This window comes from Erythrolamprus reginae, chromosome 2 (assembly GCF_031021105.1).
Source record: "Erythrolamprus reginae isolate rEryReg1 chromosome 2, rEryReg1.hap1, whole genome shotgun sequence".
Taxonomy (NCBI): Eukaryota; Metazoa; Chordata; class Lepidosauria; order Squamata; family Dipsadidae; genus Erythrolamprus; species Erythrolamprus reginae.
The window spans coordinates 209,399,714-209,528,715 of record NC_091951.1 but is presented as its reverse complement, the minus strand read 5'-3'; the positions used below and the strand labels follow the sequence as shown (position 1 = coordinate 209,528,715).

Genomic DNA, 129,002 nt, shown 5'->3' with positions numbered 1-129,002 from the left:
GGCTTTCGATACCATCGACCATGGTATCCTTCTGCGTCGGCTGGAGAGGTTGGGAGTGGGAGGCACTGTTCTTCAGTAGTTCTCCTCCTACCTCTCCGTTTGGTCGCAGTCGGTGTTAGTGGGGGGTCAGAGGTTGACCTCAAGGTTACTCCCTTGTAGGGTGCCTCAGGGGTTGGTCCTCTCCCCCCCCGCTATTCAATATCTACATGAAACCGCTGGGTGAGATCATCCAGAGGCATGAGGTGAGGTATCATCAGTATGCAGATGATACCCAGTTGTAGATCTCCACCCCATGTCCAGTCAATGAAGCAGTGGAAGTGATGTGCCGGGGCCTGGAGGCTGTTGGGGTCTGGATGGGTATCAACAGACTCAAACTCAACCCAGATAAGACGGAGTGGCTGTGGGTTCTGCCTCTCAAGGACAATTCCATCTGTCCGTCCATAACCCTGGGGGAGGAATTATTGACCCCCTCAGAGAGGGTGCGCAACTTGGGCGTCCTCCTTGATCCAAAGCTCACATTAGAGAACCATCTTTCAGCTGTGGCAAGGGGGATGTTTGTCCAGGTTCGCCTGGTGCACCAGTTGCAGCCCTATCTGGACCGGGACTCACTGCTCACAGTCACTCATGCCCTTATCACCTCGAGATTCGACTACTGTAATGCTCTCTACATGGGGCTACCTTTGAAAAGTGTTCAGAAACTTCAGGTCGTGCAGAATGCAGCTGCGAGAGCAATCATGGGCTTCCCCAGGTATACCCATGTTACACCAACACTCCGCAGTCTGCATTGGTTGCCGATCAATTTCTGGTCACAATTCAAAGTGTTGGTTATGACCTATAAAGCCCTTCATGGCATCGGACCAGAATATCTCTGGGACCGCCTTCTGCCGCACGAATCCCAGCGACCGATTAGGTCCCACAGAGTTGGCCTTCTCCGGGTCCCGTCAACTAAACAATGTCGTTTGGCGGGTCCCAGGGGAAGAGCCTTCTCTGTGGCGGCCCTGACTCTCTGGAACCAGCTCCCCCCAGATATTAGAACTGCCCCCACCCTCCTTGCCTTTCGTAAACTCCTTAAAACCCACCTTTGCGGCCAGGCATGGGGGAATTGAGATATCTCCCCTGGGCCTATACAATTTATGTATGGTATGTTTGTGTGTATGTCTGCTTAATTACGGGTTTTTAAAAATGTTTTTAAATTATTAGATTTGTTATGAATTGTTTTATTGCTGTTGTGAGCCGCCCCGAGTCTACAGAGAGGGGCAGCGTACAAATCTAATAAATTAATAAATAGATAGATAGATAGATAGATAGATAGATAGATAGATAGATAGATAGATAGATAGATAGATTGATAGATAAATAAATAAATAAATTGCAGAAAAAACTATTTCTGCCAATGTGACTTCCATTGAGGACCTGTATACTGCACTAGTCAAAGAGGGCTGTGAAAATATTTACAGACCCCTCACATCTTGGACACAAACTGTTTCAACTCCTACCCTCAAAATGATGCTATAAATATAAAGCACTGCACATCAGAACAATTAGAGACAAGAACAGTTTTTTCCTGAATGCCATCAGTCTGCTAAACCAATAATTTCTTCAACACTGTCAAACTATTAACTAAGTCTGCATTACTATTAATCTTCTCATTGTTCCCTTCACCCATCTCCTCCCACTAATGACTGTATGACTAACTTTGTTGCTTGTATCCTTACGATTTATATTGACTGGTTCCTAATATGATTGATTGCTTATTTGTACCCAGACTATCATTAAGTGTTGTAACTTATGATTCTTGATGAACATATCTTTTCTTTTATGTAAACTCATAGCGTATGCACTAAGACAAATTCCTTGTGTGTCCAATCACACTTGGCTAATAAGAAAATTATATTCTATTCTGTTTGCACAATGTGTATACCATTCCACTTACAAGCAGTAAAAATATAGTATAGAAAATAAAAAATAGAAAACAATACACCTGTCTATTCAGGCAACAACACACAGTCAAATGAGCTATTTGATGGGCTCCATATTACTCTGGGTTCCCAGGTCTGCTAGAAAAACCAAGTCTTCAGGGCCTTATGAAAGAGTGACAAAATGAGGGGCCAATCCATATTAGTACTACATTTTGAATCTTGAGTGTTCCTTTCTCATTAGAGATAGTGACTACAGAGCTACTTGTTTCCCAGACTTTTGAAGTTCTGCATTATCTATCCTTTTTTTTTTTGATACCCATGTATACTTAGATATAGATTCCTTGATAGATGTGTGTGAAAAGGATGGAACTTGAGATTAACTTATAAATGGAGGGCTTTATATGTGATATGAGTGACTGAGTGTCAAGAGTTGCTCTCAATCAGGATGAGAAGTAGCTGGTAGGTGGAAACAGCCAAAAAGACTTGTCATTTGCATTCATTCATTCGTCCGTTCATCCGTTCGTTCAATCAATTGATCAATTTATATGCCACCCCTCTCCGAGGACTATTATGTGGATGTATAGAAAAAAAGATGGAAGTGTAGTAGAAAAGCATGGAAAAGCTTTTTTTTCATAGAGAAAGAAGACATTTAAAATGTCTGAGCTTTGCCCTGGATTCATGAGAAGTCAATTAAGCTGCACTCCATGGATTTATTTTTATATACTGTATATATATATTTTTCTAAATCCCATGGATTTAGAAACCGTATGATTGTTATGTGAGATGCATGAATTGGAGTGTGGCTTCACAAGATTAGATTACTAATAAATTTCAGAGACTGTAGGAATGCTACTAGTTTGTAAATTTCCCCCCTTCCTTACCAGTTACATCCACACGAGGTCACTCCTCTCTATGAATTGTTAGCTTTCAGAGCTTAAATGATTGCAAATTATGTATTTCAGGGAGAAGTAAATTTTGTTGCAAGACCCAATCACATACAGCCAGTTGTAACTCTCGCAGCTGTTGCATAATTTATCTGTTATAATTCTTTTTGTTTATCACAATTCTCTGTGATTATTTTTGCTTATCTTTGAGTTCCTTTTTCTATCACTTCCTGTGTAAAAGTGCTTCAGATTGGAGAAGGTCTTGTAAATTTGGTTCTTTTAAGTTAATCAATTCAAAAATGTAGCCAGGCAAGTAAAACATATTTGTTTACTTTTAAATAATAAAACTTTTTACATTAATCTGAAATTATCTCCCACACTAACAATATAATGACCTAAAGTGGGTGCATAGATATGTTCCCAGGTTTCAACCGTAAGGTTTCAACTGATGATTGATAACATTATGATTAAAAAAATTATTTACATATAGATTCAAAATGAGCATAGCATGAACATTTACTGCAGGCAACATTTGTTTTTCTGGATTAGAATCCCTAGTTAATGTAAACACATATTTGCTAGGAATTATATTTTCAATAATTGCCTTGGACGGGAAATGAACACTCGGACACCAAGCTGGGTAAAATGGGTCACTTTATTAAATATTAACAGAAAGACCTGCAGCGGTCGCTAAATGGGGCGGAGTTTCCTGAACACAACATACTTGGGCAACTAAAATGGGTGTTACTCCATGCCTGGTCAGGGTGAGGCGTGCCCCGCCTACTCCCGACCCGAAAGCCACGCCCAGCATGTGGGAGGGCTCGCCTTGCATGACCCGGAACCGGAAATGACGTAGGTGAGCCCCAAGGGCACCCCCTTCACACCTCTCTGTCTGTGGAGGAAGCTTGAGTTGTGCAATGGGGGTGCCAATCATCTTACAAAAGATGCCCAAAGGAGAACACACAGTTGCTACTGATACCCTTTCCGCCCCGTTTCTGCCACAGCAGGGGGTCAGATCTCTATCTTGGCCCCCTGCTCCCCACCTAAGCCTGCCCCAGCTCACGCAGGCACCACTGCAGGTCTGTGTAAAATTTGCCACTCCTGACATCTTCCTAAATTGACCCAGTGAAAGCTAGGGGGTGTGTGTTAAAAACACATGCCCGGGTGTCAGATCACTTTGCCTCCCCCTGCCATGTTAACCCATATCCTGGTCCCGTCAACTGCTGTTGGTGTGACGGCGACTCCGCATCCCCTCCATGTGGGGGTATCAAAACCACACACCACGGCCGTAGGCCCCGTACGACCGGTGGTTCACCATGACATGACATCACTGTGCCAAGTCCTCCAACAAATTGTATGTCGAGCCATATGCTCTGCAAGCCCCGGGGGTCTGCCATGACTTGACGCCACTGAGCCAAGTCCTTCACCGACACCAGGTTGTTGCCACCAGTGTGCAACACCAACAATCTGGTCCATATGCTCTGCAAGCCCCGGGGGACTGCCATGACTTGACGCCACTGAGCCAAGTCCTTCACCACCACCAGGTCGTTGCCACCCGTGTGCAACACCAACAATCTGGGTCCGGCCCATCACTGCTCCCGACTTTTCACAACGGAAGAGGCCCGTCTCAAACGAAGACCTCCAAGCTCAAGCCTTTCCGCTGAAGCCCCAGCGACTCAGCAACCTCCACATTCCTGAAGATAATGTTGCAGCTCAATGTTCAGCCACCAAGCCACGCTGTGGCCGCAGTTCACTACTGTGGGCAACGGAAGGGCAGCTCCTTCGCACTTCGCACGTAACAAAGTGGAGCAGGGCCAGGACCTAGAGAAACGATAAGGATACAAAGACAGTGTTAGCCACCCGATCCCAAAAGCGCTTGTACTCAGGTGCTCAGAATCTACTTCATGAAAGCCACTGACTTCCATCTGCCACCGGATTCATTACTTTGCTGAGAACTTGTTGAAACCTGCATTCAGTATTGTTGGGGGAATACCACCCGATATCCTGCCGATCCTCCTGTAACGGCCCCTAACTGTTATTTATACAGTGGAGGCCTGTCTTATGGTAAAAAAGGCACCATTCCCTGGCTTCATTGCTTTACTTGCACTGAGTCCATCATACCCCGGCATATATCCTTGTTTGATATACCCGGCCAGTGATCAATCCACCATCTGCGTTACTGGTCAGCCACCGTGCGTAACCAACGCGGCTGCCGCAGCCCCCATTTAACAACAGTTTGCTGGCCCAGGGAACCTTGCATGATCCACTACTATGCAATCATGACAGCACCTTGCAGACCTACCATGTCCCAAAGGCCATTTTTATGGCTGTCGTGTGAAACAGCCTCGCCTCGTTGGGTGAGGATCTGGGTCTCATCCAATGCCCGCTGCCCCTGAAACTGGGCAATGTATAGCGTCTTACTAATTTCTCCCCAATCTGAGCCCTTTCCTTGGACCATCTCTTGATCATTTCCCCTATCCTCAAATAGTTTGACACCGAGGTCTTTTGTTAGGAGAGCTAAGCCCACCTGTTGCCCCTACATGATGGCATGTAACCATGTGGTCCAACCTGCACTCCTTTGCTTGAGCGATGGCGCCGTCCACCAGTTCTGGGTACCCTGCGCCCCAGCCTATGCCATGTGGCTGCCAACCGCCTGCCCATGCACACATTTATTTATTTATTTATTTATTTTATTATTTATTTATTTATTTATTATTTGGATTTGTATGCCGCCCCTCTCCGAAGACTCGGGGCGGCTCACAACAAGTGAAAAGCAATCCAATACATAATCCAATTAATTAAAATATTGAAAAATTTAAAAAACCCCATATACTAAAATACATACACACAAGCATACCATATATAAATTCAACGTGCCCAGGGGGAGATGTTTAGTTTCCCCATGCCTGACGGCAAAGGTGGGTTTTGAGGAGTTTGCGGAAGGCAGGAAGAGTAGGGGCAGTTCTGATCTCCGGGGGGAGTTGGTTCCAGAGAGTCGGTGCCGCCACAGAGAAGGCTCTCCCCCTGGGGCCCGCCAACCGACATTGTTTAGTTGATGGGACCCGGAGGAGGCCCACTCTGTGGGACCTAATCGGTCGCTGGGATTCGTGCGGCAGAAGGCGGTCTCGGAGATATTCTGGTCCGATGCCATGAAGGGCTTTAAAAGTCATAACCAACACTTTGAATTGTGACCGGAAATTGATCGGCAGCCAATGCAGACTGCGGAGTGATGGTGAAACATGGGCATACCTAGGTAAGCCCATGACTGCTCTCGCAGCTGCATTCTGCACGATCTGAAGTTTCCGAACACTTTTCAAAGGTAGCCCCATGTAGAGAGCATTACAGTAGTCGAACCTCGAGGTGATGAGGGCATGAGTGACTGTGAGCAATGAGTCCCGGTCCAGATAGGGCCGCAACTGGTGCACCAGGCGAACCTGGGCAAACGCCCCCCTCGCCACAGCTGAAAGGTGGTTCTCTAATGTGAGCTGTGGATCGAGGAGGACGCCCAAGTTGCGGACCCTCTCTGAGGGGGTCAATAATTCCCCCCCTAGGGTAATGGACGGACAGATGGGATTGTCCTTGGGAGGCAAAACCCACAGCCACTCCGTCTTATCCGGGTTGAGCTTGAGTCTGTTGACACCCATCCAGGCCCCAACAGCCTCCAGGCACCGGCACATCACTTCTACCGCACATCACTTCTACATACTCCCTGCTAACGGACTGGGCCTCCTGTTGCTGTCTCGCTTCCCTCCACCGATGGGCCAGCTGTACACCATAGTCGCAGACCCATGTTCCTGTATTCCTCTCGGGCAATCATAATACTCTTCCTCCAGCATTAAAATGCCAGGGAGATTAGCCAATATGCTCCGTGACCCTGCCTGCTCACCCAGGGAGTAGGATAATTGCAAGAAATGTATGAAGATAAGCAAAGGCCCATGCCAATGCTTTCTTTACCGTTAGCACATGGATTAGCTTTACCAACAAGACTTAATCAATATCACCATAATATCAATGGTACCATGCTGACACCACGACTTCAATATTGTTTATGATAATAACATTTTCTAAATTATTATTCACTAAAACAATTAATATAATGCTTAATAACTCATATTAAGCCTAAAATCAACTCAAGCGTGAATTTGATTCAGATGACCTCAATGCTTAGCGTTCTTGCAAGCCCCCCATTCCAGTAAGTGACTACACCATTCCTTATGAACAAACTAAAGGGGCTGAGATAAACTGACTAATTTATTTATTTATTTATTCGATTTTTATGCCGCCCTTCTCCTTAGACTCATGGTGGCTCGCAATATGTCAGCAATAGCACTTTTCAAACAGAGCCAGGCTATTGCCCCCACAATCCGGTTCCTCATTGTCTTACTCCTGAGGGGATTAACCAGAAATTAGGAGATTTCCAACTTTCAGCGTGGTAATGACATGGGGATCTGCAGGCTGTAGTTATGATTAATAGTATCTTTCAGTTTCGTTGGTACAGAAAAAGGCCTGCTACCAACTGCATCCGTACTGTTATAGACCTCAGTACAACTTTACATTTGGAAATGTGGCAAAATTCAGAATATTAGTAGCACCATTCATGGAGACATAATGATTTCCATGCGCAACTGCTCCAGGCTCCGGCACATCATGAAAATAATAATAATAATAATAGTAATAGTAATAATAATAATAATAAAATACCCAGGAGCAAGCACATAAAAACCCTGTTACCAAGTAATCCCTTAGTGCAGTACATCACTAGTTAAGTATGGCCATAAAATTAACAAAGATAATTCCTCAGGAAAAAGGGGGGGGGCATATTTGACCAGGAGGATTGCCATTAAGCCAACTTGAAAGTGAAGAGGAAAACATACAAAAGTAAACCTCCGGCCTGATAACATGTATATATTCTCAACAAAAGCTTAATAAGCAAATTTTACTATGTAAGGTGTAGAACATAGCTCACTATGTTCCATCTGCCATAACAGTTTATATTAACACTGTCAACCCTTATTAAAGCGTGAGAGCAATTATTTATGTATTTATTTTAAATTGAGGGTAAGGGAGCAGCATGAGGCTATACTGTATTTACTTACCGCCCAATAACCTAATTGCTATTTTCAATGTGGTAAAGAAACATATGCCAGACCTGTCTGCCAGACAGCTTCTTAGGTCCCTATTCCACAGTGCTTCAAAGAAAGGCCAAGATATATTTCTGCACAGTGCTCTCGGTAGGAGATCCTTACATAGGAAGAAACAAATCCTTTATATTCAGCATCGCTGTTCTAAATGAAGTGCAGAGATTTATAATGTTTGATAAAAGTGTAATAAAGATTAACAGCCTCCCAGGTAGCAGAAAACCCTCATCATTTGTTGTAATGTTTCTTCTAAACCCGCTTATGAGCAGAAGCCAAGGTTTTAACTGCAAAGTTGCTTTCAGAAGCCAGCTAAGTCCCCTGAAGCTATGATGAACAAAAGGGGCAAGGTCTATAGTAATGTTACAGTCTTTTGATCACTACAAGCCATTCTCACTGACAAAGCAGTCTTTCCATAGATCCAGTTGCTCAAACACCACCTAACCTGGTTTCATGGCTACTATCCCTGATTGTTATTGTCCCTCTTGTGAGAAAATGCCATAGGAGGGCGCCATTATCCACTGGGTATGAAAGAACTGTTATCAAATGGTAGTGAGACCGGGCTGCTGAAAAGCATTTCCGAATATGAAATTTTTAACCCCCATACCATTTTTATGTCCACTACATTATGGCTCAATTATATATCTCGTTCTAACCAATGCTCATAACCTAGTGGCTTGTTTGGCCTACCCCAATATTTAACTGGTGTACAGGAGCCTTATTTCTCCAGATTTGTGTACACTAAAAATTGCCTTAAAGGGATGCTCACATTGCCCTGTGGAATTGGTGGGGCAGGCAGAGCGGGGGGAGTTTGCCCCCCCACTGTAATATCACAACCCATGTGTTGTGCCCCCCCAGTAAATCAGTTTAATTTCAAAATTAATTCATTTTAAGCTCACTCAATTCAAATATACTAACTTGATAAATTAAACCATTTTGATAATTCATTAAGCACAATCCATTCCCATATACTGGCTTAATAACCTAAATCATTTTTTTTAAACAAATCACTTTATGTTCAACCAATTCCCATATAATCGTTTCAATAAATTAACTCGTTTTAATTCATTCCTCTTAGGATCAATTCATTCAAGTGTACTATAGCTTAAATTAAATTAGATCATTTTGATTCATTCATTTTAAGTTCAATCAATTCAAGTCTATGCCCTTTCAGATAAATAGATATCCAATCTCTTTTGAAAACATCCATTGGTGTAGCACCTACAGCTTGGAATTTGTGTCACATCCCTGCAGGGAAGGTACTGCATGGGAGCATTGTATATTAAGAACTATGATTCCAGCCCTTTATAAAATCCTCTATCCACATGAAATAAGAGTAGAGCTCTTTATATCCTGCTCAACATGAAGCAAAACTCAAAGATGCCAACATTTAATGATACAAAGTTAAGTGAAGGTAAACATAAGAATGAGGGGAGCCCAATCTGAGGTTGAACACATAACTTCACTGAAAGAACAGTAGATGCCTGGAACCAACATCCCGCAGATGTGGTTGGCAAATCTACAGCAACTGAACTGAGACATGCCTGGGATAAACGTATATCCTTCCCAAGATAAAATGCAGGAAACAGAGCAGGGGTAGGCCAGATGGACCACGAGGTCTACTCTCTGCCATCCATCTTCTATATCTATGCTTCCCTCAGATTGTGATCACCTACACTCAGCTCCACGAAGGGTGTTTTCAGTTTCCATTTAAGTTGGCAAATGCCACACAGTTTCTATACAGACTTCATCCAGTTAGGATAAAATCATAAGTATTGCATTTAAAATCAGGTTTTGAGTGCTGGAGGGCAGAGTTCAACAAAAAATCAAAGAGATGAATTAGATTTTCCTAACCATTTTTCAAATTATACACACACACACACACACACACACACACACACACACACACACACTGTATATATATATATATACTAGTCTGCATATTCTGTATTGCAGTTTTTCTTGTAAAAATAAAAATACAGGTTTTTGTTATACGTTTCACGTGAATGTTTATCAAATACTAGAACTGATTAACATTTAATGGGAACATCTGGACATTTATTGGGTGAGTTCAAAATAGATGGCTTTTAAAATGTCCTTATAAAGTTATCCATCACTGGAGTCTCTGCCCTCTAAATTTTTGGCAAGAATTTCAGCAATGTCCATGATAATCTTTAATAAATGATTTCCCCCCTAAAATATCCAGACTAACATTCTCCAAAACTGAGTCATCATAATCAGTTCTCAGCATAGGGGAGAAGAGCATGAAGAGGAAGCAGAATGAATCAATATTAGAAATTACAGCGAGTCTTGTGAGAATATGTGAGACGACCTGAGCTTAAGGAGTCCGGCTGTTTCATACAGCATTTAATTCTCATCTGGGCCAGGCAGAGGCTTCTGAGAGGTCATAGGCAGGACATCAGCAGAACAGAACATCCTGATCCACCAAATGACATCAGTAGGAACGGCCATGCTGTTTCAAAAGGGGAGGTTATGACAACATGGCTGGCTGATACTCTACTTTGACTGGACCCCTGGGGAACTTTTTTCGCTTTTTTTCTGTGAAGTACGAAGCTGATTCCCATGTCCTCCTCCTTTGCTCTATCCAGTCTTTTGCATTTTCTGTCTCACCAGATATGAGCTGTAGGAAATTTCCTTTTACATTGAGAAGTAAGTCTAAAAGTATACTGTTTTAAAAAATTCTAAGACAATCAATTTAATAATTTGTCATAGTTCTAATCATTTTTGTTCAATAATTCCCTCAACACTGTCAAACTTTTTACTAAGTCTGCACTTTTATTTCTACTAGTTTTTTCTCACCATTCCTATCACCCTTTCCCTCCCACTTAGGACTGTATGGCTTTAACATCGCTTGTATGCTAAGATTCTTATTAATATTGATTGTTCATTTCTTATTTTACCCCTACGACAATCATTAAGTGTTGTACCACATGATTCTTGACAAATCTATACAGTATTTTCTTTTATGTGCACTGAGACAATTCCTTGTGTGTCCAATCACACTTGGCCAATAAAGAATTCTATTCTATTCTATTCTATTCTTTTGTTCAGCTTAGCATTGAATCAAGTGTGTGTGGTTCTTATAGATTTGAAAAATAACTCAGAAATTTCCTTCTGACAAGGATGAACTGGGACAATGAAATGTATGCCTACAATACACCAAAGTCTGATAGCATCTGTTAGCAATGGCTGCAAATAAAACAATTTTTAAAGCTGGAAATAGAACTTCACTCATTATGGCATACCTTGAAAAATCCAGTGTGTGTTACTTTGGAGTAAGCCTCAGTACCTTTCTGTCATCAGAACTATGGAAGAAAGCACCGGCTGGGATGTTGTATAGACTTATATGGAAGCACTGTGATAAAGAAACATACTTGCTTGTCTTCCTTGGAGGACGCTCTCTGTGCTTAAGGCAGCCGAGAATTATGCATATGAGTTCACTTTTCAAAAGTATTCCCATCCATTTCCTCACAATGCAAAGTTGGGCTTGCCTGGAAGGATCTGAAAACAAAAGAGAATCCCTATGAAGTGGGCTGGATTGGAATACAGTATTAATTTACCTTCGCCCCTACTAAATTTGATCTAAACCCATGAGAGTCTTAAGTAGATCCGGCTATATATGGTATGCTTAGGTTTTATTGTTTTATTTTAATTATATTTAAACTGTTTTTATAGGTTTTTAATATTTGTATGTTATTTTTGGTTACAAGACACTCAGAGTCCCTAGGGCAGTGGTGGCAAACCTATGGCACTGGTGCTGCAAGTGACACACGGAGCCACATCTGCTGGCAAGCGAGCCATTGCCCTAGCTCAACTCCAAGGTGAATGTGTGTACCGGCCAGCTGATTTTTGGCTTGCACAGAGGCTCTGGTGTTGTGGTTAGCTCTGGCCCAGCACCTGCCCCAAGGAATGTGCAGGTGGATGTGGGGGACACATCCAAATGCCGCAGGCCTGTTTTGTTCCTGATTGAATCTGCTGATGAAGCCTCCTCTGACCAAGGAAGCATGAGTGACAGGGAAGAGGGGAGTTTGGCAGACAGCCCAGGAGGAGATCTATCATCTGTATCATCCTTGGATTCTGAACAAGAATTAATGACACATCCACGCATGCGTAGTGATGCATAGGAGACAACAACTGAAGGATTATTACAAGAGAAAATGAGGCCACTTGTGGTTGGGTGGGGCTCCAGTAATTAGGGCTGCTGCTATAAATAGCAGCATGTGGGTTTGGCGGTTGTGAAAGAGTATCTGATCGCAGTTCTTCAGGAATCATTTGTTGCTGTTTTCTGGACTTTGTTGATTTTTCACGCCCAAAGCAGAGCAATGTGTGTGTGTGTCTGTCTCACTTCATTGGAAGAAGGGGTGTGAAATTTCTTCACAGCTGCTAGCTAAGTACTTAATGACTGCTTAAGGGAAATTGTACAGACTACCCGGTTGTTTTGAGATGAGTGCTCTTTGCAATACAAAAAGAGTGCTTAGTTTATTTTGACTTTTGTGATAAAGAACATTGTTTTGAATTTTCAAACATGTGTGTGTGTCTGCAATTTGTACCCTTGAATTTTTGGAAGGCTCCTACCAGAGAGCCCGGCAGAACATCTGGGAGGGTCCTTTTGGCTTCCAGAGTCCCCAGGGGGATGGGGGAGGGTGTTTTTTACCGTCCCTTGGCTCCAGGGAAGCCTTTGGAGCCTGGGAAGAGTGAAACATAAGCCTACTGGGCCCACCAGAAGTTGGGAAACAGGCTGGGTTTGGCCTCTAGGGGGGGGCTGCTTTCACCCTCCCCAGGCATTGAATTATGAGTGTGGGCACTTGTGCAGGTACGATAGCATGCAAGCACGCTCTTTCGGCATCTGAGGAAAAAAAAGGTTCGCCATCACTGCCCTAAGGAGTTGGGCGGCATAAAAAATTGAATAAGTAAGTAAGTACTGTACAGTGATCCCCCGAGTTTCGCGATCTCGATCATTGCGAAACGCTATATCGCAATTTTTCCACCCGATGACGTCACTCCCTTCCTTTCTCATCTTTCTTTCTCTCTCTCTTTCTCTATCTTGCTTCTTCCTCTCTCACACTCTCTTCCTCCCTCTCTCATCTCTTTCTTTCCTTCTCTCTCTTTCTCTATCTCTCCCCCTCTTGCTCTCGAGCGGCAAGCGAGCAGCCGGGCGGGCGGGCGAATGGGCAAGCGGCAAGCGAGCAGCCGGGCGGGCGAGCGAACGGGCAAGCGGCAAGCGAGCAGCCGGGCGGGCGGGCGAATGGGCAAGCGGCAAGCAAGCAGCCGGGCAGCCGGGCAAGCGAGCGGCCGGGCGAGCGGGTGACGGGCAAGCGGCAAGCGATCTTGGGGTTTCCCTTTTGCCTGGGCGGCGGGAAGACCCAGGGAAGGTTCCTTCGGCCGCCCAACAGCTGATCTGCTCCGCAGCGCAGCAGCAGCGAGGAGCCTGGGCAACGGGGAAACCCCATCTTCGGCTCCTCGCTGCTGCCGCGCTGCGGAGCAGATCAGCTGTTGGGCGGCCGAAGGGTCTTCCCCGCCGCCCACACGCAAACTCCACCATCTGCGCATGTGCGGCCATGGAAAAAAGGGGCGCGCATGCGCAGATGGTGTTTTTACTTCCGCACCACTACATCCCGAAATATCGATTATCGCGAGGGGTCTTGGAACGGAACCCTCGCGATAATCGGGGGATCACTGTATATGCATACATACATACATGGGTCACACTCAGATTTAAGTTATTTGTCCTGACAGACAAACACACAGGACGGGTCAGACCACACCTCTGTGACAGTAACATAAATTTATAAGCCGCCTCGAGTCTTCAGAGAGGGGCAACATATATATTTAATAAATAATAATAAAAAAATGAATTTAGAAAACACCTTCACAAAGGTGGGCTAGAGCAGAGGTCTCCAACCTTGGCAAGTTTAAGCCTGGAGTACTTCAACTCCTAGAATTAATTCTCAGAATTAATTAACTTTAAGCCTGGAGGAAGAATTAATTGTGGGAGCGGAAGTCCTCTAGGCTTAAAGTTGCCAGTTAAACTTAAAGTAATCCAAGCTTAAAGCTGCCAAGGTTGGAGACCCCTGGGCTAGAGCAACTAGGCCTAGACTGCCCTGAAGAGAGTCACGGCGGCTACTCCTCCTCCCTCGAGGGCTGTACCTTCCCTCTTCCAGGTTTTCTCCACACGAGGCGTGCGCAGCGCCGCCAGAAACTTCAAATCGGCGGGTGAGTGGCAGCAGCCACGCTTGAGGCGGGGTCGGTACAGATAGCCGAGGAATGCGAGAATAAGCGGGGAAGGGCGGGGATCCTGACTGGTGGAGAGCCGCGCGGGAGGAGGGCGGGGGGCGAGGAGGCAGGCAGGTTCCGCCCCAGCTGCGTGGCGGGTCGCCCCTCTAGGTAGCCGCGCGGAGCTCGGTGACCTCTGGCTGCATCTGGGCTTAGTGTGGAGCGGAGGGTCAGGGTTTGCTTTCCCCCCCCCCCGGGGATGAACGGCGGCGTGAGTTCGAAAGACGCGTGGGAGGGCCCTCCAACCTCAGTCCTGCCTCTCCTGGCGGGGCGGGCGGGGTTTTTTTTCCCCTTCGGGCGCACCTTTTCCGCCGCCTTCTCTCGACGGTTGCCTGAATGTCTTCTCTTTCGACATAATTTCCACATTTCCTACCAACTCGGCGGCAAAAGGTACAGTACGTGCCCAGTTGATATTCCTTAGGTGCAAGGAGGTCTTATTCACCTGAAACCTGCGTTTTCGGAATGGTTATCGAGGGTTTAGACTTGAGAAAGGCACGTCTCCTCCCTTGAGTAAGGCAGAGGACTCTCACACCTGCTAGCCCTATTACGGGGCCTTACCTCTGCGCCCCTTCCCCTTTTTTGAAACATTGGCTGCGTTTCTTGGCATTCTGTCGGATGCAGCTGTGTCCTTCCTCTTTCCGCATCTAGGTAGATCGGAGAAGGAGAATTACTGTTTTTTACACGTTCTATTTAAGTGTGCTTTTATTGTTGTAACATGTTAGTAATCCAGAGAGGAATTGTGTACAAGTAAATGAGAAGTAAGCTATTCTTTGTTAGTGAAGCTAGTATGGATGGGTGGAATGTGTAAAATATTCTTAGTCTGAGTGATTATAGTCAGAGAAACTATCAGATCTAAATATGACATAAATCAATCTGGAAAAAGGTTTGTTGAGCAACATTCAATCACAAAATGTAATAAAGACATTTTAGAGCCAGTTTGGGCTGGTGGTTAAGGCACCCGCTAAAAATCAGGCTAGACTGTGAATTCTAGGTTTACCTTATCCATGAAAGCCAGCTGGGTGACCTTAGGCCAACCAATCTTTCACAGCCTAACCCACCTCATAGGGTTATTGGGTGGAAAGTAGAAGGAAGGAGTATTAGCTATGTTCACTGGCTTATTTGTTAATATAATAAAAGTAGGATATGGGAGGTGCATTTTCAGATATTGGAGTGGGGCTTTTTAATCATTATGTTTGTGAGATAATAATAATAATAATAATAATAATAATAATAATAATAATAATAATAATAATAATTTATTAGATTTGTATGCCACACCTCTCCACAGACTGTTCTTTCCCCATCTAGGTTTAACATCAATTTAACATAGTTATTCTGAAGATAAAATGTGGAGATTTGAAAAGAAACAGGGACTTTTTGTATTATAATAAATGAAATTTATACTTATAAATATATTTGAATGTGTAGAAGTCGGTATAAGTTTTGGGATTTGGAAATTGGTGCATACAAAGTTATGCAAAAGAGTTTGAAGGCGCAAGTTGTCCTTCTCCCTTTCTTCATCTTTGGCTGAGCTCTCCTGTCTGTGAGACCATGTTTGATTGAGTTCTTTCATGTATTAACAGTCCATGCCTTCCCCACAATCTCAATAATCTTGGGCATGTATAGCTGAATTTTTGTCTGATCTCAATTGTAACCTCTGGGCAAGTTTTGATTTTACAGTGGCACCTTCTTTCTAGTTTGAATGAATGACGTTGTGGTCTGAATACAGAAGCTAGAAGCAAATTCTGGGAAGGCTACCTCACTAGTCAGTTGGAAGATGATTCAACTTAGTGAAATGACAGAGAGTGTGTGGAAACTTCACCAAATCACGGCAGTGCCTTGATTTAACTCTGGAGGAACTGAGTTCATCACAAAGCTGGGAAGTGTCTTTTCTTATGTTCCCACAGATTAATCAGATGAGAGCAGAGGTGGGTTGCTGCCGGTTTAGACCGGTTTTATAGAACCGGTAATGGGAAATTCCCCCTGCTCACCAAACCGGCAGTGATGGCTGGCTGGACATGCCCCCAAACCGGTCCCCTGGTTTGAAATCTGTCCACTGGATTTTTATATACATAAAAATAACACTCTGCGCATGAAATCTGTCCACGAGCCACATTTACATAAAAATAACACTGCACATGCGCAAAGCCTCCTGTGCATGTGCAGACCAGTTTAACTCAGGAGTGATGGATTAGCATAGTGTGTACACACATACAAAATGTGCACTTCCAGCGCGACCCTGAACCAGAAGAGAAGGTAAGTAGAACCATGCCAAGTTTAGAAAATGCCCTAGTAACCTTTGATGGACCACTAACTATGTACCATATATTATGATCACCATTTTATGAATCACTGTGTGTGGACATTCTGCCCCTTTCTCAAACTGATTAAAATTAGACTAATAACTGATCATGCCAGATAAAAGTTATTGCATGCCTTGACAAAATGACTAAATTAGTGGACCAGTGAAAGGCTGTGAGAGTTTGACTTCAGTAGGACCTTTGATGAAGTACAGGTAATCCTTGAGTTACGGCTACAAGTGAGCCCAAAATTTCTGTTGCTGAGACATTTGTTAAGTGAATTTTGCCCCATTTTTATGACCTGCTTTGCCACTGTTTTTAAGTGAATCATTGTTGTTAGTAATATGGTTAAGTGAATCAGCAGGACAGCTTACCTGCAGAATTTGTGGGTGCTTCATCACTGGATGCTTTCAACAAGAGATTGGAAAGTCATTTGTTGAGAATGTTATAGGAAGTTGTACCTCCAAAGTCCCTTCTACCTCTGTTATTCTATTCTGTAAAATTGGTCTGTAAGAATGAAAGGGGACAGAAATTGCGAAAGACCAAGTAAGAATATACATTACATTCAGCTATGCTCAAACTTAGTTATAAAGTCCCAATTTATTTCTGCATTAGATTTTGATCCTGACTTTTTTTTATAGGAACACAAGGTGACTTCTATGGTGGTCTCCATTTTATCTCTGTCACCAACATATCTCTGAGGGGTAGAATGGGCTGAAAGAGTACAGTGGTCCCAAAGCTATCAAGTGCATTTCTGTGGTTGAGAATGAACTTTAACTTGAGTGTTTTCAGGGGCAAGATGAAAATGTTCATTGAGAAAGGAGTCTGGAAAAAGTAAGGGTGATAGCATCAGTTTGATGTTCTGTGAAGCAGTTCCAAATATTAGGAGCACCAAGAGTGGAAGAGTCAAGTCTTTTATGAGGTGGGTAGAAGTTTGTTGATGGATGTGATTGCAGAGCAAAAAATTCCAAAGTAGACACATAGCTACAATTGACCAATACAGTATATGGATTGTTTTCTTTGCCTTTAGGCAATAAATCTTTTTTGTATCAAACACTTTTGAGAATGAGGGAGTCAAATCCTCAGTTAGACCCAATTTTATTTTAAAAAATCCCTCCTCTCCAGATTGCTGTTTCATGATGGAGAGAAACACACACAAACATCCAGTTGGCCTACTCTTCAAAATTCAACTGAAGGTGCTAGGTTAGAAGAGAAACTCACTGTTTCCAGAGTAAATTGTTCCAGTTATATATTTTAGCAAAATAACTATTTTAAGGATAGGATCTCCTGCTTGGGCTGGGTGTTGGACTAGAAGACCTGCAACGTGTCTTCCGATTCAGTTATTGTGTATTCTGTAAGTTCTTCTCGGGAAAAGATAAATAGGACGTGAAAGTGTGTATGCATTTGTCATCTACCCCTAAATGGTGCTGCTTCTAAGGGTTGAGCTCATTTTAATCCTCTAATATATCTTTTCTACATATTTGTTGATTTTGCTCTTATGTTGAGAAAAATGTTCAAACCTGGGGAAGAGAGGCATATAAAGCATTTCCTCTCTATTGTGTAGCTCATCTGGTTCTCTCTGTTAGTTCCGGCTGGTAGAGCTATTAGAGTAACTATCAAATAGCTTGGGACAAACATAATTAGTTCTGCATTGGTGAGGTAGATCTCTTTGTGTGAGTTTGGAATAATAAAATGGATTTGTTAAAGTTATACCTACTTGTTAGTGATAAATTCCGTGAAATCTCTCTTCTGGATGAGAACAAGTTTTAGGAAGATTGAAAGCATGAATATTGTCTCCTACTTTTAAACTTGTTGAACAAAACAAGTGAATTGGAGAAAACAATCAAGTAATCACAATACAACCCATCCAGCATTTTCTCAGACAAGCTGAATTCAGATTGGTTGGACCACTTTTGCAGAACTGATTAAATGGAAAGACCTAATCCAGAATATTTTTCACGAATTGATATTGCAGCCAAATTATTCCCCTAGATTGTCTCTATTGCAAGCTTTCTGCATTTTTCTTAGTTTTCTTTCTTCCTTTCCAAGTGGATCAAATGGTGTATCTTTAAAGGCATTTTTAAAAAATGCTAAGCTCTTTTGGAGTTTGGATAGTTCAAAAAATCCTGTCTCCCCTACCCCATCACTTATTTGGCAGAAGCACATACTGGATTAGAGGTTGATAGTGTTGGCCCCCAAATGGTAAATGTTTCTGAAATACAATACTAAGGGATATTATTATTGTTGTTGTTGTTGTTGTTGTTGTTGTTATTATTATTATTATTTATTAGATGTGTATGCTGCCCTTCTCCACAGGATAGTTCTGGAGCTGGTTTCCCCCCCCCCTACAAGAATATAAGCATCTGTTTGTTTTATTTTTTAATAGTTTACCCATCCCCTGTAGGAAGTAGCCTTTTTTCTGAATTCAATTTGTGTTCTCTAAGCAAATACTTAAATTTAATTGTTGGATTTCTGTGGACTTTTGAACCTGCTGGGAGAATTATAGAATGTTGTCCTCTGGTGTAAGTTCTTTTTTCCACCTGAACTCAGGAAAAATATATTTCTCTCAACTCAAACAGAAGCTAACTTTGTACCAGGTTGGTTATCCATGAGATAGTAATACAGTGGTACCTCTACCTAAGAACTCCTCTACTTAAGAACTTTTCTAGATAAGAAATGAGTGTTCAAGATTTTTTTGCCTCTTCTTGAAAACCATTTTCTACTTAAGAACCCAAGCCTGGAAAAATTTCCCGGGAAATTTGAGAGCGGCACAAAGGCCCGGACAGTTTCCTGCCATTCCCCCTTTAATCTCGGCCACCTTGGGCTTTTCTGGGCTGCCAGAGAAGCCTTTTGGTGGCGCTTAAGGAGGCTTTGGCAGTCCAGAATGAACAAAGCATTTTGTTTTCTCTGGGCTCTTGGGGAGGGAATAAACCTCTGCCAGCGCCCAGAGAAAAGAAACGCTCCCTTTGCTCTGGGCAGCCCAGAGTGAACGGAGCACTTTCCTTTCTCTGGGTGCTTGGAGAGGGAATAAACCACTTTGCTGTTGTCACTCCCTCGCGCTGCCTCCCATACACCCGGCATGAGGTTGTGAAAGGCAAAAGGGGGCGCTTCGCCCCGGCCAGATCAACTTGACTTCAGCCAAACCGAGGAGTCACCACAGTGAAGGAAAGGCACTGGCTACAAAGCGGGGAACTGGCTACAAAGCAAATAAGCGAGAGGAGAGGGGAGCCCTTCAGCATCGGAAGGAAGAGGAGGCAGGTAGCGGCAGCAGCTGCCGCCTTTCAGTCAAAGGAGCAAGAGGTTCCCCCTTCTCGCCCACCTGGGTTTCTTTCTCTGGTGCAGTGTATGGGAGGCAGCCTCGCGCTGGGTGTATTTTTTAAGTTCTTTTAGTCATATTAATTGGAATTTTGAGATGTATACTGTTATGTACTTTTGATATGTAGTGAGCTGCCCTGAGTCCTCTGAGAGGGGTGGCATACAAATCAAATCAAATCAAATAAAAAAATAAATGGGAGTTGCGTGCTCCTCCTCGCCGCCTCAGAGTCCCTCTTTCTTTTAAGCCTTAAAGTTTTGGAATTTTTTTATTCCCCTCACCTTACCTTCTTCCTTCGGCAGCAACTGTCCTCCTCCTCCTTTTCTTCTCCTCCTCCCACCCAAATTCTGAGTTTTTATTTCTTTCCTAATGGGTTTGCACGCATTATTTGCTTTTACATTGATTCCTATGGAAAAAATTGCTTCTACTTACAAACTTTTCTACTTAATAACCTGGTCACGGAACGAATTAAGTTCTTAAGTAGAGATACTACTCTACCTCTTTCCTTGGAGTAATACTTTTCAGTTTTTTTCATTTGTTATTTTTGAAATGGAGGTTTCGTCTTTGTGTGCAGAAAGCAAATTTAAGAGGAAATCCAATTTATCTTTCGATGTTGCTGAAAATAGCTGTATCAGTAGCTAGCTAGAATGTTCTGGCAACCAGATATGTTTGGAAAACTCTTTTTAAAAATTCCTTTAGATTGCTTTGATGGCTTAGCTTTTGATAGAACTACTTTATTTTTTAGAACAGCACTGAAAAATTATCTCCGAAGACAGGACAGTCAAGACAAAAAATCTTGGCTGGCTTGTTTGGAAAGGAGAATTTGTAGCATATTAGTATTCATGTATGTAAAAATTGCAATTTGGAAACTGAAGTTTTATTTTCCATGTCTTTCCCCCACTGATAGTTAATTTTGTCCTAGGTGACACTATTAACCTTTCATGCAGGGTAAGCTCTGTTGTGGCAATCCAGGAACCCACTTCTATAAACTCCACACAATTGAGCACACAATTTCATGATCCATACTTTCAGAGGTCAATTATTATGAGGTCATATTTGTCCACAATTAGTCATTTTGCATTCTTATTATGTCCTTGAGTGAGTCATGATGAACTTGGGAAGAGCAGAAGCACGTCTTCATATTAAATTGTGCAAATATCTCCCCAATCTTGGTATTTTTCACTGAAAATTCTGGGACTGGTGATCCTGAGGTATCTGCGAGGCACAGATTGGGAAAAGTTGCTCCAGATCCTTTCTGACTTTTTAAAATGGATACTGCCTCTAAAAGTATTTGAAATGCCTTATTTATACTTGCAGCATTTATAGTTTTCTTTGCTGAGGAGAACATTCCTTCTGCTATTTTTTACTTTGATAATAATCCCTTGGAGTTGAACAGGCCATTTAGTGAATTTCATGACTGCGCAGAAATTTAAGCCCCGTTTCTTCAAACCATGTTGGCTTCAACTAAGTCAAACTACATGAGCAGCTGTTTCCAGGGATCAGTCCTGTTTGTGTCATGTGACTGCTTAATCATGCTTTGCCTGTCCAAGGAAAATTGGGATATATAAGAATTCCTTTCTGCCTTTTTTGAGATTGTTGGGAATATAGCCAGTGATGTTTATAAGCTCTCTTGGTTTTTCTAGGAGATTTAATTCTTGAAGAACATGGAATTGGCGAATGAGAGACTAAGAAAGGAGCTGGAGGAGGAGTTGAAGTTTGGTACTGAACAATTGTGCAGCCATGCATGGTACCATGGTTGTCTGCCACGGAAGGTAAGCCAGCAAAAATCTATTACTTGGTTAGCTACCATAGTAGCTTATGCAGTCAGTGAAAAACAGTATACTGTAGTAGCAAAATGTAATTATAGAGGCAAAGGGCAAATTGAGACAAATCAACCTTTTCAAAAGAAGGGGCCAAATTATCAGTTTTGGAGCATGGCAAGAAAAAGGAAATCCAAGGGCTTACATAGAAACATAGAAACATAGAAGTCTGACGGCAGAAAAAGACCTCATGGTCCATCTAGTCTGCCCTTATACTATTTTCTGTATTTTATCTTAGGATGGATATATGTTTATCCCAGGCATGTTTAAATTCAGTTACTGTGGATTTATCTACCACATCTGCTGGAAGTTTGTTCCAAGGATCTACTACTCTTTCAGTAAAATAATATTTTCTCATGTTGCTTTTGATCTTTCCCCCAACTAACTTCAGATTGTGTCCCCTTGTTCTTGTGTTCACTTTCCTATTAAAAACACTTCCCTCCTGGACCTTATTTAACCCTTTAATATATTTAAATGTTTCGATCATGTCCCCCCTTTTCCTTCTGTCCTCCAGACTATACAGATTGAGTTCATGAAGTCTTTCCTGATACGTTTTATGCTTAAGACCTTCCACCATTCTTGTAGCCCGTCTTTGGACCTGTTCAATTTTGTCAATATCTTTTTGTAGGTGAGGTCTCCAGAACTGAACACAGTATTCCAAATGTGGTCTCACCATCATTCTATATAGTGGGATCATAATCTCCCTCTTCCTGCTTGTTATACCTCTAGCTATGCAGCCAAGCATCCTACTTGCTTTCCCTACCGCCTGACTGCACTGTTCACCCATTTTGAGACTGTCAGAAATCACTACCCCTAAATCCTTTTCTTTTGAAGTATTTGCCAACACTGAACTGCCAATACAATACTCAGATTGAGGATTCCTTTTCCCCAAGTGCATTATTTTACATTTGCAAACATTAAACTGCAGTTTCCATTGCTTAGACCATTTATCTAGTAAAGCTAAATCATTTACCATATTACAGACGCCTCCAGGAATATCAACCCTATTGCACACTTTAGAGTCATCGGCAAATAGGCAAACCTTCCCTACCAAACCTTCCCATATGTCACTCACAAATATATTAAAAAGAATAGGACCCAGAACAGATCCTTGTGGCACACCGCTTGTAACCTGACTCTGCTCAGAATACTCGCCATTAACAATAACTCTCTGATGTCTACGCTTCAGCCAGCTGCAAATCCATTGAACTATCCAGGGATTAAGTCCAATCTTCACTAATTTATCTATCAGCTCTTTATGTGGAACCGTATCAAAGGCTTTGCTGAAGTCCAGGTAGGCAATATCCACGGCACCACCTTCATCCAACACCTTTGTGACATAGTCAAAGAAATCAATGAGATTAGTCTGACATGATTTGCCTTCAGTAAAGCCATGCTGATTTGGGTCTAATACGTTATTGTTTTTTAGGTGCTGATTTATCCTCTTTTTGAGTAGAGTCTCCATCATTTTAACTACAACTGATGTCAAGCTAACTGGCCTGTAGTTACCAGCTTCTTCTCTACTGCCCTTCTTGTGAATAGGCACAACACTGGCCATTCTCCAATCCTCAGGAACTTCTCCTGTTAACAAGGATTGGTTAAACAAATCAGTCAGGGGGGTAGCAATGACAGATCTGAGTTCTTTACGAACTCTGGGGTGGATGCCATCTGGACCCATTGCCTTATTTATCTTTAATCGTTCAAGTTCTTCTAAGACATCGGCTTCTAAGATCACTGGAGCTGAATCCGTACAGCTGGAAGCAATATCCCTTTTATATTGTGGCTCCTGGGTGGTGACATTTATTGCATTTGTTTCAATTCTGTTCTTAGAAATATCACCCTTATTCCCAGGGATATCTGCATAAATTATTTTCTGCCTTTTTTTGTCAGTTTAGTCATAAATAATTTCATCACATTTTAGTGTAATTTAACTCTGCTTAAGGCTTCTCGCTTTTTACCCATTTCCAGAACAAATATTTATTTCCAAGATTGCTCTGTATCAAAGTAGTCTTAATGGTTCCTTCTGTTGTTTGACTACTTCTTTTTCTCTTAATTTATGTTATATAATATCTTTTTGTCAACCTTATTTTTTACAACATCCTTTTAGATACTTTTTTCCCCAACCCCTGACTTTTTCACTTGATCATTCTACCAAGCTTCCTTCCTTCCTTCCTTCCTTCCTTCCTTCCTTCCTTCCTTCCTTCCTTCCTTCCTTTGTTCGATTTCTATGCTTCTCTTCTTCTGAGACTTAGGGCATCTTAGTAATATAAACATATAGAAATCAAAAATCCCCAAGCAGATTCATACTTCATACATTCATTCATTGGGTGGGGCAAGATATTAAAATTTCAGTGGCCCCATGCCTGCCGGCAGAGGTGGGTCTTTAAAACTTTATGAAAGTCATGGGAGCAGGGAAGACAAATTTCAGTAATCTGAAATTGATCCATGTAATCTTGTAAATGGCAGAATTCTGCTAGAAGCATCTGATTGAGTGATAATAATGTAAGTACTATCATAGTAATGATAGTACTTGTAGAGACTTTGCCACATAATGAGGAACTGTCTTTAGTAAGATTGACATAACAATCATTTCCCTGTTATCTGACTTTGAGTAAAGGTGTTTTTAGTAGGGAATGGCCAGTAAGAAGTTAACATTCTCGTCCTTCATAGAAAAGGTAGTTTTCAGAATGAAGTATCGAGATAGAATTATTTTAAAGAAGGAATGAAGATTGGGCAGTTATGATAGATATATTTTGTTCTCATGGCTACTAACCAAATAAAAACATTTACTGTAGTTATAGACCAACATTTCCTACCCATGTGACATGAGTTTGTTCTCATAGTTTAGTTTTTTCAGCAGTAATAGTTAATGTTTAACCATAAAGAATTAACATACATCTCTCTCTCTATGGAGGGGAAGAGAAGAAACACTTGAGGGAAAACAGCATTTGGATGGAGGGTGGATGGATAGTGTAAAAGGAAGGACAGGATCAAATTTGATTAGGAGGTTGCTAGTGAAGGGGAAAACAATTGGAGTGGTTGCTTGGAAACAGTGTTTTCGCTAAGGGAAACATTGTTTTTTCCCTTTAAAGTGCATTTAGTTTGTTCTCTCAATCATTAGACACCAAAACTATATTTTCTTGCATATTAACTGTTCATTTGGGACAGATTCCTGTATAACATATAACAGTGGGGTCTCCTTATTCAGAATTTTCTGTCGTAATGCCAAATGAGAAATAATTTCCTGGTTTATCCAGGGACGATAGATGCAATCACGAAAGCAACTGTCAGCTTCTAGCCAGGAAAAGGTTACTCCTGCACCAGGAAGTCAATCTTGCTCGTTTTCCTTAGCATCTAACTCTTAGAAAACAGGGATTAGGAGTGAAATATAGCCAAGGGAAAGGAATGGAGGCATCAGATTGGGATTATAGAGGACACAGAGCTGTAACATCATTAGCAGTATGTATGTATGTATGTATGTATGTATGTATGTATGTATGTATGTATGTATTCCTCAACAGAATATAATACTTCCATATAAAGGCTATCATTGAAGCCTAATTTCTTATGGGCCCCATCACCATTATGCTTAGTTATAAGGTTTTTCTATCATAATATTATAATAACATTTTCCTGAATGAAAATAGGAGGAAACAGGGATTTCCTGGATTTTGGAACCTGAAAAACAATGAGAAGGATCAGTGCCAGACAAAACAAGTGTGAATAATCACTATAATATGAAGAACAGCCCTTAGATTGCTGAACATATCTGGCTTAGAAAAGTTAGGTTTCCCATGAAACCAAGAACAAGAATGAGGTGTTGACTAATATAATTCAGATCTTCCAAATACAGTGGTACCTCTACGTAAGAATGCCTCTACTTAAGAACTTTTCTAGATAAGAACCGGGTATTCAAGATTTTTTTGCCTCTTCTTAAGAACCATTTTCTACTTAAGAACCTGAACCTGAAAAAATTTCCCAGTAAATTTAAAAGCAGCATGAAGGCTTGGCCAGTTTCCTGCCATTCCCCCTTTAATCCTGGCCATCTCGGGCTTTTCTGGGCTGCCAGAGGAGCCTTTCGGTGGTGCTTAAGGAGCCTTTGGCAGTCCAGAGTGAACAAAGCATTTTCCTTTCTCTAGGCACTTGGAGAGGGAATAAACCTCTGCCAGCGCCCAGAGAAAAGAAACACTCCCTTCGCTCTGGGCAGTGACTGTCCTCCTCCTCTTCTTCCTCCTCCTCCTCCCACCCAAATTCTGAACTTTTATTTCTTTCCTAATGGGTTTGCACACATTATTTGCTTTTACATTGATGGCTATGGAAAAAATTGCTTCTACTTACCAACATTTCTACTTAAGAACCTGTTCACAGAACAAATTAAGTTCTTAAGTAGAGGTATCACTGTAGATAGGAGAGAATGTTATTTTTCCAGGCTGGTTTTAAAAAAATTCTTGTAGAAAGCTAGTGTTTTTGGGGTTCATAATAACAACAATAATGAAGAAGCTAAAGCAGACAGGCACCTTCCACATAATACCCCAGATTTAACAATTGTCGATAAGAGAGACAAAAAGCTCTTGCATGGTAGCTATTGCAGTACTTGGAGACTGAAGAACAGAAGAGAAAGAATGGAGAAAACACAACATACAAATACCTGCAACTAGAGGTAGAATGACTGAGACAGAAAAAAACAAAGATGGTACCAATACTTGGGAAGGATTCAGCAGATGGGCAACATGCCAAATCCAGTCTAAACATCTGGCAGGCTGCAAACAACCATAAATAATAGGCAGTAACAGGCACTTTAGATGCAATTCCAAAACTTCTGGAATTACCACTTGAATAGCAATAGCATTGACAAAATCACCATCTGTCAATTGCAAATGGCAACTTTACTTGAGCAGCTTACATTCTGTGATGACACTTTTTAATATTAATAGCAACGTTTGCCTATTCAAGTCCTTGAGAAAAACTCAGTTGGTGGATAAAAATGCCAAAAGCCATCCAAACATTTGGTTGACTATCAGCGACAATAGCACCAAACCTATTTATTTATTTATTTATTTATTATTTATTTATTGGACTTGCATGCCGCCCATCTCTGAGGACTTGGGATGGCTCACAACATATAAAAAAATCCACCAAAAAACAATAAATGAAACATCTGAAATCCAATTAATATAATCTGCTTTATATCTGCTTGACACAACGAGTCTGGGGATTTTCTCAAATTAGGAATAGGACAGAGTTTGTCCCCTTTTACTTATACAGAAGAAAATATCTTCATTAAACCAGTTGTTCCTATCATAGCAACAGAAATTACTCCTGACCCAGAAGGAAGAATAGACTACCTGTCAGACATTCTGTGATGGGTCAGGCCAATGCTCACTGGTGCTCTTCAAATGTCTCCTTGTCTTGTTCATGTATTTTACCATACTGAGATTGTTCTAATACTCTGTTTTGTTGGCTCTCTCCTTAAACCAGTGTTTCTCAATTATTTTATGTTATGCCCCCCCCCCTCCCGGAAGAAGTAAATATTTTGTGCCCCCCCCCAACTCTCCGCTGGGATGATTGTTTGCAATATTCAGCACGTTTTCACTGAAAAAACTCAAGCGGCTTATCAGTGTGATTGGTGTGTAATGTGTTTAAGTGATGCCTTAATTTATTTGACTTCATGCTGTCCTCTGCCAACATTTTTAGACACAGTAAACATAGTGGTCTTTCCTCGTCTCCCACTGTAATCACAGTGAAGCCAAGAGTTACATGCGCTTTGTCATATTTCCTTGTCTTAGCTTTTGGGAGACTTACGTTTGTCTCATTATCTCCATCTTTCTCCTCCTTTCTTTTCATTCCTGTTAAATCTTTTTCCATGTTCTCTCTTAAGGGTTTGTTACATGCACTTCATATCTCCTACTCTGTGCTATGTGCTAGTTTTATGGAGTCTACGGAGAGGGGCGGCATACAAATCCAATAAATTATTATTATTATTATTATTATTATTATTATTATTATTATTATTATTATTATTTGGTGCAAAAAAAACCCTACTCCCAGTGCCAAAAAAAGCACATTCCCTGGGGTCACATGCCCCCTGGCATCACTCCATGCCCCCCCGCCCAGGGGCCCCCACCCCACTATTTGAGAAACACTCTCTTAAACAGAGACCTTCCTCCAATCTCTACCTCTCTTTCTCTCTCTCAGGAGGCAGAATCCATGTTGCAGAATGATGGGGAATTCTTGATCCGCGATTCACGCTCTAGCCTGGGTGATTATGTCTTGTCATGCCACTGGGGAGGACAGGCCCTGCACTTCAAGATAATTCGTGTGGTACTCCGTCCCCGAAAGGGCTATTCTCGCACGCTTTTCCAATTTGAACAGGAACAGTTTGACAATGTACCTGCCCTGGTGTGCTTTTATGTGGGCAACCGGAAGGTCATCTCAGATGTTTCAGGAGCTGTGGTGTCTCAGCCAGTGAACAGGAGTGTACCACTTCGCTATCTGAAGGAGCATTTCAGTAATACTGGCCAGCCTCCTGGCTCATCGAAGGAGGAAGAAGCACCTCTTCGACGGTTCAGCTTCCGTTCTGTTACTGCTGGAGAACAAACACGAGATGGAAACTTGCTCCGGTGGGGAACCTTGTTCCATGGTGAAACTGTTAGACGGGTTGGTGGTGGACCTTGGCAGTGTGGCAGAGAATATGATATGGTACTCCTACATTGTGCTTTTAAATAGATCCACTTAGTAGTTGGTGGGCACACTTGAGGCACTCTTGTAAATATGGCCAATTCTCTGAATCTTGCTCATATTTATAGAGAGGGATCTTTCTCACAGTCTGTGCCTCAAAATGTGGAAAGCCTTACCAGTGAAAGAATGTCTGGTGGTCTTGATTATGGAAGTCCCCAATGTCAATGAGCTTTCCCGGATGTTTTTGGGAAATGGGGTTTGTGGGGAAGAATGGATTATTTAGTTCTGTATCTTGGTTTTTCCCTCTCTCAGAACAAAAGATCGAAGTGGAAGTGACCCCAGTAGCCTAGATCAGCTGGGCCAGAGACCTTCATTGCATGGTGCCCAATCAGACAGCAACCTATTGACTGGTGGGTATATGGAAGACTCCATATGGGCAGGTTGGCAATAAAGCAACTTCAGTCTACAAATAGTGTAAGGAATATGATTCATCTACTGCTTTATCTGCAATGCAATGCAATTTCTCCAAGCCCCCCTAAATGGAAGGAAAAATTCTTCAGCTTTCCAGGATTATCCAACTCATCCTATATTTCCCCCAATATCAGTTTAAGTCGTGCAGGAAAGCAGTGGATTGAGCAATATAGTTGGCTGGGAGTCAAATAAAAGGTACATATGTTGGTACGGTTAAACTTCTGTACGATGTAGAAGGTAAAACATAGAATGTGATTCCTTCTGAAAATATTTAATTGCCATCTAATGAAAAACTTGTTTCTAGTTAAGGACAAAATCTGAAAAACTGAGCAGTTTGACTTAGTGCTTTGTGTAAAAGTGTGAAAAAATAATAAAACATGTTGTGACACATCACAGTGAAACCCTGTTCTTTCATGCATTCTGACATCAGTCACCTTTAAAGTGATGTATATTTTACAAGAAAGCATTTAATGTCTCCTGATGTTTGCAGGTGTTGGCTAGATTGTGATATGCCAAAATGTATCATATTTTCCATCTGAGGCTATACCATGAATTTTGCATTTGTTAACAAACTCGGCATGATACCAGAACTAATAGCTTGATGGTTTATATGACATCAGAGCCCACAGAAGTCTGTCAGGATATAATTAAAGCTATGGCTCTTCCTCAATTTATGCTTGGCCTTGTACACCATGTGTTTTCCTTGGATGACTGCTGGGCCTTAAGGCTCTGCTAGGATCCATGGCCTCTAACACTGGGTAGTTTTGTTTGGTGACATTGAATGGCAGCAACTGCAGGCTATAGTTGCTAGTCAGTTTTGATAATTGCTGCCTGCCTATGTTTCCAGTGGTAAACAGTTCCATTGAACAAATCTTGATGGTGCTGGGACCTACATTGCAGCAACAACATCTTGAATATGTGTCTTTGCTTGATTAGAGAAATTAACTTGAGGTAATCAAATGTTTTACAAGTGTCTTCTTTATTAGTTCACCTACCCTAATCAGTGATCAATGTGGTTAATAAATTTTTAGATGAAAATCTGCACCATCCTCATTTAGTTGATGAGATAGGCTACATATACATTTTAAAGATTAGTCGGTACATCTGAAGTGTCCCATATATGATATCTGGCATCATAACACCATAACATCTTGTTTTTAATTCAGTGATCCCTCGATTTTCGCGATCTCGTTCTTCGCGAAACGCTATATCGTGATTTTTCCCACCCGATGACGTCACTCTCTTCCTTCCTTTCTCATCTTTCTCTCTCTCTCTCTTTCTCTATCTTGCTTCTTCCTCTCTCACACTCTCTTCCTCCCTCTCTCATCTCTTTCTTTCCTTCTCTCTCTTTCTCTATCTCTCCCCCTCTTGCTGGCGGGCGGCGGGCGGATCAGCGAGGAGCCGGGGTTTCCCCTTTGCGTGGGCGGCGGGGAAACCCGGATCTTCGTCTGCTCGCTCCTGCTGCGGCCGCCCAGCAGCTGATCTGCTCGGCGGCAGCAGCGAGGAGCCGAATCGGGCTTTCCCCTTTGCGTGGGTGGCGGGGAAACCCCGATCTTCGTCTGCTCGCTGCTGCTGCAGGCAGGCAGGCGGCGGACAAGCGGCGGGCGGACAAGCGAGGCGGCGGACAAGCGGCGGGCGGACAAGCGGTGGGCGGACAAGCGGTGGGCAGGCAGCGGACAAGCGGCGGGTGGACAAGCGGCGGGCGGGCAGGCAGGCGGCGGACAAGCGGCGGACAAGCGGCGGGCGGACAAGCGGCGGGCGGACAAGCAGCGGGCGGACATGCGGCGGGCGCGGCAGCAGCGAGGAGCCAAAGATCGGGGTTTCCCCTTTGCGTGGGCGGCGGGGAAACCCCGATCTTCGGCTCCTTGCTGTTGCGGCGCTGCCGAGCAGATCAGCTGCTGGGCGGCGGAAGGAACCTTCCCTGGGTCTTCCCAGGTGCGGAAGTAAAAACACCATCTGCGCATGCGCAGCCATGGAAAAAGGGCGCGCATGCGCAGATGGTGTTTTTACTTCCGCACCACTATATTGCGAAAAATCGAGTATCGCGAGGGATCACTGTACTGAAATTCCCAGCATTTGATTTAATAGAGATTCAATATAATAAACGTATTCAGATAGATGTTCACTTTTTGCAGGGAATATTTATATGTTAATCAACCCGTTCCTCCTCCTGCCCACAGGAAGCCCAGAAACATCACCTGGAGACCAGGACCGAACCCAACCCCCTCCTTTGTCCCCTGCCTTCCGCACAGGCAGTGACCCTGTCCTACGGCCAACTCCCGCAGCATCTCACCTGCTGGAAGGTTTGGGGCTGAGTTGTTCAGAAGGGCGGCTTCATTCCAAGGCTCCCCCAAAGCCTCTGAGGGTCCCTTCTATGCTGATGAGTGACTACTGTGAACTGGTTCCTAGGGTTCCTCTGGGGCCCCGAAGCCATGTGGAGCGCCTGCAGACTGAAGAGAGGTGGCGTGGCCGGGCTCACATGACAGAGACTGCTTTTGGGTTCCTGGACTCTGTTGAAGCTCCTTTTCCTTCTCCCCAGTCAGAGGAGATGGAAGTGGAACCAGGGTTTGAGCGTCCACTGCTAGAGGCCACTTCCTCCTTCCAGCTTCAGTACTTTAACTCGTTGCTTTTGACCCCTAACAACAAACCCCTGGACCCCGGCACACTCAAACATCTCAAGGACATTTTTGCTGCTCATGATTGCCACACAACAGCCCTTCATATTTTAAAAATGGATTGCCAGGTGAGGGCCACAGAAGGCAATTATTTATATAATATTTTGGTGACTTTGAGTTGTCTCCTTTACCATGGACATTAATTCATATTTAACAAGATGGTTGGTTTTGTATTTTGACCTGAGCTAGGACTTGAACTCTGGTCTCGGCTATATGACCTGCTTGACTATTATAGGAAAGTTTCCCTTTCTCATGTTAGAGAGCTAATTCTTAGGCATTTGGTGCAGGAGTTCTGAGTCTAATGCAACCTGAGCTTCTTGCTAAGTGAATTTGGACTACTGCCACCTCCTAGTTTTATGGATGCTCATGGGCTGATGTGGAAGAGTCATGGGCCTCCTTGTCCAGGAGAAAATGCTCACTCTGGGCCACAGAGGACTTGCTTAGATTCTGACAGGCTACGTGGGCCTTTTGCAAGGGAGCTTAAAGAGTTGTTTTATGGTTCGTGTAAGCCAAGATTTAAACTCTGCTTTGCTAAGAAACACTAGATTTGCTAAGAAACACTCCAGAACTCACATATTGCCCACATTGAAGGGTTTTCTAAAAGCATGTTTGTGCTTTCCTCATCCTAATTAGCAAAACCATAATAAATGAAAGAGGTGGTAATTTACAGGCTGGAATACAGCAGCCTGAATAACAGAAGTGGAAGGCTTTTAGTCCAACCCCAACACTAAATAATAATGATATTGATACAAGCAATCTTTAGAGCTAAGATGAGATTTACCTTTTCAAAAAATATTAATTGGCTCAGCAGAAAGTTTTTAATCCATAGTTTCACTCTAGCTTCTTCAGCACCCTTATTTATTTGTAATTTGTGTTTAGTTCTTCCAGATTTAGTTTACAAAAGTGAATCTAATCTAAAACGGGGAACCTCTCAGGAAAGGATTTGAAAAGAAGTCATCTGAGTACATTTAATTGAAATTTTAATGGGGATAATGATGTAAGCAGTATTGTGTAGGAGCAGAGTAGCAAGGAAAACAAATTCCTTTTTTGTTTTTTTAAAAAGTGGCTTTTATTGTGTAGCCTTGTTCCTTTTTTTTGAGCATTGAAATAAGAATTGGGTTACAGATCTTTCCAGCTTGGAATAGTTAAAAGTAATTTCCTCAAATGTTTCCTCCTCTCCCCCCTGCCCTTGCCTGCTGCCTGGTTCTGACATGTTGAAAAGAATATGATGGGAATTTGGGGCTTTCTACGTCAGCCGAATCTCGGAGCCCTTTGGCTCTCCAGCTAAAATGACCTGCTGTTGTAGAAAGTATAATTGATTTAGCTCACAAGAAAAATTCCCCTCAAGGATGAAATGGAGATGATATAAGAAGCAACTGTTGGCTTGAACGCAAACTTCTTGTGAAATACACTGTATCTCTCCTACAGGCATTGAGGATCATTGGAGTATCAAAAGAGCAGCAACGGGCCATGGGGGTGAGCTCGGGTCTGGAGCTTATAACTCTGCCTCAAGGGCATCAGTTTCGGAAGGACTTGCTGGAAAGGTACTGACTAAAATTCTGTGGGGCTGGCAGGCATCGGAGAAGAAGTTATGAAATGGTGCTGTGTATATATCTGTGTGTGTTCTCCAGAATGTGCGTGCTTGTCTCTTGAGGATGTATAGTAGGTGCCAATTCACTAAGGATGAATGCGTAATTACAGGTAGTCCTCAATTCATGGAGAGGTACAGTGTCTCCGTGGCTTAAAAGATACTGGAGAAGGTTTGTGGCTCTGGCAGTTTAAGTCCTACCACCACATGATGGAATGAGATCCTGTCACTTTCCTCAGCTCTTGCCAATCTACTGTTTGAAAATGTAGACGCAACTAGATAAATAGGTATCACTTTGGTGGGGAGGGAACAGCACCCCATGTTTCACTGCACTTTCTGCACTATGATGTGATGTCATGCTGGCCACATATCTGTGGAAACGTCTTCAGACAGCGCTGGCCTAAACTGGATTTCTTCAAGGGTCGGATCAGCATTGTAGTCGTCTGGGCTGGAAGGGGGAGATGGGACAGGTGCCTTCTGCAGTACCTTGCTGGCCAAATGGAGTGTGCCCCCCCCGTATCTCATTTTGGCTGGCAGAGTGTTACAGGAGGCCCCCTAGGCTGAAAATAGGGTGTGGAGGAGGCTGCATGCAGCCCCCTGCACCATTTTGGCTGCAAGTAAGCACTTGCTGTAATTTAATTATGGCTTACTGTAATTGCTTTGGTTTTATTTTAATTTACTTAGTCACTGTTTTTAAATTTTGTATTACAAATGTTTAGAACCTTGTTGCAAAAACACATGGTGGTTCTTCTGAAGATTTATTTTTTCTGGGAGAGCAGGGAATGCCCTGAAGACAAAGAAAGGTTCGGTCATTCTCAAGAGGCCGCTTCATACTTGACTGCTGACTGTGCTTCGGTGGCCCTTCTCCCCCAATGGCCACATTCCCTGCATAGTATCTAGACCAGCCTGGAGCTGGCAAATACAAACCCTTTAGACATAAGCAAAATGAGGGAGATGCAAGTGGCTCTGCCTATTTATTATTTATTTATTTATTTTATTTTTATTTATTTTGCCAAGTACGAATTGGTAGTATATACCAATTTATATACCTGATACTAAGTAACAGAGAAACATTAGGACGGGACAGAAGGCACGCCGGTGCACTTATTCTCTTCAGCCACTCCCTAGCCTGCAAGTGTTCAGTACTGGATCGTTCTCATGGCGAAAGCTAGCTAGTCCTTCCAAGGCCCAATTTGAGAACATATTTGCTGGAATTATGAGTGTTTGATAAACAGGTTTTTCCAATCAAATCTATTTAACACTGTGTACAAAGAAAGGCCCAAGTAGTGCATTATTCTTCATTTTATTTATTCAATCAAATTTATAGCCCGCCCTTCTCCAAGTGGACTCAGGGCAGTGTACAACAATAAAAAAATATAATAAAAATATGATTTTAAAACCCAAGTATTAACCATTCATACACCATTCATTCAGTGCCACTGGCCAGAGCAGAGTTATTTTGCAGCAAAGCATCTCAGGATCCTGCATTGTGGATTGAGAAGAGAGAAAATCTCCAGTTCAGATCTTGTATGTTGGCTTGACATGGAAATGTTGGTCTGGGCCGCCACCTGGATTCTGGTCTTGTCAATAAAGCAGAAAGTCGGAATCCTGTTATCGCTTTTGAGTGAGACTCTTCCCAGATGGAAGTGACAAAATATGCTAGAATATATTTGAGAGATGCAGCAGCACAGCCATTTCTTGTGCTTTCTTTTTCCATCCTCAGGCACCATCTTATAGCCCTGGGCATTGCTGTGGACATCCTGGGCTGTACAGGGTCAGTGGCTGAACGGGGCGCCACCCTCCACAAGATCATCCAGCTAGCCGTGGAGCTGTGGAGGCCAGTTGGGGACCTCTTTGGCCTCTCTGCTGTGATGAAAGCTCTTCAGCTGCCACAGGTGAGGGGGTGGCTGGCCTTAAGGTCCTAAGATGTACCACGCATATATGGAAAAGTAAAGCTTGAATTCAGATGCTTGATTAGAAACAGCTCACCTAACAAAGCTAGCTCTGGTTTCAGCCACATGTTGCTATTAGAAGGAAGGGTGGAATGCATTTAATCTATTGAAATGTAAACATTTATGTCCCTTTCTTTATTAAAGTAGAGCTTAAATACTTGGCCAAGCCAGTCATTCCACCCTAAATCCCAAAGGCTGGGCAAGCAGCTATATTTATACTTCTCTCTTGTTTTTGAATCTGCAGATCACCCGGCTGGAGCAAACATGGAGGCATCTGCGCCAGAGCCACACCGCAAGCGCCATCGTCTATGAGAAGGAGCTCAAGCCTCTCTTGGGGAATCTGAACAGGGCTGAAGGTAGGGCCTTGCAATCATTCCGGCCAACTCCAATCATTACAACTGTGTAGAGCTTCTGGTGCATTGCTCTGTTTTCATGTGCAGCTCAGGAATCAGCAACCTTTTGAAGCACCATCCTGTGCACCATGGACATAATTTTATTTAGGGCTGAGATATAGGAACTGTTGGGAAGTTAGTTTAGATTTCTACTGCTCTGTGATATATCACCATATAGAAACCCTCCCTTAGACTGTAAATATTTTTATGAGCTAAATATATTAAATATTTATTGAACCACTTTTAAAATAGTTGTATCCTTATTTGCATTCATTTGAAATTATATGCATGCATCCGTTCCCATTCCAGAAAATTTAAAACAAAAAAATATTAGCAGAGTTGTAGTTAGTGTTTTTTCTTCCTGAACTCTGGGTCCTGCTTTGCGAGTTTCTGTTTAAATTTAAAGAAGATATTTATTACAACACTCAAAGTTTGGTCTTTTTTTATGTTGTGATCTTGCAGTCACTGCTAAGAATGCCTTGAATAGAAATGTAAGTTTATTGCGCCAGGGATAGCCCTAAAATGCAATTTAAGTAGGCTTTTTAATTATTTTATTTTATTAATCTATGTGTTGCCTACTTTATTTAGTGGCGACTCTGAGTGGTTTGAGTTTTTGTTGAGTTTTCTTTGGAATATTTTAATTGCCACAAAAGTGGGAAGTCAGAATAGCTCTAGTGTATCTGAACAATCATATACATTTGTTCCAGAGTGGGCAGATTTTTAGGTAAATTATAGTGCCACTGTTTATATATTCCTATTAATTGAAATTCCTTCCTACCGGGGTGCCAAGTTTGATATTTTTCATAGACTCAAAGATTTGGAAGAAACTGTAGAGCCCAAGCAATCCTCAGATTAGAATTTACTAGATATCTCTCATATAGATAATTATCTAGGCTCCATTTGAAGACCTCTGGAGCAAAGGAGAACTTACCACTTCACATGAGAGCTTGTTCTTCTGGCTGACAGCTTTCACAGAGTCAGGATGTTCCTCCTGATGTTTGCCCAGAATTTCCTTCCTTTCTGTTTAAATCTAATTGCCGTTTGTTTAGGGTGCATTCATGTAATGGACCAGCATTTGAAAGGCTGCCCATCATGAGCTGACAGTACATGAATGCACTCCTCTGAGCCGGATTGTTTTCCAAACTCTCTGACTCCCAATCTAGTAAGCAGCCAAAGGTTGGTGAGATCTGCATCAGTCAGACTTCTCTATAGGGATTAGCATCTAAACAAATACAAGGACATCCTTTGGGAAATATCCAGGCCACCCAGGGTTTCCTTAGGTGATAGGTGGCTATGTAAAATTTGATTATTATTATTAATAATAAAATATGCTTTAAACTGAATTAAAATCACACTTTCTCAGCTTATAGACTTTCCCCTAAAATGTTTACAGATAGTTTTCATTTAGTGACCACAATTGAGGCTGATAACTCAGTTGTTAAAACCAAAGTGGCTGCTAAGTGAAACAAAAACTATATTTGATTTTATTTCACTCTTTATTTATTTATTTGTTTGTTTGTTTGTTTGTTTATTTGATTTCTATGCCACCCTTCTCGAAGTGACTGCGAGGGTCATAAATGTGAGGAGTACTTGTAAAGCCAGTTTGGTTTAGTGGTCAAGGCAGCAGGCTAGAAAGAGGAAGTTCAAGTCCTGCCCCAGCCCTGAAAGCCAGTTGGGTGACTAGGCCAGTTACTTTCTCTCAGCCCAACCCACCTCACAGGGTTGTTATTGTGGGGAAAATAGGAGGAGGAAGGTGTGTTGGATACATTCGTTGCCTGGAGTTATTTGTAAAAATAATAAATGCGGGATACATTACTGCTGTAATTGTGAAGTGTGGTTAAATAAGGACTACCTGTAATTCCGTCTGTGATCTAAAAGGCTCTTGTCTGCGGCCTACAGGGAATTCTGTCTTCTCCCCCAAGGAGGTAGCGGTTCCTCATATCCTGCCTCTTCTCAGTCTCATGGAAGGAGAGCAACTGTGGGACGACAGTGAGGAGACGTGTGATGTCCTCCTGCGGATGCTCGAAGCAGCTCGCTTTGTTGCCACCAACACTGATGCTTATCACATCAGGGCCGAGGCCACACTTCAAGGTACGGCTGCTCTTGGCTGTGATAGCTGGGCTTTCTCTGTGTACCTTGGTGGTTCAGATTGTTCGGTTCAGATTGGATAGTGAGCATCCATTCCCTTTCCCAGGCGCCCTCTTACATGGAATACATGTGCATGAATAGCAGCCCAGAAGAAAGCTGTGAGGGCACCGTTGTGGTGGACTGCACTGGAATAGGCAGGCTCTCAGCTGCAGCAGCTGACTGAGAGAGTTTGGGCTAGCCTCTCAGTCCAGTCTATCTTGCAAGGTTGTTGTGGGGAGAAAATGAATGTCAGAGTGCCAGTGATGGCGAACCTTTTTCCCCTCAGGTGCAAAAGAGCATGCATGCGTGCTATTGTGTGTGAGTGCCCACGCCCATAATCCAATGCCTAGGGAGGGCGAAAACAGCTTCTTCAGCCCCCCGGAGGCCCTCTGGAGGATGGAAACAGCTTGTTTCCCAAATTCTGGTAGGTTCAGGTTTTGCCTTCCCCAGGCTCCAAAGGCTTCCCTGGAGCTGGGGGAGGGTAAAATGCCCCCCATCCCCTGGAGGGTCTCTGGAAGCCAAAATCGCCCTCCCAGAGCCTCTGCATGAGCCAAAAATCAGCTGGCTGGCACACACATGCTGAACTAGGGACAAAGCTTGCATGCCAGCAGATATGGCTTCAGGTGCCACCAGTGGCAACCGTGCCATAGGTTCGCCATCACTGTCCTATGCATTCTGACTTGAGCTGCTAAATAAAAGTTGGGATGAGTTCTAACCAGGGAAAAGTCCACCCTTTATAAGCTATTTTGGTGATGGAAATATGATCCAGCAATGGTTTACTAACAGCTAGTCTTGGCTAGCCTGTGTTGCACACCAGCTCTAAAAGCAGCAAGGCAAGCACGACTTGTACCAGCTGAACCTCTGCACAAGTGGCTCAAAATGTCTGCTTTAATTCTATCCTGCTCCTACCACACTGGGTAGGTTGGTTAATCGGTTGCGGATGGATGCCTCAAAGGACGTTTTGCCCCTTAAGCATTGCAAAGAACTTTAGCTGAGAACTTCATGGATGATATCCAGTGGCTTACATACGCTTTTATTTTCCCAACTCTGTTGCCAAAGTTGCAAATTCCACTGTAGTTTTAAGAACATAAAATGCTTGGCATGCTGTATGTGTTAATGATTTATTAGAAGTGTGCAGCAGTCAGATCCCAGAGTGGGCATTCTTGCTGTACCGGTTGGCTGCTCCATAAAAGACACAAGCTTTTTCCTGGGTTTGTAGCAGGCGTGGGTTCTAACTTACCTCGCTGTCAGTTTGCTTCCTCCCACGCTGCATGGGTGTGCCTTGTGGGTGCATGTATGCAGTGCCAAAACAAATCAATAAATATTTTTTTAAAAGATGAAAAAAAGATGGCGACCGCATGCATAGTGCCGGAAACCCGGCTTCTGTACATGCTCAGGAAAAAAAATTCAAAAAAAGATGGTGCACGCCCACAGACCAGCACTAATCAAACCAGTTCCATGACATCATTGTGACGTCACCAGCAGGTTGCTACCGGTTTGGGTGAACCAGTCAGAAACGGGTGGAACCGACCTCTGGTTTGCAGGATAGTGCCGTGGCTTAGGAAAATGCCTCATTGGGTTCAGGTGGTGGCACAGTCACATCCTGTCACACCTCCTTAATTGGACATGTTTACTTGAGCCGGAACAGCTGCAGTACAAATACCAAGAAAGGTGTGATCTTCTAAAGCTACTGACAGGTGCGGCAACTGTGGTCATTCCAGAAAGGAAGCACTTTTGCTTAGTTCATATCAGAATACTCCACACCTTTCTGAGTCACTTTTCAATCTTTGCTAAGCAAAACTAGTGGTTCAAGTAAAGGCTTTCTAAGAGTTTCCACCTTAAAACAGTGCATCCTTATGGCAGTCCCACGACATAGCAAGCCATAAATTAGGTTGTATGGCTGGCCAGATGTAAACTTTAAAAAAACCCAAATCTCAAATAAGAACATACACCCTCCAACTCTTGATTAGAATCTCATGAGATGGTTGATTTTAACTTTGCAGTTGCTTTATTATTAAAAATGGGGCATCTAGTGCAGTGGAGGGATTCAAACTTTTTTTACAACCAGTTCCCTGGGCATGGCTTGGTGGGTGTGGCAGGGAAAGATATTGTAAAATCTCCATTCCCACCCTACTCCAGAGGAAGGTTACTGCAAAATCCCCATTTCCTCCTGATCAGCTGGGACACGGGAGGCAGACAATAGATGGGGGTGGGCCAGTCAGAGGTGGTATTTACCGGTTCTCTGAACTGCTCAAAATTTCTACCGGTTCTCCAGAACTGGTCAGCACCTGCGTAATCCCACCTCTGGAGTGTCATGATATCTGTGGGTACCACATTCCTAATTTCTTAAATTAAGTCAAGTCATTTTATAGTTCATCTTGGTGTTTAAACCCAGGCTTTGTGTGATGGTCATTATATTATTTTGGAGTAAAGAATTATGTTACACAGATAGTTCTCAAATTACAATTGGTCACTTAATAACCAAAGTTAAAAAGGGCCTGAAAAGTTAATTTATAATCTGTTCTCAAAGTTACAACTTCCCCACCACCTCCAAAGTTATGTGATCACATTTCAGGTACTTGGCAACTGCTTGGCTTAGTGGATGTATTGGATTTGGACTTACAATCCCTGATTCGCTTTACAACTATTCTGACCTATTTAATGACTGTCATAAAATTGAGTCCGGTCATGTGGTGACTAGACTTATAACCACCGCAACCCAAGACCAAAATTCTGGGCTCAGTTGTTACAAAACAAGGACTGCCTGTACCCTGGTTATATCCTTTTTGTTCTGACCTTCTCTTATGGGAGGTTCAGTCTTATGCCGAATCTAGTACGTGTGGCTTAGCAGGTCTTCCCATTTCCCAGTGATAGATGACACCTCATAAGACAGTTAGCTAATAATAGGATGGGCACTCTGCGTAGTACTGAGTGATGTTTCTGAATTCAGCTCACGTTTCCTTTTTATCTCCTTTTTCTCCACTCAGGATTCCAGAGCACTCCAGAACTCCTGGAAGTATTTCAGACAGAGTTCTCCCTTCGGCTATTCTGGGGCAGCAAAGGAGCGCAGGTGGAACGGGGTGAACGATACAAGAAATTTGAGCGGATCTTGACTGTGCTCTCTCAGAAACTAGAGTGAACTCATGGGAGAAGTATTCCCCCCCCCCCCCCACTCTACCAGGCCAGCTGGAATGCAAGGCAAGGGTGGCAAAGATGATTAGTGAGCAGTGAAGAGGAGGGTCACCCAGTGTCAGGCTAAGAGGTTGACTGGGCTGAAATTTGAAGGCCTTCCAAGGAATGAATGAGCAGGAGGAATTCCTCTGTGGTGGACATTCCTTCTAGATCAACAGGACTGGGGCTATAGAAAGAAGCAATCTGGAAACATTTTTAACCTAGGCAAAGGAGCCAGCCTACAATAAAGAAAGTAGTGGATGGTTTTTAATTGGTATGTGCTATGAAAATGACTTTGTTCTCTGCCTATTCTTGCCCGATTTAGAAATTTCACAGCATTGGTTTACAAACCCCCAAGACCAGAAAAAAACAGCTTCCAGGATTGTTATTTGCATCCAAAAGTTTAAATGCACTCATATCCAAGTTAGAGCAGTCCAAGAATCTACCCTGAATAGAAAAGCAGCCTTCCTCAGTTGGAATACTTTTCATGTTTTTGTAGTTATGATTCTATTATGCAGAATTGAATTCTGCAGTTTGTATTTTTTCCTTTTTAAAGTGTGATTCATGTATTACATGGAAAGGAACTTGCATCAGTCTTTCCTTAATTTTTCTTCAACTTGAATGGTACTTGTGAAAAATACTTTTATTGATAGAGATTGCCTTAAGAAGGGTTTTCTCCCTTACCTATACAAGACCTTGACGGCAGCTGAAGGAGGGAGAAAGCTTATATGTATCCCTTTTAACATAATACCAGTGGAGGTTCATAAAAGCTTTCTCCCAGAACCTAAAGTCATTCACTGAAGAATTAGCCATGACAGAGGAAAAACTTCAAACAGGGTTCAGTGGAATCCTGATTTCTCCCATGATCCAGACGGCCACCAACTTGGATAACTTTAATGAAGAATCATGAGGTTACCCCTGGCTAAGCACATCATTTTTTTGTTTTTGCTGCAGAACATAACAGAAAAATATTGGTAGAGTTGTGGATCATTCTACTTGGCTATAATGGGAAGAGAATACAATGTTAGATGAGTCTTTGCTCTGATACAGTGCAGTTCTTCGGTTTTTATTTGTCCAGCACATGCTAGCAGCTACTTCCATAGTAAGGCATTCCCGTCCTTCCCCCCCCCCCCCCAATCCAAATGGATAGTACTCATCCCCCTCTTCAGATCCACGAACAACTTTTGCACAGAAGCACTGCCTGGTTAAGCACAAGTGGAGGTGAGGGCAATATTCCCCAAACTGATCTACCAATAGTGCCGGTCCAGTGTCAGACAACAAACCTGTTTTCTCCTTCCCCTCCCGCTCTCCACCACCACTTTGTGCTGTTCTATGGATAGGCAACAGCGAGCAGGAACTGTTGGCTGCCTTGGCTTCCTTGGCATTTGCCTCCTGGTTTTCCCCCCAACTCTCACTTTCCATATGGTGAACTTTGTACAACTGGAAAGGTAGAGGATCATCTTTTAACTCCCAAACAGCGATGTTTAATGCTGCAGATGTTAAAAGTCCACGCTTAGAGGCCAGAGGGACAAAAAGGCAACTGCACAGGCATCCACAAATTAATTTTTCCCTATTATTTACATAAAGTGTAAAAGGCACCCAGAAATACATTCTGCATCTCGAGAGAAGAGAAGGGCAAGTTTTGTCCCCTTCCTTCCAAAGGCTGGAGGGATAAGAGCTGAGGCTAAGTTACAGATTATGTGAACATGTCAAACTGAATGGTAAAATAAATTGGTCACTGTATAAAACAACTAAGAATACATTAGTGTTTTCTTTAAAACAAACATACAGGAGAGGAAGGGGCCAGAGCCGCCTCCTTTTGCTTCCCAAGGGGGAAACAAACCTGAAGACTCTGGCACAGGCACTTCTGAATGGCTGAAGGAGCCAGGCTAATCAAATCCAAGAAAACTATAAAGTGCATTTCAAGGAAAGAACACAAGAGATGTTGGTCTGGTGCCGGTGTGGCCTTTGGCCTGCCCTCAGAGAAGGTGGCTATGGGCTGGGAGTGACTGGTGTACCCAGCAACTATCCTCCTTCCTCTCTGCTTCTAGTCAAACAACAGGCATAGCAGCAATCTTATGGATACACATTCCAGGCTTCTAATCTCCTTGAATACGAACACCCACCCCAAGCACCCATAATCCCCTTGAGGTTGGGACACAGTCTACTGAATGCAGCATAAAAGCAGAAGCTTTTCTCTGGAGAGAGCCACTCTTTGCGCTGATCAACCTGGCAAAGACAGAAGGGACAGGCAGCTCCGCATTTGGAATAGGAACTACAATCCTTTCTGCTACTGCAGCCATATTTCATATGATGGGGCAACTACCACAGTCCACAGCCATGAACTCAGTAATCTTCCTTTATGCAAAATTGCATGTTTTTATCTACTTTGGCTGAAGGGTATTTCCTATGGAATATTCTGTAACTCTTGCCATGAAGATAATGGAGGCGAGGAGGAGCAATTACTAGCTGGAAGTCAACCCCCTCTTGTACTCCCATCCGATGCCTTGCTTTCAGCTGGCTACAGCCATCGTTTTATTATTCTGCTAGTCAGTTCTTGTCTTGCAGTAGTGATCTGGTGCAAATTCCTTTTACCGTCTCACCCAGAGCAAACATCATGGAGCAATTTCCAGGCAACTGAAACTCCACCCCTCTTCCATTCAGACACAGATGTTGGTGCATCTCTTGGAACGTGGCTGTCAGTCCTCTACTCAGTTCACATTCAGTCTCAAATAGGAGGTAGGGACGTAACCCTCGCCCCCTTTACTACGCCTTTGCACACGTGTCCACCCATCCCCTTTGTCTTCCTCCATCAAGTTGAGCTCTTCACCTTCCTGCATGGAGATGGTGCCCTCACTGGAACCTTTGGGAAGCAAACAAACAAGCAAGGGCATTGATCAGACAAGAATATCTGGGAGGCAAAGCTGTTCAAACCATCAGAGTATGCAGCAGCTGCTAAGGCAGAACTGGAGGGGTGGTGGTGATGGGTGAATGACGTGCCAAGGCTTTAAAGCAGGATGTGGACCAGACTAAGGAGTTACATAGCCCTTCATAGAGTAAGCAGTGCTTTTTGCCTAATTCAAAATTTCAGGCCTTGATAATTTTTTCACTCAAAATCGTTCCCCTGCAACTGGCAGTTTGCTGAGTTGTTTATTTTAATGGACAGTAAAAATTACATTCACAGAAGATGCACGGGGGAAATCAAATGAATACTGTGCCATTAATTATTATTATTATTATTATTATTATTGTTATTATTGTTATTATTGTTATTATTATTTCTTAACACCTGCCTTTGTGGCCTTACTGCTATTACCATTATAGCTGCAAGCATGGAAAAAAAAGACACACAGTGGCTGCTCCCTCCACAGCACTGTTCTTAAGACTAGGAGAATGCAATTAATACAAGGAGAAAGCAATTGCTCTTTGGGGAAAAAAGGACATGCTGAAGGTACCCCATGCTGCAAATAGCACACAAATACCCCCCCCCCCCGCCCCCCACATATAATTGTGCCTTCTGAGATAAAAGCTTCCATTATTAGGTATTTTGAAAAGCAGGTTCCCAATCCTCTGTGGTAAAAACAGTGCAATTAAAAATAGTCTGGGCAAGACTAGTGAATAGCTTTGGGCTATTTCATGCTGAAGCTTGGACAGCTCAGTTGTGATTGCTCTTCTGAACAGAAGCCTACTTGATATTAAACTCCCATAAAAGTGAGATAAGTATATGGTTAAGAATGTCAGCCAGAATGGTTACCTCACATCTCAAGTGAAAGTTTGGGATTTAAAAACCCAAATATCTTTTCTTTTTAAAAAGCATTTTTGTTCAGAGTCAGTTGGACTCAGGCAGTGTCTAGATCTAATCTAATCAATGCCAAATTATTTCATATAGGTAATTGGAACTGCAGATTTTTGATCAATTTTTGGTACAGAACCAATCAACTCATGGGGGGGATGGGGAAGAGGATTAGGAAATAATGCCAGGAGAGGCAGAAAGAGTAAAAGCCTAAAAGTGACTCCTTCCCCAAGGCAAGCACGAAGAACAAGGCATCCCATTTTGTTGGGTGTATTTCACACGGCAGTCCTCTAAGGTAGCCAAATAGAAAAGGCACAGAGTTTGCCTCTGGTCTCAGCCATTCCACACAAACACAACAACTGGAGAAGCTTGTCAAGATGCTACCTTCAAATTGATACATGGCCACGCAGGTTCCAATGGGTGATGCCAATTCCTCTTCAAAGTCCTCATCGAACTCTGTGTAAATGGGTTGGTTAAGCGTGTCCTGGGTCTCGTTAGAATGAGTAGTAGTGTCAGGGCTAAAATGAGAAAAGCAAATATTGGGTATTTATGTTGCATTACAAGTTGGGGTGGGGGGGTGAGATGTAGGGAAAAGCTAATCTGATGCCGCCATAATTAAGATAAAATATTACTTCTTGTAAGAAAGTTTTAACTGGCCTTCCTGATGGGATTATCAATCGCTTTTTTTTTCTTAATACCACTAGTGAACAGACACACTCTAGGGCAGAGGTAGGCAAAGTTGTCTCTTCTATGACATATGGACTTCAAGTCCCAGAATTCCTGAGCTAGCAGGATTGGCTCAGGAATTCTGGGAGGTGAAGTCCACAAGTCATAGAAGAGACAACTTTGCCTATCCCAGCTCTAGGGAATATTAAAAGGACAAGCCAACTTGGGTTCAGAACAGGAGGCAATATTTTATGCTGTCTCCTGGTAATGGATATACTAGGGGTTGTTTTATGTGCAGACTCATCAGAGACATTTTACACAATAGGTAGTTCTTGTTTAGCAACTGTCTTGTGTTTGCTCTTGCAATGTTCATGCCCATATTTATAAACTCTGCAGTGTCTTTCTCCCAGTCAGGTGTCTGCCATTACACTATTAACACTGGTCCTGTACCTGACCATTTTCCCTTCCTCATCGCAGAGCGGAAAGATTGTTTAAACAAGCAATCTTTTCCTGAGGTATCTTTCTCTCTGACACAATGCATCTCTAAAAGTTTACATGAGCTCCCTTGACTTAATTATTGTGGGTGGGGGAACGAGTGGATTAGAATCCAAGATAGCTGCCTGAAACTGACAGGATCCTAAGCAGTTTTACACTAGAGGCTTTTATTTGCCTCTTATATCGTGTGTGCGTGTCCTAAGCAAGTAGCCACAAAACACACTCATTTGCATGTGTGTTCCCCACTTTGTATCTGCTTACTTTCTTGTAAACCCTTCTTCTCCAATGAACATAAATGCAAATAATCAATTCTTCTCTACCTAATTTTTTGAGGGTGTATCTTTCTGGTTGCGTAAAGCATAGGAAACAAAGTAAAAGCATACAGTCGTGGTCATATGATTCTCACTTTGTTGACTACTTCTGCATGACAGCGAAGTTGCTGTTCCCAACTGTGGTTGCTAAATAAGGACTATCTGCTTTCATAGATAAAAGATTTTTCGAGGGAAATAAATCTGTCTGCGGCTTCTCGTGGAAGGAAAAAAAGTACAGTGGTACCTTGGTTTTCGAACGCTTCTCAGTTCGAACAAATCGGTATTCGACCAGGAAATTCAAGAAACTTTTGCCCTGAAATCCGAACAAATATTTGGAACTCGAACACTCGAGAGCGCTGAAGACAGAAGCCGGCAAGCTACACAGAGAGAGAGAGAGCCAGGGATAGTAGCGGGCGAGCGAGAGAGCTGAAGATAGAAGCCGGCAAGCTACAGAGAGAGAGAGAGAGAGAGAGAGAGAGAGAGAGAGAGAGAGAGAGAGACAGGGACGAGCAAGAGAACTGAAGACAGAAGCCGGCAAGCTACACACAGAGAGAGGAAGACACACACACCCGGGGACAGAGGCAGGCAAGCCAGAGGGAGAGACAATTGAGGAGGGGAATTTATTTTAAATTGTTTCGGTTCTCAACCAAATCGGTTCTCAACCACACTTCCAGAACGAATTGTGGTTGAGAACCGAGGTACCACTGTATCCTCAAACCTGGACAGAATGTGGCTTTTCCCTGCTATTTCAGTTTAACTTCATTGAAAACCCAGGATTGCTGGAGAAGGAGCAATTGACCGGATCCTGAGGAAAGACTAGGAATCCTGCAGATCAGGACCACACTTTCCGGGATTACTCCTGAGGAATCACAGCAGCTGGAATTGCAGTGCAAGTGTCTCGGCCCCACCTGGTTGTTCCTCTTTAACTGCTTGCTCTCACCTCTCTTTTTCATGTGAGCAGTTGTTGTTGTTCAGGGCACTGGCAGGATCCACGTGGCGGTTATAGCGGGTGACCGTGTCGGGGCGGTTGCTCAGCATTCTGCTCTCAGCATCTGCCAGCCAAGCCTATAGAGAGGTCAAAAAGTGGGCATGGATTATGGCTCCCCTGCAGAGGATTCATCTGTGCTCTCTGCCAGCAACGTGAACATGGCTCTGCTAACGCCAACTCCAAAAGGCGGAACATTGGCTAATGGATTGCCAAGCTGTGATGCCCTAAAGCAAGGGTCTCCAACCATGGCAACTTTAAGACTCGTGGGCTTCAACTCCCAGAGTTCCTCAGCCAGCAAAGCTGGTCCACAAGTCTCCCCAGGTTTATACCATCCTTATTCTCAGTAGGTTTTGACAAGCACCATCCAGGGCAACATGGACTTATGAAGAACACTTGGGGGAGAAAATGAAGGAGATTACATAGCTCCTGGTGGTCATTGCCAAACACAACCAATGGAAAGTTCCCTTGTGCAAATCTCCTTGGCATGTGTGCTTTATTTACTGCTCTGAGAAGGTACACAAAACCACTGTGAGCTAAGAAGCCTAGAGCTAAAATCCAACAATAACTGGCATACCCCAAGCAAGCAGAGAAATCATTCTCCTTGACTAACTGAGAGATCCCTCTGACCCAGGGGTAGGCAAAGTTGGCTCTTCTATTACATGTGAACTTCAACTCCCAGAATTCCTGACTTAGCATGATTGGCTCAAGAATTCTGGGAGTTGAAGTCCACAAGTCACAGAAGAGCCAATTTTTTGCCTATCCCCTGCTCTGACTATGCAGAATGACCAAAGAGCCACCATAGAAACTCTATGACCCCACTTGATCCCACTCTCCCTCTGGAACAAGCCCAATTCAAAATCTCCTATGAACTATGATTCAGCAGACCAAACTTGAGCCACCCTTTGCTCAATCCATGATTCAATCTTAAGTGCTACCCTATTCAACAAGGTTACTTGTAATGCAGCAGCAATTTCAGGAACACATGCTACTTTCCAAAATCTTGGGAATGCTCTCAGAAATTCCCTTAAAAGTTGCCCTTGGGTGGTATTTTCAAAAGTTAGTGATATGAAAAATCATTCTGAATGTGATCAAAGGCATGGCCTCCCTCTTCTAAGTTCTTACTTCACATTTCTGAATCTCTAGACGCAACCTTTCAATATTGCCCAGTGTCTCTGAGATCTTTGGCTCCAAGCTATTGGGGTCTCCCATCTGTGGTGTCTTTTGGTAAACATCCTTCATCTTATTTAAGGCATCCCTGAAACAAGGAAGAGAGCAAAAATTATTATTGAGAGAAGTTAGTGCAAGGTAGATGACAAAAGGAAGGGCAATCAAAACTCAAAATATTTGGAACAAAGCAAGCCTTCGTTAATATAATTAATATCCACAAACAGTTAATAAAATATTGCAGTTTACCTGGTTAGCTTGATTTGCCCAACCTCCTCCCACCCATAGGCATCTCTCTCTCTCTCTCTCTCTCTCTCTCTCTCTCTCTGTCCCCTCTCTGAGGATGCTTTGGAAAATGGAATCTTCTAAGGCAGAATTCAAGCTCCATGACAACAATAGGTTGATTTATTATCTTAAGTAGTTATTATTTATTGGGTTTGTTAATGTTAAGATTTTCAGCAGCTTATATATTTTGTGAAATAAACTACAGACAATAAAAACTGATGTTGTTTGTAATAGGCAATAACATGTTAACACAGTGTACAAATGGTAAAAAAAACACCATGGCACAATTAGGCATCTATTTATGACACAGGGGCAGGGGCCTTTTGCACCTCTGGAAACTCTGGAACCATCGCACACTGCCCTAGATGAACAGTGCAGATGGATTTCTGAAAAATACATATTAAGCTCCTACTCTGCTCCTTCTCTCTTTCCCCTGTAAAATGGGCAACCAGTGGGACGTGTGTGTGGTGTAAAGAATGGAATGTATGGCCTCCCACTGCTGACTTTGTTAGTAAAATGCTCTTCCCGCTCCTACGTAATGTGGGAAGAAGGGGTTCTATCTGGCCATGATGGCCTAGCTGCATACTGACTCTATATCATCCAACTGGGTGAGACATAGGGCCAGGACAGCCAATTAAAACCTACAAGGAAGTAATCTTAAAAAAGGGGAACACCATCAAAATGAAAACGTACTTTAGCTCAAAGTACAGTGGCACCTCTACTTAAGAACTTAATTCGTTCCGTGACCAGGTTCTTAAGTACTGATAATATTGCTGACATTTCACCAAGACGGAAGGAGCTAAACTATATATTGACAATTGTACCAGGTATAACCTGAAGCAGTAAATGTAACTGTATTTAAACATTGTCAACCCCAAGGGGAGAGATTGTTAGTACATGGTACTCACCAGTATTTGGGGTTGCCATGTACATAAACTACCAGTTGTAGTTTGTATCTTTATAGATGCAATATACCTTTAAGGACTTTGGCTGGTTCGCCATAAGAGGGCGCCAGCACTCTCTCCCAATTATGATGCTGGATAGCTCATTCATTCTTTGCCTTTACCTTGTGGGGGAGTATATTCTGCTTTGTGCTGCTATGTGCGGTTTGTTGTTTATTTCTGCTTTGTACTTGTAAATATATATATATATATATATATATATATATATATATATATATATGTAAATAATACTTGTTTAGCACCCTAAGTCTGTCATTACTGGCTATATCACACATCCACACTCTTACCTTAAACTCTGCTCTGCGTATGTCGAAGGTCTCGCAGCCTAGTTGCACCAAGACATACTAACAGAAACGTTCTTAAGTAGAAGCAATTTTTCCCATAGGAATCAATGTAAAAGCAAATAATGCATGCAAAACCATTAGGAAAGAAATAAAACTTGGAATTTGGGTGGGAGGAGGAGGAGGAAGAAGAAGAGGAGGAGAGTCGCTGCTGAAGGAAGATGAGGTGAGGGGAATCAAAAAAATCCAAAACTTTAGGGCTTAAAAAAAAAAAAGAGGGACTCTGAGGCGGCGAGGAGGAGCAGCACACAACTCCAATACACCTGGCGTGAAGCTGCCTCCCATACACTGGCTGCTGCTACCTGCTGTCTCTCTTCCTTCCCATGCTGAAGTTGTCCCCTCTCCTCTCCCTTGCTTTGTAGCCGACATCTTTCCTTTGCTGTGGTGACTCCTCGGCTGTCCTGAGCGAAGGGAGCGTTTCTTTTCTCTGGGCGCTGGCAGAGGTTTATTCCCTGTCAAAGCGCCTAGAGAAAGGAAAATGCTTCGTTTGCTCTGGACTGCCAAAGGCTCCTTAAGCGCCACCAAAAGGCTCCTCTGGCAGCCCAGATGGCCGGGATTAAAGGGGAATGGAAGGAAACTGGCTGGGTCTTCGTGCCGCTCTCAAATTTCCTGGGAAATTCTTCCGGCCTTGGGTTCTTAAGTAGAAAATGGTTCTTAAGTAGAGGCAAAAAAATCTTGAACACTCTATTCTTATCTAGAAAAGTTCTTAAGCAGAGGTACCATTGTACATTGAATTTTAAGGGTGAAACTAGTTATACACTGCCTCCTTGTGGTCACATCATGTAAGGAATAATATATGATAAGTATTCAACCTGACCCAATCTACACCGTAACACTTAACATACTAACTAGAATACTTGTATTTTTTCTTGGCATTGACTAGTTGTCCTTTCTGTTGCCCTGCAAAATTTTGAAGCGTGACTTTTCCTTTGTGGCTAAAGTCTACATCACAGCGATTCAGAGTGCAGAACTTAAATGAAGGTAGTGCTTTCTAGCCTTGTCTCTCTTTTTTGCCCAATGAAATCTATTGTTGGAGAAGTTGACCAAGTGGCCATTTGCATCACATATTACCTGTGGGATTCTGGGCCAAATGCTGTATTTCCCCCTCCCATGACATTTACTTTTAAGGAAGTAGCATACTTTTCTCTGACATGCACAACTTTATTTCTTGGTTCTGCCCCTACCCTGGACATTCATACTTTTCTCTCGGACATGTACATCCTTATTGCACTAGTTCCTGCCCACCTCCATCACCTGGAGCCTATCACATGGGCTATTTTTCTTTTTACGAGGGCCTCGTAGCAAAATCTCAGACAAGTTATAGATCTCTTCGTTGGATTGGACCACAGATCTTGGCCTAGTCTTGAAATCTCTTACAAAGTTAAGTCCAACGTAACCTACAAAGACCCTGGGAAAGGAGATGTTCCCAGTCCTGGGTTCCAGAGACCATGACCAAGGAGGTAGGCAGAAGGAGAGTGCACATCCTGTACATCCCAGAGTGAGGATCAGCTCTCAGAGCCGAGTGATTCCCCCCCACCCACCTTCAGATGCTGCAGCAGCCACTGTCCTTGTCACTCAGCTGTCCTCATCTCCTCTTCCACTGCCTGCTTGATCTCATGGAACATTTGCTGTTGCCAGCTCAGCCATAAATGGAGCAGATGTAGTCTAGGAGGCTACAAGAGTTCTAGCAGGCAGGAGAACTTTGGATGGTGGGCAGGAGGCAGGACCAGGAAGGGAGATATGTGGCAAGAGTAGGGGAGGCTTTGCTGGGGCTCAAAATATATTAAAAAAACAAAATAATAACACAAAGGTATGCACATCACTTATTCTTGCTTTATATTAGGTGAGACTAATAGATAAAAAGATACCTATTGTTAAGCAAGCTGCAAAATCTTCAAATAGGAAAGGACCAGAGAGATACTTCTTTCCCCTTGAATAAAAGCATGATTGTCAGGGGTATTCAAAATATTAATCATGGAGCTTAAAAGAGCCAATTTTCTGAAATCTCAGAACTTTTTTACTTGGAAAAACCCTTCTTCTCTTTCTGGACTGCCTAGAGTAGACCACAGGAAGGACAATTAATAGAAGGCTCTGACTCTGACCTTTGATCCAACTCTTTCTGCAACTCCCGGCTTCTTTCTTCAATCTTCTGTTGTAATTTTTTTCTCCTCTGCTCTGGAGGCAAATGGCTAAAATCTTCTGTGATCACAGTCTGGCAGTAGGAAAAAACACATATCATTTCCCCCCCAGACGCTTCTCCTCTGTCCACAAAACCAACTTTCCCCCCACTTAGATTGTATCTAAGTGTGCCACTTGAGAAACATCATCTTCCATTGTGCAGAGTCAAGACAGACAACTAACAGGCTGTAGGCAACGATTCCCTATAGCCCCAGAATCCCGTTGCGCCACAGGGTAGATAAGGTACCTACTTAGTTCTGATTATAGAGCTGGGAACAATTTGGGGTTTCAATATTCAATATTCTGGATTGAAATTCAATCCACAATTTCAAAGGCAAGGGATTCTGGGAGTTGAAATGCTGATACAACAGTTGCAGAAGGTTAATACAAAGCTATTTGTGGCTTTATTTCAGTGATATATATATATTAGATATGTATGAATGTATGTATGTATGTATGTATGTATGTATGTATGTATGTATGTATGTACTTATACTTATGTAAATAAACTCATTGAATGCAAAATAGACAGGTGATCGATCCATCCACAAAACAATTAAGACCTCAGTGAGTGAGTTCACACATCACAATACATCAAAACTAAACAACCTACATTGTGGCTTATTACAGTGAAGGAATCCAGTCTCATGTGGTATGTGAACCAAGAGTGATGTCAGAATAGCAATAGCAATAGCATTTAGACTTATATACCACTTCATAGTGCTTTTACAGCCCACTCTAAGTGGTTTACAGACTCAGCCTCTTTCCCCCCAAAAGCTGGGTCCTCATTTGACCCACCTCGGAAGGATGGATGGTTGAGTCAACCTGGAGCTGATGGGGAGATATGAATTGCTGAACTACAGCTAGCAGTTCGCTGAAGGAGCCTGCAGGGCTGCACTCTAACAACTGCACCACCCTGGCTCTTACATTGTGACTTATTCCTTTCATTCTCGATTACTGATATTTAATTATTTATAACTACTGACTATCAAGGATTTTTTTTATAGTAACAAGTTAAGCCCCAAAACATTGAAAGTGAATTAAACAATTAAAAACCTGATGAAAATCTGCAATTTTAAACTATAAAGTCATCAAATATTTAGGGCAGTGATGGCAAACCTATGGCATGATTGCCACAGGTGGCACGCAGAGCCATATCTGCTGGCACATGAGCTGTTGTCCTAGCTCAACTCCAATGTGTATGTGTGTGATTTTTGGCTCACACAGATGCTCTGGGAGGGTGCTTTTGGCTTACAGAGAGCCTGGGGGGGGGTGTTAACCCTCCCCCGACTCCAGGGAAACCTTTGGAGCCTGGGAAGGGAGAAACACGAGCCTACTGGGCCCACCAGAAGTTGGGAAACAGGCCATTTCTGGCCACCAGAGGGCTGGGGAATCTGTTTTTGCCCTCCCCAGGCATTAAATTATGGGTGTGGGCACTCACGCATGCACGATAGTGTGTGCCCATGCTCTTTCGGCACCAGAGGGAAAAAAGGTTTGCCATCACTTATTTAGGGTCTTCAGTTCAGGAGGACACATTTTCAAGAAACCTGGAGCATCTAGCTTGGGACAAGGAAAAGTCCCATAGAGAAAATGTCATTTCAGGTAACCTAGAACAATGGCATACAGGACTCTAAATTGAAAACCAGTGTGTGTAGTCTTAGCCAGTAATTGCTTATGAGTAGACAATGATTCTTAGCTGGATGTGCTGCAACCATTCAACATTGGAAATGTAGCCATCTCCTCTGAACCATATTTGCCATGAAAATGTGAATGGTGCAACCAGTACACAACAAAATGGTGAGATTTTGTTGTGTACTGAGCCTGACTAGATTCAAGTCTTTTGGTATTTTTCAATAACATGTTCCTTATGACTTCCTTAAGGAATTACTATATTGATAACTTGATTGATCATAATGGTTACTGTTAAAGAATAATTTACTTCAAGTTAATTTGACAATATAAGGGCAGAGGATTTTTGCTTTCTTCATGTGGAGAATATGACTTTGTCCAGTTGCATAAATCTTCCCAAATACCTCACTCCAATTCTTCTGCTTTTATGACATGCATGTCTGTCTTGGGACAGAGGTTCAGACAGGTTGTATTCCCATCAGGACAAAATGTGTGAATCAGATGACAAATAAAACTGAAAATGAAGCCATAGATCCCTGAGAATTGGAGCAACTAAGCATTATCTTCTTGTACTGGTTTGGACATGGACTGTGTAGTAGCATTAATATTTCTAAGCATGTGTACAAAATTGTAGGAATGCAGTCAATTAATGCCCCATCTGCTAAGATAGATCTTTTACACATTTTAAATTTTATGTTCTTGTACTTATATCTACAAATAAAAATTTAATAACGATGCTTCTGACACAAATAAATTTATCTACATAAGTTACAGAAAGAAAATGAAAAATAAAATACAGCAGTAATATCAATATACAGTAATTAAAATCAAAATCGGCAGAAGTCTTGCTTACTATGAAGTAGGGACTATTGCTAAAAGGAAGGAAACCAGAGCAGAATCCAATTCTCAGGCAGGGACTTTCTTAAGGGGTCATTTGACCCTCCTTTTTACTCAATGGACATTCCACATTCTCCCACCACGACCACTCTATGGCATTCATGGGCAGGTGAAGAGAAGGAGGAGCAGGACCTAAGTAAGGTTCAGGAAACCAGGTGCAAGAAGTGCAATCAAAGTGACAGCTATTATATCTGGGCTTTTAAAGACTGGGATGGGGAAGTGGCAATGTCATAGAGATATAGAAACATGCATGGTGTGGAAAACTGAGATAGTCATTTTCTGCTTTGATTCCTATAAAGTTGGATCGGGAAGTCATCCGCTAAAACAAACTTTTGGGAGACTCACAGGTAATCAAAGGCAGGCCTTTTCTTTTTCTTTTTTAACATAACACAATTAAAATGAGGAATTTGTTGCCATCAAACATGACTATGGCCACTAATGCATCATTTAAAAAAATGAGACTAGAAAAATTTATCTGTGAATGCCAGACTATCAAATGACCTTGGGGCTGCTTGTTCCCTCCAGAATCCCATGCCTTGACTATTAGGTGTTGGGGAACGATGGTAGTGAAGAGCTTTCCTTTCCGTAGTTGCAATGCTATGGAGCAATAATGTTGGATGTCCTGATCCAGCAGAGCTCTTAGGTACTCTGCCTCTTGCTTTCTCTTTTGCTTTCTCATCCTTTAAACATTTCTAAAGACAATTGGTCAAAGCCTTGGTTTAGTTCTGCCTTACCAATGTAAAACTTACCAACAAGGAAATCGAATGGATTTTCCCGCTAGAAATGTCTTTTTTCCATATTCATTGAACTGTGTAATTGCTGCTTCAAAGGAAACAGCAGAGTGGGTATGGATTTTTGTCTTATCAGAACATAAACCAGAACTGATTTTCTACCTGGCAGGAGCCTTTTAGTGGTGGTGGCTGTGGGGGCAGCAGCAGCGGCAGCAGCAGACATATGACAGTGATTTAAGCAAACAAAGGTATCCACTTACCCCCCGTTTGAGGCTGCGGAAGGACGTGATGCGGGGTTTGACTGTCTTATTGATCTCGTTCAAACAGTAAGACAGAGGGTCACGAGTGAATTTGGGGGATGGAGGTCCATTGATGGCAGAGGAGGATGGGGAAGATGAAGAGGAAGGGCAATTTATAGGGGAGAGGGGAGGGGTCGGGAGCTAGCGACAGATAAGGGCCACGAACAAGAAATAAAGGGGAAAAAACACACAAAAGGGTGGGAAAAATATGTTGTAAGAAAATAAAAAGACACACATACAAAAAAATCCCGCCACCAGAAAAACTACAGTACATTCCATCTATATTGCATATATACTCCTAATGGAAAGGACTACATTGGCCAATAGTTGAGAGGGGTTGCTAGTAGCCATTTGCCTTCAGTAGAAACAGCAGGTTACATTGGCTACCACATTCACCAGACAAGGCAATAACTATAAATCCGCGAGATCCAATATAACAGGAATGTACTGTAACAAAACCCAGGAATACATGGGGAAGAGAAAACAGCACACAGGGCACAGAAACACCTGGCCACCGGGGATCAAATGAAAAAAGATAAGGAGTGTGGCAAGATGCAGAGCTGACTTGGCATTGGCATACCTCAGGGCAACATGGCATAGGTTTTTTTCCCCCTCCCCCTCCTTCCGCCCCCCTCCCCCACCCACCCACCCAATCCCCAGGTCTGGTAATCTGGCTCTCAACATCTGTTATGCGGGAGGGCAAAATTGGCCTTAAACTTCAAAATTATTGTCCGAAGGGAAGAGGTCCAATGTTAGTAGCCAAAGATGGAAAGCCTTTCAGGAGAGCCAGAGACTACTGCTGCGCAGCATTTCAGAGCATGCATTTAACCCATCTCCCTCCTTCAAGGTCTTGGATTTTTTCCTGGGATTGTGCTGTTGTTGCCCAATGCCATTAAAAGCGCAGTGTGTTAAGGAGTTGCAAAGCCCTGCAGCCTTTTCATGGAATGATCCACACAGGGAGATACAACAAAATCACCAACATGAGGAATTCTGAGAGTCGAAATCCATATGTCTGGAAGGTACTTAGGCTAGAAGAAGCTGGTTATCTACCCAACCATCTATCTTCTCTCCAAGGTTAATACAGATCCATCTTTGCTGCAGCCAATTTAAGATGGATATAGATATGGAAATGCCTGTTCAGCTCAGAAGAACATGTTCATTTTGCTTTAAAATCTCTTGAAGCACTGCAGACAAGATAAAATGCTCTAAAGTAGGAGACAATAACCCAAACAGCATTGAGTTATATTGGCAGGATGAGACTCATCAAATCTCACCTCACTTCTGAACTGGTCATATTTGCCTTAGGCAAGGCTGCTTGCTCTCCACCCTCTTCTGTAGTACAATAAAGACAATATGTACTAACCTAAGGTTGTTTAGGCAACCAAATAAGATTTATGTTTATTATTATAAAGCTTTATCAATTATAATGTTTGCCAAGCTTTCGTAATTATACACACTAAACAGGCAAATTTTTACTTAATGTTGCAAGCTAAGGAATGCAACTGTTCTCTCATATAGTTTATTAGGGAAGGAGAAAGTAATTTGAGACAGTTTATAAGCAGGTTGCTCTGAAACACAGTCATTAGTCTAGAAAGTGAAAGGAATCACTGCTGAACCACCCTCTAGGTATCTCTTGGAGGCAGGCTCAAAAGCAGCTTAGCAAGCTCCTTAAGGGAGAATTCAGGGAATTTCATTTTCCCTGCCCTGAAGTCATTCGTGAATAGTCAAGGATAAAAGGCAGTAAAGTTCACCTATGCACAGAGGCAAGGAGGCAACGCGGAGGATATGGAAGAAATTACCCAGTAGGAAAATAGAGATGTAGGCAAAGTAGAGGCCAATTATAGATGTGAACAAAAGCCGCGGAACTTGGCTTCTGTGCAGCATCTGTATTGCAAGATCAAAAGGGCAGATGTGGCTAAGAAAACATTTGCACTCAGAACTAAAATTAGAGGGGTGAGAGAAATGCTCAGTTCAGATATAAGGCAAGAGAGTTCAGACTCTCTTGGATGGCCATGGCAAGTTGGGGGGAAAAGGGGGTCCCTGTGTGGATGGAAAAAGGAGCACAGGCCAGCTGAAATAGTGTCCTCGCAAAGGCTAAGAAAGAACCTCTGGGGAAAATTAATAGGAAACAAAATGAGAGCTCCCTGAAGCAGCCCTTGGCCTCTGACATCATCGTCATCATCATCTCCAGCACACAAGCCTACGAGTTCATTTTGGGACTACAGGAAAAAGACAGGGGCAGCTGGGAATGGCTTCTTGGAATATGCTGCTCTAGGGCAGACTTCCAAGACCTCCACAGTGGGAGGGCCTTGAGTAACAGGAGGCTGATGAGATCCAGTGGTGGAGAGGGAAGGGATGTTCTAGCTAAGGCCCTCTAGCAGCTGATATAATAGCTGAACTCTATCTTGGCCCAGATTTTCCTGAGCAGCGTTGATTTGACTTAGAAAGTCAGCAACCATAGCTCTTTCATGAGGACTAGTGCAAACAGCTGGAAAGAAGAAAGAAGTCAGCCAAAGAATGAATGGAGGTAGCAATGAGTGCTAGTATGATAACATGCGGACTTCCATAGGATATTTCAGCTGAGAGATCTGCTGTGGTAGGCCAGCAGCCTGAAAGGCAGGGGCAATTAAATGCAATAGGGCTCCTGTGGAAATCCAGGATTTCAGAGTAATATTCAAACAAGCTAACAACTCTGTGATTATCCTCTTCCTTCCCTATACTCCTGCCCCAAGATACTGCTGGTCTGTGAACCCAGGAGATATTAAGAGAAAGATGACAGAGGACCAATCATTCTCAATTACCTTCAGAATGCTGCCAGCCCTCTATATCGATTCTCACCTTATTCTTCCTGCTGAAGAGCCAGCGTTTCCCCTTGTTCTTGCCTAGCAGTCGGGTATCCAGACGGCCGTCCAGGGTCCCCCGGGGAGTTCCCAGGCTGCTATCGGAAGAGGTGCGATTCATGGGTTGGCTGAAGTCTTCAAAATCCATGTCTCCTGGCCTTTCAAAACCTGATTTGTGCAGTTCAATTAACATTTGCGAGTCCTAACAGAAGAAAAGCATCCTTTTGAAATAAAACAGGAAAAAGCTCACAGGAAAACTGTCAACCCAACTCCAACTGAGCCTGCAAGGGAGATTAGAAGCAAAGCTCCATATGAACCAAGAATAGGGTCTAGGAGCAGCATTTCAGACATGCAGTCCTGAGAATAGCTTAAATATAACTTCTCAAGGAAAGGTCATTGAATTTGAATAACTTTTAATTAAACAAAATAAGTGTATCCCTTCCCGGTACCTGTCCATAATGTCAGGAACAGGACTGTCCATAATGTCAGGAACAGGACTGTTTCTGAGCACAGCCAGCATTCAAAGCCATCATTCAAAGACAGAAAACATATCTATCAGTGAAAACCCAAACCCCAACTTCCCCAGGCAAAGGATATGAGGTGCCACTGTTAACAGAAACCCTGTATTCTTTCCAGCCTCTACCATACATGGAGGAATAAGGTATCTCCAGGCACCTACTTTTTTTTCATCAACCACCTCTGCAGCTGCCTTCATGCCTTCCAGGCATTTGCCAATGATTGGCATGACCTGTTGTTCTATTTCTGAAAAGATTCTATAGCCTCCCTTGAGACGCCGGGTCCGTTTTTCATCCATCTCTTGCATCTTCTAGACAACAAGCAAGAAAAAAAGGACTCAGTAATAATTGAAATATAAGGATTATTCATAATACCCAATTGCTGTTGCTTTAGATAATACTACAGGAGACTTACTTATTCACAAAACAGTAGCCACAATGGGTATGGCCAATCAATTAACAAGTTGACAAGAAAGCTGGACCCCAGAATATTCTCAAACACAGCACTGTAATGTTTCTGGGCCCCTTAGCAATTTCTGCAAAGAATTATGACATTAATACTAGGGGGTGATGCATTCTTTGCAGCACAACAGTTTCCAAAATCACTTTTTAATTAAAAGATTATGTAATGTGTGGGTTGCCTCAGGAGTTGGGCCTCTCTCCCATCCTACTTAACATCTACCCAAAACCATGGGGAGAGATCATCTGTCATCAGTGAGGAGATGATACCCAGGACTGGGCAGGAGATACCATGGATACTTCAACTCAGTGTCTTTAGGCTATGGGAAACTGGACTGGACAAAAGTTCCTTACTTTTAATCCTAGCAAGATAGAGTGGCTAGAATCCCCTGGATCCAGGGGTAACACCATCTTTTGTTCCTGATGGGTTTGCATTTCCCCAGAAACTGATCCAAGATTTAGATGACCCCTAAGCTAACCACTCTTGCAACAAGTGAAAATCATGGCTAGATGTTTTGCTCAGCTTTATAGCTGGCAATCAGATAAGGCAGCTCCTGGACTAAGGTGCTCTGCCCTTGTGACCTTTGTAGGTGATGCTTGAAGCTATTCAGGTACTATAGTTGGCATAAAATGGCCAAACCTGGTTTAACTGACTAATACCTAGTTTTCAAGAGCAGCATCAGTTTCCGAAGGGGTTTTGGGCACATTTGCAATACTGATCACCCCTTATAAAGCTGTTTATAATTTAGGTCACTGGGTGCTTTGCACGATATGAGGGGGGTGCATGCATGCAAAATGCGCACTTTCGTCGCGATGTGAACCGGTAGGGAAGGTAAGTGGAACCCACCCCTGGTTTAGGTCCTCAGATTCTGCAGGATTGGCTTCTCTGAGTAGAACCTATCCTGTCTATTAAGTTTGAACTGCCATGCTTGTGGGTTTCACTCCCTCACAAGATTCAAAAATGTCCTCCCCTCCCCTCCTCCCATATAAGCATGACCTTGCTGCCATTTAGGACACTAGTAAAAAAAATGCCTTTTGTTTTTTGTTGATACTTTGGACAATAGTGTATCAAAGAATTTGGTTGCTATATATGGTCTCTGATGATATTGATTATGGCTTTGTGGATTTATTAGGAATTTTGTGTTGATGAGCCACCAGAGTTTGATGGGGATAGTATACAAAATAAGAACATAATGTTGTTAATCTTAAGCAAGCAATTAAACATGAAATGACCTCCAATATTCTTAGTTCAGCTTCCCCAAATTTCTATCTGGACTGGGAGACTCCACTCTAATTTTAATATTCCATCCTATAACAGCCTCAGCACTGGGATTATCCTCACAGTCTGGAAGCTGCCACTGAGCAGAAGGTAGCTCTCCAGTTGTTCTGTGAGGCTGGCTGTCCCTCGGCATCAGTTTCAAATGTGGCATCAAACTACAGTCTGAATAATCCTTGATTTATGACCAGTTGGATAGTGACTGTTAGGATGGCTACTTAAGGGCTACTTACAACCTAGAGTCAAAGTTCCAATGATTGGGGAGCCCCTATGGAGTCACATGAGCAAATTATGGTTGTTCAACAACACAGCTGTATTTATGATAGTTTTCAGTGTCCCATGGTCCACTCCATATAACTGTTTTGTGATGGTTTTGCCGAAAACTTGAACTTTTGGTTTTGGGCAAAATTAAACCACACTGAACAATGGATTTGCTTAATGATCACCACAAAAAAAATTTTAAACTGTGTTGGTCATGTGAATGACTTGTTTTACAACCATCACGACTATTAAACATAATGGGCAGGTCTTACTACAGTTGCATCTGGAGAACCATTAGCTCTTCACCTACACATTCAATACTGTCTCTCCCTATGCTAGGCGAGCTATATGCTCTACAGTCAGTCAGATTCTCTGCTTTAGTCCAAAGAGGTCACCTGGCTTGCCAGTCAGTAACAAGGGTGAAGAACTCCACAAGGAAACATTTTCTGGTAGGAAGTATGGCTGTTTCCAAAGACCCCCTTCTTCATGCAAGCATCTGCACAATAAGGACTCTTCTACAGATTTTATGAGGCCAAGAGGAATTTAGTGATCAAGATCATAGTTACAATTACTGAGCATCACAGCTCCTTTCTGGCAGCAGACTGGTAGAAAAAAATCCTCTAGTTTTATGAGTCAGGATGAGGGAGCTATTCTAGGATCCCTCCAGGGGGGGAGCTACGAAGTATAAAACCCTGTGGACTTCTATTATGCCTATTGCAGATCTTTGTTTTTCTTTTCCAGGTTTTTTTTGGGGTAATCTTTATATTTGAACTGATCCCTTGACTTTAGCTGCTGTTTGATTAATTCTTATATCTGTTTCTATTGTTCACCTTTCAGATTATGGTCATTGCATCCCTAAACAGCTCCTCTATGGTGAGCTGTCTAAAGGAAAGCGATCGCATGGGGGACAAAGGAAGTGATATAAAGACACGTTGAAAGCCCCCTTCAAGTCTCTCGATATCGACACCACCTCCTGGGAAACCCTGGCACAAGATCGACCAACATGACACATGCTGATCCAGACACGGCTGCCAGACATCTGAGGACAGAAGAACATTCATAGCAGAAGAGAAGCGAGCACTCCGCAAAGCCAGAGCTGCAATTGCTGCAACCGTAATGCCCCCAAATGCCTGCCCAACGTGTGCCTGCCCCGAGTCCACAGAGAGGGGCGGCATACAAATCTAAATAATAAATAAATAAAATAAATAAATTTCGTGATCGTATAGGCCTCACCAGCCACTTGCGGACACATCAGGTACAGCCCACAACCCATTAGATGCCAAGGTCCTCTTCGAACACAATGGACAAACATCATTTTAGAAGCACTTAGAGTGGATAATTTACAATTTTTATTTCACATTCATTATTACTGCTTGTACAAACTACTTCAAGGGACTTTTTAATACAATACAGAAAAAGGCATCAATTGAAGATTAAAAAAACGGCAAAAACTGCTTAAAGACTTACATTGAAGATCTGTGGCATTTCCAGAAAGTAAAACTGGTTCTGATTGTGATTGAACTTCTGAAGATATGACGCGTATTCATTTTTGCTCTCCTCAGCCATGTGACTACGCAGGTTGGCTTGCTGCTTGGCCTGGGAAAAGTTGGGGAAGTGATGGGAGGAAAATCATATTTCAAGCAAAGCCACAAGCGACAAATACAATCCAGCTTTGAATTTTTTTTATTCAAGTATGCACTTCTTGTTCTTTGTCTCAGTGCTGCTTAATTTGATGGCCCTCAGTAGCAAATGATCACTCGGGTAGAAACAAGAGCACTCTAGTTTTACCAGTTAGAATTAAGGGCCACTTTCTTCAGGTGCTCCAAACTCCTAACACCAAGTGCTTAAATCCCCCCATAAAAGTTTGAACAATGTGAGCAAAATTCTGAAAATCGAGGGTTGTTTTTTTAAAAAAGTCTACACTTCTTGCATCGAGACTTCAAAGGACTGGGGAGTAGCTGACATAAACTGGCATCATTCTTTTTCTCCATAAATTTTCCCCTAAGATATGCCACAGGTTTTTTGACTTACTGGGGAAACAAGCCATCATTTACTTAGAAACATAACGCCAGCATAACCAGCTCCATTCCTGGGCTTTAGCACAAATGAGTCAGGATCTTAATCATCGCTTCCATTACAGACGTCCTCATAACTACCCCTGGGGCTGGGAAGCAGCGGCACAGTCCAGATGCTGACCTTCTCCACATCTGCCTTGGTAGTATTGATGTCTTGATCCAGCTTCTCTGCATTCAGCACAGCTTTCTCAGCCTCCCGGCAGTCACGTTCAAACTTGCGTTTGCTCTGTGAAGAAAAGCACCAGAGTGTCACCCTTCCCTGCAGCCCAGTGCTGTGCCTTCCCTTTGCTGGCTTACCCGAGTGGGAATGACTTGAAACACCATTTTGGTAACAGACTCATCACTTGAGCTATGACCAATCACTGAATAGGCTTGATTTGATGAGCTGTTTGAGCTTTGAAATAAGAACTGGAAAGAGGATGAGGGGTTCTGCTCCTGCTCTTTAAAAACGTGCTTAAAAAGAGATTCAGACTGTAATATCTCATGATATGAACAGAAATGTATTGAAAGAGGGAGCAGAACTGCTGTTGCAAACTGGAAGATCTTTGACAAGTACTTAAGCAACTACTTTGAAAAACTGCAATAATGGAAGACACATCTCAGCTACTCTATTGGTGAGAACAAGACAGAAAGAGCAGCAGGCGTATTATAATACTCTGAGGTTTGGAATACAACTTTTAATTCAATATGGATGCTTAGTTTACACACAGACACACATTCTGGTGATGTGCACAGTTTTGTACTTTATGAAAATCTGATGTTTTGAATAGAAACATTCAATCATAGGAACTTTTATTTTGATCATGCAGAAAGACACACCCTGAAAACATTAAGCATTGACAAGAATTGCTAGAGTTTTCTGTTTAGATTAATACGACATTATCAGTGACAATGATCCTAGAGAAAGACTTTGCTTTTGTCCCTGAAAAGCTAAACTCTACTTTAATGGTGGGGTTTCTCCAGTGATGGGCTACCAACATTTTTACTACCACACTGTGGGTATGGCTTATGCATTTTGTTTCAACACCTTTTAGTGCAAATTGGGTGGTCTGGGGTGGAGCTCCATTTTCGCTACCCCACTGCATGCCCCCCTGTCCGGGCAGTAGCCCACCCCTGATTACTATATAAAGTGCATGTACACACATTCAACCTCATTTACTGCAATTGGAAAAACATACTCAGAGCCAGAAGGGAAAAAAAGAAAAAAAAAAACCCAGAATTTTGCTACCGGTACTGTGTACCTGATTAAACTCTTGCTACTGGTACTGCGTACCTGACCGTACCCGTAGGAGCCCATCACTGGGTTTCTCCCTAGAAAACTAACTCAATGATTATTATTTTTATCAATATACAAAAATCTATAGCAGCTTCCCCTAATTTTGTGCTGAAAGCTGGATTGAACTACAATTGCCTTACAGACTATCCTGGTCTGGAATTACAGGGTGACAGATGTAGCACATCTGGAGGGCATCAGGTTGGGAAAAGAGAGATCAGAAAGTCTTGGAAATTTCCAAAACAGAGCTGCTTTCTAAGGACCAGCAGCCTAAAGTTCTTCCTTTTGACATGCACCCTGGATGTTGACACTGTTTCCTTGTATACATGAATTCTCCAAGGAATTTTTAAAGATTGGACAGATGAATTGTTGCTGAAAAAAAAAAAGCTCCATTTATTTTCTACGCAATGTTTTCATCCATGTTTGAAGATCTCTAGGGGGAACAGTGTCCTCCACAGCTGTGAGCTTGAATCAAGCAAACAAGTTTTCAGTTTTCACAGACAAAAATACAGAATCCTTACAACTAGCATGCAACCTGAATGTTAATCTATACTGCTAAAGGAAAATAAGAACTCACATTTTCAAGTTGTTTGAAAGAATTCTCTAGCTGCTGTTGCGCCCTTCGGCCTTCTTGCAGATACTGGGAAGGAATTTAAGAAAAAGAAATCATTATGAAAAGTTATACACTGAGTCTCCTTCCCCAAATAATTATATGACAATATTTCCAATGAGTAAAACCTTCAACAACCCCAGAAATCATCCTCAAAGAGATTTCAAACATCAAATAGCCCCATGGCTTTTTTTACATCAAAGCTGGCTTTTGCTTTCACAAAACATATTTTTCATTTACATATTTTATCCCCAAGAATATCTATAAATTCCCAAAATAGAAAAATAAGTGGGGGATATTTAAAGAATATCTAAACACGATACTGATAATATCCTGTTTATAATTTATGCATTCTTTCATATCTGAGATCTAATACCACTGTAATGGAGATACATATAAGGTACTCTTTAAATAAATGATAAAAAAATAAATATTTAAATACTGCATTAACAAAATACCTGAACAACATATTGTGAATAATTGCTGTTAAAACATTTTCCTAGCCACTCAAACTCTCAGAAATCCAAAGGCAAATTTGCCAAGAGAGGACTTTGGGAACAAGATTTATGACAAGAAGTCCTATCAATTCAGAAAAGAATCCTCATCATTTTCTGGGAAGCTCTTGGAATCATTCCTCTTTATTTTACAGTTATAATGAGTGTGTTGCTATAATTCCTACACTGAAACATTATTTAAATGCAAACACACCAGAAGACAAGATAAATTCTACTATTGCACTGCAGAAATCTTTCTGAGAGCAAAATCACACAATGACAACTTGTGCCATTTGGAGATCTGTAACTGGAACTCTTGCAATCTTTAAAATAAATAAGCAGAGGGTTGGATTTGATGACCTGCAAGGTCCCTTTCAACTCAAACTAACAAACAAACTGCAGTTTCTCTTCAAACTGCTGCCCTCCTCCATGCCACCAGGCAAGCAATTTTTGAAATTTTCATAAATTAGAAACACTATCCCAATCAGTCTTTGCATGACAAAAGTAAAAAAAAATAAATCTAAAAAATTCCAGGGCCTTCATTGTTTTGTGATCATAGAGGACATAATCAAGACTGGTGAGAAAAGATCATGATTCGTTTTAGGGCAATAAAGCAGACTTTGAAGTTGTGATTTATAATCTTATTTATTGAAATTTTGACTTATTAGAGCATGCAAGCTGCAACACACAACTTGTTTATTGTTTCCTGCTTTGTCCTAAGATTTACTTTTTTGAAAAAGTTACTGTGGCCTGTTTAACAAATTAGTGTTTAATGCAATATGCAAGCACCATAAATATCTAGAAAAACAAGCTTTAGCTGTCAAAAAGAGCAATAACCACCACCACCAACAACAGGGAAGTAGTAGGGAAGGTCTCCATGAATGACAGACCTTCAAAAAGGAATGAAGTAAAAATCAATCTTTACAGACACCAAATTCTCAGTGGACCATCAACAATAAAGATGCCAAGGAAATCAAAATATGCAACTCTCAAGCCAAAGGCATAAGATATCAAAGACTGATGTTTGCCTTACTAGCTGAACTACCATTCTGGATAGCTTGCTGCCACAGTTTATTTCCCAACAATTTTACCAATTTCCTCTCCTGTTTCAGCTCCTGCAAGTCCTTGGAAAGCTCCAGACAGATCTGGGCTAGAAGGTCTTCTGCTATGACTTCACGTTGGCCTGCAAAGTCATTCAGCTCTTTCACCACTTGAAGGAAAGCATGGTATTGACAAAACCTACAAAGAAAAGATAATTATTTAAACTTAACCCATAACAAAGAATAGTGTCCTCCTCCTGAAATAAAGAACTTTCATAATATACTTCAATGAAAATGAAAGTCCTTCACAATTCAGTGAAGATACAGGTGATAAGAACAAGCATGGAAATAAGGCTAGGTGTAAGGACTGCCCTGATAATTCCTAAAATATGGAGTTTGTTTAGTAAAGACACAATTTGGGAGGGAGAACATGTACATTTTTAAAAACTGTGGAAATGGAGAATAAGAATATGTAAAAAATGTAGAATTGTTTTCTCCTTTTACCATTGAATGATTCCTTCTTAATGAGATGGTGAATCTTCAGAATATACTGCTAACAAAAATAGCTACAAGCATGCAAGAAATTCAATGCAAAAAGATGACATTTTTTAGCTGGGTGATTTAAAAAAGATGACATTTTTAGCTTGGGTGATTTAAAAAACAATTAAACCAGTTTATTGAAGATTCATCACTAACTGCTCTCACCCATGATGGTTACATCTCTTCAGAAAAAAAAGAGTAGAGAACCACCACAAAATACTAGTTGCTGAGTAGCAGAATTATATTTGGACTGTTTTTATTTCCTCATTCTCTGCTGGAGACAGAATACAATTTTGTTTGCCCTTCTTGTGTTCATAAATGTATTGACCTCCCACAAAGATACTAACTGCACCTAAACTAACTTCCCTATACTGACAGTCTGAACTGAATGTAGTCATTATATTTATGTCTGTTTCTTATTTAAAAACTCATGCACCTATGGGTAAAGTCTGTATCCAATTTATTAAGATGAAGAAAATTTGACACAGGATTTTTGTTTTTATGCAAATTTTGTTTTTATGCAAATTTTTGTAACTTTCCTGGATGCACCTTTAGAATTATGTAAAAACTATATTCTAGGTATTTCTTTTTTTCCATTTTTAAAAACTCATATTAGCCATCAGAACATGGGCATACATACTAAGTACAATCAGTAACGAAAGCAGTTGCCAGTGATAAATTCTGAATTGCAAGATCAATAATTAAAACACATTGAGGAATTACTTCCTGGAGCAAGAAATCCATTTCCTGGATATGTGGACTAGATTAGTGATTGCTGCCCAGTCAGTCCAATAACATTAACCAATGCTAAATTTCACTGAGTGACTGGAATGGTAAGTCCCTCAGGTCTTCATTCATATTTATAAACCTAAGAATCAAGTATGTTAAGTCATGTGGTTTATGTTGCAATGTTCCCTTTCATCATCTGTCTTCCTGCTGATGCTCATATTAATTCTGCAAAGGGGATGCAACTTTGGATCACATGAACTGCTTCTTCCTAGGCATTCCTTTGACGGCTGCTGCTGTGAACAATCTGCAAAGTCATCTTGGCCGGGCCTTGCTAAGCTCAAGTTTAAGAACAGACAAGATTTGTCTGCTTGAAATATGTACAGTACGGACTTCATTGCTGTCAAACTCGTATGCTCACTGCTTACTTTGTGTCTGGGTCTTCTCGAGACGTCCTCTTGGGAAGGTGCTTTTTCACAAGATTTCTGCAAAGGAGATAACATGCACAACATACAATATTGACCTGAAATGGAACCAAAAGTGATCTCATATCTACACTGTAAAAAGGTATACTTCCTCGTTCAGATATAATTACACTTCAATATTAGACTTTTAAGCAGCTTCTGGCATTGTTAGACGGCAATGTTAATATACAGAGCCTAGATAAAATTATTCTTATTTAATAGGACTTTCCCTACTTTCTCTATATTTCATCTATCTCAAGTCACATATGAGATAATCAGTCTAGCTGAGCTAAAATACACAAGTTCTTGGATTCTTTCCTTTCCCTAAAAGCTGAATCTAAGCATCCGTCAGCCACATTGCCACCCCCAATCCCTCACACCTACCTCAGCTGCTTCGCATATGCCTGCTCAATTTCAGTTCGCTCTTTCACAAATTTAACGTATTTGTCCATCAGGTCCAGGCCCCACTGGGTGTGGCGCTCAATCGTGTCAAATTGATCCTGAAGGGGAAGAGGAGAAAGATGTGACCCAATGCAGCTGAAAATCCACAGACTTTTTCTGCGACCCTAATAGGCTGGGTCACAAAGGCCTGGCACAGATGATAAAAAAGGGTGACCAAGCTGTGTTGGCAGGGATTCAGTAAAATAATTAAGGAAAAGCAATAACCAAGTATGCAAATATCTGCTGCAGTTTGAAACACTATTGTTTCAAACAACCAGACTTTATTCAGAGGCTTGAATCAAGAACTTGGCTTTTTAGGTCAAGGGTTGCACTCAGCCTCTGAGTGACATACTAGAAACTGTATCCATGAAAGCAATCAGATCTAGACAAAAATCAATCTTCAATACATGTATAATAATACACGGTTCTAAAGATTTCTCCCACTTGTATTTAACCGTTTTATCATATCCTATAACAATGACAACCTGGTGGAAACCTTTGCAGTTCTAGCCAGACTCTTAGCGTATTGCAGTATGGCTGTGGAAACTAATCCCTAATTAATGTAAGACAAAATCCATTTGAAGCTCTATGCATAAAACCTAATTCCTAGTTGCACTCTAGGCTTGGTGGGTGGGAAATAGGAAGAAAGCGGGTCATTCTACTAATCATGCAACTCACATCAGCACAATTCAAGCTGACATTGCAAATTCTTCATTGTCTTTCATGCTACTAAACACCTAAGTAAGGTCCCAGGGTTTTGCCTCCAATTTTTTATACCGAATATTGTTTAAGAAGCAATACAGTACATTCCTATGTATCCTCCCATCCCATGACATTAACCAGAAATCAGAACTTTTGTGAGTTTTACAACTCACAAGAATTTTTACACCTCACAAGAATGTGGCTGGCAGACATTAAAGTCCAACCTTTTTGTACCCACTAATGCAGTGTTTCCCAACCTTTTTTGAGCCGCGGCACATTATTCACATTTTAAAAATCCTGGGGAACATTGAGGGGGGGGGGGGCGCAAAAAAGTTTGGACAAAAAAATCTCTCTTCCTCCCTTTCGCTCTATTTCTCTCTCCCTCCCTCTTTCTCTCCCTTCCTCTTTCTCTCTCTCTCCATCCCTTTCTCCCTTCCTTCCTTCCTCTCTCTTTTGCTCTTTCTCTCTCCCTCCTTCCCTCCTCTTGCTGTCTCTTTCTTTCCTTTCTTTCTCTCATTCTGTCTCTCTTGCTATCTCTTTCTTTCTCTCTTCCTTCCTTCCTCTCTCTTTTGCTCTTTCTCTCTCCCTCCTTCCCCTCTTGCTGTCTCTTTCTTTCTCTTTCTCTCTCTCATTCTGTCTCTCTTGCTCTTTCTTTCTCTCTTCCTTCCTTCCTCTCTCTTTTGCTCTCTTTCTCTCTCCCTCCTTCCCCCCTCTTGCTGTCTCTTTCTTTCTTTCTCTTCTCTCTCTCTCATTCTGTCTCTCTTGCTGTCTCTTTCTCTCTCTCATTCTTTCTCTCTTCCTTCCTTCCTCTCTCTTTGCTCTCTTTCTCTCTCCCTCCTTCCCCCCTCTTGCTGTCTCTTTCTTGTTCTCCCTCTTCCTTTCTTCTCTGTGGAGGCCGGCAAAGCTTTTTCCGGGTAGGCTGGCTGGGGGATAGGGCGCGCGCACGCACGCACCCCCGACGTTCCAAAGAACCTTCTCCGACCTCTGCTGTGAGAAGGTTTTCTCCGAGCGCTCGCCGCCGTTGCAGCCACCACTGCGGGAGGAGCTGGAGAAAGGGGCAGATCGGGCGGGCGGGCGTCAGCGGCGAGAAGCCAGGGGCGCGAGAGGAGCGGAGGCACTGGGGGGTGGGGGCAGCCGCGGAGCCGGCCTCCGCAGTTTCATCGCTCCCCACCCCAAATTCCAACGCCCAGCTCCTTACGCGGAAGAATTAAGCTCTCCTTTTTCCTGCCTTCCTTCTTTGGGGCCCAGCAGGTTTGTGCCGGAAGCAGCAGCGTCGGACAGGAGCCGGGGGACAGCTGCGAGTGGGAGCTCCAGGTCGGAGGCACCGGCAGCGCCCCGCCCAGCTGGAGCTTCCCTAGGAGCTTCGCGGCACACCTGTCTGTGTGTGCCGCGGCACACCGGTTGGGAAATGCTGCACTAATGTATATTTCATCTCCTCAAATTTTGCAAATGACAGATGGCAATGTGACAGAATTACTATCTCAAGAGAGTTCTGTCCTATTAAACTTTAGCAAGTTCAGAGCAGAGAGTTCTCCACAGTATCACATTCTTAATATGCCTGTCTCATAAATAATAAAGAGTTCAGTTTTTAAATTGGTTGAAGGAATACTGGACATAGCACTACTGAGCTAGAAGTGATATACAGAGCAAATACTATCTCTGAAGCGGTATAAATAAGAGACATTCCTCCTCCACTTTTTGTTTACTAATTACTTCCAAACATGAGAATGTTAAACTCTAAAATGACAGGAACACTGTAGATTTATCAACAGATGCCCAACTAAAATTGAAAACCATTGGATCAGGACTTTTAAAACTGACAAAGATTATGTGCCATCAAGCCCCTGTTAATCTTAACAATCACCCTGTTTTTTTCCAGGATGATCTGTCCTCAACCTGGTCCTCCAAGTCTTTCAACACTGCACATATTGTGACACCTACGGAATCCATCCACCTTGCTGTTGATCACTCCTTTGTTCTCCTCCTTTTCATGTGGCCTTTTAAAACTGGAAAATTAATACAGGAGAAAGCATAAATATGGGTTTCAAATTCTCCAACTAAATAGATTTGTGAGACGAAACAAAGATATACTGCAAAATGCTTATGATCTGCAAATGTATTAAAATAACTGACATGATTTAATGTGCAAACCAGCAGTAAACTATGTGCTCTGAATTCAAGTACTCTAAGTACTAAGTAATCTGAATTAATAAAATCCTTGAACAACAATGGCTATTTTTATAAGAACAATTAGCAACTTAGTTATGTTCTATCCAAAATATTTTGCTTCTATTAAGTAATTCATCCCTGATTAATTCCACTAGTATTTCCATTAAAACTATCACAACAGCAAACTACTACTTATGAGATTTAGCTAGAGAGAGTCACTTCCCAACTCTGATACATTTTCTAACCAGAGATATCAATGCAAATATCTAGGCAGAATTACTTCCTTATTCATCAGGAATGCTTTAATATGATATTGTTTAGGCACATTTCATTTGATAGGGACAGTTTGACCTAGCTGTTGAAAACGTAAATTCATATTTTAATATAAGTGAATACTCAGGCATTCAAACTGAAAAGGGAGGAATGTAAAAATACGAATTCCACTCTCTCACGTCCAACACATTCTGTTGCATTTCATTCATAAGCCCCCTCAATAAATCAAGGAATTGCAAGTGAAAATCTCGGTGGGAAGATCAAAAATGAAGGTGCAGCCATCCTTCTCCCAATCGGTTTCCTTTTCACATCCAAAAGAAACATGGGAAGGATGTGAAGAGAGATAGCAGAGGCACAGAACATTGTCCCTTCACCTTTTCTCTTCTCCACATTTTGGGACCTTATCAGTTGAAGAGGGATGGCTCAAATTCCTTCTTTGGCATTATGTTCAGCCCTGCATGAAACCTACAGCCATTCTAGAGGAAATCCTGTAAGTGAAGCCCACATGACAGGTAGCCCAAATGCTCTGAGGCACCTGCAATGGGTAGAGTCTTTAGAGCCGAAGAAGGCCCAAGAATGCCAATCACTGGGGGGAAAGCATGCATTTAATTCCTAATACAGAAGCTGCATCTGCTGGGGAACAGATTTGCACTAATGCTGATAGAGTAAACCATCCTGAAGCCAGCACTTGGGTTGAATAGGAAAGTTTTTTTCTCAGCCCTGGAGTCCAGTGAAGTCAGCTGGCAATCTTTCACTTCCTTTACTTGGCATCCTATCTTAAGACAACTACTTGCAGCTGGACAATGTTTAAGGAAGATTCCTAACAAGTTCCCTTTCCATCCTAAAAGCATAAAACAAACCACTGTTTGAAAACGTCTTGAAAATAAGGATGCATTGTGTTCCAATATTTAAAATTAATTACTTTGGAACATAGCTAGTAATTACAGCATCATGAGTGAGCAGTCCAGATCCTGCATTTGGACTCTGGATTCTTTTGGGTAATTCAACTTTCACTGAACAATGACAGCAACATTTCTTCCCTTCACTTGAATGGTTGTTATTGTCAGGCTCAAAAAACTGCATTTCTGAGCATTTCCTTTATTATTCCTCAGCTACAGATGAGATGGGTGGCACATAAATCAGAAAGACAGGCAGGCTAAAATCTTGCCAAGCTAAAATAACTACTTGCATCATGACAGATGCATTCTGAGAACCTCTAGGAAGGGGCTGAGGTGACCCTATTTCTGCCAACCAAACATTGCTTTGTCTTGGATCATCTGGAATGCAGCCCCTCCCTCCTGGGAATCCAGACTACATTCCGCCACAGGTATAAATTATACATAGTAAATTATTTTCTTCCTTGAAGCTGAGAGATGCACAAACTCTATGCAGGGCAGTCACTGACAAAAGGAGTGGCCTCTTGGATGCTTCTTTTCTCCCCTCAAGAATATCCTCAGTATATGCTATCCGCTTCCTCTAGATTAGGCAAAGGCAGGTAAGGGGATGCAGGTTATGTAGTAGCAGCAACACGTCTCCTGGCTATTATCTAATGCCAAAATTATGATAATTAGCAGAACAATGTTTCAAAAGATACATGAAAAGCAAACAAATACAGGTAATCCTTGACTTATGAAAATAATTGAGGCCAAAATTTATGTTGCTAAGTGAGACATATGTTCAGTGAGTTTTGATCCATTTTACAACCTTTACTGACACATTTGTTAAGTGAATTGCTGCAGTTGTTAAGTAAGTAATATGGCTGAATCTGGCTTTCCTACTGACTTTGCTTTGAAGGTCACAAAAGTTGATCACATGATGCTGGGACAATGCAACTGTGATAAACAAGAGTCAACTGCCAATTGCTTAAATTTTGATCACATGACTACGGAGATGCTGCAATGGTAGTATGTGTGAAAATTGGTCAGAAGTCACTTTTTTCAGTGCCTTCCAATGGCCACTAAATGAACTGCTGTAAGTCAAGGACTACCGATATTGCATCTAACAAGAGGAAAAATCTTAGCAATCGCTAAAATGAATGGTTCCAGCTTCATGCTGTTTCACTGAATCACTTAGCCTTCCTGAAATCTGGAGATTTCAAGATGAGTCAGGCTACAACGTCCATCCCTCTGTATTGTAATCAGCCATGCTGGCTAGGGAAAATGGAAATGTAGTCTCAAAAGTTTGAAAAACACAGCAGTGGGGACTGACTTAGATCTTGGCTGCATCTATTATGCAAATGCAAAAAACCTCCAAACCACTAAACTAACAGCAGATTTATATAATACAGTAGTGTTCATTATAAATAAAGTCATTTAAAACGTACGTTAAAATATGGATTTTATCAGTTGCTTGCTATGAAGTACAGACTATGGTAAATTTCTCAATAACATTCACTAATGTAAAGAACGCTATATCTTGTTTCACTGATTTTTTTCATTGCAATGTTCACACAAGGATGCGATCTGCCTGACCGCAGGGCTTCTTGTAGGGCTTCTTACAAAAAGCAGGCCATTTTGAAAGACAGGAGACATGCTTTCTATTTAATCCTCCAGCCCAGTGTTTCCCAACCTTGGCAACTTGAAGATATCTGAACTTCAACTCCCAGAATTCCCCAGCCAGCATTCGCTGGCTGGGGAATTCTGGGAGTTGAAGTCCAAATATCTTCAAGTTGCCAAGGTTGGGAAACACTGCTCTAGCCGACTGGTATGTATGTTGTTGACAGATTGGATTTAGGGTTTTTATAGGGTTTTTTTAGTTATGGGTTTATAATGGGGTCTATTATTAATATTTGACTTCTTTTTATTTTAGTGTTATTATATTGTTTGTATTGTTGTAAGCTGCCCTAAGTCCTATGGAACTGGGCGGCAAAGAAATTGAATCAATTAAATTAAATTAATTAAATTAAATTAGTCCAGTGTAGGCGAACTCATGGCAAGCGTTCCAGAAATGGCACACAGAGCCCTCTCTCTGGGTATGCAAACTGTCACCTGTTGCTCTTCTGGGTTCCGGTGAACTGGCCAGCTGATCTTCATGTGGGAGCGCTGAAAACCACAAGAGCAGCTGCCTGGTGCGCATTCATGGGCCAGGAAGATGCTCTTCCAGGCTCCAGTACATGCATGCACACCAGCCAGCTGGTCTTTGTACATGCATACACACCAGAAACTGGAAGACTAGGTGGCCGGTGCTCATGCGTGTGCTGCAAACCAGAAGAACATCTTCCCAACACGAACATGCACACCAGGTTCCTGCTCTTCCAGTTTCTGGCATGCGCGTGCACACCAGCCATCTGGTCTTTGTGTGTGTATGCACACCAGAAACTGGAAGGTCATCTTCCCAGTGTGTGCATACACAGCGAGCAGCTGCTCTTGTGGTTTCTAGCACACATGAGCGTGCTCCCGTTTTGGCACTCTGTGCCAAAAAGGTTCGCCAACACTACTCTAGCCTTCCCAATTTGGTATTCTCCAAATGTGTCGGATGACCCAGCTACTCCAATGACAAGGGAATCAGCTGGGTACTCACAGTTCAGATGATCTGAAGCAAAGAGATGATCCAAGCGATTTTTGATAGAGAGCGAGCTTAGGCCCACGCGTGTCAACCTTCGCTTATGTTGCTGCATCTCTACGCTTGGTTGCCAATAGGAATGGGAAGGGGTTAGTAGAAAGGGTAAAGGGGGGAAGGGAGCAGGAGTCCCTATGAAGAGAGATAAGTTTCGTTTTCCTTGGTACCAGGAGGAGACCGTTAGAAGTACATTCCATAAATGGGACATGGGATGAAGATAGATCCACCTGACGGTCATGGACAATAGGGACAAAAGTGAATATATCAAAATCAGAACTGGAAGCATCATAACGAAGCAAAGTCTGGAGAAAAAGGTGCAATTCATACGTATATCAAAACCCCTTTCCCACCCCCCTTGGGAAAATGCCCACTGTCTTAGTCTAAGGACTGAGGATCCTGACAATAGAGGCAAGGCTTTTACAGTTTTAAAAGATTCAGTACTATTGGCTGTACGAACGAGGACAACCCATGTTTGTATGCTAGCTCCACCCTCTATGAAGAAAGCAACAGGCAATTCTTCTGAAGAGTACCTGTGGAATCATCACATCAACCAGGGATTATTCCAAATGACACTACTTTCTAGAGACAAGGAAAGATTTTTATCTCCACTAGTATGTGCTTCCTAATAAAGTAAATTAATCATCAACAAACTGAGTAACATTTAAGAAAATAATTTTCCTAACAGTCTTTTTTTTTGCTTTTTGTTTGATCAGCTGCTACACTCTTAAAAATCAAGAGATGATGAAACAATTGGTATTCAGAGTTTTATAATCTCTAGTCTGCCAGCTGTAATTAAAAGCCATCTAAGCTTTTATTTTTTAAAAAATACAACTGCCAGTCCTGAAATTGCTTTTAAAAAACTATGTGCAGGTATCTAACTAAATGTAGAAAAGAACCATTCTCTTCACATTTCCTTCAGCAGATAAGTCACAGAGTTTTTGAGATAAGATGAATTTGATCTGTAGTCAGACATCTAGCAAATCAATTTCAGATGGAATCTTTGGATCACTGTCAATTCATTTTATAGGATTGTTTTTTAGCCAAAAGAAATTTTGTACCACAGATTCCAATGTAGATTTAAGACATAATTTCAAAATCATTCTGTTTATTTATCAAACACCAAGAAAGAGATAAGTCTGGGACCTACCATCACCTTATCTATATCAGATTTTACACATTTATTTCATCCCCAATAATGTTGAAGAGTTAACATTGTTAATTTCACTTTGATGCAGAGCTAAAAATGGAGGATTTGCAACCTGCCTATCATTCAGAAACAGAAAGAGAAAAATGGCAATAGGAAGAAGTGGGCAAATAATTTTATGGTAAAGACTCTAAAATTTAAAGGTGAAAAGCAGAAATTCAAAGAATTTGGGCAAGCTTTCTGCTGATATGTAGATCGGAAGACCATCAGATCCGTTGAAAAAATAAAGTTTCTCAATCTATAGCAGAGTATTCGAAGTAAAAATGAAATGGCAAAAGGTTAATTAATAATAATATGAAGCAACAGTTCTAAACATACCTGCTGTTTAGGAAGTCCAAAAGGCATATTTTAGGCAAGCATATCTGAAATGTGTTAAAATTCACTTGTCAATCATTAATGGAGAGATTTTGAATTGGAACAAAGGAAATTTGACACAGATTTCTTCGTAAAGAATAAGCTCATTTTGAAATGTTTTTTCCCATGTTACCATATAAATTCCCCCCATAAGCCCTACGTGTGTGTGTGTGTGTGTGTGTGTGTGTGTGTGTGGACATAATTATAGATATAGAATTGCAAAATAACATAGTTTTTAGCCCCTGAAATCAGTTCAATGTAGTTCATTTTTAAAAATATTTTCTATAAGTGGAGGTCAAAGCAGCTCAACAATTCTCCATCAAAGGGATGAAGGAAGAAGGAAAAGAGAATAAGATTCACCTCAATATTTATAATTTTGCTTTTCAAATTAAACCACTATCCAAATAATAGCAATATGAATATGTCAAACTGCCAACACCTCTCCAAAAATATGTTCAGATATTCAGAAATGCACTGCACTTTCCGTTCCACAATTTATATTTAAAAATAAAATTAAAGGGTCTGTGACCACTCCAGTGCAAATCAGAAGTGTTTTTTATTGAATAGTCAGATACTCATGTTTCAATTTTCTTGTTAATTTAAGCACAGATCATCTACTTTCTAAATCCTAATGAAAACAGATTCTCCAAACTGCCTTAAAACAACGAGAAACAAAAAACAGCAAAAAAAGTTAATTAACTGCAAGAGGATCTAATTTCAAAGAAATAAGGTAGATTCTGTTCTGCTGGCGTGTCCCAACCGCCCGTAATTACAGGGTAATTAGTTCAGAAAGACACACACCATGCAATAGAAGGAAAATCAAAAGTCTTTATCAACAGAAAAGCAGAAAAAACTCCCTTTTAAAATGTCAAAGGGATTTTCTGATACACACAAGGCACAGGTTAAATGCAATTCAATTTCTCACCCAGTAACTGGAAAATTGAGTCCAATTCCAAATTAAGGAGAAATTTTCTAACAATGATAACAATAAAGTGATTACTGAATCCAGTTTTGGTCATCACACTACAAAAAGACATTAAGACTCTAGAGAAAGTGAAGAAGAGAGCAACCAAGATGATAAGGGGAATGGAAACTAGGACTTTCAAGGGGAGATTGGACTGCCATTTGTCCAAAATGGTATAGGGACTCCTGCCTGAGTAGGGGATAGATGGACAGACAGACAGACAGACAGACAGACAGACAGACAGACAGACAGACTCAATCAGTGGACTGGCTTGCCTTCAGAGGCTGTGGGTGCTTCTTCAATGGTTTCTTTTAAGAAGAGACTGGATAGCCATTTGTCTGCAATGGTATAAGGCAAGGTTCGACAAACCCAGGCGCCTGGTCGCCAGTGGCGCCTAGAAAATGTTGTCTGGCGCCTAGAAGGGCGCTGCGGTGCCTCTGACCTCTCCGCTCCTGCCCGATGCCGCGGTTTCTGGCGCTCTCCTGCTGGGTCCCAAAGAAGGCAGGCAGGAAGGAGACCTCCATTCTTCGCGCCTTTTTCCCGCCTTCCTTCTTTGGGGCCCAGCAGGAGAGTGCCAGAAACCGCGGCATCGAGCAGGAACCGGGAGGTCGGAGGCACCGGCACGGCAGCGCCCGCCCTGCTGAAGGTCGGAGGCACCGGCACGGCAAGTGTCCTTTGGTTGCCCGGCGGGAGGGCACTGGCGGTGGGAGCGAAGGATTTATACTCCTGGCGGTGGGAGCGGGGGGGGGGGGGGGCCGCGGCTGCAGCGGCACAGGCAGTCGCGGGGAGATGGCGGGGGGAGGGGGGGCGGCTAAAGCGGCCCCGGGCACCGTTCCCTGTACGCTTTTCCAGGGGCGCGCAGGGAGCCGCGGCCACCCGCCCGCCTACCGGATTTCCCTCCGCGCGGCTGGGGAGGTGGATTCGCCGCCCCCGCCAGCCCGATCTCCCTCCAGTGGCTGGTGACGTAGTTCTACCGCCCTCGCCAGCCTGATCTCCCTCCGTGGGGGGGTGGGGGGCGACGAACCGACGACCGGGGGCTGTCCGTCCGTGTTGGGTGGTGCAGGGCAGGCACAGGCAGCCCCAGGGGAGAACAAGGGAGGGAGAGAAAGGAAAGAGAGAGTAAGGGAGGGAGAGAAAATTGAATGAAGGAGGGAGAGAAAGAAAGAGTAAGAAGCAGAAAGGATAGAGAAAAAGGAAGAGAAAGGGAGGGGGAGAAAGGAAAGAGGGAGGAAGGGGGGGGAGAGAAAATTGAATGAAGGAGGGAGAGAAAGAAAGAGTAAGAAGTAGAAAGGATAGAGAAAAAGGAAGAGAAAGGGAGGGAGAGAAAGAAAGGAAAGAGAGAGAAAGGGAGAGAAAGGGAGGGAGAGAAAATTGAATGAAGGAGGGAGAGAAAGAAAGAGTAAGAAGTAGAAAGGAAAGAGGGAGGAAGGGGGAGAGAAAGAAGATATGAAGGAGGGAGAAAAAGAAAGAGAGATAGGAAGGAAAGAGGGAGAGAAAGGAATGAGAGAGAAAGGGAGGGAGAGAAAGGGAATGAAAGAGGGAGAAGGGGTGAGAGATAGAAAGGATAGACAGAAAGGGAGAGAAAGGAAAGAGAGAAAGGGAGGGAGAGGAAGGAAAGAGATGAGAGAGGAAGGAGGAGACAGAGGGGGTGAAAGCGATGTCAGGTGGAGACTCGGCAAAAAACCAAGTTTGCTTAAAAAAAATTCTGGCTCCTAAATTTTTTGGCTGGCTCCTAGATTCTGAACAACTTTGTCGACCCCTGGTATAAGGCCTCCTGCTTGAATAGGGGGTTAGACTAGAATTCGTTAAGAAAGAAACACTTTTTATTTCAGTTGGCTATGGAGTCTATTTACTAAAGACTTAAAAGACCTCTATGTGAATTTTAGCTCATGCAAAGTGTATTTGTCATAGTGAGATGTGCCTCAAAACAGTAATCACAGTGGTACCTCTACTGAAGAATGCCTGTACTTAAGAACTTTTCTAGATAAAGAACTGAGTGTTCAAGATTTTTTTGCCTCTTCTTAAGAACCATTTCCTACTAAAGAACCTGAGCCCGGAAAAATTTCCCAAGAAATATGAGAGCTGCATGAAGGCCCGGCCAGTTTCCTGCCATTCCCCCTGGGTTTCTCTCTCTGGCGAAGTATATGGGAGGCAGCCTCGCGCTAGATGTATTGGAGGTGTATGCTCCTCCTCACCGCCCCAGAGTCCCTCTTTTTTTTTAAAGCCATAAAGTTTTGGATTTTTTTGATTCCCCTCATCTCACCTTCTTCCTTCGGCAGCGACTGTCCTCCTCCTCTTCTTCCTCCTCCTCCTCCTCTTCTTCCTCCTCCTCCTCCCCAAATTCCGAGCTTTTATTTCTATCCTAATGGGTTTGCACCCATTATTTGCTTTTATATTGATTTCTATGGGAAAAATTGCTTCTGCTTAAGAACATTTCTACTTAAGAACCTGGTCACTGAACAAATTAAGTTCTTAAGTACAGGTACCACTGTACTGCATTTTAAAGCAATCAGTTTGTCTAATAAGAAGCATTGTTTCACCCATCATTGTTTCACCCATCATTGACATACACAAATGGAATTGTTCAAATATATCTGGAGAGATGGTATGTCATCTAGCTTATTTTTTATTTTTTTCTAATACTTTCCGCTTTCTTAGAAAAAAAAAATCACATGAGGTCCTGATGTGACACATCTGTCTCACTGGCTCCTTCTCCCCTAGGACTTCAATGGCTGATAGAATTAGGGAAAACAGAATCCCCATTCTATGAACCAAGGGGCCTATCTTGGAAGCTCATAGGAAGTGGAGTAGGACAAAAGTTCTCTTAGAATCCAATGAAATACCTCAAAACCCCTGTAAGCAACCTGGAGACAGCAGACTTCCCAAAAAGCTTAGAGTCAAGGAAAAACTACATTAAACAAATATGCAATTCTTGAAATAATTAGTTCAATTTTTGAAGTAATCAGAAAAATATTTACTTTTGTGTATTGACTCATCAGTACTGAATGTGAGTAGAACCTTTTAAGGCTCTTATAGCATTTTCAAGCTTTAAACAAAAAGGCATTTGAAATATTTTTCAGAATTCTCTTCTGCAGACAAGAGAAAGAGCTTTTAGCTATCTCTTGAAAGAACTACATAAAAACTTTAATCCCAACCTGGAGTCTGAAGGACAACTCCCATAATGGCAGAGATTATGGGAACAGCATTCTCATTTATTAGAAGGGCATCAAGAGAGACAAAAGCTGATCCCACATATTAGAGAAGTAGAGGTTTTCCTGAACTCATTGCATTTCTATTTGCAGGCTGTGTTTCCCAACATGCGTGAGAAACACAATCTGTTATGTTATTAATGAAACAAACAAGCAAGCTAATATTCAGTGGGGATCACCGCACTGTGTCCAAACTTGGCAACTTTAAGACTTGTGGACTTCAAATCCCCAAATTCCTCAAGCAACTCTGCATATTGGCACTCTTCCTTCCATATAAAATGATGGATAGACCTATATTTCGTGTAGTTGAGAACAGCTGATCTTAACTCACTTCCCTATACTTGTGGACTTCAGGCGCTCCTCCCCAGGAGTTAGGTAAAGAGGTGTGGAGGGAGAAATGTTGGCTGTGGAAAGCAAACAGGGCTTTTTCTATATGTGCTGATGGATAAGCCTTTGTTTGTGGTACTCTTTATGCAAATAAGGCAGGACAATGATGAACAAACTTAGTTGATTCCATTATACTGCTGTCTGCCTTGGACAAATTCTGCAAGAAAGATGGCATGTACATTGATCAAATACACTCAGTCTTCCGTGAGCTGGTATTCTGTAGATCAGTGCTTCTCAACCTTTCTAATGCCATGACCCCTTAATACAGTTCCTCATTTTGTGGTGACCCCCAACCATAAGTCTAGCGCCAATTCTCCCAACAGAGCTTTAAGCTGATTGGCAGGAATGCCAGAGGGACACCCCCACTGTAAACACCTGATTGGTTGGATTGTAAAAATAAATTCCAAGGCACCAGCTTTAGTTCCTAACATCATAGAAGCATAGAATACCTGACAGCAGAAAAAGACCTCATGGTCCATCTAGTCTGTCCTTATACTATTTCCTGTATTTTATCTTAGGATGGATATATGTTTATCCCAGGCATGTTTAAATTCAGTTACTGAGGATTTACCAACCACGTCTGCTGAAAGTTTGTTCCAAGGATCTACTAGTCTTTCAGTAAAATAATATTTTTTCATGTTGCTTTTGATCTTTCCCCCAACTAACTTCAGATTGTGTCCCCTTGTTCTTGTGTTCACTTTCCTATTAAAAACACTTCCCTCCTGAACCTTATTTAATCATTTAACATATTTAAATGTTTCGATCATATCCCCCCTTTCCCTTCTGGCCTCCAGACTATACAGATTGAGTTCATTAAGTCTTTCCTGATACGTTTTATACTTCAGACCTTCCACCATGAGAAATTTGCCTTTTCCTCTAGTCTTAGGCGACCCCTGTGAAATGGTCGTTCGACCCCAAAAGGGATCCCGACCCCAAGGTTGAGAACCACTGCTGTAGATGGCAAAGACTTTATTTCCCAGCAGGCATTATTAAGGTGGTTAAATAGTCAGGCTCTCTAGAATTCTGGCAGTTGCAATCCAATCTCCCCGAAGGACTCTAATCCAATATCTCAAGGGGATTCTTCCTTGGCACATTTTCAGCAGGACTAGAACCAAATCTGAACAGATCTGGAAACGTTCTGTCTGGAACTTCCTTGTGGGGTGCCTCAGGGGTTGGTTCTCTCCCCCCTATTTAATATCTACATGAAACCGCTGTGTGAGATCATCCAAGGGCATGGGATGAGGTGCCATCAGTACGTTGATGACACCCAGCTGTACATCTCCTCCCCATGTCCAGTTGGTGAAGCGGTGGATGTGCCGGTGCCTGAGGCTGTTAGGGTCTGGATGGGTGTCAACAGGCTCAAACTCAACTCTGACAAGACGGAGTGGCTATGGGTTTTGCCTCCCAAGGATAATCCCATCTATCTGTCCATTACCCTGGGGGGGGGGAATTACTGACCCCCTCGGAGAGGGTCCGCAACTTGGGCGTCCTCCTTGATCCACAGCTAACATTAGAACATAATCTTTCAGCTGTGGTGAGGAGCACGCTTGCCCAGGTTCGCCTGGTGCACCAGTTGCATTTGGACAGGGAGTCTCCGCTCACAGTCATTCATGTCTTCATCACCTCGAGATTCGACTACTGTACTGTAATACTCTCTACATGGGGGCTACCTTTGAAAAGTGTTCGGAAACTTCAGATCGTGCAGAATGCAGCCGCGAGAGCTATCATGGGCCTCCCTAGGTATGCCCATGTTTCATCAACTCTCTGTGGCTTGCATTAGCTGCTGATCAGTTTCCAGTCACAATTCAAAGTGTTGGTAATGACCTATAAAACCCTACATGGCATCGGACCAGAATACCTACGGGACCGCCTTCTGCTGCATGAGTCCCAATGGCTGATAAGGTCCCACAGAGTCGGATCCCGGGTCCTGTCGACTAAACAATGTCGTCTGGCGGGACCCAGGGGAAGAGCGTTCTCTGTGGCGGTCCCAGCCCTCTGGAGTCAGCTCCCCCTGGAGATTCGAATTGCCCCCACCCTCCCCAATGTTCCCCCTAATTTTTTTCGGTGTGGGCGGAAAAGTATAGTGTCTGAGCGATAGTCCCTTTGAGACTGGGCGGCATAGAAGTCAATAAATAAATAAAATAAATAAATAAATAAACATTTTAAATTCATGATTTTATTTTCTTTCTCTTTTCCTTACTCCCATTCTTTCTCTCTTTTCCTTCCTCTCTCTTTTTTCTGTTTCTCTCTCTTCCTCTCTTTCTCCCTCCCTCTTTCCCCCTCTCTTCTTTCTCTCTCCCTCCCTCCCACTCTTTCCCTCTCTTTCTCTTCCTCCTTTCCTTTCTATTTCTCTCTCTCTCTCTTTCTCTCTTCCTTCCTCTCTTTTTCCTCTTTTTTTTTCTGTCCTGCAACAGCACTCATGCGCACAAATACGTTTTGTGCGCAGCGGGGCGGTCAGCTGCAAGCAGGAGCTCCGAGATGGAGGCACCGGCAGCAGCGGCGGTGGGTCGCCGTACATTGCTGGCACTGCATTGCGCATGAGCACGGGGCTGGCACTGGCCATCTAGCTGGGCCGGGATGGAGATGCCAGCCCCATGCCCAGCACAGCGCCAGCATGTACGGCGTCCTGCAACAGATCCAGCCGCCGCTGTTGGTGCCTCGCAGCCAACCTCCTCGCCGCTGCTCCGCGGCTACTGCTCAGTGAAACTGCTGCCGGTGCCCTCCCGCTCGACCCACGCTTGGCGGCGCCACCTTCACTGCTTGTCCTGCTGCTCCGGGCCCGCCAGAGCTGCCCGGTGCGGCCGAAGTGCAGGGCGGAGTAGGCGGTAGCGGCTGCTGCTGCTGCTCCATTCCCGCCCCTGAGCGGAGCTTCCTTCGGCTTCCTTGGAGGCGGCAGGTGAGCTTTGCAGCTTTGCCTCCAAGGAAGCCGAAGGAAACTCAGCTTGGGAGCAGGCCCAGAGCAGCAGCCACCACAGCCTACTCTGCCCCGTGCTTTGGCTGCACCGAGGCCAAGTAGGCCAAGGCTAGACCCGTCGCCCCCAGCTCCAAGGGGCAGCCCCCAGCGCGGCCCAGCATGGGGCCTGGGCGGCGGGTGAGCATCGGGAGGGCCTCACCGTTGGCCTGGCAGGGGAAGAGCTCCCTTCCCCGCAATCCCGGACGTTATGGCTTTGGGCGCCGTCAACAAGTTAGTGCACGGGGGGTCTTGATGGCTGTGCAGCTTAGAGGTAACATTGACCCTTCCAGTCTTCCACAAGATGTTAAAGACCCATTTATGTCGCCAGGCATGGGGGGGACTTATTTCCCCCCCTCTGCTGATTATAGCACTTGAGAATGGTATGATTGTGTACCATTGATTGTTTTTTAATATTAAGGGATTTTAATTCTAGCTTTTACTAATATTAGATTTGTACCACTGTTTACTGTATTTTATTATTGTTGTGAGCCATCCCGAGTCCTTGGAGAGGGGCGGCATACAAATCTAATTAATAATAATAATAATAATAATTATTATTATTATTATTATTATTATTAATTTATTTAGTTTGTGGAGAGGGGCAGCATACAAATCTAATAAATTATTATTATTATTATTATTAATTGTTATTAATTATTAATTAATTTATTTAATTTGACTTCTATGCCACCCATTTCTGAAGGACTCAGGGCAGCTCACAACAATATAAAATTACAGTAACAATAAACAATAAAAAGAAGTCAAAGAAAAAAAACAAGCAATTTCTAAAATCCTAATTAAAACTTAAAAAACAATTCAACAACACACATACTAGTCATTCATATACATGGACAAGCTAGTGGTTGATTTAGGGCTTCCAGGCCTGCTGGCAAAGCCAGGTCTTTGTGTCTTTATGAAAAGCCAGCAAGGTAGGGGCCGTACGGACTTTGGGGGGGGGGAGTGGATTCCATAAAGTTGGGGCAGCAATAGAGAAGGCCCTCCCAGCCGTCCCGCCAATCTGCATTGTTTAGCTGACAGGACCTGGAGGAGGCCAACTCTGTGTGCTCTAATTGGTCTCTCGGAGGTATGTGGCAGGAGACGGTCCGGTAAATAATCTGGCCCTGAGCCATATAGGGCTTTATAGGTGATAACCAACACCTTGAATTGTGCCCGGAGACTAATAGGAAGTCAGTGCAGCTGGTGGAGTATAGGTGTTACTAGTGCGGCTAAATTCTGGACCATTTGGAGTCTCTGCACACTTTTTGAGGGTAGCCCCATGTAGAGCGCATTACAATAATCTAGATGGGAGGTGATGAGGGCCTGAGCGACTGTGCGGAGAGCCTCCGGGTTTAAATAGGGTCATAGCTGGTACACCAGGCGAACCTGGGCAAAGGTCCCCCTGGCCACTGCCGAAAGATCCTGGCCACTGCCGAAAGATGGTGTTCTAGGTTCAGCAGTAGATCCAAGAGAACAACCAAGTTGCGAACCCTATCTGAGGGGGTTAAGTTTCTCCCCCCCAGGATGATGGTCGGACAGATTGAATAGTCCTTACGAGGAAATGCCCATAGCCACTCGGTCTTGTCTGGTTTGAGCTTCAGCCTGTTGACCCCCATCCAGACTTTCACAGCCTCCAGGCACCCATACATTACATCCACCATTTCACTGAATTGGCATGGGGTGGAGATGTATCACTGGGTATCATCAGCGTACTGATGATGCCTCACCCCATGCCGATGGATGATCTCGCCCAGCGGCTTCATGTAGATGTTCAATTGTAGGGGGGTGGGGTGGATGGACCTCTGCAGCACCCCGCACAGGAGAGGCCGAGGTGTGGACCTCTGCCCCCCCCCTAACACTGACTGCGAACGACCAGAGAGATAAGAGGAGAACCACCATAGGACGGTACCTCCCACTCCCAATCCCTCCAGTCGTTGCAGAAGGATACCATGGTTGATGGTATCGAAGGCCCCTGAGAGATCGAGGAGCACCAGGACAGAGGAATATCTCCTATCCCGGACCTGCCAGAGATCATCCATCAGTGCGACCAAAGCAGTTTCCATGTTGTGACCAGCCTTGAAGCCAGACTGAAAAGAATCCAGATAACTTCACAATGATTTTTAAGATCTCGTGAAATTTCTCAAGGGTTGATTTCTTAAAGGCCATTAGCAATCTTGCCTCCTTAGTAACAATTTTTTTCTGCTTGCAAAAAAGAAGCCCTGAAGACCTTTTGAGTTCTCTGTTCATTTCTCTGTACCTTGTAGCTATGTTAAGAGTACTCATTTCAGAACCTCTTTCAGGTAGGAAAGTGGCTGCAAAGATTCCCATGGCCCAGATTCTGCTATTGCGACATCTCCTTTCTTCCGCATCGACTGCCATTTCCAAGCAACAAATGAATCAATACTGTATAATCAGATCAAGGCTTTCTCTCAATGCTGTCGGCGTCACGAAAGTGTAAGTAGGAATCTTCACTCACCACACTCTAAAGTACCACTAAGACACATCTACATCCACCCTTCCTCAGGGTGGGCAAGGACAAGGAAGCCAAGTGGCTTGAGGACACACAGGGGAACATGACAGATGCTCTTACCTCTTGGGGTTAGGAAATGAAAACCAGATGGAGTTTTGTCTAATTGCAGAAGAGGCTTTTCAGGCTATCTCTCTGGCAAGGCCTTTAAAGCACAGAATTATATCACTATTGCACAACAGGACAAAAAAAGGACATATAGCTTCCAGGCACGACATTTCTGCAGCATACACTAGAAATAAATCAGCATGGAAACCTTTTTTATGCTGACGTATTTTCACATCTGTGGTTGAACTGCCTCATCCAGTAAGTATCCAGAAGAGGAAAAACTGAAAGCTAATACTTGCAAGCATATGGGTCCTCTATTCTTTTAAAGACTATCTGATTCCTTTCTTATCAATATTTATTGTTTTATCATAAAAATAAAATACAAAACAGTAAAAGCAAGCCAACAAAATGAAACAAATCAAAAGCACATATTTAATCCTACCAACAAAAAAGAAAAAGAAAATGTAGGTAAAAGGGATCAATTAAATTTAACATGTAAACACCCTGGCTGGGTGAAAGAAAAGAAAAAGTAGTAAATTTTCCTCTGCTTTCTTAAGTGATCAAAAATGCTGAAATTCATTGCAAAAAGCCACATAAGCAACAAACTTCCCACACTGGTAGATGGAGAAGACCATGTTGTCTGGGAATTATCTTTTCCAACAGGGCAAAATGATGAATCCATTGTTTTCCAATTGCTGTCGGACTGCAACTCCATCATTCCTAATTACTAGCTGTAGGCTAATGGAATTAGCCTGCAGTCTTTTCCAAGCCCTCTAAAAAGACTCAGGTTTCTTATCTATCCTGGCTTTAAAACTCTGACAATGGATTCTTGACTTTAACTCAGATAAGCCTTTTTACAATCCTTCATTGCCATTGGTTCACATAAGTTTGTTTTTACAAATGTTGTCTGAGTAAAATCTTAAAATTTGGTCACTATCCTGACAGGATTTTAAAATTTGAAGGCAGAATTCTTCATTGCATATCCAGTCGTGATAGCCTGAGTCAAGCACAAGAAATTTCTGGAAGATTTGCCAGTAAGATAATTCTTCATAAAAAATATGAAGCCACAAATAGGTCAGAGCATCAAGAATTATTTTCTTCCATAATGGATAAATACAAAAAAGAAAAAAAATGCATTTGTTTAGTCTACCAGCAAATTATGGCAGGATAGATACTTTACTACAAAGTTCCCAATTTTAGCTTTTAGCTACAGCAACTATATTGTTTCAGCTCTTCATATCAGGAGGTATTGTAAGAGTCTATCATATCCATTCTCCAGCTCATATTTGTAAAGAGGAAAAGTCTGTAGGCGGACAAAGTGTGCCAAGATGCACAGTTGAAAATAGCAAGTCAGGGATGTGAGCCAGCTGGGCGCCTGGTAGCTTCTGCTCATTGGAGGGCATCAGAGTTGTAAGCTGACAGCACAAAAGGATACTTTCAAATATAAAAACTAAAAAAAAAAAAAGACTGAAGAACAAATTGTTGTTTCCAAGGACCTGGCAGAAAGGAGAGTCTAGTTGGCTGTCCATTACGGAGTTCTTGGCTGAGAATGAATCTTAAACTAGGATCCTCCCAGAGCTGAGATCCTAAGGGGGGATTACAAAAGGAAATACCAATCTTCCCACTCACAGCAAAGTTGGGAGGGGAGACAACTGGGGGAATGTTTACAGAGAATAAATCCTATTACAGAGACCTGATAAACAGAACACAGGCTTATTCTGGAGACGAACAGAGACAGCACACAAAGAACACAGGACCCAAACAGACAAGCACAGTGCTTCCAAATGTTCAAGCCATACAACCTACACTTCTGGATACTTGGAGGAAGTCTTTGCCCTCGGGATGAACTAGGAATACTAGTGCCTGAATTCCCAGCCAGGATGCCTCGTTGATGCTGCAAAAATCCACCTAAGGCCTTGTATATGCAAAGCACGTACTCAATCCTTAAGCACTGAATTTGGTACAAGACAGGAGAGAGCATCACTGTTAAAAGAAAACGCCAATGCTAGTTCAGGTTCCAATACTGTATAAGTAAACCCACTATTCCTTCAGCCTCCCAGCTGCAAGGTAATAGTTACTAGGAGTCTTAAAATGCTCTAATAATAATAATAATAATACAGATAAAAAAACAAGGAATTCAGTATACATTGACTTACAACTTTATTTAGCAACCATTTTCAGCACTGAAAAATTGATTTATGATTGGCACTTGCCCTTATGACTATTGCAGCAAACACACAGTCACACAATCAGATTTGCTTAACTATCATGTGATTCATCAACTGCAGTGATTTGCTTAGTAAGCAATGGTAAAAAAAAGTTGTAAGATTGGAGCATGCCTCACTTAACAACCACCCTGCTTAGCAATGGAAATTAGGGTCCCAATTATGGTCATAACTGAGGACTACCTGCAGTTGAATGTATTCCACCAGTCCTTGTCAAGCAACACAAGCAATATTAAAAAAAGAATGGGCCACAACTGGGCACAACCTAACAAGTATCAAAAACAAAGCCTTGAAAACCCTTGCCCTCATTCACAATTGAAGCACAGGCAAACTTGCAGCAGACAGGTTCAGCTATACGATCTCAAACACCTTGACCAAGTGTCAAACTAGATTGGAGAAACAACTTAAGCTCTCTTCCCCATCCATGCACAGCCAAATGTCCATGGTCTCAGAATCACTGGATGAAAAACAATGCAATTTTCAAATCTCCTTCAGATCTCCAAAGCAAGAATTTTAAATCAGAATGTGAGATACAGAATTGACATTTTCCCCTAACAGTATTTTTTAAAAATAAAATCAAGTAAACAGAAGCAGAATAAATTACGATAAGTAGGATAATTTTAAAGTTAAATTTACTTTATAGGTGAATATCTTTAGGAATCATACATTCATATATTCTGAACAAAATGTATAATTCTTTGGAGAAGCTAAAATTAATAAATTAGCAGTTGTCAGAAAATATTTGTAAGCATTCAAATACTACACTAGCACATGATATGTACTTACCGGTATATTAATGTTGGGATTTGGGGAAAAAATATCTGAAATTTCAGTAAAGAAAATTTGGGAGAAAATCTAATCATCCCTCTAATGTGGATATGTTTCATAGAGAAAAAATATACATAAAAAGTATTAGGTTTCAATTGCAAATCATACAACTAAATTTATAAATAGAGTTTAACATGCTACACTCTCAAAACTGCAAAAATTGAATCATGGCCTACTTTCCCCTCCAATGCAGAATGCAATCCTAGCCATTTTACTCTGTGATTATCCTACTTAATTGAATTAACTGCTAAAGTGAACACAAGAACAAGGGGACACAATCTGAAGTTAGTTGGGGGAAAGATCAAAAGTAACATGAAAAAATATTATTTTACTGAAAGAGTAGTAGATCCTTGGAACAAACTTCCAGCAGATGTGGTTGATAAATCCACAGTAATTGAATTTAAACATGCCTGGGATAAATATATATCCATCGTAAGATAAAATACAGAAAATAGTATAAGGGCAGACTAGATGGATCATGAGGTCTTTTTCTGCCGTCAGTCTTCTATGTTTCTATGTTTCTAAGCACATTCATTACCTAGGCAAATTAAAACCAAAGGAGTTTTAGAACTTCATCAATCAGCTTGGTTGATTGATAGCACCCGCTTCACAACTGCATGAACCAGGAATAAGCATTCTAAATGTGGCTAATCTGTTTTGTTTGATAAAGCAGAATTCATCTACCCCATTTTGTGTCCAGTTATAAGTAATCCTCAAGTTTTGTACTGCAATTGAGCTTGGTATTATAGTCATAAATTGTGACTGATCCAATTTTACAACATCTTTCTACTGCAGTCATTGAGCAAACCCAGCAATCATTAAGTGTAAACTTGTGGTTGTTAAATTTCCACAATGGAAAATTTTTGACAGAAATAGACATTTTCTGGAAAAAATGTTACAAATTGTGGTTTGGTGACTGCAAGATGTCACAAATGGTCAAATTGCTGGCCAGGTAGGAGTGCCCAAAATGCAATCACATGTGTGTACTTAGAGCATAGAGGTAGTCATTGGAACAACAAATCCAAGTTGCTTTGAAGTTGAAGGAAAAATCCATTGTGTATAAAATAATTTAAGTTTTATTTTAATATCAGTATTTGCTGTCTGTCTGTAGTTAACAAGATTAGGATTTCCTGTTTTTCCTAATCTTGTGACTGTCACTTTGGGATCTGTTTTTAACAAGACAAATGTTTGCTAATTAACAAGATAAATGTTTGCTGTTTACCAAGATAAATGTTTGCTGTTTACCCAATAAACTATTCATTTCCGGGAGAGGGAGGCAGGATGTGGACCATATTTGGGCAAGGAATTCTGTGTACCCCTAATTCTATGTACCTTTGTGATTTGTAAAAACCTATATAACCTGCTCTTTAGCTTCTGTACAAGTGTCTCTTCCCTTGGGAAGAGTACCCGCTTTGCAAACCGTTTTTGGTATACCCAGAGAGAATAAACATTTCTGTTCTCTTTGTCCAAACGTCTCGTGTGAACTTTTTCATAAAATTTCAGCGCACAACTTGGGGGCTCGTCCGGGATTCCATCCTGTTGGCTGTCCAGGGAGGAACGTCTTTAGGTGCACCCTGTCCCATTTGGACAGAAGACGAACCTCCATGGATAGGCAATTGGCTCTGGTAGACCCGTAAAATTGGCTAAACGAGATCACTAGGACAAGGAGACAGAAAGAGGAAGAGACAAAGAGACAAAGAGAAATAATAGAAGGCCCCTCGAGGACCGGGCAACCCTGTGCACAGGTCTGGTAAGTACCTGTAATTTGCAATGGCATTTTACAACTAAGGGACTACTTACTCAGACGGTTATTGGGCGGGTAGGCTAGGTTGTTTGGAGACTATTGAGTGTGTTTGGTGAGACGTCCTTTTGAGGGGTCCTATTAGAGGACCTGCAGGACGACGTGAAGAGTTGACTCCTGATTTGCGGTTCCATCCTCCCGCGAGGGAATTGGCCAGAAAAGGAGGCACGAAAGTTGGTGAAGTGTGAATTGAAAGTCTCAATAGTGGGATACTCCAACAGGAAAATCCTAGTGGGAAAACTACCATTAACGTCCAAGGGCAAGATAATTCTTGGAAAGGCGGGCTAGGTAGCTTGGAGACTAAAAGTACTCCAATCTCCTAGTGGTAAAACTGCCTCGGGTGGGCTAGGTAGCTTGGAGACTAAAAGAGACTTCAATCTCCTAGTGGGAAAACTGCCTTAAAAATCCAAGATCAAGAAGTAAAGAAAATAATGGGAAATAAAGAGTCTGCAGACATAAAGAGAAAAAGAGAGAGAGAGAGAGAAAAGAGCCTGGTTCAGACTCTGAACCTGAAGAGAAAGAGTTGTTAAACTTTTATTTAAGGAAGTAAAAGAGTTAAAGGGGCAGATAGCCCAGAGTTAAAGAGTTAAAGAGCTGTGTAGTAACAAAAGGAGGAAAGTTAGATTTTGAAAATGCCTGGAAATTGATTTAGACCCTCCAACTACTATGCAGATTTCAGGAGAATGGAAATTCCCCAAAACATGAAGTTTACTCCAAGTAAGAAAAGAGGCTGAGTGATTAATAGGGGATTTAACATAATAAGGATGTGTAGAATTGGATTGATTGTGATATGTTTGACTGGCCGGCAAATGAATGATGTGTGTGTTTGTGTGTAAAATGGAACTCATTAGCTTATGAAAAAGCTCCCTGGAATAATTGTAGATTTATTTGTATGAAATGGAATTTTGATATGAAAATGATGTATACAAGCAGTAAGAAAAAGTTGGTGTGAATGCATTTTTGATTCTTTAAAACAGTAAGCTGTAACGAAATGTACCGGTATGTTATTTTCTAAAGCTAGAAGGAGGGGGGGGGGAAATTGTTGAGAGAATGATGAGTGGAGAAAAGTATTACATTTCTGTGTAAATATATATATATGTAACATTTTCCTTGTCAAGGATTCTTTTGCCTTGAAGGAGTAAGAGAGAGAAAGGATAGCCCCCCCTTTCAGTGTAGCTGCTCGCTTTTAACAGTTTCCCCCCCTCACTCCCCCTTCTCCTTGCTTGAGAAAGGAGGGGTCAATGGGCAGCTTATTCATAAAGCCTTTCACTGTTTGGATTTGATTCTTTTTTTAAAGATAATTTGAGGTTTTTAAAAGAATTTTAATTAAACAAACACACACACATATATATATATATGGAAAAGATTTTGAAAAGATTTTGATGTTTTAATCTATGAGAATTTGCTTCCATTTGAATGGAAATTGAATCTGATTCATTTTACTAAAAGCAAAGCATTGATTCTAAAGTTTGCCCCAAATATATTTCAGAGCATTTATGTCTCTGTGTGGGACACATTGATTAATAATAATAATAATAATAATAATAATAATAATAATAATAATAATAATAATAATAATAATTAAAAAAAAATAGAAGACAGGGTGCTCCACTTTAGGGCTTCTTTTTTTTTGTTAACAGCACAAGTTGTTGCCCTTCAGAAATTGTTACAGAACTGATTTAAATATTTTCAGTGTTACTGAAAGAAAGCATAAAATTAATTGTTGGAGGAGCTGTGGTAGTTAGCACCTCTCTTTTTGGTCTTGAACCAAAAAGCCAGTAGAGGGATTGAAAGAGTTTGAAATATGGATTGAAAGAGTTTGAAATATGAGAAAATACTTATGGAGCAAATGATTAGTGTTAGCAACTGATGTTAACTTGAATCCAGCTTAGTTTTTAAGAGGAGATTTAGAAGAAGAAGCAAATAAAATTAATGAGATGAAGTAATTAAATTACAGACCAGAGTTAGATCTGACTTGATGGATGTGTCCTTGAGAAAAGGAAGAGAAGGAGAGGTTTTGTTTAAGCCAATTAGAAAGATGTTGGAATGTAAGAGACGGGGCAGAGGATGATTTAAACAGTAAAGAAGGATTCTGAAGTTTAGTGGAAGAGAAAGGAGAGGTTTTGTTTCCCGAGGCAGGGACAGAGGCAGAGGCAGGGACCAAGATAGAAGATGGGGATTTGGAAGTGGACAAGGAGAAAGGATGCTTGGAATGTGATAGATGGATCTTCAAGATTAGTGGAAGGACATTGTTGCAATGGATATGCCATTATTAGGATAATAGGATAATATGAGAGAAGAACAGGGATGGTAGGCACAATAGTGTGCTTTTGCATGCCCCTTACAGATCTCTTAGAAAAGGGGATATGTCAACAGTAGATAATTTAAGGTTGAAGATTTGGGAGTTAGGGGAAGAAACAACAGAGTCAGGTAGTGAGCTCCAGGCATTGATCACTCTGTTGCTGAAGTCATACTTTCTGCAATCAAGTTTGGAGCGATTTACATTTTGTTTGTATCTATTATTGTATTGTTGTTGTTGTTGGAGGTGAAGTAGTCACTAATAGGAAGGACATTATGGTGTATGATCTTATGAACAACAGTTAAATCAGTTGTTTGGAGGAGACGTAGTTGTAGATTGTCTAAGCGTAGTATTTGAAGTTTGGAGGAGTAAGATAGTTTGTTTCAAGAGGAGGAGTGAAGGACTCTTCTTGTGAAGTACTGTATTTCTGGACTGTCTCAATTGTGTCAATGTCAGTTATGCAATGTGGGTTCCATACAGGTGAGCTATATTCGTGTATTGGTCTGATGAATGTTTTGGAAGCTCTGGTTAATAGTTCAGTGTTTCTGGAGAAGAAGCTATGTAAAGTTAGGTTTGTAACTCTTAATGCCTTTTTTTTTAAGCAATGTTGTTACAGTGAGCTCTGGCACATAGGTCATTAGATATGAGTACTCCAAGGTCTTTGACAGGGTGAGGGTTAGCTATGAGTTCATTATTTCCAAGTATGTATTTAGTATTTTGATTCTGTAAGACAGAGCATTTGTTGGTTGAGATTTGAAGTTGCCAGTTGTTACACAATTCAGCTAAATGATCAAGGTCATTTATTAGAGGAAAACTTGGTCGGTGATTTAAAAAAAGAAGAAGAAGAAGAAAAAGAAGAAGAAGAAGAAGTTACCCAACCACTGATCTGCACAAGTGACCGAATTATATGCTTTATTGAGAGCTCTAGAATTAAGTAGAGAAAGGATAGTAAATATATATACATTGATTCAAAATATGTTTTTGGAGTTGTACACACTTTTGGGGAAATTTAGAAGGAAAGGGGATATGTGGCAAGTCAAGGAAAGAATTTAATACATTTTGAGTTAATATATTAGGTTTTAAAAGTCTTAAAAGGGCCACAAGAAATTGCTGTGATTCATATTCAAGCACATCAAAAGGGGGAAGAAGAAGATAAGAAAGGAAACAGATTAGCGGATAGAGAAGCTCAAGCAGTGGGCCAGAAGGAGGAGGAAGGAGTGTTTGTTCTGATTCCTCAAGTATTAGATCCTGAAGAAATTCTATTTAGTGAAAGTAAACAGGAAAAACTAAAGCAGATAGGAGGATAGGAGGGGAAGGATGAGAAATGATTCCTCCCAGATGGAAGACAAGTATTAAACCAACCTTATTTTAGGAGAATAATGGAAAGATTACATGAAGGGAGTCATTGGGGAACTCAAGGATTGATAGACACAGTATTGAAAACATTTACTTGGATAAAAATGTATACTACAGCACAATAGGTGGTGAATAAATGTGTAAGCCAAAAGGTAAACAAGAACTATGTAAGACAATGACAATGAGAAGGAAGATCACTTGTATTATATCCCTTTCAGAATGTACAAATAGATTTTATAGAAATGTCACAAGTGGGAAGATTTAAATGTTTACTGGTAATAGTGGATCATTTGATAGGTTGGGTGGAGGCTTTTCCATGTGTAGATGAAACAGAACAAGATTACTGCTAGAACAAGTTATACCTAGGTATGGGTCAGCACAACAAATTGTTTCAGATTAAGAATTGAGAATTGTGCAGGGAATTATGAAATGGTTTGGGAATTAATTGGGACTGAATGGTAAAATAAAGCATTGTTTAACTAAGTTATACATGGAGACTGGGCTAATTTGGATCAAAGGATTATCTATAGCTCTGTTGAGAATTAGAATTCAGCCTCAAAGAGACACTGGGATAATGTTTTATGAAATGTTGTTTGGAATGTCTTTAAGGGGGGAGTGGATTAAAAACAGGAGATATCCGTATAAAGATCTGATACAATATTTGCAATCATTGTCCTAGTCTTTTGAATATTCCAGATTAAGTAGCCTGTTGTTGCAAACATCTGTCCTGAGTTTTAAAGTAAAGAAATTGGTGATTGGATTCTGATAAAACGGTGGAAGCTCAAGAAACTCCAACCTATGTGGGAAGGCCCGTTCCAGGTGCTGCTGACTACAGATACCGCTGTTAGAACTGCAGAACGAGGCTGGACTCATTATACTCATGTGAAGAAAAGCAGTGCTCCCAATACATGGACAAGTCAACCTGTCGGACCCTTGAAGCTGCGGATAACCAGAAAATAAAATGCTTATTTTTCCCTTTCAGCCTGGATGCCTGTACACCCACAAGAAGAGAAATGAAGGATGGGTAATGCTATTATGGCTAGGGTTGATAATGAGAAAAGCAGAGGGTTATCGGATTTGTATAAGTGCAAAAGGTGGACAGGGGAGAGAAATGGGATGGGAGCCCTGAGAGAAATGTACTTATGTGTTTAATGAAATGGTAACTGGATGGCCCTAAGATGAGACACATCCTTGCCATTGGGGTGGTCTCTGGGAGGAATTTCAGGAATTTCAGTGTTATGTTATAATTGGAGCTGAGGATCCATTATGTAAGGTGAATGCAGAATTACAAAAATGGGCAATGTGTGGATGGTGGAATAAGACTATCCCATCCACCTTTATTCACAAGATTCCAGTCAATATAAAATGTGGAAATCAGTTGTATTCAGATTTACCTATGGGATGGACAGGCCGGTGTGCCTTGGACACTAAAATAACAAAATCAACCAGAATATTAAAAACAGGGAGTTTTTGGATGACTGATGAAAAGAAGGTGCAAAATAATAATAAGAGGGAAAATAGACATAAGGGAGAAGGGAAATGATTGCTAGAAGTGCATAAAAGAGTACAACCAGGGAGCAAGATAGGGCAAACTTTGGTTTACCAAAGCAAATATGAGTGTACAGAAAAAGCTTTGCAGTGTCAGTTTAGAGTTATAGCATATCATGTATGCAAGCAACAAGGCAAAATAACATGTTATGATCCAAAGGAAAGCCCAGTTCAATATTGGTTAGAAGTAAAGGAGGGAAATGATCAAGGAAAGCTTCATTCTAAAGTGTGAATAAGAAATCCTACTAATAAAACTTTTAGAAGCTTGCCTGTTGGCCAAGGTACCCACTGGATGTGGGAATATGGATTGGCAAAGAACATACATATATAATGACAAATATATCTGTCCTCAAAAATGGGAGGAGACTAAAGAACAGTGTTTTAATACTGATGAAAAATACTGTCCTTATTGGAATTGTGTAGGTTGGGCCCTGGAGCCAGTGGATACCTTACCAAAGTAAATGTGCAAAGTAATTGTGAGAACAATAAGTGTAATTTTGTTAATTTTACCATAAATAATTCACAAGAGTTTATAAGTAAATGGGGAAGCCAACATGGAATAAGAATATATGGATCTGGGATTGACACTGGAGGTTTATTTTATTTAAAAATTAGTAAGTTAGTAGAAGAAGGAAACCCATTAAGTAAGACCTTCTTCTCAGACTTTTGGGAAGAGATTGAGAAACCTTTTGAAGTACCAGAGGTAGCCAGAAATTTGTTCTTAACATTTGCCGAAACTATTGCTCAGACATTAAATGTGTCCAATTGTTATGTGTGTGGGGGAACAAATGTAGGGGACCAATGGCCCTTAGAAGCAGTAGAATGGAATATAAGCATAGCATATGAGCAGAAAGTTAATGGATGCTACAAAATCCGATTGTGATTAGATGGTGTGTAAATAGAATAAATCTCCATGCCCCTAATATTGGATATGTCCCTTGTGAAATAATGATAGTTTTAAATATTACTGCTGGAACCAATAAGACTGTGCCTGAGAATATTACCATGCCTGAGAATAATCTATGGACTAATGATGTTACCCTGTCTTATTTCCTTAATTAGAAGTTTTGTCCAGAGTTCCATTGAAAGTATTGTATCCGGTCAATAATCAATTAAAACTATAATGGTAATGAAAAAGATTGGGGACGAGTTGAAATTACTGGAGAATGAACAGCAAACTATTCAGGAAGAGAAAATGAATAATGAAGAAAAAAGCAAGTTGTTAGAAATAAAACAAAATCTTAAACAGTTTTGTGAAACAAAGAAGAAAAATGAAGGAATTGAAGGAAAAATCCATTGTGTATAAAATAATTTAAGTTTTATTTTAATATCAGTATTTGCTGTCTGTCTGTAGTTAACAAGATTAGGATTTCCTGTTTTTCCTAATCTTGTGACTGTCACTTTGGGATCTGTTTTTAACAAGACAAATGTTTGCTAATTAACAAGATAAATGTTTGCTGTTTACCAAGATAAATGTTTGCTGTTTACCCAATAAACTATTCATTTCCGGGAGAGGGAGGCAGGATGTGGACCATATTTGGGCAAGGAATTCTGTGTACCCCTAATTCTATGTACCTTTGTGATTTGTAAAAACCTATATAACCTGCTCTTTAGCTTCTGTACAAGTGTCTCTTCCCTTGGGAAGAGTACCCGCTTTGCAAACCGTTTTTGGTATACCCAGAGAGAATAAACATTTCTGTTCTCTTTGTCCAAACGTCTCGTGTGAACTTTTTCATAAAATTTCAGCGCACAAAGTGACTGATCATAAGTATGAACCCTAGTCTACAAGATACAAATGTGGAGGTGTTATGTTAATCTGAACCAAGCAAAACAAATCTGAATTAATTAACTGGACTGAACTATTATGTATGTAAATAGCTAGTTGAATAGAGTGAAACAATCACTCAGTTAGTCAACTACATGGCCACTCTAAGAGGTAATTGAAAAAGTCCTGTTTAGTATTAACAGTACTAAAAACTGTTTTTATCTATGTTCTATAGGACTGTGAGGGCGAGTTAGCAATTCTTAGATTCAGCACTATGCTCTGTTTTTATGCTGATTTAGCACATAGGTAATTCTTGACTTACAGCAATAATGGCGTATAGAATTTCCATGGTAAGACATGACAGACATAAATCAGATTTGTATGAGTACAAAATCCACTACACTAACTGAACTTGTAAGTAAAGATTCTGACAGGATTCTAACTCTTGAATCAATTGCTCTTGATTGAATAACAGGAAACAATCTACAGCCAAACATAAACATTCCTTGCCCCTTTATTAGCAGAAGAAAAACAGAAAAGCAGTATAAAAGGCCTGCTTTAATTGCTGCAGTCACAATAAGGTTTTAGAAAAGCTTGTTATTTGTCTGACTTGGACCCCACAGAGATAATTAAATATTATTCCTCCTCCATTGCCCTTGGTTGTAGTAAGAGCAGTTGATTAATGCATGCTAAAAGGAGCTCCTGGCAAGAATTAATATCGGCAATACCACCTCCAAGCCAGCACAATTCTTGGCTTTTTCTAAAATAGACACTGACCCCAAAATTGAAATATGATCCAAGCCAATGCAGGATACCTTCCTATAGCGCAGAGGTCCCCAACCGCCGGTCCGCGGACCGGCACCGGGCCGTTGGGGGTTTTCAGCCGGTCCGTGGCGCCAGGGCCCCCTCGGCCTTTCCGCACCACCAGCGGCGCTCCCCCCGCCAGCCAAGCCCCGCGCCCGCCGGAACCGGCTCCTCGCTCTCCCCCCCGCCGCCCGCCGCGTTTGCAGGAGGTGGGGAGGGTCGGGCGGCCCGCCAAGGCCAGGAGGGACGCCGCTGCCCCCCCTTCCCTCTCTCCGCCCGCCGCTGCGCCTCCTTGACGCCGAGAGGAAATGCCGGCAAAGGCTTTTCTCAGCGGAGGTCTTCAATGTCGGGGGCGCACGGGCGGTTGCACGCGCTCCCTATCTCCCTGCTAGCCCACTCGGAGTATTCAAAATAAGAAAAACCTTTGCCGGCGAAGGCTTTTCTTATTTTGAATATTCCGAGTGGGCTAGCAGGGAGATAGGGAGCGCGTGCAACCGCCTGTGCGCCCCCGACATTGAATATCACCTTCGCCGGTCCCACCTCTCCTACAACCCCCTTGCTGAGAGCCCGGGGCGAAAGTGCTCTCGCAAAGGTGAGGCGGGCAGGGCGTGCGCGCGTCACCGCTGAGAAGAACGGAGAACGAGAGTGAGTGAGAGCAACAGACAGCAAGATAGAGAGAAAGTGAGAAAGAGAGAGTGAGAGAAAGGGGGGAGAAAGAGATAGCAAGAGAGAGAACAAGAGAGAGAAAGAGCGTGAGAAAGAAAACAAGAAAGAGTGAGAGAGAGAGAAAGCAAAAGAGACAGAAAGAAAACAAGAGAGAGAAAGTAAGAAGAGAGAGAAAGAGGGAGAGAGAGAGAAAGAGAGGGAGAAAGAGAGAGGGAGAGGGGGGAGAGATAGCAAGAGTGGGAGAGAGAGAAAGAGAGAGGGAAAGGGGAGAGAGGGGGGAGAGAAAGAGAGAGGGAGAGAGAGAGGAGATAAAGGAAGAGGAGAGAGAGAAAGGAAGAGAAAGAAGGAAAGAGGGATAGAAAGAGAGAGAGAGTGAGAGATGCTCAGTGAGCCTTTGTTTGAAGTTGCCTTTCTTTCTTTCTTTCTTTCTTGCTCTTTTTCTTTCTCTCTTTTACCTTCCCTTCCTCTATTTCTTCTTTTCTTTCTCCTTCCTACCTTCTTCCCTTACTCTCCCCTTTCATAAGTTTCCTTGCTTCCTTCCTCTGTTCCTGTCCCTTCCCCCCTTCTTTCTTTCTTTCCTCCCTTCTTTCCTCCCTCATTCCCTTCTTTCACTCCTTCCTCTCTTACTCTCCCCTTTCACACCTTTCCTTGCTTCCTTTGCACCCTTCTTCTGTTCCTGTCCCTTCCCTCTTTCCTTCCTTCCTTCCCACCCTCCGTCCATTCATTCACCCATTCCTCTCTTGATCTCCCCTTTTACGGCGCCGCTGACAGCTAGCTCCCCCCCCCCCCCCCCGGGCCATGGAAAACTGGTCTAGCTTAAAGCCGGTCCCTGGTGCAAAAAAGGTTGGGGACCTCTGCTATAGCGTACCTAGCATTCAAGCTGAGTTTCAACACTCTCCAGAAATCTTTTCAAGTCCCTTACAAAATTCCTGCCGCTTTTATCTTTATCTTTTTATGCTGTTAACATTACTGCATTTTTGCTCATATGGCAAAGGAAGGAAGAAAAGGAGAGAAGAGCAAAAATATGAACAAACATACTTTCAGATAGACCCTAGGATTAATAAATTCTTCATCGGGGAAAGAAAATGGCAAAACTATTGTTCTAAATTAAAAGTTATGATGTGTATTTTTATTCTCACATTCCATTAAGGTTCCATTCACAGCAGTATTCTTATTGGTGCACCACATTTTCAACTGGGGGAAGGATATGACAATGGTTGTGATTTAGTGACCAGCTCAGAATAAGTTCAATATATAGTATTCTTTGCAATATGTGTTTTTCGATCCATTAAAAAAAAGTTTTATTGTTTAGTAACTGTTTAGTAACATTAAAAGCCCTTTCTAGTTATCTCCTTCCATCTCTATTAAAATATGAGATGATGTTTAAAATAGTATTATATTACTATAATTATTCAATGCTGTCTTCAATATACAACTATAAGATATAAAGATACTTGGGGTGAAGTTATAGCAAAAAAAGGACAATTTTAGGAGCATAGCTGTGTAATGCGATCCCACTTTTCTTCTACTAATGTAGATGTACAACATCATGAAATGTGAGATTTTAACATCACATATTGCATGTAGCCCTTAGGAGTATTTCACTATTTGAAGGTTGGTTACAAAAATAGAGGAATAAAATGTGTGTATAAAAATAGCATCCATGGTAAAAGGTAAACAGCAATATTAGCACCTGTTACTGCTCATTTTAAAAGAGCAAAGGAAAGATGTAGCTCTGCAGACTGCATTACGTTTCCAACAATTTTATAAAAGGTGGTGTTTTTCCATTCAAAAAAGAAAATACAGCTGGAAGAAGTACTGAGGAAACAGGGCAAATTGAAGAAGTTGCTTGCACAATCACTATAAGACGTGAGCCCTGATAATCCCACAGTAAGTTTTCATCTGGAAGCCACAAGAAAAAAACCAAGACGGGTCTAAGAGTGACCACTGGCAGCTCATTAAGTAACAATGGAAACTTTTGAAAGCTCATGTATGTAACCCAGGGATAAGATGGTCCCATCTCAAAGTTTTATAGCAGGGATGTGAAACTCAATTTCATTGAGGGTGGCATCAGCATTATGGTTGCCCTCAAAGGACCTCTAACCGAGTCGGCATGACAAAGTAGGTGTGGCCAGCTCGCTGCTGCCCACTGGGTGGGGCTAGGTCGCATTGGCTAACTCAACACGGGAACAATTCGATGCCCTCACAAGCTGCTTGCCTCCCCAGATTGCCAGCAGCCAAGTGCGTGCGCACCCTCAGACATATTCCAAGTTTGAGGACTTTTATCCACAAAGGAAGGAGAGGGCCTTCTCTCTAAGCCCAGGCATGACTGGCAGTTTGTAAGCACAGATGTGGATAAAAGTCTCCAAGCTTGGAATGGTGTGTGTGCATGTATGTGTTGTGTATGTGCACAGCACGCCAAAGGGGACATTGTTCTCCCAATCTCAAACATCATTGACATTTCCCTGTCTGGTGTCCCCTCCCAGGAAGACAAGAGGCAGAGGACAACCCTGCTGTCTGTGGAAGAAGGAGGAGAAAGTTTGCAGGAAGCAGTTTCCTCCTAGTTCAACTTCTGCCTTGGAAGATCTCTGGAGAGTAAGAGGAGGAGGCAGGGGAACAGGTTCTTCTTGAAAGGGAATCCCTGATTCCAATTGTGTGTGCTAAGGATGCTGGCTTGTTGGAAGCTCCAGAGATCTGTCAAGGCAAAACTGGATTCAGAGGAAACTGCTTCCTGCAAACTTTCTCCTCCACGCTTCCACAGGCAGCAGCATCATTCTCCACCTCCGGGGCAGGGGGGGGGCAGGCAAGACTGGAAGGGGGGATCTGGAGATCGTCAGCAGACAAAGACAAGCCCAGGGTGAGCATCAAAGCCTAATTCACAGAGGAGCCTCACAGAGGACTCCCAGATAGCGGCCCAGGGCAAGGGCGGGGGCTGTCTAAGCACCCAGCCCTCAAGCTCCTGGGGCACCAGGACCCCACAGCTCAGCTCAGCCCCACTTCTCCAAGGAGGTGCCCAGTGTGTTTACCACCTCCTCAAGGCTGTTGATGCTGTGCTTGTTCCCCTTGGCCAGGTTGCTCATTGTGGGTGAGGAAGAGCAAAGTGTCTGGAAGGCAGAAATAAAGTCATGGTTTAGTCCAGTGCTTCTCAAATAGTGGGGCGAACCCCCCTCGGGGGCACAGATCAATGCCGGGTGTGTGTGTGTGACCTCAAGGAAAATGCTTTTTTTTGCCGCAGGAAGTAGAGGGTTTTTTTGCACCTAACAATAACACATAGCATAGAGTAGGAGATATTAAGTTTAGATAACAAACTCTTAAGAGACCCCCTGGAAAAATATTTAACAAGGAAGAAAAGAAAGGAGGAGAGAGACGGAGATAACGAGACAAACGTAAGTCTCCCAAAAACTATGATGAGGAAATATGATGAAGCGTATGTAGTGCTTGGTTTCACTGTTACTATGGTGGGAGATGAGGAAAGATATATATTTTGCACAAGAAAGAAATAGTATGTTAACCCAATGTATAAGAGAGTTAGCATGGTCCTTTGTGTTTGTTCTGAGTAGCAATTCAAAACCCATTACTAAAAAACAAACAGGAAGGACAACTCTGACAAAATATATAACATGCTGGTGGGCCTTAATATGCAGAAATATTGGCCTTACATGTTCGCTCCAGTTAAGCCAGAATTAAATATTTACAGAAAGCCTTCCTCCGCAACCACAGAAGAAAATAACAGCTATCTGTAAGTTTTATGCAGATGGGATGGTTCTAACAGCAGCTGGGATGGGCCGGAAAAGGATTCTTCCAGTAAGAAGCATCTTCAAAACCACAATGTGACCCACATTTAATTTGTTTGGCTTGCATTATATTCAGGGTCAGGCATGCATTCTCCCCAGCCCAGGATGTGAAGAATGTGGACAGCCAGGTTTTCCCTGCTAAGAGAAGAAAAGATAGATTTGACAACACTAACAAAGATGGCAGATACATGCCTAGATGTGCAGGAAGAAGGAAAGTTGGGAGATTTACTCTAGTTAGCGCTTGTTCAAGTTCTAAAGTTGAGCATCTGATTACCATTGCAAAATTAGCCCAAGACATCACTTGCAGAGACTGTGTAAAACATTCTCTTTGCTATGAAGGGCAACATACAAGCATGCACACACATGCACGCACACACACACATACTACTTTAAAGAAGGGAATTAGATTATAGTACTAGTGGTCAGGGTCACTTATAAAGCTAGGCTATGAGACAATTAACCTTTGCCATTAGTCATCTTGTGCTATCCTGTCCCCCCCATGCAACATCTGTGTCTCTGCAGGTCTTGCCAGCAAAATAATCTCTCTCCTGGGCAAATTCAGGCTACAGCTGCAATTCCCCTATCTAACCAACAAAAACTTGCACAGACATATCTTCTCAATATGCCACTTTCTTTTTTAAAGAATCTTCCAAACTGTATTTTCATAACAAAAATAGTTTTCAGATAAAATGTTTAAAAGGCCTACACACTGATTTGAGAACTTTCTGGTCCCCTCCGTACTATGGAGGCATCAACTTTAAAGTCAGTGTGTATGTGAAATGAACTGTAGTTAAGTCTTGGCCTGCTACACTTAGCTTCTTTTAGGAAACTCCCACTTGTGCCTTTAAGGTTCAACAAAATACGGCAAACCAACGTAACTATTTCAAATAATGGACTACAAACTTGGCTTGTTGTAAATTAACCAGTTTAAAGTAGCTACACTTTATCATGTTCAGATGCAATCTAAATGGTGCTTATGTAGAAGAGAAGCAAAAGCTTCCAATTTTTTTCTTGTTATCTGGACTACAGGAGAATGGAAGAACTTGAGAGTCTGAGGCTTGCAGAAGTTTCCTCTGGTCACTCAGACACCACTAACTGTATTTTTCAGAGTATAAGACGCACCTTTTTCCTCCCTAAGAGAGGCTGATAATTTTGGCGTGTCTTATACTTTGAATGTAGCTTCTTTTTCAGCCCTAACTAGCTGCTAATGATCTTCCCAACTCTTACCTTGCAGGCTCTTTCATTGTTTCTCTCTGCGAAGAATGTTTTCCAAGCCCTAAATCTTTGAAGGGTTTTTCCATTGCTCTACTTGCTCTGAATGTTTCTTTCCAGGTGCTAATGATGTTCCCAGCTCTTACTGGCTTGCAAGCTCTTTCATTGTTACTCTCCCGAATAAAGTTTTTTTAAAGCCCTATCTAGGGGATAAAATAATGTGCTGGCTAAGGACACTAGCCAGATGAATACCTGGTAAGCAGATTCTTTTCCCTATTTTTCTCCCCAAAAACTAAGGTGCGTCTTATACTCTGCTGCGAAAAATACGGTACCATCCCTTCTCCAATTGATTTTGATTGAGGCAATAAATATTCTGCTGCACTCCATAGCTGTAGGGCTGTTCCTGAGAGATTATTTTATAGGTTTATTTACTGAATTTGTAAACTCCATTTCTATTTAAGGCTCAATGAAAAAAACCTTACATAATTAAAAATACAAACTGTGTTTACGATTAAAAACAAAGTAATTCCAAAAAATCAATATTAAATTCAGTAACAATAGTATCAATTCAATGAACTATTAGTTCAAATAGCTCGCTCTTGAGCAACCAAAATCAGGCTTTCAGTTTCTTTTTTTAAATGTTCCAGTTGTAAGCCATTGCTAGGCTTTATGTTTATCCTTTCAGGGCTGGGAACAAAAAGAAGTCTGCTGGGGCGATGTCAGGATTATAGGGATGTGGGGCAGCGTTGGCACCTGGTGTTTGGCCAGGAACTCGCAGACTCATAGTGTGTTGTGGCCAGGCGCGTTTTTCGTCCACCTTGCGAGAGGTCCCCGAAGACACCTTCTAGGGCGCATACTGGTCATGGCAGAGTTGCTGGAAAAAATGTGTAGAGGTCCAAGGACAGTACTTTGAAGAATTTTAAGTGTTTGTGCAAATCTGTTAAATAAATTACTTTTAAAAAAATGAATTACTTTTGGAACGCACCCTATACTTTTCCTTGCTAGCAGGCTATTTGGGTTTTTATTTATATTATTTTGACATTCATATTTTATTTCCTGTAAATTTCATCAATGCCCATTCTTGGCTGTGTTTTCCATAATCAGTCAATGCAAGCTTTTCTTCCTCAACAATTTCTTTGATTTGATGTATAGTTATTCCTTGACTTATTCAGCCCAACTTATTCTGTTCCTAAACAAGACATTTGTTAAATGATTTTTGCCCCTTTTTTGCCCTTCCTGCCACAGTTATTGAATGAATCTCTGTGGTTATTAAGCAAGTAACATAGTTGTTAAGTGAATCTGGCTTTCCTCTTAACTGTGTTTATCAGAAGGTCACAAAACCAAATGACCCGGGATCCTGCAACCATCATAAATATCAACCAGTTGCCAAGCATCCTAAGTTTGATCACACGATCATAGCAATAGCATTTAGACTTATATACAGCTCCACAGCGCTTTACAGCCCTCTCTAAGCAGTTTACAGAGTCAGCATATATTGCCCCCAACAATCTGGGTCTTCATTTTACCCACCTCAGAAGGATGGAAGGCTGAGTCAACCTTGAGCCTGGTGAGATTTGAACTGGTGAAGTACAGGCAGCAGAAACAACTTGCAGTACTGCACTCTAACCACTTCGCCACTATGAGGATGCTACAATGGTCATAAGTGTGAAAAACAATCACTCTTTTCAGTGCCTTTGAACAATCGCTAAACAAATGGTTACAAGGATTGTCTGTAAACTTCCTCCATTTCTGTGAGGCAGGTATAATCTATCAATATCATTATGATGATGCAATGCATAATGAACAAATATTTTCTGTCCAAAATGTCAAGTTCAGCTTGTGTCCACTTAACAAATCCAGGAGTGTATCATATCACAGGTATAGCTCAGGTATTGATGGCTTGATGGTATTTCCATCATTCTCTACCAGCTTCCCTCAAGGAAAGTCAATGGGGAAGCAGGCAGAAAGTGAGAAAACATCCCATGGCCATTCTGTTTCTCTCTTTAGGTAAGAAAATGTTTCTGAAACAAGTCATTGGTTTTATAGTTATGAAATACATACTAAGCATCTTAAAACATCTGTACCTGTGAAACATTACCCAAAATTCCACAGGCACTGGTATTTCCATTCTTGTTGCATAATCCACAAAATAGTCTCCTTCCACTCACCACTTCTGAAGAAAACTATGCTTTCTTTTTGAATGGACAATTTGAGAAACGTAATAGCACGCCCAATACTTTCTGATCAGCTTATTTTGCTATTCTAAGACCATGAAATGTTTACCACATTTATATATAAATACTGGATTGCTACCATATTTATCAAATTTATTGACGCATGTGTGCTTCAACTTTATTCAAACAATAATATCTGCATTTTACAACATTTATGAAGGCTCTTCAATTGTGGTAGATAACAAAGAATTCAAAGCAAAGAAGAGCCAGGAAAGGTAATATATATGCTCTATGTGCATTTTATGTGTTTTTATGATATAGGGTGATATACTGACAAAATGAATTTGGACATATCCAAACTTACTCTGGATTTTGCAACTTTTGAAATAATTTTCTAATATCAAGTTCAACAAGATCTGCTTGTTTAATCATCCAAAATCAGAATAACAAATTGACTAAGTGGGGTGTTGGTCTTACCTGAGACGCCTCTTCTCTGGGTGGTGGAGATAGCATCCAGGAACCCAGAGAAGAGGTGTTTCAGGCAAGACTAACGCCCCTTCTCCTTGGTGAGTGGAGATAGCATCCAAGAATGGGACATACCAAAGCCTTGGTCTGGAGTAAGTGCATCTTGAACTATCAGTAGACAATGTGACGGTTCAACTGCTTGAGGTCAAGAATCACCCTCCAGCTCCCGGAGGTCTTTGGTACTATAAATAGGAGGGAATAAAAACCCTGCCCACATTGCTCTACTGGGACTGGAAGATTGGATGACCTGGATTTCCAGGAGATGGTTTATGGCCGAATCCACAAGCACTTAATGAAAGACTGGGGGTGGGGGTGGGGTGTTGGAGAGGAATTCTAGGGAGAGGCCAAATTTTACCATCTCCCCAACTACTCGTCCCTGGCGACATCTTCCCATTGGCTAGCAAAATAGGCTAGACCTCGTCCAATGGGATATGTATTTAAGTAGTCACTGCTGGTGTCAGAAAGGTTGATTGCCGCCACCCCAAGAAAACTTCTTTGGAGGGGGGATTGCTTTCCTCCTTTAGAAGATATGTCCTGGGAGGGACCCTGTCTTGGGAGAAAATATCTGTTTGTCCTGGGGAGCCCCAAGCCTCCCTCATGCCCTTGAACGGACAAGCGATGAAAAGGAGTTGATCAAAAGTCAGCTTGCCTAGACAAGGACTGGAAGATTTTACACTTGTCCCACGTCTGTATCAGAATTGGATCTAGGGAAGCTCTGAACTATTAATCCCCCGAATACAAGGCAGAAGCCAATTTCCACTTGTGTTTGGAATTCGCCTGCCATTGGTAAAGCCAGAGAAGCCTATGCAAGGCTACAGAAAAAGAAATTGCCCTTGCATTTAGTGTATCCTCCACGGAGAATACCAAGGCAGCCAGGACCTTGTTAATGTCCTGGTGGGCTCTACAGTTGTCAGGGGGAATCCTCCTGTTCCCTCTCAGCTCACCAAGGAGAATTACTTCTTCTGAAACTCCAAGTTTGTTAGGGATGACACCCTCACCCCCCACCCCCCCACACACAGAGGACATACAATCATACTTGCACACATATAAATAATATCCCCATTTGAACACAACGATCAAAATAGTTGAGTAATTTAAATATATCTATAATTAATTTCTTATTTGCAATAGACAAGGACTTTGAAATTTAAATTAATTTTAATTAAAAATAAAACAACTGTTCCTGTATTAGCACCTGCCTCTTTCCATCATATTAAGCATTACACATGAACAAAGCAGAGAACTGTGCTTTGAGACTACTATACTATGTGACTTTGAGTACAGTATTGTGTTAATAATTTGCATCCTAAGAGAAACCCAAATTTCTTTTTCAAGAGAACTCTCTTTTATTAATAATATGCATTTCCATTTTAAAAAGAAAAAAGAACAAGCCACCAGTTCTAGCCCTATTACCTGAATAATCAAACTAAAAGCTTGCCTCACACATCATTTATTACTTGCCTGTCCAAATAGCTGTCTTGGCCAGAAGCAATCAAGGCACAGGGGGAAATTGTTCACACAATATTACAAACCATGATACAGTTCAAATCCATCTTCAATAGATGAGTTTAGGTCAGCCTTTTTGACTGAACTTCAGAGGAAGTAATTCCAGCAACCTGGCAAGTATCATGGAAATTATTTTGAATAATAGCTAATATTAGAGCAGAATCCAACAGACACTCCTTGAAGACAGGCAAGTTGTAAATGCCATAATAAACATAGATTGCTATGGATAACGACTGAAGCAACAAACATCCTGCAGAGGCTATTCACTAAACCTTGGTTTGCTTGGCTCATTAATAACAGCCACACTTATGTGGATTCATGCCACATGTTAAGACAAAATCAAACAAACCTTACTATGGTTGAACACATCAACCTCGGATATCAAGGGGACGGGATAAGGCCTGTGGAGGTCACAGAGCCTGGAGTGTAGAACATATTAAATATCAGAGCTCAGTTTTCACGTTTTCAAGATAGGATCATACGATTTCCACATTGAGCCAGGTTCACAGGCTGGAATAAGACTCCCTCTTCTGCTCTGAAGATGGAGCAGTACTGTACACAGGAACAAATCCATATTCCATCCTCAGATTGATTTTTGAAAAAAATAAAAGGATCATCTGTATCCACCATAAGATCCAGGGAACTCACATCACAAAAAATGGTGTCCTCATCACTTTTACAAACTGTGTGCCAATAAATACATTTGCATGTAAATTACCATTGTTGGGGATAAATTATATGAATATAAAATAGTATTCTAGGATAATTAGTGAAACATTTATTTCAGCAGCCTACTGAATTATAAAATAACAATGCCTAATTATATCTTATAGGAAGCACATGGAAATAAATGCATGAAACCATGCCAAAAGCCCAGTGATATTAGAATTAGAATTTTTTATTGGCCAAGTGTGATTGGGCACACAAGGAATTTGTCTTGGTGCATATGCTCTCAGTGTACATAAAAGAAAATATGGATTTGTCAAGAATCATGAGGTACAACACAATGATTGTCATAGGGGTCAAATAAGCAATGAAGAAACAATCAATATTAATAAAAATCTTAGGATACAAGCAACAAGTTACAGTCATACAGTCCTAAGTGGGAGGAAATGGGTGATAGGAATGATGAGAAAAAACTAGTAGAAATAGAAATGCAGACTTAGTAAAACGTTTGACAGTGTTGAGGGAATTATTTGTTTAGTAAGAGTGATGGCATTCAGGAAAAAACTGTTCTTGTGTCTAGTTGTCTTGGTGTGCAGTGCTCTGTAGCGACCTTTTGAGGGTAGAAGTTGAAACAATTTATGTCCAGGATGCGAGGGACCAGTAAATATTTTCACAACTCTCGTTTTGACTAGAGCACAATATGGCTAGTATAGGCCTATATTAATCAACCTTAACTACCATTGAAGAGTTTCTAAGACAAGGAAAAGGATTAAACAGCACTTATGGAATATTGCTGCCCAAACTGAAAGAAGAAAAAAAGTGATTATTTGTTGGTAATTTAGACAATGCCTATAAACTTGTAAAATGCACATTCTCAAGTCAAACTGAGGATGATATTCCCACGCTTCAGCAGTTTTACAGGGCTGATTCCTCCCACCCAACGGCTTCATCTGTGTGATTCCAGAGATATTTCCTAATATGGGTCAAATGCATGTTCATTACATGCTATACTAATTCTTGTATCTCATGCAGGCAGATATACATCTTTTTTTTTGTTTTTTTTGTTGCTACTGGTGGCGACAAACCATAAAACAACACTTCAGATTGCAACAATGATAGGCCTTTTAATTTATATTAATAGTATCTATTGGGATATATTATTATGTATTAATGTATACTTGGTATGGGATTGTGTTATTTTTGGCTAATCTTTGACCATAATTAAACTGAAATGGAATGCTCCAGTGCTAGGGTGACTTTTTAAAATGCAAACTTGAACTGTCTTAACAGCAATATGCCCAGATCAAAATATTTATCCGACACTAGAAGATTTTGTTTCTTTAAAAAAAATGCACATTTTCAGATTTAAAAACTGTTGGCTCCATTCCAAACATGTAAAAGCAATGTGTTAAAACCATTATCAAAAGCTGACAAAATATCCAAATGTATACACAGCAATCTTCGTGTTGTTGCAAGAATGGGTTCTTCTTACCTTTCTACCGGTGTGCTGCATGCACATCGCGATATTTTGTGTGTGCATCCTCGCATGTTATTTTGCTTCCACGCATGCGCAGAGGGATGATTTTCCTTCTGTGCATGCTCAGAGAGCAAAAAATAGCCGAAAATTAGGAAAAAAAGATGGCGCCGTGCAGGGACCAGTAAAAACAGCACTGAAGCTGTTGCATGCAAATTTTGAAATTGGTTGGTCACTATCAGAGCAGCACACCGTACCGAACCGGTAGGAACCCATTTCTATGTTGTTGGAATCCTTACAAGCAATCCTCAATTTATAACTGCAATTGAGACCAGAATTTCTACTGCTAAGTGTTCTGCCTGACTGGCTCAGGCAATGCGTAACAGTCCAAGGAAAAGAAATTAAACACACACGTGCTCTGCTAATCAGCAAACTTGTATTAAATAAACAAAAAAGGGTTACTCAAAACAGCCCTTAGTGTCCAAAAACAATGATAGTGCAAGGCTTACTTCAGCCGCATACAAAAACACAGGAGAAAACAAACAAAGACAACCTGGAATGAGCAAAGACGTTTCAGGAGTCCTTTTGAATCTTTGGAGCAAACAGCAAGTCCCAGAGTTTTCACCTCCGACTTGTCTGAAAAAGCTGGGTTGAAAACTCCAACAGCACGGAACAGAAACTTCAGAGCAGGAACCACAAAATAACACAGATAAACAGCCACAGTTTGCCTTGGCCTTTGTTCCCTTTTATCCCTTTAGCCCTCATTAAGGGAACCACACCCAGCCATCAGTATAAGAACCACACTCAGCCCAGGTGCTCCTATAATGACTTGTAATACTCCTTAAAGCGATCCCTTCTTTGCATAGCTCTTCGGCTATGCAGATCAATATATTGATCTGCAGAAGAACCCAGGGAGGAAAGACTGTCTGAGGGACTGCATGCCAAATCCCCTGGGCTGTCTGCTGAATCCTGCGTCCCAGTGGCCTCGTCGTCCTCGCTGTCTGCCACGTCTTCCTGGCTGTCTGCCACATCTTCCTGGCTGTCAGCCAGGTTTTCGCATTCACTTTGTGCCGCGTCTCTCCCATCTGTGGGAGCAATGGCTGGCCCAGGCCCAAACACAACACCAAGCAAGGTAGTTAAGTGAGTTTTGCTTGCTTTTACTACTTTTTCTTGCCATAATTATGTGAATCAGTGCAGTTGTTAAATGAATCATGTGGTTGTTAAGTGAATCTGATTTTCCCCATTGACTTTGTTTGGCAGAAGCCTGCTGGGAAATTCACGAATCACTTGTCCCCAGGGTGCTGCAACTGTTGTAAATTCCTGCCGGATTGCCAAGTGTCTGGATTCTGATCGCATGACCTTGGAGCTCTTCTGATAGTTTAAGTGCAAGGGCTCGTTGAAAGTCACATTTTTCAGTGCTGCCTTAGCTTCAAACAGTTGCTAAATGAATAGTTATAAGTCAAGGACTCCCTATATAACAGCTCAAGATAGATCAGCATCACTTCTACACTGCAATTAGCAGGGAGTGGATTGAAAGGCAGTGGATTGCTTAAAGCATGGTTCTCCAACCTTGGCAACTTTAAGACTTGTGGACTTCAACTCTCAGAATTCCTCAGCCGGCTTTGCCAAGGCTGAAGACCTCTAGCTTAAATACCAGAAGTATTTCCCAAAATGCAGCTCAAACTAACTTATGCCACAGTACCTCTCATGCATTACAGAACTCAATCCTCAGGAAGAGGTTTAACTAAACAACACCAGCAGAGCTGCAAGAGCCCTTTCCAAAGAGTTGCCCTTTTTCAGCAAGCAGCAGATTATACAGTAAGGCAAGTAAGCCACTCTGCACGCCAATCAGTCTTTGTAAGTTGGGGGCAGAAATGCAGAGGGCCGGTTAGAGAAGAGCCTGGGAGTGCAGTGGGGCTGAGGCGCAAAGTCCTCTTCCGACTGAAGCTGGTGGAATGCGCTTCACCAGCTTGGATAAACAGAACAGGAATTCTAATGAGGCCAGCCTCAACTGAGTCATGGAATTGCATTGTTCTGACAACCCCAGACTAATCAGCTCTCTCATCCCCCTGCCCAAAGGCTTTTTGTGTGGCCTTGTCTCTCCCATGGTACACACGTTGCTGGAAAGTTACCAAGAAGCCTGTAAGATACAAGAGAGCTCAAATCCAAAACAGTTTGGGAGGGAGGTGGAGGAAGCAGGGAATGGTATTAAGAGTGGAGCAGAACAATAAGCATTTTTCTGATTGAGATTCATTCTTTTACTATGACAAGCACAAATATCACAAGAACAGGCACATGTTTTAAACTACACCTCTCACAATCTTCTGCCCTGGACTACACAGATCTGATGGGAACTGAAATCCAAATAATTTGAAGGATACCCATGAAAAATAAAATAAAGTGAAAGCTTCTCTCTCCTAATTTCAAGAGTGGTTTGTTAAGATAAAGCTGGAACAAAAATAAAATCAGCTCTCTCATTCAATACAGTTTCCAAACCTAAGGATTGGAGCTATAAGTATTGTAGGCATTCGCATGAAATGTGATGCTACCATTTTCTTCCCATTCTGATAGAGCCATAATCTTCATTTTATCAGCCAAAAGCTGAAAGGCTTGGACTTTCAATAAAACAATAGAGGGGCAGGTATAGAGGCAAGGGGGGGGGGGATCACAGCAACAGAGTAGGTTGCCTTTGGTGTGTTTATGTCTTTGTTAAGTTTGTTTTTCTGGAGGCGTTTTGGATGTTGGCCATGTCATGTGGGAGAGGACTACAGAAAAAGAAAGAGGACAATTCATTCATACCCCAAAAGGACAACATTGGAGACACACAGTTCCACATAATACACACTTCTCCTTTTATGTGATCTGCAGAATCTTACTTTCTTTGAAAGTTCAGTAGATGGTCAGATTGGCTATCTAAAGGACCCCTGTGTTTTTTATTGCCAGCTTTTCTGTTCTGTTGCTCATTTGCAAGTGGCATCAAAACAAAAGAACCTTTCTTGGATCCTAGCATTTGCTTTACAATGACTTTGCCAAGTCAATACTTCCATCATAGCTTATTTTTAGCATACAGGGAAGTTGGGTGGTGTGGAAAGGCAAGACGTTCAGACATAATTTGAGGCAGATAGCTGTTTCAGGAGTGGAGACTTAAAAGAAAAAGAGAGAGATCTGCTACAAACTTTTCAGTTTACATTAGAAGCTACTTACACAATCACACCTCTTTTATGACTAGCAACATACAATAAAAACACAAATGGCAGCATGAATTATAAAAGCCAAATTGGTTTCTTTTCCAGCTCCCACACTTAAGGCTACAAAACAGTAAAGAATGTTAACAGCCCTTGAGAAAACCGATTCGAGGTTGAAATATAAAATGTATATGAAATTGCATACATTCATGTACACACAACTACAGGCTTATATGGGTGATATGCTAGATCCTACAGGCTTCTACAGATGTTTTTGGTCTAATCTAGAGGTCTAAACTCCTGATTATGGTTTAAAGTTTTAAATTTTAATTGAGAACTACTTGGGGTCGTGGTTAAGGCGCAAAGCCAGCTGGGTAATCTTGGAGCAGCCCTAGGAAGGAGGCAACTGCAAACCATTTCTGAACAACCTTGCCAAGAAAACTGCAGGGACTTGTCCAGGCAGTCTTTGAGAATCGAATATTACTGAACAGAAGAAGAAAAAGTTTTACTTAAAGATTTGTTGCTAAAACAGATTCCCACACGCCCCTGAAAGTTGCCATAGGGATTCCAGCAACACTGATTTTATTAATCAATCAAGATAAAGTTTGTTGCACTGAAGTATGCCATGGCTTTTGTCACCATGATAAAGCTTTAATATATCATCCATGAATTTGTTCAGTACAATAGTAACAGTACAATAGAATTGGAAAGGACCTGGAGGATGGTGCTAGCTCTTATCTATAGGAAGTACAGAGAATGATCAAGCAACAGCAAAACCATGAGATTACCAAGATGATAAGCAATGGAGATAAGGGGATCATGGAGTAGAGATCTCTTCTGGGGAAGGGCTTAGATAACATATTGATCAGAATCAAGAACAAAGAAGAGGGGATGCTATTATCTTTTATGATATTGGTGCTTCCTTCCTTCCTGTTGTTTCAAACAACAGGCAAATTAAATAAAGTATTTCATATTTTTCAGATGAGATCACCTAAAACAGGAAGCCCTGCTCTCTCTTCTTTTTAATCCCTCTGCTAAGCTTATTTTTCCTCTCAAAATTTTGATTTAGACCTCCTTAGAGCACACTTACAATGTGATCAGACCACTCTTTTGGTAGTGGGGATTAATGTTCAATGTTCCATGATCCTGACTTATCAAAATAGGGAAAAGAATTAAATATTCTTGATTGGCTCCACAATAAAAATTAGATCAAAAAATAACTAAGAAAACAAAACCCCTGGACTCCAAGAGTTAAACGTTTCATATTGAATCAAAAAGGAATTACTGTAAGTCCAGGGAGAGTGAAGGAGAAGGCCAGGGAACATTACTCCAATATGCTTCTCTTGATATTCTATATAGGATGGACTCTTAGGAAATTACTCTGGTTTTCACCAGTTCCTCTAGGCTTCTTCCTAGCAATGTTAATTGCAGGAGCAGCTTCTCACAACATTAGTGCATTTGAAAGGTTTCCTTGATTCAACACTGGATGAAGACTTGGTATATTCTGGACCATAAAGTCTGGACACAACCTCAAACCAAAAGATCCAGTTAACGAATGGAAAGAACCCTGAGCCTGCCTCTCCCTTGCATCATCTCTAAACACTATCTCAGTGCTGCTGCTATTACTAAGTGCTACCTCTCTAGTGACTTGAATCAGGGTCATGGTTTCTTCTAACTGAGATGGAAAAAAATAAATCTAGTCCACTCCTTCTTTTTACGAGTAGTCAAGGAATACAGCAACTATCTGGGAAACGAATTCATTGCATCTACACTGTGGATGCTCCCTTGATTGGGAATAGTTTTTTGCTCTCTTGCTGAAGGTGTCAGTATTTTCCCACAACTAAAGCAAGCGTTACAAGAGGTGAAGTATTCCAAACCTCTTTTAGCAGCACTTGCGACTTTTTGAAATAAAGAGACGGTCCATATAGTAATATAGGACAATATCAGATCGGCAAACAAATAAGCTACTCAGAAAATCTAACAGGATTTGTTTCACATGAGATTCCCTAAGGACCAATGTCTCCTCAATGCAGCCTCTTAACCCATGATGAGCTTGCCACTCCTAGCACAGCCAAAGCCTCTTCCAGAACCCTTCCTATTATGTCCTATTAAGAGCCTCAGTGGCGCAGTGGTTAGAGTGCAGTACTGCAAACTACATCTGCTGATCAGCAGTTTGGCAGATCAAATCTCAGTAGGCTGAAGATTGACTCAGCCTTCTATCCTTCCAAGATCAGTAAAATGAGGACCCAGATTGTTGGGGGCAATATGCTTACCCTCTCTTGAGAGGGCTGTAAAGCACTGTGAAGTGGTATATAAGTCTAAATGCTATTGCTATTGCTGTGGCTCGGCTAAAGCAGAATGTTCCTGGAGCATCTTGTGAATATAACCAGCGAACCTTCGTTCCACTTCATTCTCCTGGTTAATGCAATCACCATGATGCAATTCCAATGTTCATATTTCCTAATGGAATAGAGCGAGGGAGGATGGCCCACATGAATTAAGATTTCCTGCTTTAGATACTCAAGCAATACTTTGATTCATCTAACCTGACTGGCAAGGTCAGGTTCCCAGAAGTTGAGGAAAGCAAGCAGGAAATGAACAAAAATGAACTAAGCTTTTGGTTTCCTTGACAATGCTGTAGACCTCCCTCTCTTACTCTATTCTGAATTACCCAATCCTTGGCATCCATTCCCCACAGCCAGGATAATCTAATTCCCTCCACTTCACAGTCAAAACACACATTATTCCTTCTTCCTCTGCCCCCCTCCCTCGTCCCCTTTCAGGAATGTATGAAGTGTAAGGTAATTTCCATAGCAACTAATTTCATTCCAAGAGACTAGGTGGCTTTGACTGGGGAGCAGACACATGTGCCTATAAAAAACTGGGAAGAGGGAGGAGAAAGAGAAATGAAGAAGGAACATCAGACCAAAACTTCCCATCCCTAGGAGAGTAGTAACAATCAATCATTTATTTTATATTTGTATTCAAGGAGGCAAGGCCAAAATGAGAGACCAAAAGATGAACCCAACACTGCAGTTCAAGTAGAATCTAATGAAATAGTGTGTTATCTTCAGGAAACCTAGACTCTATATCAAATTGGATAAATTACAGTGTCAGCTCTGGAGGCCATCTTTTTTTGGGGGGGGTGGAATCTTCATGTGATAAAGTGCGTCAAGTGAGGGTCATTCCCCACTTCACAGAGAACAGTTCCAGGTTGTCATCTGTGAGACATATCACAGGGAGCTGCAGCAGCTAATACATACTACTCCTGTAAAATGCAGAGACTTGCAAAAAATTGAATGCACAACTTTACAATTTAAAGCTAATCTGAAGTCTTAACGTGGCTCGTCCCCAGACCTCTATGTGTTTGTGCCCTTTAAGGGCAAAATGTTAACCTATAGTTATCATGATGACAATGTCCAAAAGACAAGCGAAAAATAACAAATAATTTGATCCAAATCTTTGAATAGAGACTTGCACTTTCAGCTGCAAGTCTTATGATTTTTGCCCACTGTGGAAACTCTTCCTTCTGGATGTTGATTTTTAATGATACTCTGATGAAAAATTTAACAGGCCTCCCAAATAAAGCAAGAGAACCTGAAAATTTATGGAAGTAAACGTAACACTTAATGGGTATAACATACCATTCCCTCCATTGCCTTTATTGGCTACTGGAAAAGCTATTAGCCATAGAAACATGCTAAGGAACAGCTGTTTGTAACAGTATCCTCCAGACTAATTGAAAGGGGGGAAACTTCCCTCCCAGTTCTGAACATAACACACCCAAAATCAATGAAAGGAGAAACACAAGAGTGTAATGGAGATGGAGTATTGATAGAAAAATATGATTATGGCAAGCAGAAGCTCTCTAGTGGGCATTTGTCATTCAAGATTACAACAGTAAATAATGTTGAAGCAATAATTCAATCTTTTTATATAAGGCTTCACATCCAATATATTTATTTAAAAGAATTCTGATTCAGTCCATAACCTGGGAAAATGCTAAATTATACTAACCCATCAATATGCCGACGGTACCCAGCTTTACATCTCCACCCCATGCCCAGTCAACGAAGCGGTGGAAGTGATGTGCCGGTGCCTGGAGGCTGTTGGGGACTGGATGGGTGTCAACAGACTCAAACTCAACCCGGATAAGACGGAGTGGCTGTGGGTTCTGCCTCCCAAGGACAATCCCATCTGTCCGTCCATCATCCTGGGGGGGGAATCATTGCCCCCCTCAGAGAGGGTCCGCAACTTGGGCGTCCTCCTCGATCCACAGCTCACATTAGAAAACCATCTCTCAGCTATGGCGAGGGGGGCGTTTGCCCAGGTTCGCCTGGTGTACCAGTTGCGGCCCTATCTGGACCAGGACTCATTGCTCAGAGTCACTCATGCCCTCATCACCTCGAGGTTCGACTACTGTAATGCTCTCTACATGGGGCTACCTCTGAAAAGTGTTCGGAAACTTCAGATCGTGCAGAATGCAGCTGCAAGAGCAGTCATGGGCTTACCTAGGTATGCCCATGTCACACCAACACTCCGTAGTCTGCATTGGCTGCCGATCAATTTCCGGTCACAATTCAAAGTGTTGGTTATGACCTTTAAAGCCCTTCATGGCATCGGACCAGAATACCTCCAAGACCGCCTCCTGCCGCACGAATCCCAGCGACCGATTAGGTCCCACAGAGTGGGCCTTCTCCGGGTCCCGTCAACTAAACAGTGTCGGTTGGCGGGCCCCAGGGGAAGAGCCTTCTCTGTGGCGGCACCAGCTCTCTGGAACCAACTCCCCCCGGAGATTAGAACTGCCCCTACTCTACCTGCCTTCCGTAAACTCCTTAAAACCCACCTTTGCCGTCAGGCATGGGGGAACTAAGACATCTCCCCCTGGGCATGTTTAAATTGTGTATGGTATGCTTGTGAGTGTGTATGTACCATATGGGGTTTTCTTTTAAATCTTAAATGTTTTAAATGTATTCAGATTATTTATGATTTGTTTTTCTCTGCTGTGAGCCGCCCCGAGTCCTCGGAGAGGGGCGGCATACAAATCTAAATAATAAATAAATAAATAAATAAATCTATATCTTTTAATCCAACTTTAAGGAAAAAAATCTTGGGAGAGAGGAACACCCCCCCCCCCAAAAAAAAAAATCTGCACCCAAAGATGGGCACACAAAGGGAACATTACTAGGAAGTTAGGTGCTTTTAAAAGAAGTATCAGTTATCAGCTTTACTAGTTGGAAAAATAGTGGAGTGAATTTTGGTACAAATCTGCCCCTACGTCTCTTGATGAAAGACAGCCCAATCCTATGTCTATTCAAAGCCAGACCAGAAAAACTGTAGTGAAGTTTGTGCTAAATATTCATAGGAATGCTGCCATAGAAATTAAGAACAGAAAACTACAAATAGTTCTTTTGCTCCTCTTTGAAGCATGGAACTACCGTTCCATTTTAGACTTCAGAAGTAGGAGCAAAGAGACCAAGTTCTCTTATACCAGGAACTTAATACTGAGAATTTAATCTCAATTTCTACAATGTAAGCAATGTAACTATTCTCTGCTGCCTCTTTGCAAGTTACAAGATATATTCAAGCAACAAACTTATCTATAGTGCAGTTGCATAGAAGGCAACTTAGAATGAAACTCCACTAACTTTAAAGTTATAACCATATTAAAGTTATAACCAGAAGTGAACATGGGTTTGTCAAAAATAGATCATGCCAAACAAATCTTATTTCATTCTTTGACAAAATGACTAAATTAGCAGTCTGGCAAAATGCTTAGTGAGTCCTGGCTCAAACTCATCTTAGTAAGTGGTTCTCAACCTTTTTGTCTCCAAAGACCACCTTTAAAAACATTTTGTAGCTATGGACCTCCTAGATTTAATTCAATATTTAAGTAATAGCATTTATTTAAGCCTTTGCAGACCCTGTGTGATGACATCATACCCTCCAAAGGTCCATGGACCACAAGTGGACAATCACTTAAATATGAGCCAATGTGTGTGTTGCAGCAGCCAAAAAGCCAATTCAGTCCTTGGTGGCATAAACAGAGGGATTGAGTCAAGATCAAATGAAGTACAGAGGTACTTCTACTTAAGAACTTAATTCGTTCCGTGGCCAGGTTCTTAAGTAGAAAAGTTTGTAAGTAGAGGCAATTTTTCCCATAGGAATCAATGTAAAAGTAAATAATACGTGCAAACCCATTAGGAAAGAAATAAAAGCTCAGAATTTGGATGGGAGGAGGAAGAAGAGGATGAGGACAGTCGCTGCCGAAGGAAAAAGTTGAGGTGAGGGGAATAAAAAAAAATCCAAAACTTTAAGACTTAAAAAAAAGAAGAGGGACTCTGAGGCGTCGAGGACCACGCAGCTCCCATACATCCGACGCAAGGCTACCTCCCATACACTGCGCCAGAGAGAGAAACCCAGGGGGAATGGCAGGAAACTGGCTGAGCCTTCGTGCCGCTCTCAAATTTCCTGGGAAAGTTTTCCGGGCTCGGGTTCTTAAGTAGAAAATGGTTCTTAAGAACAGGCAAAAAAAATCTTGAACACCCGGTTCTTATCTAGAAAAGTTCTTAAGTAAAGGCGTTCTTAGGTAGAGGTACCACTGTATTAGTACTGCTTTATAAAACCTTAGTAAGACCATAAGAATCAACCTATTTTCCAAAGCACAAGAAGGTAAGACAAGAAACAATGGTTGGAAACTAATCAAGGAGAAAGCAAATAGAACTGAGAAAAAGTGGGAACAGTTAACCAGTGGAATGGCTTGCTTTCTGAACTGGGTGCTTCATCATTGGAAGCTTTTAAGAAGAGACTGGATGGCCACTTGTCCAAATGGTATAGGGTCAGCAACTTGAGCAGGAGGTTGAATAGGAAGGTATTTTTCAAGTATCATTCTGTTCTGTTCTGTTCCATTCTATTCTTCCATGGAATTTACACATCAATTAAGTCAGAAATAACTGAATGACTAAAAAACAAGAATTATAATCAAGATTACTAGTTTTTAGTATATAACCTTATACAATTTACATTATATAAATATAAATATGTACTAGTATATTACATTATATTTAGAAAGATTAAATAGTTTACTTAGACTTTAGTAAGGCATTTGACAAAGTAGATCATAGCCTATTTTGATATGACAGAAAAATATGGGATAGACAACAGCACCACTACTGACTGACCAGTAGTCAGCGTGTAGTCTTCATTGGTACTACATCCACATGGAAGGAAGCATGCAGTGCATTTAAATATGAGCCAGAAGTATGCTGCAGTTGCCAAATAATGCAATGCAATTCCAGGATGCATCATCAGAGAGATATTATCACTAGTAACATTTTATACTATACTAGTATGACTATACTTGCAACACTGCATCCAGAATTAATCACTACCATACAAAAAAGATGTTGAGAGTGCAGAGAAGAGCAACAAAGATCATAAGGGTCTGGAGGCTAAGCCGAATGATGAATAGTTGTGGGAACTAGGTATGTCTAGTATAAGAAAGAGAAGGACTAGGGGTGACATGATGGCAATCTTCAAGTACTTGAGGGGCTATCACAGAGAAGAGGAGGTTGACATATTCTCCAAAGAACCTGAAGGCAGGACAAGAAATAAAAGGTGAAAGCACACTAAAGAATTAAGAAGAAATTTCCTGACAGTTAGAACAATTACTGCATTTTTTTCAGAATATAAGGTGTACTGGAGTATATATTTTTCAGAATATAAGGTGCACTGCTTACCAAATATTCATCTGGCTAGCATCCTTAGTCTGGTCAGCTTGAGCACATTATTTTATCCCCTGGTTAGGGCTTTAAAAAATTCAGAGAGAGTAACAATGAAAAATCTTGTAAGCCAGTAAGAGCTGGGAACATCATTAGCACCTGGAAAGAAAAATTGGGAGCAAGTACAGCAATGAAAAAACCCCTTCAAAGATTTAGGGCTTGGAAAACATTTTTTGCAGAAAGAGCTTGCAAGCCGGTAAAAGCTGGGAACAATGTTAGCACCTGGTTAGGACTGGAAAGAAACTTATTCGGGGCAAGTAGTCTTCGGAGAGGGGCGGCATACGAATCTACTAGATAGATAGATAGATAGATAGATAGATAGATAGATAGATAGATAGATAGATAGATAGATAGATAGATAGATAGATAGATAGATAGATAATGAAAAAACCCTGCCAAGACTTCAGGGATTGGAAAACATTCTTAGCAGAGAGTAACAATGAAAGAGTTTGCAAGGTAAGATCTAGGAAGATTGTTAGCAGCTAATTAAGGCTGGGGGGGGGGGGAAAGCTACATTCAGAGTATAAGACACACCCAAATTATCAGCCTCTTTTAGGGAGGGGAAAAGGTGTGTTTTATACTACAAAAAATACAGTAATCAGTAGAATGGCTTGCTTGCAGACGTTGTGGGTGCTCCATTACCGGAGATTTAAAAAAATAGTTTGGACAATCATTTGTGCAGAATGCTTGAGCAGGGGATTGGGCCAGAAGACCTCCAAGATCTTCCAACTTTTCTTTTATATAATGTGACTTTGGCAATAGAATGTAGAATGTTATTCTACATTCAATTGCCAAAATCACATTATATAAAAGAAAAGTTCCATTCATTTCTATACCCATCACATATATAAATCTTATTCAGTACAGAAAAAGGCAAAAGATAGCATAAAGACATATCTTGTCAAAATGGTAAGAAGGCTCTTGAAACTTCAGATGTAATTATTTCATTACACATATAACACTTCACTTGGGGGTCTATGAGAAATTCTCAAAAATCAATGTGAGTTGTTTGATACTGAAATTGGGACATTTTGGATGAGAAATGAAATATTTTTTAAAAACAACAATACTAAGAAAGTCCAGTTGGAAAAGCACCTGGATATTTAAGAACCTCCACAGACAAATTAATGGATCGTTTTTCCTTCATATATAATTCAATGAATTGTTAAGACAACTTTGTCATTATAAATTTGCAAAATCACCAAAGGGTTCCCTAGACACCCCACCCCCCCAAAATTACATGTATTGGTGATTTTAGAGAATCAAACGAAAGTTTATGCTGGAAGAATATCAATAGCGCAAGAAAATGCTGAAAACAACACTCATGCAAAAGCCAGGTCATAAACACCTAGATGTCAGTTCCTGCTCACTTCACCAATATAAATCTAGCCTCCTTTAAGCTCTCTGCATCAGGAGATTCAAACCAGAAGGTTGTAAACTCCCCTAAAAGTTATTAGAAAATTCATCAGGCCCTAGCCAGATATCAGGAGGAACTGCTTGGATGGTTAAACAAATTTGCCCAAGTTTGGCCATCTTTCTCCAAAGGGAAATTCCAATGCACCCTGTACATAGGGTAGAACTGCAAGATTCAAAGGCATTATTAAGTTAATGCTGATGCACAAGGACATGTAAAGTTCCTCAGGTTTACTGATCCTTCCTGCTGATGCTTCCCCATTCCCAGCAATCAACTCTCTTTCACTGTTGGAGCCTGGTTGGCACAACAGAAAAGATAAACAAGCAAACCAAACAACTGTTGTATATACTGGACCATCCTCAGGAAATAATTAGCAAATACAGGAAACTCTTGTATTTTACAAATGGAGGGTAAAACATTTTGTGTGTGTGTGTGTGTGTGTGTGTACACACATACATTATTCTTATTCTTAATTAGATTTGTATGCCGCCCCTCTCCGCAGACTCTATATAATTCCTTGTGTTTTCATTATCACCAAAAATATGTTATATATAGTCATTCATAGTGTCATGTTGTTTTGAGTATGAAATCTTCTTGCTGCTTCTGTTGTAGAGGGCAAACTTTGTCTGTGCCATTGCAATGTGCCAGGAATAGCTTGTGCTATTCTAGCAATGAGACTAGAGTTAATCTCTGATTAGACCCAACTTAGAAAAGGCATCTTTAGGATCTTTCAGGAACAGAAAAACTAAAGCTGATGCTGAAGAAAGGCCTATTCTAATGATATAACCTCCCAGAAACAATGCAGGACACTTGAAATAAGATAGGGGAAGCTGCTTTGCCATTCATTTTCTAAGTTTCTAAGCAACTGAGAGAGAAAGAAGCAGTAATGCCCACTACCTATCAGCTATCTTCAACTGGCAACCACCAACCATGTTGGTTTACAGTTAGCAGAATTCCCAGTTATGCTGTTAGGAATCTTAGAAGACAAAAGTTCAGTACTGTTGGTACTGCTCAAATAAATAAAGGGAACACTTAAACAACACAATATAACTCCAAGTAAATCAAACTTCTGTGAAATCAAACTGTCTACTTATGAAGCAACACTGATTGGCAATCAATTTCATATGCTATTGTGTACATTCAACTTTGTACAGAACAAACTATTCAATGAGAATATTTCATTCATTCAGATCTAGGATGTGTTATTTGAGTGTTCCCTTTATTTTTTTGAGCAGTATATAATAATAAATAAGAATATTATGTAGACCAGAAATGTGTCCAAAGCATTCTGTGCCTTTTCCATTTCAACCATTATCTATCTTCCATCTGTTAAAAATACACACGAAAGAATCTTCCTCTCTCTTCTTTTTCAAGTGCTTTCCTAAATAATCTTTCTAAGCAGAAGAGTAATATTTATCTTCTGCATGATAACAAATGCATTCTTCAAATTCAATGTCATTTGTGGAGTGGATGTGTTCGTGAGGAAAAATATTTCGAATTGACTGTGAGTCAACCCTCTACAAGTCGACATCCCTAAATTCTTTTCTTCAGTTCATGTTTAAAACAATAAGGCTACCAGTTCATTTTTATCAGATATGTAAATCTATTTCTTGTTTAAACACACTGTTAAAAACTCTGTTCTCTCATCTTGATTGAAGTTTTTGTTCTGGTTTTTCTTTAGCCTAATCAAGGAAACTGCCTTTTCTGACCAAATCCAACTGACTTACATTAACCCAAAAAGATTTTAAATTAGAAATGGGTAACCTATGTCTACAGCCGTTTCTTTCACAGACTTATCAAACATTTGCTGGAATTCTTGTAAAAAAGTTTAAGATCACCAGCAGTGGCCTATTTTGGAGCAAGAATGCATTCATGGGAAGATCTCCATTCTGGAGAAATCTGGGCCAGTCTGAACAAATAAAAATAATTTTAAAAGTTAGCTACTCTTGTCCTTCAGTCTTTTAATGTCAAATACTCACTTTGCTCAGAAAGAACATGTATCCTTTATGGTGATTTTGAGTATGATAGTGTAGGTCCTATACAAAGTATTTAACAATCATGCTTCCGCATATCTACCCCAGATGCATGTCAGACTAAACCATACAAAGATCCCTAAGTGGTTGCTTGGGACAGCAAGCTTTTATCCTGGTTTCCTCCCATATGATGTTGCAGAAGCTGGCATATCCAACAGAGATCCATCAAGCAGCCCAATCCCCTGTAGGGGCAATATATGTAGGGCAACTTTTTCCAGACCAAATTGGGAACTGGGTTACCGTACTTGTTATGGTGGCACAAAACACACCAGCTTTTCATTCCCAAAATCAAAAGTATAAAAGTATTTCCTCACTTTCTTCGAGGTGGTTTTGATTACCTGGACCAAAAGATGCAGTATTTATCTATCTAAACCTGCCTTGTAATTCTACAACACATAGGAAATTTTAAATTCATTACTCATGGAAGACGAATATCTCACCCACGATCCCCAATCCCAAAACTACGTTTTTCTTTTTATGAGGCCAAGAAAGGAGAAAACAGACCCAAGAGTAGCCAAAACAGAAAAGGGCCTACAACCAGGATTAGCGCCCCGGGACGAGCGTCTAATTTAAGGAAAGGTGGGAGCAAGCGCTAACGGTGGGAAGGGGCTTCAGTGCTGGGGGGGGGGGCAGAGAATTCAAACTTTGCTTGGCGAAGGTCCAAGCTTTACGGAGGTCTAGAGATAAACAAGCGTAGCCCCGAAGACCAAGGGGTGGGAAATGGAGGCAAAAAAATAAAAAAGAACAAGCGGGTGGGATAAACCAGGAAATCGTGAGCCCGGGTAACTTCCAAGGAGAGCGCCCAGGCGAACTGGGCTGCGCGCTTGCTTACCCAGAGCTCCGTGCCCCAGTCCATACTGGCTGCGCTCCCGTCGTGAGCCCTCGCTTCCTCTCTCGTTAGGCCCACCCAAAACCCAACTCGCCGCCGCCGTTACCCCACAGAGTCCTACTCCTGCGGCCGCACAACCTCGGCGCCTGCTTGGGACACTCCCTGCTCCGCCCCCGACGATCCTTAAAGGCGCAGTCAGGAGTCGTCAGGCCGGAGCGGGTTGCCTTGCTTTTGCGCCAGGACGGCTCGTCTCTCGTCTCAGGTCTCTTCTTTTCGCCTTCCCTAGTTCCCGCGCAGACCGCCCAGCCCGTCCGGGATCCAGAAGGTCGAGAGCGCCATCCTTTGAGATGCCGGCGTCGCTGCTCCTCTCCGTGCCCGAGCCCCCGTTGATTCCCCTTGAGGTAAAAACCGAGCACAGTTTTTTGTGCTCGGTTTTTACCTCAAGACTGCTTCAAAAGTCCAGGAGGCTCGTTGCTGGCTTTGGTGACATCTTCCTTGCAAGCGCTGCGGCGGACTCCAAAAATGCACGCTCGTTTATGGCGCTTGGGTTTATTTATTGATTTATTTGTCAAACATTATAGAACAGTAGTACAAACATAAGTAAAAGAAGTAACAATAAAAGAGGACAAAAGGACAGGGACAGTAGGCACAATGGTGCGCTTATGCCTGCCCCTTAGAGAAATGGGGTGGGGTCGACTGTACAGAGTCTAAGGTTAAAGTTTTGGCGGTTTGGGGAAGAAATCACGGACTCAGGTAGTGCCTTCCAGGCTTTTTGAATTGATTCCAAGAAACAGTTCCCCGGAAAAATTCGACAAGGTAGTTCAAGCCGGTCCCAAACACGATTACTTAGAAATAACCGGAATTCGCGGCGGGTGGATAGGGTGGGAGGGAGACGGTGATGTTGTTTAGAAAAACAAGTCGCTTATTCCCCAATGCGGATCTCCTTGATCGTTGTTGTTGTATTATCACCGCCAAGCTGTCGAAGCGCATAGAAAAGGTGTTTTACAGCAGCAGGAGCTGGGATCCAGTCGCCTCCCGGGGATGAGAAGTCCTGAGCCGAGGCCGACACTTACGCCCCGGCCAATCCTTCCAGATGACCAAGTGCTCCCGGTCTAGCTGACCCACCTAGGAAAGCGTAGTTTTGGTGTTCCCGCATTCTTCGAGGTTGCACTTCCACCCCTCCGGCTGTGGACACTTGCCAAGAATTGCATCCCACAAGCCAGATGTTTGCTTAAGCTGTAGTCTCGTTTCTGTCTAATGATACAAAGAAATAAAATGAAAAATAATTCTTCCCTCCCTCTTTTTTTTTTTTTTGTTATGCTGGTGTGTCCTAATAACACCTACTGATAAGTCCTGTTAAACAACATTCAAGGAAATCAGTGGTGTTACTGGTGCTGCAGATGTGCAAATAAAGCATGTGAATGTCTATGGATTGGAACATGCAAGCAACAGTAAAGCTGCATTGATTGATTGTTTGGATTGCCCTGTGTCAAGAAGGTGAACAGTACAATGTGGCTTTCAATGAACAGGACTTCATAGTAGTATTTCTGGCCACTCCCACTTTTTTATTCCTTTCCAACCAGTGTCAGATCAAATCAAAAAAAGTGCTCTGTGGTTAGGAGCAAACTGGCCTGTTGCCTACACCCAATACATACTTTTTGGGGGTGTGGATGGGGCGTAGCAAAACAAAGAGTTCCATGTCATTCGAAAGACTAATAAATGTATTCAGCTGCAGTAGCTGAGTATGCTTCTTTAATAAGCACTATTTATGGTGAGAGAGCTAGGTAATGTCTAACTTATCAAATAGAAAGATTAGAGTTGCATTATAACTGTCTTTCAGAATCTAAGTGTCAGTCACAGAAATGATAGGATTGACTTATTCTCCAAAGCACTGAGGACAGGACAAGAAGCCATGTATGAAAACTAGTTAAAGAGAGATCCAACCTAGAACTAAAGAGAAATTTTGTGATGGAACAATCAATGGAATAGCTTGCCACCTGGATACCTGGATGCTTCATCATTAGTTTTCAAAAATAGTCTGGACAATCGTTTGTCCAGGATGGTATATATAAGGTCATCTCCTTGAGCAATGGGTTGGAGTTATAAGAACTCGAAACTCAATTTATGCTTATTTATTAAATTTGTATGTCGCCTGTCTCCTCTGTAAGATAATTCTGTCCCTCCTTTCAGCCTTGTGATTCTGTGTTCTAATCTAGGGTATTCATGTAAAAACATGTAACAATTAACAAAAATGGTTCCCAATTTTTTTCTGGAAGCAGAGAACTAATACTTTCTGCAAG

General features: G+C 41.8%; 2 protein-coding genes across 4 annotated transcripts; one reads left to right on the top strand and one right to left on the bottom strand.

The window, feature by feature from the left end:
* The first annotated feature begins 14,067 nt into the window (after positions 1–14,067).
* Positions 14,068–41,309, top strand: LOC139161880 (breast cancer anti-estrogen resistance protein 3 homolog). Of its 2 annotated transcripts, none has more exons than XM_070741571.1 (10): positions 14,068–14,172; positions 21,489–21,617; positions 27,861–28,285; positions 28,656–28,753; positions 30,995–31,557; positions 32,918–33,033; positions 34,801–34,972; positions 35,274–35,385; positions 37,321–37,512; positions 40,536–41,309. In XM_070741571.1, the coding sequence occupies exons 2-10, from the start codon at positions 21,510–21,512 to the stop codon at positions 40,685–40,687; spliced, it is 1,938 nt and encodes a 645-aa protein (XP_070597672.1). In that variant the 5' UTR covers positions 14,068–14,172; positions 21,489–21,509; the 3' UTR covers positions 40,688–41,309. The 2 variants fall into 2 exon arrangements, with proteins under 2 accessions (XP_070597672.1, XP_070597671.1); XM_070741570.1 differs by lacking the exon at positions 14,068–14,172 and adding an exon at positions 14,189–14,622.
* A 450-nt stretch (positions 41,310–41,759) lies between these two features.
* Positions 41,760–127,011, bottom strand: TRIP10 (thyroid hormone receptor interactor 10). 2 transcript variants are annotated; one of them, XM_070741572.1, is made up of 15 exons: positions 126,706–126,871; positions 68,416–68,531; positions 67,996–68,052; positions 66,353–66,500; positions 64,735–64,797; positions 63,006–63,110; positions 62,277–62,405; positions 58,978–59,124; positions 58,297–58,500; positions 55,420–55,599; positions 51,827–51,936; positions 48,095–48,227; positions 46,925–47,049; positions 44,897–45,030; positions 41,760–43,582 (listed from the first exon to the last, which is right to left on the bottom strand). In XM_070741572.1, the coding sequence occupies exons 1-15, from the start codon at positions 126,727–126,729 to the stop codon at positions 43,431–43,433; spliced, it is 1,827 nt and encodes a 608-aa protein (XP_070597673.1). In that variant the 5' UTR covers positions 126,730–126,871; the 3' UTR covers positions 41,760–43,430. The 2 variants fall into 2 exon arrangements, with proteins under 2 accessions (XP_070597673.1, XP_070597674.1); XM_070741573.1 differs by lacking the exon at positions 55,420–55,599 and having other exon boundaries at positions 126,706–127,011.
* Positions 127,012–129,002: the final 1,991 nt, after the last annotated feature.

Excerpts from the sequence above, each read along its gene's own strand:
- LOC139161880 (XM_070741571.1), top strand. The coding sequence starts at position 21,510 with ATGGAATTGGCGAATGAGAGACTAAGAAAGGAGCTGGAGGAGGAGTTG. Across the intron at positions 21,618-27,860 it reads ATGGTTGTCTGCCACGGAAG|GAGGCAGAATCCATGTTGCA; the intron begins GTAAGCCAGCAA and ends TCTCTCTCTCAG. Across the intron at positions 33,034-34,800 it reads CGGAAGGACTTGCTGGAAAG|GCACCATCTTATAGCCCTGG; the intron begins GTACTGACTAAA and ends TTCCATCCTCAG.
- TRIP10 (XM_070741572.1), bottom strand. The coding sequence starts at position 126,729 with ATGGACTGGGGCACGGAGCTCTGG. Across the intron at positions 55,600-58,296 it reads TCTTCAGCAGGAAGAATAAG|CTCCCGACCCCTCCCCTCTC; the intron begins GTGAGAATCGAT and ends ATCTGTCGCTAG. Across the intron at positions 43,583-44,896 it reads GGCCATGTATCAATTTGAAG|GTTCCAGTGAGGGCACCATC; the intron begins GTAGCATCTTGA and ends TGCTTCCCAAAG.